Below are 107,517 nucleotides of genomic sequence, written 5' to 3'. Positions count from 1 at the left end.
CACACCATTTTTGCGAAATTTCTTATCACAACAGTATAAACACGTTATATTGAAAGTGTTGATCTTTTAATATGGACTAGATAGACTGAATGTAGCTAGTAACTGGATCCAGGACCCACTTTTAGTCCTATTCGGGACTCATCAACTGGATAAACTCAGTTGACGTTCATTCCGAGACTCTAACCCAGTACCTTTCACTTTAGACTCCATCGCTCTATCCACTTAGCTATTGAGTCTGGATATTCACTGACTTGTGCAAAAGGTATGCGACTTAATTTAGTATGAAACGACTTGGATTACGTTCCTTTTAAACTAAATAAATGCATCTAACAAAATCTCATCTGCATGAATAGGAGTCAGAATTTAGGGACTGAAATCACAGTTGCTATGTATGAAGAAATTCTCAAGGTAATTGTTGAACATTTTTGTCTACAAATGAATGACAAATTTGACAAAGAATATGCGATTCCAGGCAGGTATTTCGTAAATGAACTGTAGGAAAACGTTTATCAACGTAAATATTAAGAGATGTAAGGAAAAAACACAATTTCTAGTTCTAAAATGATTATCGAAAAAACAGCGACGTTTCAAATTAAACTGAGAATATTCCTGGTATTATATGAATGAGGAAAACTATGACAGTGAAATTTAATGCTAAAGGTAAGTTAGGCAACTACACTAAATATGTACCACCATCACTTTTGGTATCGTTAGTGCGCTCTTCTTTTTTGTTCTGCAAATGTCTACAAGCTTTTTTTATGAGTTATTATTTGAAGGTGAAAGTAATATATTACTCCCAAAGAAATTTTTGATTCATGATCACTCTTAGAATTAAGGCGGTAATTATTGTCATGAAAAATTCTTCTTTGCTCAGTTTTGTCATTTTCCCTACTTAAGATCTGTCACTATTGAGGAAATTATGAGCTTGTTTAAGTCCTGTAATGAAATCTTTAAAACTGTTCGGTCACTTAGTAAGCTATCTCTAAATACTAGATTGTACCAGTAATAAGTTTTTTTAGCTCACATGTGAGACCATAAAATATGATACTGACCAACCCTTATTAGGGAAGGTTGAATTCTGACGATACTAAATAATAATCACGAACGCTAAAATCTTAAATACAGACCACTTTTTAAAAAGTGACCAGACAGTCCTAGAAATCGGTACTTCGATCTCAATGAACTAAGGTGGGTACACAATAAATTCCAAAATTAGTTAAACCAAAACTCAACTCTTTATTTCTGTAAGCATCATTTACAAAACTTCAAATAAGAATCAGATGATCGACCTAACGAAATGTCTGATTTAAGTGCATTCATGAAGCAAATTGGATTATGAAGACCTCGACATCTGAGCGGAACACACTGGACATCTCAGAATCATTTAGACGGTTTGGACTTCGAAGATGATCTATCCCTCCTCCTATCCCATACCCACGAACAAATACAGACGAAGACAACTAATTTAGCGGCAGCCTCTGCATCAATAGGACTCAACATATTGTAGTATCGGTTGTTATGTTAAGCCCATATACTTTATTCTAGTTGCTGGCCAAGCCAATTCACCTGTACATTGAGTCATCTTTTGATCTTGTTAATCATTTGCTTATTAACCTTGAGTACTTTTTATATGAGCGTATATGTGTACACACTTCGTATCTTATTCATCATATGTCTGTCACTCATTTTTGCCTGACTATAAATGTTGACTAACGCTTGCTTAAATCGAGTTGGCTTCCCAGCCATCTCCAATACGCATTATCTTTCGCTTCGCTCTCGAGTTGGCTTCCCAGCCATCTCCAATACGCATCATCTTTTGCCTCGCTCTCGAGTTGGCTTCCCAGCCATCTCCAATACGCATCATCTTTCGCCTCGCTCTCTCGCTTGCCGCTCACTCGCTCGTTCATATTCGCTCAGGTGTTGTTAGCTTTCGAACCTGAGTTATTCGACAATAAACTGTAGTTGCTGCTATCCTTTGTCTTCTGATTTTACGCACCGTTAAGTTTAGAATTATAACGGTTATCGAAGTAAACGGTTAACGAATCGCGGCACTACAATATACAAAGGAAAAAGCAAGATTCTCAAATACAACATGGAGAACACCAACCCAGTCACATTTGATAGAGAAACTCTGGAAGATGTAGAAACATTCACGTACCTGGGAAGCATCATTGATGAACAAGGAGGATCAGATGCAGATGTAAAGGCGAGGATTGGCAAAGCAAGGGCAGCATTTCTACAGTTGAAGAACATCTGGAACTCAAAACAACTGTCAACTAATTTCAAGGTGAGAATCTTCGATACGAACGTCAAGACAGTCCTATTGTATGGAGCTGAAACGTGGGGAATTACTATATCCATCGTCAGAATGGTACAAGTATTTATAAACAGTTATCTACGCAAAATACTCAACATTCATCGGCCGGATACTATCAGCAACAGCGTTTTATGGGAGAGGACAAACCAGCTTCCAGCTGAAAAGGAAATTAGGAAAAGACGTTGGAAGTGGATAGGACATACATTAAGGAAATCACCAAACTGCATCACGAGGCAAACCCTGACTTGGAATCCGGAAGAGAAGTGGAAAAGAGGAAGGCCAAAGAACACATTACGCCGGGAAATAGAAGCAGATATGAACAACAACTGGAAAGGATTGCCCAGGACAGGATTGGATGGAGAACGCGGAGATGTGAGGCCTATGCTCCTCCACGAGGGGTAACAGGCGTAAGGAGATATAGCTTTACACAATTTTTCAAGTACGCACAGCTTGTAAACGCAATACAACCTTCAATGTCCATGTTAACCCAAAGTTATCGTGTACATTGTAAGTCTTAGTATTGTAATTCTTAGTAAAATATTACAGTGATTATTCATTTAATATTTAAATTCATAAGTCGATTAAAGCTAGATCACCATGGAAAACCTGGAAGCACTGGACAGTCGTTTCGCCCTGTTATGGGAATCCTCAGCAGCGCACTCCTAAGACTCCGCACTCGAGATCTGAACCCATGACCTTCAATCGTGCGTGCGAAAGCCTAACTTCTAGACCATCGAGCCGGCATCTAACGGTGTTAATGCCTGACTCCAACCAATCCACGAAATCGCGCCACCGTCCACCATTGTCTTCAGTAAGTCACGGTTGAACTCCATTGATCACCGCCTCTCATTAGAACTCCAGGAAATACCTCGTGAAGCCAGTCACTAGTGAGTACACGATGATTAGTATGAGAAAGAGGGCTTTGTGGGGACTGTGGTAACTTAACAGTTGAATTCATGAATCGACCCCGCTCGCGGGATCGTGGATGCACACTGCTGAGGAGTCCCATACTAGGACGAAATGACCGTCCAGTGCTCCCAGGTTTTCCTTGGTGATCCAGCTTTAATCAACTCATAAACTCAACTGTTAAATTACTACAATCCCTCTTTCTAATTATTCATTTATTTAAATTTCCTTATTAGCCTTTAAAATTTCAGACAGGTTAGAGAATATAGGAAGCCGAAAATGATTAAAGGTCAAGGACAACTAAATAGTGAAAAATCATGATACGATTTTTTAAGTAGGCGAATAAAGGTCATTGTGAAAGACGGTACGATAAAAAAATAGGGATTTCTGAATTAGAATATTATCATATAAAGAACTAAGGGAATAATAATTTATGAGCCATAAAGATTAAAAAACGTCACAAAATTTAAGGGAAGTAAGTGTAGATAAAACTAGGGCCATGGAATACAGATGTATCTGGTTCTACGCTCGAAATATATTTAGACAAATGTCTGTCAAGAAATTAAGTCCGATCTGATAAATAATTCCAAATGATAAAACGTATTCTGTGTAGTTGTAGGTGCCTCGAAGTTGAGATAAAATGTTTGTAAAGCAGACATTGAGAAAATAGTCTGTAATTCTAGATAAATGTGCTTAGACACATTATTTTCACATAGATTGTACATCCTGTCCAGTTTATGTCAACCTCAACACAAAACCAGAAGGTACTTTGAAGAATTTGCACAGAAGAATAACCCATGTGAAGAAACCAGTCTCATAAGACACATGAATTTTGCAAGAAGTACTGAAGAACTTGATTTCTTGAGAGTTGGAAGAGCTCAGTTATCCGTTTGGCGACCCATCATCATAATATTCTTTTCATATTTCGGTGTGATTAGTCCTCTTTCGCTCCAGAATCTGGGTGCATTCCGTCGATAATCCCAATTTTGTTCTTGCCCCCTTTAGTTACAAAACTTTACAGTCATCTGAAAGTACTTTCAACAGCTTCTTAACGCATCGTATAATCAGTCGAGGCACAAAGCTTCATGGTTTTCACCTATGCTTATATCGAGCGATCAAAGTCTGTTGTCATGTATAACAAGATTGTAAAACTACAGAACTGCACCTTTTTTCTCCTACACAAACGGTTACATTCAACATAGCGGGTTCTTTAAGAAAACTGGCCATTAAAACAAGATCCATCTTCCAAATTCAAACTACTATCTCCGTAAGTTTGATTGGTGGACTTATATTAACCATCTGTAAGGATCGATGAGATTAAAACACCAAGAATTGCTGTTCTCATTGGTTTCAAGTTAACGATAATGCTTTCAGCTACGCTATATTAGAAGGCGAATGTCAATTTATCTTTTATTTATTTGAAGACATAAACATTGGTAGAAAGGAAAAGCAAATATATGAGCTACACAATAAAAATGAGGTTGTGAAGAGATAAAGAAAAAAAATCGAATATAATAAAAGAGAACAATGAATTGAAATAAGTACGTGAGTGTGAAATAATAATAATAATGGGAGCAGTTCATATAGGAAAAATACAACCAGAATGAATTCTTTCAGTTAAGGAAGTTACTCTAACTTTTATGGAGAAAGTTACAGCAGGATCGCCACCAGCTTCCATTATGAGCTATTTCGGACAACGTCTCGAGCCAGTGTGTTGTAATATCTTCTAGGACCCAATTCAGGAAGTCGGGAAGGACCAACAGAAGCCAATCTTCTAAAGCTTTCTTCCAAACTACGACCTCATGTCAAGTACTGATCACCTCTCTTTTCCGAACCAGCCCCAGAGTCCACAAATAATGCACAATGTGGAATCCCCTGGAACGACATTCTCAGGACACATTCAAGTCACTGAAGTCGATGTTTCAAGATAGCAACACTAATTGAAACTCTGTATTACTAACATGATGTCGTCTCTGGAATCCAGGAGCCCGTCGGAGACAAAGATAATCAGAGTCATCTGATCTCCTCAGTTGGGAAAACAAGGTTCCACAAGCACAGAGCGAAATCGCTCTCATTGATGCAGTGTAGATCCAACTTTTACAGCCAGAATAACTTCGTGAAGGCGCCAAAGATGGTCCAGATTGGCGTAAGCTGCTCCGGCTTTCAATATACGTGAATTGATCTCATTATTTGTGCCACTTACACAGCTACCCAGAAACACGAACTTCCCATATGCTTCTATCTGTTCATTACCAAAGATTGAGTGGAGGTTCGGGGTATTTCAGTATTGTAAAAGTACTTTCTGCTAAGGTGCATAGCACACGCCATACCTACGGACACTGATTAAGTGCGGATAGCATGGTTTGGGTTAATCGTACAGTAAGACAATATCACATACTGAAGATTGAAAAGTCTTCTTCTAGACAAGGGATCCACACCAAAACTGTCTCCAGAACGTCATCGATGACAAATTTAGAAAGGAACGGTGAGACTGAGCAACCCTGACTCAACCAATTTGCTGAAATCGATCTGTTTAGGGAGATGAATTTGTTCGCCATTGAAACGTAAGATAAGATTAGCGTAAACAAACGTGTGGTCAGAGTCCAGATAAGTATTCCAAAATGAGCGGCGATACTGTACTCAACCACGCCAACAGTAGCTGACCACAATGTGATCAATCTGAGTCCAGGTTAGAGGTGTAGGAGAATACCAAGCGGCACATCTCCGATGACCACGCCGATAGTTAGTGCTAGCCAGGAACAGACTATAGTCTGAGAAAAGTTGCAGTAGATGGTCACCGTTATCTGAACGAAACCATTGACCACCAAAACGACTCTTCTGTGCCGAGACACCCGACCTGAGCAATGAAATCTTCGACTAGTAATACAATATCTATCGAACGCACTTTCCGCAGAAGAACACTTAACTGGTAGTAAAACTCATCCTTGATCGCATCCGGGTTGCAATCTGTCGATGCGTAGACGGAGATTAAGAAAAGACATCCTATCTCATACATAATTTTCCAAATTTTGATGGAGCTTCCTAATCTAACAGCACATAACAGACTGTTAACAGAGATCCGATCGATTAGTACTGTCTCAGCTGTAAAGCTTAGTGTGACATCAGAGCCAGAAAAACTAGACGAAGATATCACAGCGTCCCTGCCTAAACGCACGTGAAACTATTTCTCGAAGAGACAAATGAGGAGCGAATTTGTAGTACTTCATTAGAGTCTTGAACACAGGTCTCGGATAGACAGCAGACATCGATGTTGAGACTTTCTAAAGGCATACTCAACCCTGTTTGTTGTCCGACCTCCATTAGTGTGTGAACGTTGAAGGAGGCCAGTTTGAATGGCACATGCTGTTTCAGAAAGGCTGGTTCAGAATTCGCATTCATTAGTAGCGTTCAACTTCCGACCAGTCAATGACTTAAGATCGTTTAGACAGAACAAAGTTCCCACCATAGACGAGTTGCTATGGCAGTTGAAAAATATAGGAATATGCAAAATGGGGATAGAGGAATAGACAAGTGATTCAATGTAAAATAAAAACGAGTCTTAACAAGTAGTTTTGGTATGATCTGCGAGGACTGAAATTAAGGCGTGAATAGTTTCCCCCAATAGTAGTTACAATTTGGTTTGTGTATGGGCTGGGATAGAGCCTGGACGCCCGAACCAAAGCAGATGGTTCTTTTTAGAGGGTTAATCACTGAACCTTTGAACTAAAAGTTTCTGTGGTTTGTTGATAGGACTCCAATTCGACCATATGATGATGTTAACGAAATATACATCTTGGCTACCTTTGTACATAACTGTCGACCTAATTCGTGTTAAAGAATAATGAAATAAAATAAGCCAAATACGAAAATAAATTCTGGATACGTATATTACATATATTCGTTGAGCCAGGCAGACAATCAGAGAAACGAAGCGGAGAAGCAGACCAGACGAGGCAAGCGTCTCATCTCGGTTTGATCAAGCATGACTAAATATTTATAGTCAGACAAGAGTAAGCTAAATATATGTGATGAACAGGGTAAGCGATTGGCACACACTATCATATAAAAGCAGTCAAGGTTATAAGTGAATAAGTAACAAGGTCAAAATATGACACCACAAGGCAGTGGAGCAACGTTAGGAGATGCAGTCTCATGGTAGCCGGTGACCAACAATAGGTTCATACGCCATTCGTTCTCTCGGGATATTGGAGCGTACGTGCATCATCGGTTTGAAATCAGGATTTCCGAACTCCCCTAGGTAGATTCTCCGTATCCACCAATCCGGTTAAAGCGCCGGACATTCGCTTTTCTCACTTTCAATTTCGTAAAAAACACCCCCGCCTCAGTGATTAGGACTTCCTTGACAGTAGCTGTATACACGTGGTCATATGAGGGCATTTCGAGAGGGAGAGCGAACTATTCTCGCACTCAACCGCACCAGGGCATTCGGGATTGCTCGTGGATATCAATCAGGTGAATGGTAGCAATAAGGTACATGAACTGTTAATAATTTTTCTATCCGTCTTTTTCACTATTAATTATACTAACCCTGTGCTTTTTGACTTAAGTTTACTTGGTAAGACTAAACAGCTATCTACTGTTACCTGTCACTGTCATATCAGTCGACTATGCTCTTGTTGCCAAGCATTGAGTTTGGAGCTAACCGGGATGAGTCTTCAAGAATCCGGTAATAGAAAAGCTACCGTAATATATTCCTTTTCTTACCGTTTGCTAAACGCTGCTAAAACCTCTTACCGTCAACTTTATATCAGACGATTGATTACCATCATCTGTTTGCAAGAAAAGAATTTCTACTTTTTTTTAACTTTACCAATTATGCACCAAAGTTGCTAAAATAAAAGGTAGTGAAATTATACCCCCGTCATATCAGAGTAAAATTGTCAGTTTATTTAATAATTTAATGTATTTGATTATAAAATAGATATAGAATTATAAACAATAAAATGAATAAGCGTACAATAGTCCTCCTGAATGGTTTGTCAGTGAAATCAACGAATGATCTATGTGCAAAGAGGCAGGGTATTTAGCTTGGGTAGGGAGCACTACGAATCCAACATACCTCCTTTGTAGAAATACAAAACACTTTAGTACCCAAAATTAACCATGAACTTAATCACGATAGATTATATACTAATATAACCCTCATTCTGCCAACGATGAATCGACTGAGACCGACAAATCACAACGCACATGCTGTGCAAACCGATGAGCTAGTAAAAAAAAAACGAAGTCAGAATAATTAAGTAGCAATAAATACTCCAAAGCTGACATTTTAACCATTAAAAACCATTATATCAATACCCAAGACTTATTAGATCAGTAGCTATCGTGATATTGTAATACCCTAAACAAATTCTTTCCTGCAGCCACCCGCTTCCATAAATAGCATAGTGTTCACACTGAAACTGAGAATCATATATTTCTAGGGTTCAAGCGTTAGTTTTTTAAACGGTAGTACTTCGTAATGTTAGTAAGACCTTCAATTTTCCTCAAACTTTTAAAAACTAGCAGTGACCGGAATCTTAAAAACAACTCCACAGTTGAATTTTCAAGGGTGTTAGGCTTACAGAAATCTTGCCAAGTACCAAACAAAGGTTAGTCCAAATATAAGTTTAACCATTAGCTTGAAAATATAAATAAATTGAAGTTTGTTACTAAGGTAAAGTTATTCTTTTATTTAGCCAATATTAGAAAATGAAAAAAAGCTAACTTAAATAATTTATATCCTAGATATAACAAGCAATTCTGTACATAGAGAAATCTAACCAACTGGCTTCAAACATTCGCTCCGGAAGACCGAGACCATAAAATTAATTGATGAAGTCAATTACTTGAACGTTGGGCTTATTAAACTTCTTAGTTATTATCCAAAAGAAAATTATAGCTACTGACGGAGATTTCGAGTGATGCAGCTTAGAAACGAAAATAAATAACTTTATTCATAATCTCCCAACAAATTTAGAACATTCTACTATTCTATGCCTTTCATTTTTGCTCTCACTTCTAGCTCTTTTTTCAGTTTTCTTTTGCTTTTCGATCTTTACAAAACGAACGCTAATGGTGAAAACTATAACCTAGAAATATTCGTAAGATATCTGACTGTTTTGGTACCTATATTAAAAACGACCTAATAACCAGAATTTGACTTAACTAAATTATCAACGACTTTTAATTGTATATGATCTATTCATTTATAATCATCTTGATAGTACACATATCTTGCACATAATTTTTCTATGTATTAGTAGACTGATTCCAGGTTTCATTTTGGCTCTGTAAAGCTTTCATTCAACCCATTGTTATACAAACCAACACTGCATATTAAGGTCCATAGTAATCAGATATACATAACATGAACATCGCACCTATCTCAGTAGGATGTAGACTCACCAACTAATTGGTGTACACCAAGTACTCTGCGTCTAGCTTCAACACTCATAACTCTGTGGTTCCACCACGCGAGTAATGGTTCGGACACATCTATGATCAAATACCGGTAACCTACAAATCTCGTCTACTTTGAAAGGTCATGGTTCACAACCATGAAGACAGCCAATTGCTGCATAGCATACTTTCGCCCTGCTTAGTAACGGAGATATCGCTTAAGCCAAAGGCGATGGCAAGATGGGAAAATCAAAACTCTTGTTTAGATACCTGTTGACGTGTCGTCAAACACCAATTGAACACAGTTGATATAAATTCCAAGATGATGATTAGATCACAACATGTTTAGTTACCGTTCGGAGCTAGATTGCCTATTAAAACAAATAAAACTACTAAATAAACGTATTCACCAGACACTTGGATGTGAGGCGCACTTTAGGTGCATAGGCTGATACAAACCGGTTGGCCACACCAAAGTGAAAGGAGCAAGGCCCGAACCAAAGACTTATTGGCAGAAAACCAAACCCCTTAAATCATTAAGCCTTCGCTCTAAAACGATAAGCGATACCACGTAATTTCTCTGACATTGATTTGATAAAGGGGACAAACAGTTTACGCAAGGATGGAATTAAATGAAGTCCCAACAAAATAACTATTTCACACAAATCAAATAACAGACTAAAGGGTGTGAGCTTGGATTTATTTAATCGCCTGCGTAACAAGCGTAACAAGCTGAACCCATGAAAATTTTCCTATATTGTGTCCCTGCCCTTATTATCGCCTTTGAAAGTTTTTTAGTATCTCTTGATATGAGATAAATAAATCTAGAATAAATCAAAATATGAAGCATTATGGATCAAAACAGAATGTAAGATTCCGAGAAATAAGTATCTTACAACACTCAGTTTAGGGATTTTATTCATAATAATATGTGCTCCTTACAATATTAACCGACACATCCCCATTAATTTTGACTCAGTTATAAATAACGTAAGATCTGGCAGTGTGCATTTGATAGAACAAGATGACAGTGGTGCCAAATCACTGATATATTAAACAATACTGTTTTATGTTGTATTAAAAACTAATGATAGTTAAATCCCAATCAGTCAGTCACAACGTAGAACTTCGTACGTACGTACATCAGTTTGAGTTGCCATACCACATTAGCACAGAGATGCAGTTGTCGATTCAAATCCCATAGTGGTACAGGTAGTAAGAGTATGAGCATTAATCCAAAAGACTAGGGTTTGAAGATGTTATTCAAGGAGTACAGTCCAGTGAAATAAAGTTGAAAGGAGAAAAATGATAGGAACATGAAGAATTCAGAAGATTAGAATTTGGCAGAACACCTTCGCCATTGCAAACGATTTTGAGCCATGTCATTCAAGGTCTCTAACCATCGGTTGCTATCATCTCGCGGATCCAAACCAGGTAGTATAAACCTACCAACATCTCGTCTACGCCATAAATGACGCAAGTTGGTGAAGGCTAGTCGAGCCTTCTGTATCCGTGTTGAGATTCCGTCACACACTAGACTACCAGCCCCCAAATGCCCTAGTACAGCCGCTCCCTCTCCGAATGCTCTCACATGGCCAGCGAATATATAGCCTCTGCCAGGGAAGTCATACTCACTGCCTTCTCGTGGCGGGGGTGTTGTTTACGAAATTGAGAGGACGAAAAGCGAATGTCCGGCGCTTTAACCGGGTTGGTGGACAAGGCGAGTCCACCTAGGGGAGTTGGAAAACCCTGATTCCAAACCAATGGTGCACATGGGCTCCAGTATCCTGAGGGAACAAATGGCGTACGAATCAATCGTTGATCACCGGCTACCATGGGACTGCATCTCCTCACGATGCTCCACTGCCTTGTGGATCAGATCTTTCGGTCAAAGGCTTCGGGTGTGGGCCCCTAAGAAAACCACCTGCTTCAGTTCGGGCACCTGGGCAGTATCACAGCCCTCAAGCAAATCGAATGAGATTTGTATGGCGCATATGTATCTGGTGCTTCCTTGTACCAATATTTATGTGTTTAAATCAATAAATAAACAAGGGCTGATGAGACTTCCAAGATAAGTGAAGCGGTCAACACGACCAACTACTTCACTCCCTATCATTAGTTCGGTTGTCGATGCAACCCAATCCTGAAGCAACATTTTGCATTTCGTGGGAGAGAATCGCACCCCGAACATACCTGCATAATTGTTTATAATGGTCAGAAGGCTCTGCATTTTGTCAGCGTCTTCACCAATGTCATCGGCATATTCTAAGTCAACAAGTGAGTCTGCTGGTAGAATTTCAACGCCTATAAATGTAGATGACGAAAGTATTATTTCAAAATGAACGTCTATGATAAACTTAAACAAGAATAGGGAAAGTGGATAGCCCTGACGAACACTACTTGAGGTAATCAATTCTGATGACAGTTCGCCATAAGCTCTAACTCGACCAGTTGTGTTCGAGCAGAGAGCCTTTATGAGGTTAATGTACTTCTTCGGTACTCCTTTCAGTGACAAACATTACCACAGAACCTCACGATCAACGGAGTCAAATGGCGCCTTAAGGTTGAGGAATACTATGAATGCGGGACGTCTGAATATGTGTCCATGTTCTAGGACCTGACATAGAGTGAATATCTGGTCTATATAACTACGTCCAGATCGAAAACCAGCCTGACTTTCTCTAGTCTGCTCTTCACGAGCTTTGGTTAGGCATCCAAGTATTATTGAAGCTAATATTTTAGACACTATATTAGTCAAACTGATTCCTCTGTGATTGTCACAAGAGGACTTTTGTCTTTTCTTATAGACTGGCACAATCAGTGATTGGGATCAGTCGGATGGAATTACGTCTAGTTCCCAGATTCTACCTGGGACCTCAGCCAATCTCGCTGCTAATACTGGAACGCCATCCTTAAAAGTCTGAGGGGTAAACCTCTCAGGGCCTGCCGCTCTCCCTCGCTTCAGATTTCCTATAGCTTTTTCAACCTCGTGGAGAGTTGGAGGACTTACATCAATTTACCATTCAGGACGACTGGGGATCGTGGGTAACTGAAGTGTGGCTGAAGGCCAGTTGAACTGATCCCCAAAATGTTCTGCCCATCGATCCAATCTCCTGGATTGAGAATGAATGATATGTCCATCTTTATCTGAGATAGTTTCGCTAATAGTTGGGTTCCTAATGCCGGTTCCTTTAACAAGTCTGAATAGCTGTCTGCTGTTACCTATTGCTGCTGCTTTTTCCATCTCTCTTGCTTTCGCTGCCCACCACTGTTCACGATCATTGCGTAGGCTTCTTATTAGCCTGAGCTTAAGCTGACTCCGCTCTTCGTTATGTTCAGAGCCATATGGGATGAGTTTACGAGCATCTATCAGTGCGGTAGATGCTGCCGAGATCCATTGTTTCTCCCTAACCTTATGGTTTATCTTACTACCGGATATCACTGCTGTTTCCACAGCTTTACGGATGTCATTCCACGCTGCCTCGGGGTGGGCACAACTTACATGTCTTCCTAACTGTTTTCTAGTTGTTCCTGAAACATATTATTAGCTTGCCTATCATTAAGTAGAACCCTAAGAGGCTTCCTTGCCCAGTCTTTCCTACGTCCAGTAAGACAAAGACAGATACGTGCCCGCACTGGAGCATGATCTGAATCTAAGCATGTGCTCCAAAATGGGCGACAGTCTTCTATCGAGCCCCTCCATCGATGGTTGATAGTGATTTGATCTATTTGAGTCCAACGTTGGGTCAAATTCGGGGGTCGCCATGTCAAATCACAATAAACTTTAAAAGAAGTTTAGAAGATGAACTAACTTGCAACAAGAAAAAGGTACATGCGGATCCAATGACATAACCCAAATATCTCTTAACTTCACGTTCCAAGAAATTGAGACAGCCATACTGATAATAGATACACTCTTTATCGCTAAACGATCCTTCTAGCTGACGATTTTTACAACAACTTTGAGGATAACTGCCGTTATTGTAAAATTTCCAATCTGACTGATTTTCCACTCCACAACACTCAAACTAGAATACAGGATGAATTTGCAAAACTTCAGTTTACATTTGACTGGATAAAATCGACAATCTGTCGAACTTCAGCAACTTTATCATACATCCTCAGATCTTCATGAAGTACTCTACTTATTTGTTCTCTAATCTAAAAACGTTATATAAGCTCAAAAATATGCATTACTTTTGGCCAGTAAAATATAGAAACGATGATAACAGCCAGTTTACATAGTAAAATAGTGAGCAATAATACATACAACAACACAAGTAGACAGCGACTATGTTTTATGCAGGCTATGAAACCAATCACTCCAGCACACAGGAGCAATAATCCTGTGCCCAGCACAATATAACCAGGAAATTGTAAGTTTGTCACAGTCACAACGTGTTTGTAACGCGCAGCAATTACAAGTATGCTCCCCCCAATAGCTATAAGTATTACTGAAGCAACCTGAATCGAAAAAATGAAACTAATTCACAAAGACTTACCAAAAGCAGTGCATATGACACGGCCACAATGCATCTAGATAAGTCATTAAGAATCGCCATTGTGAATAGCTAGTTTTTTAATAAGAACGTTTGATATTTCCAAATTCCTAGATAATCAAAAGCGGTACAGATTAAACTACACAGAAGATTGGACCTGTCAAGAAGGTAAGGTCAAATAAAGAAAACCACAGGAACTAAGTGGTTTGAAGTCGGATGCTGTAATTACCAAGTCTGACTAATTAATGATGATCGTTTTGTGTAGTTCGAACCAGTCAACCATTTTGATAACTAGTTTTAACATTATGGTTGGTAGGTCAGTCAGCTACAACGTAGGACTAGGCATATATATGCATCGGTCTAAGTTGTCATACCTCATCAGCACAACAAGATAAACACCAAATTCAGAGAAGTGGTTAATTTAGTGGTGGTAATATACAAAAGAAAGATTGTATAAAAGGATATAGTACAGGAAGAAAGGAAGATTTGAAGCAATTTTATTCTTACGGTTTAAGGGAAGACAAAGAGTGTATACACCTGCGCCATTGTGATCAATTCTGAGCCATGTCTCAGTGTCCAACCATTGGTTACGATAGTCACACGGACCCCAACCAAGTAGTCTGCATCTAAAACATGGCTAAGACCAGAAGTTAGTGACTTCAAGGACTGATGCCACGTTTCGGTTTGGCCGCCTCTAACTTACTTCCGACTATCCCCAACACCAGTTAGCATTGCGCATCGTGGTGATCGGCCTTCAGGCATACGTGACACGTGGCCCAACCATCTCAGTTGGTGAAGATTTACAACCTCATCGACTGATTTACCATCATTCCCTAATACCCTGTGTCTAATCCCACCATTACTTAGCCGGTGATCCCAACAGATGCTGGCAGTATTTCTAAGACATCCGTGATCAAATACTAGAAGCTTACGAGTGTCTTCTATTCTTAATGGCCACGTTCCGCAGTCGTAAAGTAGAACGGAACGGACTGCTGCGCAGTATACTCGTCCCCTAATCGACAGAACGATATCTCTTCTTCGCCATGGGTGACGTAAGTTGGCAAAAGTCAAACGAGCTTTCTGAATCCGTGCAACGACATTGTCAGACGCTAACGCATTAGGGCTGACCAGACTTCTAAGACAAGTGAAGCTGTCGACGCGTTCGACTACTTCGCATATAAGACTGTTGTTTTTTTCCGAGATTGTCTCACACTTGACTTACTAATTCCGGGTTCTTTCATTAGTCTGAAGAGTTATCTGGTGTTGCCTACAGTCGCTGCCTTTTTCATCTCTTTTTCTTTCGTTGTCCACCACTGCTCACGGTAGTTCCTTAGACTCTTGGTGAACTTAGATCTGATTTGTTTTTGTTCCTCATCGTGTTCAGAGCCTGAAGGGATGAGCTTACGAGAATCTATCAGTGTAACAGACTTAATAGAAATCCATTGGTTTTTCCTAAGCCTTTGTTTTAAATCTTTAATAGACGCCTCTGTTGTTTCCACAGCTGTTTGAATATCGTTCCAAGCGACATCTGGGTCAACCTCGTTTACAGAACTGCCTAGATGTGAACTCAGTTAATCCTCGAACTTACTTTTGGCTTTTTCGTCACAGAGTTCAACTCTGATGGGTCTTCTTAGTGTAGTTTTTCTGCGTCCAGTGAGGCGCAAACCAATGCGTGCTCGTATTAAAGCATGATCATAGTCGAAACATGTACTCCATTACGAGCGACAGTCATCTATTGAGCCTGCCTAACGATGACTGATGGCAATATGGTCTATTTGAGTCCATCGTTGGTTCGGTGCAGGTGGTCGCCATGTTAGACGACGTCTCTCCTTATGCTTAAAATTAGTGTTTGCTAAAAAATAAACGATTGTCTGAGCATAGTTACAATAGACGATCACCATTATCTGTTCGTTGAGCCGGAATACCAAAATACCCACCTAAATATCTTTCTGTTTGGTTTAAGCTACCTAAATAAGCATTAAAGTCACCCGTTACGAGTACTATGTCTGAGCGCTTAGCTTTTTGAAGAAGTTCGGAGAGCTTTCTGTAAAAGTCTAATAATACAATATCTATCGAACGCACTTTCCGCAGAAGAACACTTAACTGGTAGTAAAACTCATCCTTGATCGCATCCGGGTTGCAATCTGTCGATGCGTAGACGGAGATTAAGAAAAGACATCCTATCTCATACATAATTTTCCAAATTTTGATGGAGCTTCCTAATCTAACAGCACATAACAGACTGTTAACAGAGATCCGATCGATTAGTACTGTCTCAGCTGTAGAGCTTAGTGTGACATCAGAGCCAGAAAAACTAGACGAAGATATCACAGCGTCCCTGCCTAAACGCACGTGAAACTATTTCTCGAAGAGACAAATGAGGAGCGAATTTGTAGTACTTCATTAGAGTCTTGAACACAGGTCTCGGATAGACAGCAGACATCGATGTTGAGACTTTCTAAAGGCATACTCAACCCTGTTTGTTGTCCGACCTCCATTAGTGTGTGAACGTTGAAGGAGGCCAGTTTGAATGGCACATGCTGTTTCAGAAAGGCTGGTTCAGAATTCGCATTCATTAGTAGCGTTCAACTTCCGACCAGTCAATGACTTAAGATCGTTTAGACAGAACAAAGTTCCCACCATAGACGAGTTGCTATGGCAGTTGAAAAATATAGGAATATGCAAAATGGGGATAGAGGAATAGACAAGTGATTCAATGTAAAATAAAAACGAGTCTTAACAAGTAGTTTTGGTATGATCTGCGAGGACTGAAATTAAGGCGTGAATAGTTTCCCCCAATAGTAGTTACAATTTGGTTTGTGTATGGGCTGGGATAGAGCCTGGACGCCCGAACCAAAGCAGATGGTTCTTTTTAGAGGGTTAATCACTGAACCTTTGAACTAAAAGTTTCTGTGGTTTGTTGATAGGACTCCAATTTGACTGGCTGATCACAAAGAATTATTCAAAACATTCGCCCTCCCCCCATAAGAGCTGAAGGGTTTTAATACAGAGCAGTTATAACGCTTCATGGTAAAAGACGATATTCTTCGGTAGTCACGAAGCCAATGGCCTTTTTGACGACTAGAATAACAATTAATATAGATAAATTGAATGTCTAGAAAACGTGACAAACTAGAAGGGCAGTGAGAATAAGAAGATACGACCTAGCAGTGCTAGAAATAAGTGAAACTCACTGAACATAACCTGGACAGAAAAACTAACTTCAGGAGAGTTGTTGTGTTAGACACGAAGACAAAAGTTTTTGACCTACACTAAAAATTGTACTGATGCTCTACCAAGCACGAAAAGCACTTATAGGATGGGAACCTCATGCCTCAAGGATCATCGAAGCATCCTACAAAACAAAAAAGAAAGGGATCACAAAAAATATCATACAGTGCTAGGCATCCACCAATGATAAGAAAGAAAATGGAAAAGACCAGTTTCATGGGAGGCTGAAGTCCATCCTAGAGAAATATCCAGAAAAATACCCAACTATTCTGATGAGGGACCTAGACACCAAGGTTCGGATGGACGACACTAAGTATGAGCACATCATGAGGCGACATAAACTGGGAGAAAAAATTCAAAAATAGTAAGAAACTGGAAGATCTGTATGCGTTCAGCATATTCATAGGTGGTATCATTTCCCTTCACAAACTTATACACAAAGCTACATGGGTTTCACCGAACCACACCAAAATAAACTAGATTAATCATATCTGAACCAAATGATTAAGAAGGCCCATAGGAGAAACAAAAGCAAAACAAGGAGCTGACACAGGTTTAGATTACCACCTAGTGGTTAAGCTAAAGAGGCACTAGACAATCAGTACTGTAAAAGTTTAGTACGGACTTAACTCGCGATTCTAACAAGACTAGAGAGTTTAAAAAACACGTCCCAAGCCTTATAAAACATAATAGAAGAAACCACTGTAGAGGACAACAGACTACCTCACTAGGGTCCGTGTGATTATGGTACCCAATAGTTAGAGACTTTAAATGACACTGCTCAGAATCAATCGTAATGTCACGGGTGCAAGCACTCGTTGTACTACCTTAAATCTTACGTTTCTAAACTACTCCTAAATTTTTCCTTCCTGTTTCAGTGATTTTATATCTCGGATAGTATCTTCGAGGTCTGGTCTTTCTATTGCCAATAATATTGTCACTACCTCTCCCACTCTAGGATTTGCCCTGGCAATTTCATCCTCCTCTGCTAGTAGGATGCGGTAACTAGAATCGTTGTAGACGTGCCAGGTTCTATGTTGGATTTGGCTGACTACGAAGAACTGGAAAGAGATTAGGCAAGCAACAATTTCGCAATGTGCCGGTTGCTAATGTTAAGTCCACATAGCTTATTCTAGCTCCCGGACAAGCCAATTTGCCCATTCTTAATGAGTCACATTTTGACATTGTTAATTATTCGCCTTGACTGTTTTTGCATATGAGCGTATATGTGTGCACTTCTTATCCTATTCATCACATGTCTGTACCTTATTTTCGTATGACTATAAATATCACCTCATGCTTGGTTGAATTGAGTTGTTTAATAAGCCTTCTTTAGCGAGCGTCATTTCGCTTCGTCCCTCTGATTGTCTATCCAGACCAATGAGTGTACAAAATACCCACATTCAAAAACCCATCCCCGTATTCGGATTATTTAGTTCCACTATTTACTAACGCGGACTAAATCGGCAATTATATACGAGGGTTGGCAAAATATATATTTCAATAACAATCAATCACACAATATTACTGGAGTCAAATGTAGGGCTACTAAAACTTTGGGTTCCAAGGAGCACTAGAACAAATAGTAGATCTCCAGACAATCTTGAGAAGATTCGAGAGAAAAACAAAAGGACGGCAGTCAAAAACAACCAACTTGGGTGGAGTTATATTCTCTGAGCCAAACATTAGCAAAGGAAGTCAATATATTGGCCCGATATACAAGAGCATTAGAGCTGGCAAGCAGAAATATATGGAAAACTTGACAACTTCAGCAGGATAAGGTACAACATCAGGTAATATGAAAAGACCATTTGACATAACCAAGAAGCTAGTAGGGGAATAGAGTAAACTAGAGCAATCAACCAACAATGGAAGACGGAAAAACCAATCACCGAGCGTCAAGAGAAGTGAAACAGGTGGGTATAACACCTCAAATAGCTCTTAAATAGACCAGATTCACTGAACTCACCAGATACAGAAGCCGCACACACCTTAACCTATCAACAACAAAAATTATAAAAATCGCTTGCGAGGGTGGTTAACATAGACTTATTCAGCAATTAATTTTTGTTATTATTGACACTTTTTCACCAATTCTCATTATTTGTACAATTACCATCATTGGCTGTAAAACTGTTGTTTAAAAGAAGCGCGACCTTGGATCTTCCTTTCCATTTTTGAGCAACCCCATACAACGTCACATTGAAAACCTCTCACAAATACACTACTGCACATAAAGTCATTCTAGCTCTTGACAGACCTGTCAATTCATCCTTCTCCAGCCACATTTTACCTTTCCACCTATTGGCTTACTAATCCCGACTGTTTCGATGTGATCAAATGGTTCAAATGGTTGTGGACGGAATAGAAGAAGCTTTCGATTAACGGGCTTCCGTGTCTAGTGCCAGTGGATCACCAATACCTCCAGGCAAGAACCTAGGTATATAAACGATAATAGAGGAAAAAAAGAATTTAGTAAATCACAAAAACATGTTATCCCTAGTCATTATGAATAGGTCAAGTTTCCTCTTAAAGGACCCCTGGGAAGTCGCTTGGACTAGCTCAGTCAGACCTAGCAGTTGGGAAACTTCAGTTTTGTCTTATCTAAGAGAAGCTGCGTAGCGGAACAAGCTTTTCGGATTGGAGACAAATTTATCTATAAGCTTGGTCTCGTAATGAAGCCTGTCTTCTCTTATTGCCTTTGTGTATATGTTCCTTATATGTTTGTATTGCCTGTTCATGCCGTTGTTATCAGTTCGTTTATATTCAGCCCAACAGCGCCTTTTGCGGCTTGGCAAACGAACAGTGTGGTTCTTGATGATTGCAGGTTGTTTGTGGTTTTTCGGGACCATTTGAGGAACTGAATACTTAGTAGCACATAAGAGCGTGTGGAAAAATAAATCCCAATGAGCATCCACTTCAAGTTGAGGGTGAACATCCCAATCCACCTGTTGTAGGTAGTCATGTAAAGCTAACACTTTCAACCGTTTGAAATTCCAGCGCATGTTGGTGGTGGGATATCTTATCTCAATTTCGCTGACAAAACTGAAGGATAGGACGGCGTGATCACTTTTCTCCAGGGGAGCCAGAATTGAGGGGTCGTCGACTAGGAATTCTTCATTTGTGAATACCCGGTCTAAGCGCGACGGCGTCTGACTGTTTCTCCAACGATTTACCGACTTCACATTTTTGAATAATCCCAGATCATCAATGAGGTTGAAGAACTGAGCTTCAGTAGAGTTGTCAACTCCAATGTACGTATGTTCCGCGAAGTTGATTCTAGGAAGATTGAAGTCCCCTAGAATCAGGATATGAGAAAATCCAAGACACGTAGAGCGGGTTAACCCTTCCAGCAAACGATTGTCGTAATCGATGTCAGCAGTGGGCTTTCTGTAGATGACCCCGACTAGACAGCTGGAAGTGGTAGACAATCTTACTGAGCGCCATACTGATTCATCAAGATTGAGAAACTCTTGCTTGTGGGGTTGGTGCACCTCCAGACATGATCTTTTCACCCTAAACATCCAAACTATATGACCAAAAACAAATTATCTTATGTTGCTATTAAATAGACAAACTTCACATATTCATTTTATCTTCACCACATATATATATAACACATAGAAATTTATAGTTGTTTATCCTCTTTCAACCAATTGTGACATTTATAGCGTCGTTCTAAATTATTATTGTACGACAGTTTACACTAATACCAAGTGGACTAAAACAATGTTTTTTCTCTTAAATTAAAGGTTTATTTCAAAGGTCGATACAATGCTTTCGAACATTTCAACCGACCCGCATCAACTACATTGATAAAAGCTTCACCTGCAACTGCACAGGACTTTCCGAAGTAAAACTGAGCGCTGGGCTGGGGCTCCGTAAACTGTAGCATATCAGAAAAGACAGTTCTCCCGGCCCGGATATAGTTCATTCCGCTATACTGAGGGAAGCAGCCTCAACCCGGTCAACACCACTTAGCGTGATGTTTTCACACTCGCTAAGCCGAGGCAAACTGCCGGAAATTTTGAAGCTGGCTCAAATCACACCAATCTTCAAAGGAGATCGATGCAGTGAACCCCCACGCTACCGACCACTGGCCCTTCTCTCCATACCTTCTCAAATTATGGAGTCTTTAATATACGACGGTATACACGAATACTTATTGTCCTTAAAGTTCTTCTCACCCCATGGTTTCAGAAAGGGTCATTCTTGTATGACCAACCTGCAGACTGCGGTGGATAGATGGACAGCCATCCTTGATCGCAAGGGGAAGGTCGACGTCATTTACCTTGATTTCTCAAAAGCTTTTGACAGGGTCAACCACTTATATCTTATCAATAAGCTTAGACGATTGGGTATCAAACCCTCTCTGATTGACTGGCTCGCTTCATATCTAGAAAACCGACATTTTAAGTTCAGGGTTAACTTCACTCTATCTCAGGCTATGAAATGTCCTAATGGTATCCTCTGGGCTCAATACTAGGACCTCTTCTCTTCTTGATTTACATCAACGACCTTCCACAACAAGTTTCATCTGACCTATTGCTTTTTGCTGATGATGTGAAGCTTTGGAGAGAGATACGTAACCAAAAGCAATTCAGGAGGATCTGACTTCACTCAAAAGCTGGGCAGACGACAACGGACTTACTTTCAACACTTCAAAGTGCAAAGTAGTCAATCTGCGACATGTTGCAGACTATAGATAAAACTTGGGAAACTCCTCTCTAGAAGTATCCCAAGTCGAAAAAGATTTAGGAGTGTTGGTACCCTATGACTTGAAGTCGTACGCTAACTGTGACAAAAATGCCTTTCAAGCAAACCTTGCACTGGTAACACTGCAGTGCGTTTTTAGCCAATTTGACGGTAGAACTTTCCACATAATCTTCAACAGTTTTATTCGTCCCCACTTAGGGTACGGAAACTTAGTATTTCCTCCCTCCATCCAAAAGAATAAGGACACTCTGGAACGTATCCAACGTCGAGCCACGAAATCAGTTCGGGGACTCAAATTCAAACCTTATGAAGAGCTCCTCTAATCATTTAACCTTTACCCGTTAGAGTACAGGCGTGTCAGAGGTGACCTTCTTATGACTTACAGTATCCTTAACACTTCTGGTCATTCCCTTAAACATCTACTTAGGCTTAGTCACAATACTAACCCAAGAGGTAACACCCAGAGACCGGAGACCCAACATAGCAGAACAAACTGTGGACACAACTTCTACTCCGTAAGAGTAGTCGAATGCTGGAATTTGCTGACGACTGAGCTAGTCCAAACGACTTCCCAGGAGTCCTTTAAGAGGAAACTTGACCTATTCTTAAGCACTAAGGATAACATGTTATTATGATTTACTAAATTCTTTTTTTCTTCTATTAGCGTTTATATACCTAGGTTCTTGCCTGGAGGTATTGGTGATCCACTGGTACTAGACACGGAAGCCCGTTAATCGAAAGCTTCTTCTATTCCGTCCACAACCGTTTGAACTATTTGAAGGGACAAAAAGAGTATCTAGTGTGTCGAGGGACCAGTCATACTAATAATGGTTATCATAAATATGAACATAAGCGAACTTCAGATATTAAGATGAATAAAAGCCTCATCAAATTGTTTTGATAATGCCTTCGTCATAGTCGATGTTTAAAACCATCAATCAGCTCCAGTAATGACGTGTGATTAATAGATTCCTAATTAGTATATTATAACACTAACGTTTGGACCTAATACGTTTATTGCTATTTTTAAGTTAAGATGCTTTTTGGTCCGCCAAAGGATGGATGATGTTTAAAGCATTTCGGATCATGGAATGCAAGTGACAACCCTTTGTTTGGAAAATGAACTAGATATTCTGGAACGAGTTCGATGGTGAAGAGCGAAAATGGTTCCAGTTCTTTTTAAACCACCTTGTGAAAATAGAAAGGGGCACTTCAACCGATTTCTACTATCCTTCTCCACGTTATGATGTGGTCTGTTTTCTTCTTATTTTGTTGTGGAAATAAAAACACGGTAGGAAAATAAGCTTAGTCGTTCTCCATCACCTGTAACATGCATTTGTGTGTATATTAGATCCCATGTTTCTCAGCTTCGTGTTCCAATCCTGCTAACTTGTAAGTTTCCGTACATTTTAAGCGGTTTTAGCCCGTGCTTTGAGGCAAATAATGATGGTTCGTTTTAGGATTAATGCTTCATCTGCACAATCGTTAAATCGGCCTTAAGAATGACTCTCAAGACAACTAAACTTGGTGTGATTTTAATGCCACTGTTAAAGAAGTTCAGGCGGGCTTAATTTAAGACTTAAAATGGAATTCTTTCACTGTAGCAATAAATAACCATCAAACATTATTTGTCAAGAGAGGTAATGTTGAGATCTTTTCATCACCTATGAAGCGATTTTATCACGTACTTATTCTGCCGTAGAACCACACGGGACTTCTGCTTACAAGTCCGAAACTTTGATCTGAAATGTCACTCCAAACTTACAGCTCCCACAGTTTACTAACTAGCCCTAAACCTTGCGGTGTATGATTTCGGCCGAATATGTACTTGAAAACAACGAACGCAATAAGGAAAATATTCTAGCGATTCCAAAAACCCACACAAATTTACGCCAGAATTTTTTGTTATTCGCTACTCAACCATGTGGAATAGACTGCCAATGAACCTCCGATGAAGTGAAACTATAACCCGGTTCCGAAGTCTTCTTGATGATTTTCTTTCCGAAAGTGGATTGTGTCATCTACTGAATATCAACGTGCTTAACAACGATTTATACAAAAAAGGTTCGTCATCTATCTAACTGACTGAAAAGCAAAGTGAAACCTTTGAAACTTTTCATGTCTATTCTATCTCACTTTTATTCATCTTAATATATTATTCTGCTTATGTTCGTATTTATAATTATTACTGTTATTATTATCATTATTGGCCTCTCGACACATTAGATATTCTCTTCATCTCTTCTTGTCCTTCTAAACATATTTTATTCCTAAACATCCAAAATCTACAATTAAAAACAAAAAGCCCCATGTTACACTTAAACAAATAAATTCTCAGATTTTTTAATAATCCCCACAACATATATATATATAACATACAGAAATTCATATTTAAATTATCCTTTGCAATTAATTGTGACTACTATAGCATCATTCTAAATTATTATTATTATTGCACTAATGTTTATACTAATACCCGGTTTCACTCTGTATACTGTTACATAAATCTACACGTATTTATCCGAGTGCAGTAAAGGTTTATTGTTGTTACTATTATTATTATTATTAAATTATTCGTTTATCTCAAAAGTCTATATCCATTACACTATTATGATCATGGTTGGACCCTTTCACTATGTGTTCATTTCTTTTCTCTCTTTTTTTCCTTCTAAATAAATATTATTCTTAAGATTACGAAGCTTTGGATTAAGACAATAACTTGTGTTACGCTGAATTCAATCAGACTCGTTTTATCTTCACCATGTATATACACCTCATACATATTGATTATCTTTTGCACTTAATTGAAACTTTCATAGTATTGTAGTGGATGTCGAGTCGTGGACGGACTATGATCACCACTACTATTCAATTACGCGTCCAAAAACGACTTGGTTCCCTTGATAGCCCGTAAATCAGAAGGCTTTACTAGTCCAGATCAAGTATATTTATTGGCGATCTCGTGGTATCGAAATAATACCGAGACGTGCCAAAGAGTACAAGCGAATAAGCAGTGCGTGAGCAAGCTCGAACCAAACAAGGCGGATAGCGGAACAAGAAGTGAAACTGATACAGTTAAACAAATACAGTAAAACAATCTCTGGTACAATTGGTTACAATAATAATAATTGTTTCTGTTATTCCAATCGTGTTCTTATCGAGACTGGCCGGTCACTACAGGAGCCCCCCGCTAGAAAGGGTTTACTCTTTCGATACGTAGCGGTTTCGTTCGTGGGACTGATCGCGAAACGTGCCATTGTAGGACGAAGGCGTTGGCAGAACAGGGAGTGATCGTTGATCCTCGAGTTGCCACCAAAAGTCTTTGACGTAGAACGGTACCAGAAGGAACGTACTGTATTGATTGCTTGGATTAGCATGCTACACCAGAGTGGTTTGTATCCAGAATCTGAAGGTTGCGTTCGCAGAGGTCCGGACCAGAAACGCTGCAGACGTAGGACGAAACCAGATTGAGCCAAGGAACCAGATGCGACCAGGATAACCATGTTCGGGACCAAATGTATATCATACGTATTTGGAGTCAGAGAGATCGACTGAGTGCGTTGACTATAGCGTGGGTGATCAGGCCAGCTTTCGCCAAGATTGACTAAAGTCGACGATACCAGAACAGCGATGGTCAGAGGCGTAGGCTCGGGGTAAACAAAAAAATGAAAGAAAAAGAGAAAAGTGTAGCTTTCGTGTAGTATAGGGGTAGATTCCTATACTGTATCCGTAGTTGGTTATGAGGTTAGTCGAGAAAGCGTACGGGCAAGCGTACTCGGCGACCGGAACGTGAGACGGTAGTCTCGTTCGAACCTCGTGAGCCTGCAATCTCATCCGCAGTCAAGGGCGGTGTGGTCTGCAGGTCTGGACGTGAGACGGAAATCTCGTCCGTAGACGGGGCAGATGACACGTGCTGTTGACTGGGACGTGAGAATGAGGTCTCAGGTGCATCTAGCGTGGGATCCGAAGTAGATGTAGAAATCCCGCTAGAAGCTCTGATGGGTCTAACATTGGGTCTCGGCTTATCAGGTATAGCACTGTCATCGACGTGTGCTGGCTTGAGACGATCAATGCTGACTGTTTCGATGCGGCCACGTCGAGCAACCTTGAAGGTCTTTTCGTGACGGGAAATCACGTGAAAAGGGCCCTCGTAAGGCTGTTGTAGAGGTTTGCGTACCGAATCTACTCGTATGAAAACATGTGAACAGGTAGATAACTCTCGAGGGAGAGCGACCTGTCGATGTTGTATACGAGTTGACACCGGAGTCAGTGTTCGCATGAATGCAGACAGTCGTTGGACGTAGTCTGATTCGCCGAACTTAGTGCTGCTCCACGTAAAATAAACGGCCAACCTGAGGTGAAGTGCCGGCGAGTACGGCCGCACTTACTCGCCGGCTGAGGAGTTTCCCGCCTTGTATGAGCAGGGAGCTCGACAATGACGGGCACCGGCTCCGAAAGCACGGTGAAACCAGCACCAACCTGGACTCGCTTCCGAAACCGCCTTCTGGCGTGGCTTGGAAGATGCCCGCTTGGGGCGAGTCGTTACGGCCTTACGAGATTGTGACCTGGGTCGGGGGGCGTAGGGGGCTGGCACATTTGCGCGGTCTCGGAAACTGAGACGAGTATGGATACATCTGTCCCTATCCCCATGAGCCGGAGGTCGTCTAGCATCGAGATCAACGTTAGAACGGGAAGTACTAGCAACCAAATAGTCGTCTTTGGTGTTAACTCGTGCTAGAATCTTATCTGCTATGAGGGCCACCTTGTTGAGCGGGGTGTCCTCGAGCAGAGCCGTAAGGGTTGGCTGGATACTGACTGGTAAGGCTTCGAGCCACAACTCTTTGACTATCTCAGAGTCAGCTGTCATGTTTCCTGCAAGGGATTGCAGGCGCGTGAGGTGGTGGCTCGGCTTAGCATCACCCATAGGGTGACGTGCTAATAGTGTCCTCAATCGTTCCTCTCTTGATGGGAGGAAATGTCGAAGGATGGCATCCTTAAGACGGTCATAAACGTTTGGAACGTTCGGATTGAGGACAACCTCACGGACAGCGGTTAGGTGATCCCCGGGCAATGATTCCAAAGCGTAGGCGTACTTCTGCCTTTGATTGGTTATGCGGCGGATCTCAAATTGAGATTCCAGTGCCGCGAACCAGACTTCTGGATCATGAGGGATGAAAGGAACCGGTCGAAAACTGATAACCTGTATCTCGGAGTCTATCATATTTATGTTATTCTTATCGTTATCTACCATATTAAGTTGCCAAAATATTATATATTGAAAAAAATCAATACGAATATATGCAACAGATGTGGATAGATAAATAGACTCACCGGATTGATCTGGTTTGGAGAATGGGCCAAGTTTGACTTGTGCTCGATGGATTGGGTTACCAGCTGTATTGCGTGTTCCAAATACGGCTCACCAGTTGTAGTGGATGTCGAGTCGTGGACGGACTATGATCACCACTACTATTCAATTACGCGTCCAAAAACGACTTGGTTCCCTTGATAGCCCGTAAATCAGAAGGCTTTACTAGTCCAGATCAAGTATATTTATTGGCGATCTCGTGGTATCGAAATAATACCGAGACGTGCCAAAGAGTACAAGCGAATAAGCAGTGCGTGAGCAAGCTCGAACCAAACAAGGCGGATAGCGGAACAAGAAGTGAAACTGATACAGTTAAACAAATACAGTAAAACAATCTCTGGTACAATTGGTTACAATAATAATAATTGTTTCTGTTATTCCAATCGTGTTCTTATCGAGACTGGCCGGTCACTACAGTATCACCCAAAACTATGACTGCACGCACAATCACTTATTCTAACGTCATATCTTACCGCAATAATAAGTTATTTACTTATTAATTTATTCTGTTTTATTTTATTTTTATTACTCGTTTTGCTATACATACATAGTTGTTTATTCTTGTTCTGCGTTAAGATATTTACGTATTCCGCGACTCCTTTATTTCTATTTCCATAGTTTCTTCCTTTTCTCCTTCAAAATCAATTCAAAATTCTTGCCAATTACGCAGAACCTGATTTATTATTACTATTATTATTACTATTCTATTATTAATATTTTATTTTCCTTTTCCTACCTTCCTCAAACATGGCATATGTAATGCTAACATTATTGAAAATTGTGTATTATTGCATTTTTGAAGAAACCCGAAATTGTTGCTTCACAGCACTTATGTACCCATAAGGCGTTTGTGAGTAATAATAATAATATATTTGAGTTTAGTGTCACTCAACGCACAACTCTCTGTAAGTATATAGTGTGTGTGAATGGTTCAAGATACATAGTAATGTGTTTCCCCTACGTTCTGAAATTTACTCAACACTACTTCGAATTCTTCTCAACTCATGAATCTTCCGCTCAGTATGATACAATTAAAAGCATTGGTCTGGTCAACGGGTGTATTCCTCGAACGGGAACCGCAGCCAATGGGACTACGTTAGCAAAAAACAAAACGAACGATTAATTCTTAGTGATCAAGTTCGTTAACTGCAACTCAGAAGAAGCTAATGACATCAGTTGAAGATGACGTCATTCCCAAACTTACTGGTTGTCAGGCATCCTCTCTTTAACCCTGAACAGAACAAGGAGTTATACAGATCATCGATCTCTCGAAACTGTAGTTTCTCAAGGTCAATTAAAAATACCTCAAATGTCGTTCATGAACTATAATTTCACTTAAGAATTTAGTATAAGAAGCTTTAACATTTATGATACTTACTCACGACTGTTAACCCACATGGAAGAGGATAGGCCATTGACAACGATTCTCCAAACAACTCTTTCATCGTCAATCTTTTCCATTTGTTTCTAGTTGCTATTCATCCTCTTGATGAGTGCTTACAATTCTCAACTCAATGTGTTCCTTGTTCTTCATTTTTTCTTCTTGCTTTCAGAATTCCAAGTCAGGGTTTTTCTCATGATGCAATACAATGAATTCTGCCACGTATGTCCTATCCACCTCCAGCATTTTTTCCAATTTCCTCTTCATCTTGAAGCTGATTTGTTTTCTCTTACAGTAGGCTGTGGCTTACGGTATCTGTACAGTAGAACTGTCTTGACGTCCATATCGAAGATTCTGACTTTGATGTTGGTTTTCAGACAGTTGTTTTGAGTTCCATATGTTATTCAACTGTAGGAATGGGGCCTTCGCTTTGCCTATCCTTGCCTTTACATACTCATCAGGTCCTTCTTGTCCATCGATGATGCTACCCAAATACGTGGAAGTTTTCATCTCTTCCAGAGCTTCTCCACCAAATGTGATTTGGTTGTTGTTTTTGTTGATATTATGGAATCTCTAATGTAACATAAATAGGATTTTTTCAGATTATAAACGGACCCTACTGAACTGAAATAATAATACATACTATGCAGGACTTAAAGATGCCACAGGTATTTGGAATTCGACAACAACTTTACACGTGACACCTTTATAATCAAAGTACACCAACCCAGTCAAATCAGAGGTCAGCAAGTTATGTATTCAAAGACATATTTGGAAAGCTATCGATATGTTGAGAAGCGTTTGATCTAAGCTGGCTAGTAGTTCGAGGGATGCGTGACAAGACGTACCCACTCGCGATCCTGTGTGGGTGCGTGATCGAGCGCCTTCAGTAAGGTGTGTCCAGTAAAACCACTGTCGTCAGCATCAATGTCAAAGATCTACAGAATAATTTATATTGTGGTTTTTTTACCGCTACAAACTTGCCCATTTGATTTCACGACAAGGCCTTTGGAGCTGCGATAAGTTCGCGGAAATTGTCTGAGTCTAAACAACATTTTGTCTGTATTGTTGGTGTTTATTCCCTCTGCCGAGTGTGTAAAAGTTACTTGTGGACGACGACACGATTAACGTAATTACGTCTTGACAGGCATTTATACACCCTCCAGTTTTCTGTGTATATTGTGGTACCCGGCTCGACATACTCCATCGAATCGGTAAAATTGTTGCAGCTTTTTAGTATCTGACATTCTGGAAACATCCCTCCTGTGATGATGTATCATATATACCATAAAGCTGTCTAGTTTATTTAAGGAACTACTACTTACCCAGTTTTCTCTCACACTTCAACCTCTATTGAATTCGCTTTTTCTGATGACCGTTTTATCGATTACTACAGTTCTTCTGAATTATCTAAACCATTGATTGAAGTTCATTATCCTTGTTGCACGTACATGTTCCCATTATTGTGATAATTAGAAGTATTTGGATGGTTATACGAACTAAGGATCCCCGAAATGATGTGATTTAAACCAAACAGAACTTAGTGAGCACAAACGAACGTTTTTTTTAATTCAAAATCAGGCAGACACTAAGTACAAAGAATTCATTAATTCACACAAACATCACAACCCTCTCAGCTTAAATTATAATCTAAGTTTCTGTAATCAATTTATCGTCTTCTTCCCAGACTTTGTATTGAATGCAGACTCTGTATTATGTAGAATTTACTCATTAGTAATAAGATTACCAACCAAAACTGAAACGAACTCACCTGGGCCCTGTAATGGTATAGAATCACAATGCCGGTTGTGTACTGAAGTCACCGATATCTAGAGTTTGAATCATAGACTTTCCAACGCTATTCACGAAATAATGTAGAGCTCTCATGTCGCGACGTTATGACCAATTTGCTGTTCCCAGCTTGCATTATCTTCTTATATCGTGTCACCTTGACTTTTATAAAAATGTGATACATATGCCTTTAGCTTTTCACGTTAGAAAACACAAGGCCATTGTTCCAGTTATCAGATAAATATTATGGCGATCGGTATCCGATATTATCCTTAAACTTCATATATTGCTGTTCCTGATGACCGTTTCCAGATAAAGCCCAACGGTGTATAAATCAGAAGACGAATACGAAGTGTTGATAACGCTTATTATCGCACTGCACACAGATCACGTAAACCACAGTCACACGAAGCAAGAATGATATGCGAGTGACGAAGAGCAAGCGAGTGAGTCGATGAACAGGATTAAAATATACATATATGTGCATGGGAAAATGAATGAGTCATCAAATAATTTAAGCGACTAACACTTAAGCTAGCAGAATGAATATGTGCGGTAAACAATGCTCAAGCATTCATTTTCACACAAGCGCAACAATGATAAAAGTACAAGTTGTTGTACGAATGTCTCTGTCTGTTAAATAAGTTAATAAAAGACCTTAACCAAATTAAATGTGAACAAACTCAAATGTATATGAGCTGCTATAATATGCATTGGTACGTGTAATTAACACATGTGATTCATCTAGGCTTGATCCACCTGCAATACAATCAAATGAAAAATATGGATCTGTCGCATACTCATTAGGATAATCTTGGGGTCGGATTGAATTTTCTGCCTGTGCAAACTTCATATCCGGCAAGCTGGTCCTCTGACCGCTATGGGAAAACTTGCTATCTCCTCTGATTCATCATTCTACTGACTAGGGATTTTACTCTACATACCTTAGTTGTGAGATATCCAACATCTGATACAATAACATCAGAAATGTGACTAAACTTCGACTCATTCGGAACATATTTGTCACATTCATCAGTAATATCACTGATGATAAATCCATTGTGAGGACAAATAACGTCTGATATGACACTATAAGGATTATAATCAGATTTTAACTCATTTAAAACCTGTTCCTCACATTTAAATAAAATTGAACTTGAAATAAATGAATCGTTGGGACAAACCACATCTGATAAAATAATATCAAAGTTCTCATCAGGATTGGGTGCACTCGACATATATTCGACATAATCGCAAATAATTTCATTAGAAATAAATGAATCACGAGGACAAGGCGTATCTGGTAAAATAATGTCATGAATCTGACCAGAGTATGATTCCTTTAAAAAATTCAACTTACCATCACTTGCAGCGAAATGAAAAGTAGTATTACAAACTGCTGCATGTGTCCAATTTTAACACATTTAAAGCATTTACCATTACGAAATGCACATGAATTACATGAGTGAAATTTGCCAAAGGACAAATATTTACCAAACTTGTGCTCTTCCCCGTGAACTGCCTCACAACTCCTCGGAATTTTTACACTTTACATGGTCTATTAGTGTAGTGAATGAGAACACATGTGAGGACAACGGATTATATAATTAACACAAATTACAAAGTTGCTTGATAAAATAGAAAAATCATACTCTGATACTTCATTTGCCAAATTTTCATTAGCTGTCTCAGGCTTCATTGTTCCCTGATTTCCACAACAATTGCTTTCTGTTTCTGTTCTTCCCTTCTCGATCTTTTGCTGCCAAATATTTTATTCCTGACTCACGTTATATACTACTTATGTCGATATAACTAGGACACACCAGAGTAGTAGTTCCTTCAGAGTTAAATAAGGAAATGAAATAGGTTTTTCAAGAAATTTCAAAGTTTTTACTACATTGTACGCTTCTTTTCCGATGAATGTAAGAAAATGAACCAAAATATTAACATCTTTTTCGGTTATAGTCTAGATCTCAAACCTTCCTATATAATCCACCAAAAGTTGAATGTACATCCAACTGCTCCATCACAGGCTCCACTGCGACGCCAATGCGATGATCAGAAGAATTTGAGTTATTTTACTAACGAGGAATCTCCGAAATGGTGCAATTTAAACTAAACAGAACTAGGTGGGCACAAACAAACGTAATTTATTCTTAATTCAAAATCAGACAGATATCAGGTACAAAGGAATTATTAGTTCATACAAACACTACACATTTTTGGTAATAATCTGTATTAAGCAAAAAGTTACTCAGCTCTTGAAGACTTCTACCTCCAATATATATTACATAGAAACACAACATCGTTGCGATAGTCTGGACACTATCAAGCAGTCATTTGAAAGCCGAAATCACAAATATTTATGACATATGGCTCTGTCAATTATCACGTGACAAAATCCTCAATCAGAATACCGACTTCTATAACCTCGTGCCTGTGCTAAACCAATTACACGTCAACTAACTCTAGTAGCCATGAGTGATTTCTGAATCCTTATTCGTCCACCATACACTCACGCTTGTTAGAAACAGACGGTTATTTAAGCAAAGCTGCAACTGATGGTCGTCATCGTCTGTTGTTTGAGTCACGACACCACAAGATCCACCCAGGTGTCTTTCTCTTTCGCTTAGTTTACCTACTTGAGCATTAAAGTTACCAGCCACGATTACTACATCAGGGCGCCTAGCATTTCGGGAAAGGTCGGAAAGCTTTCTGCAAATCTTTTACATCTTTTAAATCATCTGAGCTGCAGTCAATGGGAGAGTACGCAGAGGCGAGGAAGAGGCAACGACGAGTGTCCCTATCTTTCTGAGTCCTTACTGTTCCGTTTAGTCGGACAGCACACAGACGACTGTCTACTGGAATCCAGTCCAAAGGAGCTATTTCTGCCCTAGGACTCAATGCTATACCTACTCCAGCGAGGCCACGGGAAGCAGCATCAGGGCTTCCAGATACATACAGCGTGAATCGAGATGGTTCTTGATTTTGACATGGTGAGGTCAAATGAATGACTCTACTCGGATCCTGTATGCGCGTTTCGGAGACGCGGCACACATTGATGGTGCGAGATTCTAAAGTCCTAACTAAGGAAGCCTGTTGTCCAATTTGGCACAATGTTCGGACATTGGAAGCTCCAACACGTAGTTTAGAGCGTGGTTTCAGGAGACCAGGAATAACGTCCCCCGTATTCGTATCGTTTGCCCTAGCGGTGCGAATAGATAAAGGGATGTGAGAAGGGTTAGTCGTGGAGATAAGAGAGTTATTAGGAGGTGGAGGAAGGATTTGAATGTGACCACCTTGGTCTCGTGTGCTGTTACGGGTATGAGGACTGATATCACTTCCCGGCAACCCACACCGTGGAAGGGTGTTTCTTGAGGGACTTGAAAAGGAAGTTGTATTAATGTTGGTCTTCAAGACCTGGGAGCGTGGCCACAGAGCCCAGGAGGCGACTGCTTGAGACCGGTCGCACACAGCCTTTTTGTGGGAGGTTTATGACATGTTAGGTCCGTTCTTCAAAGGGCTTTACCGCCGGAGACGGAAGTCCGTGAGGTAAGGTGAAGTGTGACACTTTTAGAGTCGACCTTTTCTAACCCCCTCCTTCCTTGTGAGAAGGAAGCATCGCTGCAGATGCTGGTTGTCCGAAGGAAACAACTTACTGCCGTCACACCCCTTTACAGTCAGCAGTACGATTTCTCCCTCAGACCTTCAGTTGCTGCTTTTAGTCTTCCTCCAATCGACCTGCACGGCATGATAGAACCTACAGGAACATATGTTCTAGCCAATATAGCTCGGTTGAGTCATCACGATAGGCAAGCTCGACCACTACATCAAGGTAGCAGCTACGGAAAGGTAGACCGTTAGAAAGATGGTGTCCACTTTTATTAAGATGTATTATAAAATTCGTTTATGCACTCATAATATCTTCGACATATTCATTTCTGAAGGCTGTAAAATCAGTGCGATGAACAATTACAAGACCAATTATGACATAATAAAGGACTAATTATGTAACAAATAAAGTTCAATAGAATTTGTGTGATTTATAATTTAGGAACGTAAGTTTTCGTGACCACTAATAAGTTTAAACAATAGCCACTTATACCAACGCTACTCGATACTACTGACCAGTTTGGTTAAGTTACTTTTTTTACCTAATCCTATTGACTACTTGACATTCAATCGACGATCATTGTTATCATTGATACTCATTGATTGATAATTTATTAACTAATTTATTGGGAGTTAAATCAGCTTAGATGCAAGAATTATAATAAAATGAACAAGCTAATTACTCAGTGTACGTATATTATCAAAATTAGATTTATCGTCGACCAGAGACAGTTTAATAATATAATCAATATATGTTAAACTATCATTACTAAATCATAACAAAAAATAGCCTTCTAATAATAAATATTTTATTATTGAAGAATAAATGATGGTGTGAACGAAGCATAATTAAGTCATAATAAATAAAGTATAAATTCTATCATCATTTAGAACCAATATATACCAATAATCAAACTTTTCGTGCCAAGAGAAATGGGCGAGAAATATCAGTTTATTTTTTATTAAAAGTAACGTGATAACAATGGTAGTATGGAAAACAATGAAGATAGGATTAAAGTCATGGATATTTGTGTTTGTGTACCAGAATTGCATAAATCGTCTTGACAACACGATGTAACAATTCCTGACCCGGATCTCCTAGCATCAGCTTCAACGCAAACCGGAACACAACTACGACTAGTCACTTGTAGTTTATCTTGAACATATGTTCTTATTGTCTATTAGTAAAAACAGAAAAGTGATAACCAAAGAAAACATATTAGTTAGGCATAAACTAAGTTAACGAATGAGACAAAATAATATAAGGTTTTCAGAAAATTGACTTTTATTCTATTTTTCTTGAGTATTGACAAAATATCAAAGTAATCATATATAGAGTCTAAGATTACTTCTTTGGTAAAATATGAATGCTTTAACATTATAACTTTTCATAATGTTGTCAAATCCACGTTCATGCAAGGCAGTGAAGATATGACAACAATACATAAACAGAATAAAAATATAGGAATGTATATAGAAAACCTCTTCCGCACTATTGAAGCCTTGAAGTCACTGTCATTAAGCAACTAACGGATAAAAACTATGCTATTTCAAATTTATTATAGTCTAAATGGCATCATTTTAAAGCTATGTTGAGTCACTTGTTTAGAAAAAAAGTGTGAGAGATATATGTTTGATACTTTAATCGTTTGTGACGAAAATGTTGAACTCAGTGATATCTGGGATGAGCTTTGTAGCTACTACCAGCCAATTAAATTCAGAATATTGAAACATAGTTGAACTTAAAGTCCCACCAAATGGATTTTTTTTTAAAAAAGGAAACTAGGTTGTTCAGAAACTATTAACATTTTTAATTGATTATTTGTAATTAGTTTTTCCCATTATTCCCATTGAATAAATAATGTCTTAATATTTTTACCCCTCTGTTCTTTGCAACTGCTCAGTAGATAATTTTCAACACACTAGTGTCATTGTTTATTACTTTTCTCAAGTGACCAATTAAATAATTATTTCCTTTGACAGTTGAAGTATAATACTTTTTTACGTAATCTTAACTTATGATCATCTAGTTAGATTTACTTTTTATACAATGATGCATGATATTAAATCGTTCACTAGCTTTATTATATAAAAGTTCTTTCCGTTTTTATTGTTTAAAAACGTTTGGAAAGCATCAACTGCAATCATAGAGCTGTTTCTTAACTTATTGTCCTCTAAATAATTACATGATTTCATGCTTATCGCCGGGTTATCGTTAATTCAATTCTGTAGATTGGGTTCTGTTGTGGTCACTGTTCTATGTGATTCAACATATTATGCACTATTTTAATGAAGGCAGTCATCAAGAGATCCAGTTTGACCTAGGTTTTGTTCTAGTTAACACTCGTCAGCAAACCAGAAATCTAAAGGGAAATGAGTATTCCAACGAAATTCAAATGAAGTTCATTAACATAACATTCAAAGATATCGTCTTTAAGTTTTTCAAGCAGCTAATGACCTCTTTTAGAACTGACTAATCAGTGAGTAGTTATCAGTTCACGTTCAGATCATTCGAAATCCATATGGTTAAGTGGTAACACTGGACAAGCTGGTTCGAGCGTTGAGTGAATTAGTTGTTTCTTGAATATCTCAGGTACACCTTGACGACAAATCCCAACTAACACGAAATCTAATTTTAAGGCTTCCAACAAATTATCTGTAATAACCCAATATAACTTTTAGCCTTCTCTGGGTTAAGAATTGTTGATTTGCAGTAATCTAACTGTTAGACACTTATATTCTGAGTTAAACACTTACCGTTAGCTATCGGAATTTAATATTTACTTTCATTTTACTTAAATTTTCCTCCTATACCTATACTTTTAGTTAACTGGACAGGATTTTTAGCGAGCTTTGGTAATTGTCGTTAAATAAAAATACTGTACCAATTATTTACAGATTTACCAGAAGCATAAAGAATGCATTTGTGCGTACAACGTGAGATTTAAATATGATACGACCTCTGTTGATTCCGCTCTCATAGATGATCAAATATAAAATAGGTGATGTGTGATGAATTAAGTGTTTCTACAAATTATTACTTAGTTTACATAGTTTATTTAATCATTAAATTGCAAAAATTAAGATATTTATTGAAATAGACTAGTTTTTTGAAAGGAATAACCAACCACGAAAATTTCTTTCTTATTAATTTATGTAGACTTGATTTTTGTAAAATCTACTCAACAGAACAAACGAAAACGTTTTGCAAACATTTACATTTTAAGTAATCCAGTGGGATAAAGGAACAGTATTGTCGGTCAAAAAAGACTAGGACTATGTTCACTTTTTTTTCTGTTATCAAGGTAAAAAATCCATTTTGTGATCACATGGTAGCATTTTTCACATGATTTAGTTTTTCATTGTAAATACTACTGATCATCGGTGGAATTATATGACAATAACAGCAACAGGTAAATTGTTAAATTTAGATAATGTGAGACGTAGGGTTCAATATTAAGTCACGTATGGAAAGTGTGCTAAGTAGTTAGAAACTAGAGCAATGTTGGTTTTTATCACGTCACAATTTTCAATATTTTGATAACTTCTTTCAATTAGTACATGGAAAAATTTGAATGCAAAAATTGAATGGTCGTTATCAGTTACGTAAATGCCTATGGAAATTCTCAGAAAAAGTATTATAAATGTTGACATAAAAGGTATATTTCCCATTACTTACTGAACAGAAGGTACAACCATTTTGTATTTCAGTATCCTTAACTCTGAATGGGTCTTGACACTTACTACACACATAACAACGATGGCCTAAACCTATTTTTGAAAAAAGAAACATAAATTTATTGATAGTAGTAAAATGCATAACAATTAGCAGTCAAGATCTCAGTGTTAATCTATTCCAAAGGTAAATAACTGCTGAACCAGGATAGATTCTAGTGAATTGTACAAATACTGAGATGGATTTCAGGAATAAATGAATAAAATTATTCAAAGGGTTATGGTTTATGTACACAAATGGCTTTGACCAGTATATAATTTTTACGTTACAGTTAAACTAACAGAAATTCTCATAATTAAGAGAAAAATCTGTTGTCGTTACTTGCTAACAAACATATGCCAATTAGAGACTGACCAGTTGCAGTCCTAAACATCAATCGGAAGATTCAAACAAACAATACTAAGTGAATTAGAATATTGTTTATGTTTTCGCGATTGTACTATACTCATCTTAAGTAAATGGGCTTTTTGGATTTTTGAGAAAACTAGATCTTCAACTACCATACTTATTATCTCTTATCATAAATTCTTTTATAAATACTACTAAAACTATAGGTGAAAACGAATAAAAAAGTTATCAAAATACACATTCTGTGGTTTTTGTTACACAGAGAATGATAGAGGATCAACAACTAGTTATTAAATGAGAATAATAATTACTTTCATGGTCAACATAGTTGGATGCCAACTGAGTGATTTGGAAGTTAAGGGCTCGTGTGCGAAACCAAAGGTCTTGTGTTCGATGCCTATGTGCTAGATCGTGGATGTGGACTGCTGAGGAGTCCTATACAAGGATGAAATGGCTGTTCAGTACTCACAGATTTTCAATATTGATCTAACCTAGGCTGGTTAATGATTTCAATGAAATTCGACAATTTCCACAATCCCATACTGATAATAATTACTGTACACTTTTAAACTCCAAGCTTTAGTGTACTATTCGGTTTCAACTGAGTGGATGGATGTTTCTGTGTTTTTCACAAAACCTTAGTATCTTAGGTGTACATTGTTGATTGGTCCAACACAATGATGAAATGACTGTTCAATAATCCATATTTTTGGCAAAGTCTTATCATACCAATGTCACTTATCAATAAAAAAGCATCATTTTCACTTTATACAAAAGAATCTGTATAATATTACCTCAATAAAAGCTGAAGTATCCTAATTTTAAGTGCCTTAAAGAAATATATATTATCGACTATCCTTAACTGAGCAGTATAAATATTCATATATATTAGAGTAAAAGCATGATGACAATCTAGTTCAAAACGATCGTTCGCTTACTTGTTTTGTTCTAATTTTTACAATGGGAATCTTTGATATATTTTTTCAAGTTGATAAAAGGATTTAATGTGTCTGAAAAGTTTCTTTTCACAAAATGACATTTGACTTAAAACATCTAATATTAAGAAAATCTATTATTTATACGAATGAAGCACTAATGACATTATTATATAAGATTAATGGATAAATATGTGAAGCTAGAATTTCAGGGTTTTATTTAGTCATATATATACTCATAAAATATACAGAGAATGCTGTATTATTTTGCTCTCAAATACTAAGTTAGGAAAGATCTGAAAACTTTCAGATATGTTGTTTAGAAAGTACACTAATTAACTATAAGTGGAGACTTTTAAAAATATATCATATATTTAAGCGTTCTTACTTAGCATCTACCCAAATACTTGTTTCAACATATAATGCAGAACAGTACATAATCATAAGATTATGAAAATGTCATCAACCATAAATGTAACAACTAAGCTTTTCTGGTCATGACTGACCTCCTGTATTTACGCTAACTTGTTACTGGTTGGTTGTAGTATCATATTTAGTAAGTCTTTAGTATCGGCGAACTTCTAGTTCAAGTAAGCAAGATAAAGTCCCTCGAGTTTGCAGATAAAACAACGAAGAGATGAACAAAAAGTAATCTGTAGAATTTGATAATCATTAAGAGCTAGAAGAACAAGGCGTTGTTCGATACTAAATCATTAATCAGTGTACATTTATATGAAGCCATCTACCTACTGGTTGATAGTTTTGAAAACTCACTTAAGACATAAAAAGTAATTCATCTGACGGGTCTTGTTCACAATTTCTCTAAACAACTTATGTTTTGCGACCGAAAAAGATTCTCATTCACTTTCAATTAATGCAACTACCTTCAGAATGTACGATATGAGACACATTAATTAGAGTCATGTAATAGATCTCCCAATTAAGTTCACAATACATGGAATTTTAAGTGCATTTATGTAACATTATCGGTCCCTTCAAAATCGTTTCTGGATACATATAGACTTGTATAAATCGGATGAAAAAAAGTTTTATTATGATAATTTAAATTTTAAACTAAAATGAATTCGCATGATATCCTTTACAGACCTAAGTGATATTGACATTAAATAGGAATAATATATTTGTAAAATCTCAGCGAGTGAATTTGAAGTAAATCCAAAGTTTTGCCTGGCAATCTGGTCCAAGCTGTTTCAAGGAAATATCTGTGTAATCACTATTGTGTAATCAAGTTGTCAATTAAATATTCACACACTTTAAAAGCAGAAGCACGTTATTTTTTACTAGTCCACTGATTTTCACAATTAATCTCTAAATTGGTTCACTCAGTGATCGTTCTAAAAATATGACTTTTTATGGAATTTTTGGATTTTGTGTTAAAATTAGTTATTCTTTATTATTTTATCGACAAAGAAGATGTAAAAATAATAATTTTTTTCTCTTTTTTATTTGTGATTGTTCGGATCTTCTCGTTGTTTATGTTAAGTACCGGACTTCGAATCAAGTCAGACCTTAGCATTAAAAATACTTAAAGGATTCAAACACAAACAAATAATAAAATTCATTGTCATTACAAAGTTTAGTGGATATCTGAATTCACTAGCTCGACAGATAATGCACCAGGCGTTTGAAGTAAAAGGCACTGGGATTGAGTCCCAGAATGAATACTAACATGGATGCACGCACATCCAGCTGACGAGTTATAAGTAGGACGAAACGATTGTCTTCAATTCCACTGTTACAGAGTGAATTTAGTATGCCTAACAATAATGGTCTCAAATTTTATTTAATTTCAAATTTTTATCAGTATAAACGACTGCCGGATTTGTTGTTAATTTAGGAATATATACTGACGAAAAAATCTTAAGTTAACTTACCTGTTGACGTAAAAATCACTAAAAGTAGAATGGGGAAGAGACGTAACATCATTACATTGAAATTGTAGATCATCAAGATGATAGAAAATACGAGAAAAATAAACAGACTAATTCCATATACTAGTCAAAATATCGCTATCAATTACAACTAATAAAAAAGATTCGAATTATCACATTTATTTAAGTCTGTCTGTATATCTAATCTCTTAATCCTTTAGGTTATTTTTTATATTATTCGCGAAGTTCAATTGTATTGGTTTGCTAGAGTTGGTTATTTTCAGGATTTATGATTGGTTACAACTGGGACAAAATTGTCTGAAGTCGAAAAGTTTTTTTATTTGTTTTTGACGTTAGAGTAAATCCAGACCATGTTATTTTGGGGTATTCACCAGATATTGATCTCCAATAATTTAACACTTATGGGATAATTATTAGTATATGTTACTTTGAGAAATAAGTAGTATGTAACACCAATCGGAAGTGGAAAACCTGGCAGCAGATGGCTATGAAGGTTGACTTGAAGAAAACAGAAACGGAATTAGAGAGGAATTATGAGTCGGAAGAATCATACTGAATGTGATGAAAATTTGCAAATGAAGTATTTAATGTATGGTTCTTATATTTTACCAAGATACTCTGTGATTTTGCTTTAAAATGTATTTAGTTATCCCATCTGTATTCTTGTTAACAAAACACTACTACAATAGAAACTGACTAGCTAATGAGCACTTGTTTGATAGTTTAACCAGGATGTGATGAGAAGAAAAATAAGCCATGAATAAATAATTCACAATATGAAGTACCCCAGAAGATAAATAGAAGTTACGTTATGAAAGGAGGTATCCTGATGCCATTGTTAAGCCCTTAAACATTAATCAAGTTGATATGCAAAGTTTCGAAATATCTTCAGCTCTGTTCACAAAGCGAAACGGTGAACCTTAATTAGTTTCTAACCTTCTTATCGATCAAGTTCCGTAAAATTAAAAAACTTGAAATTTGATTCGGCACAATGGTTCAAAACAGGTTTGTTCATATAGACACCTATTACAGATTGGAATTAGGCATTTCATTTTCGTGGATTTCTTTTGTATTTATATAATTATGAACGAAATCGGAATTCGTTTCAACACTTCTACGAAAGATTTTTTTTAAGTCTGACATAAAACCAACTCTCTACTTTGCATCAATAAAGATTACTTGATTTCAAACGATTTTGTTTTTACTCCGAATACATTTAATGATAATAAAACAAAGTCAATTTTATATGTTCACAGTGTTCAGGAAATATTATGCATTGAATGGTTTTATAGGAAAGCAGAATTCAAATATTCGAATAAAAATAAGGAAGTTGTTTAAAAATTAAAATAAAAACAATCGTTTTAAAACAAAAAGTGGTAGATTTATATTTATCAAAACTGTTTATAAATTGAAGGTTTTTAATAAAAAAAAATTAGAACACTACATAAGCGAACGACATTGTTTTCAATGAGATCGTCATTAGGCTGTACTCTAATATACATGAACATTGATATGGATCTATGAAAATATAGGACCAGTCAACGCAATCTACGAGTCAATGAACGATTTCAAAGAGGATATATCTAGTGATACCTTGCCTGATAAACTAACGAGGGGATTAAACTGGGCATCCTACGCAGTTATTCTTTCATTGACATTTCCTAGTAGACCAGTGATATCTACTCAAACAGAGGTTAAGTTACCTGAGCTTGTCTCTTTGATGTGCATCTACAAATTGAGCTGGGGAGATAGCTACATTCGATGTTCCAGCATGCAGCGAAACCAATGAATGACTGAATATCACTCTGCTTTGTTTGGATAGGACCAGACAAAAACAATTGACATCTCTATCTTGGCACATCTAGTTGACAGTGATCGTATAGCGAATAAAACCAAAAGATTTGGAGTGATCTATTGCATACCTTCGTCACTCTCCAATGGAGTTCAGTCCCGTCTCCTACATATAACGGAAGCTATTAGGATCCAAACCAATAACCATAGTTCGTGTGTTCAGGTGAAATTCATAACAAACCTGCCTGTTCCTTGGCCAGATATGATTCAACAAACGACCTTATTAATTTTTACATCCCGTTTCTCTCCGCTTCTTATCTCCTTCCGTCTCTGTTCTTCATAAGTTAAAAATTATTGTGCCGGAAATCAACAGATTTTGAAACGTACTCAGATAACAGGCCAGCTCATGCTTATACTATGAAGTTCATAGTGATAAAAATACTAATTAACGGAGTTTGTAATCTTATTACAGAGAAAGAATACCAATCGAATGAACTGAACATAATATTGTCTAAAAGTAGAGGAAACAATTATGGTAAAGAATTCCTAAAGAAGATGTGTAAAAATGAAAGAAAAACTAAATCAGAGAGTAAATCGAGCGAATGAAAAGAGACCGTTGTTAAATAAGAAATTGAAAGGAAATAAGAAAATTCTACACAAACGTGATGCAAAAGTTTATTTTTGTACTAATCATAACATACGATCAGCGTTAGTAAAAGTTAAGGATAGACTTCCAAAGGAAGAACAATCGCCATTATTGCGATGCAAATTACGAGGAAGAAAAATCTAGACCTTTGAATGTAATGTTGAAGGAATACAAAGGGTGTTTGAAACGTGTCTCTAAATTCTCGGATGATCTCAAGAGACTTCAGGATAGATTAGCAACAGCGTTTCATGCATTAAAAATAGGACACAAGATCAGCTTTGAAGAGACCAAAATACTTTTGAAAGAGTTTGGAGCCCACGAAGTTTGGTATTCAACTAGCCAGCCCTTTGCAAACGATCATTAACAAGTAAATGAACCTTATCTAAATCCACTCTGTTTATTTGACATATAGCGTTATTTCAACAGAAACTAATGTGAAAATTTTAACACCACAACTATGTATTTGATGTTTCTTATTTTACATACATATCGTCATCGTAAAAACATTTACTATTTGCGCTTTTATTTTTATTTTTACTTTTAACAAACAGATAATTAACATTCACTAACCAGGTATAAACTATTAATAGCTTTAAGTCACATATACAAGCACACTTATTTATTTTCACATTGTAGATGTTTCATATAATCAACATCTTACTGATTCATAACATCCCACTTACTTAAGTCAACATCTAAATATGATGTATTAAGCACTTGGCATAGATTTAATTTGATTATTAAACGTTATAAATTTTTTGATAATATTGATTTTGACTAATACTTTAAAGTCTATATGAGTTACTTGGATAAAACGTTGGAATTATCTAATTTCAATTACGGAGATTATTTCAAATGTAAATACCATAAATAATATCTTCTATAAATTCATTCCCCAAATTTTATCAAATTATTCTGTTACGTCCCATCCCCGTCGCCGCTTTTGTCACGTCCTTGATCTGTCTACCCACTTTCGTGCCGAGGATAACTTGTCTAATGTAGATTAAGACCTTGACGCGATAGGCTTAACCTTGAGACTAGTATGTGTGAGTTCGAAGCGGGGGCAGAGAGACGAAAACCATTCTATCCCTGATTGACTGACAAGCACGCGAGAGAGAGAGAGGGAGAAAACAAGACAACTGGAACACTAATCGCTTTATTCCAATCTCGATCTGATAACCGAATTCCGAATTCAGATTAGTGTAAAAAGAAACATGAATAAATAGACGACTAACCTGACCACAACGTACAATAATTAGGAAAATACAATTATGTCCAAAACTGGGGGATTAGAGTAGAAAATAGAGTAAAAAAGGGTACGTCTAAATTACAATAGCTTTGGAACAAAAAAGGCTATGGCAGTGACTCATACATCAAACGAAAGCTTATGATATGTAGAATAGACTAGGGGCAAAAGTAAATGTTACTGTTACACAAGCTTTGAACTAGATGAAATAACGTCCCCCAAAATAGCTTCCGTAGTTTGTTAAGGCTTCTTGTTTCGCAGTTCACATCATATTCTTTCAAATATTGATGAATATTCATATAAAATATTTTCAAGTCAATTTATTCAAATTTGGCCTACTTCCTCTATTGAACTAGTGACTAAGACATTTTTATTTCTTTATTCTTATATATAAGGCCTGATGAGGATGTAAATGAAAATAGTATTGTTCACTTATTTGTATCGTCCTAATTTTCATCATGGGATTCTTTAAATTCTCATTGAGAAAAAGTAAGAAAAAATATTCTTGGTGGATGGTGATTTTCTTTTTACTGAAAATAATTTAAGTACGTAATATGACGAAGTTCCGAAAATGTAAAAATATAAGATATTGATTGAATACGAAAACAAGCCATCGGATCTAGATATGGACTGTCTAAATAATATTGGGTTAGAATTATTCATTCGTTGATAATTTTACTGTGTGCATCGTTTGCCCCTTTGTCAAAGAGGCGCTACACAGCTGAACTTCGAATTCTAGTTTGACATTTGAAATTTAAATGCTCAGAAATGTGATAGATAAATAAAGTAGACCTTTGTGCTCTGTTTCTCTAATGTACTACTCCTATATCTAATTGTAAACTATTGTATAAGATCTAAGGTAGTATGTGAATAGTTTTACCTGCCCTTATTTATGTAAGTGGATCTTGTATGATATTTATTATAGCTAGTTTTTAAAGGCACTAATTGTACTGCCATATACTACCACTCTTTAGTTAGTCTTCCCAAAATGCAATCATCCTTCAACACCAGATAAAGGCTTTTTATTACCTTTATTAGCTTCCCTCTTGAGTAATATTCACTAATAAACTTCTTGATATGCTTATGAAGATAGTCATTTTCTCAGAAATATTTCCTCAGTGTTTCACATTTCTCTTTGGGTTTTTCTGAGAATTTGGAAGGACCATGTTCATAGACTCTTGAACACAAGCTGTAAAGACAAAAGAAATGTCTCTCCCAACTTCTTGAGATATATACTGAAAACATTTTGCAGTCATGCAAACTGATGAAAATATGTGTAGCCTAAAGTTAATGGACAAAATAACTCTAGTCATACATCACGTATTTCGCAAACCAGTTATGAATGTTTACCTGTTTGTATACTTCATACTTTTATCAGACTAACAAAGCGTTAACCATTATCACAGATTGAACACAGACATCACCATGCTTCAAATAATTTCAAATGATCCAAACAAAATACTGTGATATTTTGTTTGAAGAACCTACAGCAATAATGAAAATGTTAAGCTAGACAGATTTAGTCATTAAAAGTTAGTAATATCAATTAATAATTGACTTTTCCACCCAGTGATTTGATCGTTTCATTAATTCGAAATTGAACAGACTTTAAGTGTATTGTGCTCAAATTAAATCAGGAAGCTGGATTTTAGTTGCTGATTCGGATAACTTTAAATTATTCAGCTCAGAGAATGTAACTCCATCAAAATAATCCACCAGAGCTACAAATCTCCAACATCTCACACTGGTTTGGTTTAAAGCTTGTGTGTAAGAAAACAGGTAAACGTTCTATTTTATGATCAAGATATTATCCACTAAACATTTAAATATTAGGAAAATTTTCTCATTTCAAAAATCCCAAAAGTATGTTTATCTATAGCAATTCTGCTTCAACTTTTTCATCCATTCAGTATAATGTATTACAATCTTAAAACTTTCTTCAAGTAAACTAATAATTTCTAGCTGTCAGCTACTTACAGTTTGAATTGCTTGATAGCAGTTAAGATAATATTTTATCATATTGGAAACTGATTTGTCTAAATCTGTGAGTTATTCAAATTGAAACATAAATTCACAATCCAAAAATCAAACTTTAAAGTTCAGTTAGTTAGATAATTTCATACACATAGTTCCCTTTATTATTTTGATGAGAGCAAGAACAACGATTCTAGCGGTTAGTTATAATTAATTGTTGTTGAAGACCGAAATATTACGTCGTTAATTGACATGACATAAAGCTTAATAACCGTTATTGATTTATGCCTTTGGGATTTTTCTAAAACTTAGTGATTATTCCTACTGGTTTGATAATTAGTTATCATTTGATAACGAGTGGTTATACAAACAAACAAGCTCTTGCAAATTTATTAAAATGTCCTTCTTTTCATATGGTCCTTGTTTATGTAAATACCTATATCCTTTTCCTTTATTTCATGAGTATATAGTTCACAGTCAGTACCGAAAAAAACAATCAAAGAATGTTAAATGACAGTTATTTAGCTATAATAAGCAAACTTAGTTCAGTGTAAACATTCTAATGAGATGCGTTCATAAAACTGACCATATGTTTATCTGCATTAAGATATATTCACGGTAATACAATTTGGCTACTAGCTCAATTTATTTAATCTAAGGTAAACCTCAAGGGAAATCACGGACGATATTCCTGGTAAAGGGACAGTTGAATGATAAATTCAAAAATAAATTGTAGTGTTCCCCACAGAGTGTGTCTGATGTCAAAATGATTATACTGTATATCGAAGTTTGATAAACCCAGAACTTCATTTAGAACGCTTTCACTATCTTAGATCAATTCATGATTTCAACGTAGTTCATTATTCACCACAACCTCATTATAATAAACGTTATTTGGTTTGCTTATAATCATGACAGATAAGTCAAAAGATATCATCTTTAAAATCTAAACAGATTAGGTAAATAAACAATGGTTAGTGATCTACGACCAAGTCAAGACTGCTTTCAGTGAACAAAGTATTAAGTGTAAAAATAGTCTTTTCCCTTGATATGTTGTCGAAACAATAATTATAAAAAATTATTACTATTCGTTTAGCAATGTAACTATATTCCATTTTATCGAACCATAATACACTGATTGTATTGTAAAATGACAGCGATTTTATCATTCTTTGTATAGAAAATATTTTATATAGCTAAATAAATTCGGACCTAATTTTAACTATTTACTATCAAACAAGTTTAATTTACTTTCAACTAGTGTTGATATATTCATTTATTACTCAGAATCAATTGCTTAGTGAGTGTTTGAATCAAAATATACTGAGTTCGAATTTCCATGTACAAAACACTGGGAGGTAGGTACATCCATGGGATATCTATGAGATAGTGTTAAGATTCTAGTATCCAATCAAAACCTAATGCTTTTGAAGTGACCACTAATTTATTTCCCCTAAATGTAGAATGTCTAACATTATATTAATGCATTCCAATTAGCAAGTCCTCCTGTAGCTCTTCTGGGGTTGTTGACGTTCCCAAGCCTGGATAAACAAGGAGAGTTGGGTATAGGATCAACAAACCGATCCCGTAGAAAAAAACCTTGCTAAAAAAATCGCTAACTAGGATAAACGAATTAAACCATTTAAACTTAATGGACCCAAACATCAGTAAAATAAGTCAAAGTTGTAAACAAATTCACACTCTCCAACACTTTCGTTTAAGGCATTTTCCAACAATTTTATACGGGGAGTGTCATGTGTCCGTGACTTGAGTAGAATCAGTAAGTTTGTTGTGACTGGTAGGTTATTCTAGCCTCTGGACAGACCAGTGCTCCTTGAATCATATTTTGACCTTGATATAATTACTCGCTTATTAGCGTTGACTGTTTTATATGATAGTGTGTGCGTGCATTGCTTACCCTATTCATTATGTGTCCGTAACCTATTTTTGTCTGACTATATATATTGAGTCATGCTTGGTTAAATGGAGTCGGTTCACTCTCCTTCTCCACGGTGCATCATTTCGTTTCGCTCTCTCCTCTTTGCTTTGCCGCTTCTTATTCTGAATCTCTATCCGCGTAAACAAATGCCTAAAATAAATTCCCTCAACGCAACCCGTACATGGCTTCTTATTACCGCCGTCATACAAACGGGGTTAGCCTAGGTAATAGACGGATTTAAGTAGAAGATTTATATTCATAGCATATTCACACATTCATCAAATTCGGATTTATATCCAGCCAGCATCAAGTTATTCATTTTTCCAGTTTAATCTTTCCAATGTTCTAAAATGTATAAATTTCTGCGTCATATATAACTTATAAGTTTTAGTAAAACCCATTTTTATGAGTGATTCTCTTTCTTTTGGAAAATAGCTTCACTCTTCAAACTATTTAGGTAAGTTAATGCAGTTGATGGTAGATATTTATCATAATTATCCTCTGGTATATTCGAACAGTGGGATATTATTTGGGTGTAATAAGTATAAAATGCGAAAGATGTATAAAAATAAATCTGTCAAAAACAAAATCATTTTACATAAATTTCTGTTTTGATAAATGATGAAATTGTAATCCATTTTCATTGTAACAGATCGCTTATTATTACACACTGTCTATAAACCCTGTTTCTTAACTAAACGATGTGTATGGATTTTTTTTATGTGCATTTATTAATACAGGCTTACGTATCACTGTTACACTTATCACAAATAAAACCTGGGTTATGATATTTCACTGAATTTAGGCAGGTATAAATAAAATTTATAATCTGTAGTTTATTTGTAAAGAAAATTCATTGCATAACTCACCAAACAAGTAAATGTTCATCGAGCAGAGAATATAAGAGACAATATTGTGTTACACTTAAATGTATGACCTGTTGAATAGTTTGAGGTAAAATATCTCAGTCGTACTACAAATTCAAACCAGTACCCATAAACTTTGATATGAGAAGTTTGAGGTCTATAACATGTACCGAAGTCAATACGTGAAGGTAGAAAATGAATTGAATTATGCCATATCACCCGATGTATCTCTGTATTGATTATGGGTACTAAATAGTCCCTAATCAGGAAATCTGAACCTTCCTGCAAGGCTCAGACCAGTTAGTCACTCCATGAACCGATACTATGCCTCAGTATGAACAAACTCGGCTTTCTTCAGAACAACTCTTACTACAACCTACATTCCCTGTTGGGGCGTTGGTATGATATAGGTACGAGACATTCTGCTGCGTAGTATACTATCATCTTAGTTGATAGACGGACATCCAGCATAAGTCATCGGTAGTGTAGGTTATTGAGAGAGATTTCTGTATGTTTTCAGATTTCATCAAATACTAACATCCCGGAGCTAATGAATTCAAGCATTAATGAACTGGTTAATGATGTTATACTAGATATTAAATCATAATTTCAGCTTTGTATGGTAGAGTTTATTCTGATTATCATTGTTTCATATGAATATTCAGATAGTCCAGAGTTTAAATAAATCAAAAGCACTTTAGTCTACTAACTCCGCCTGTAGCTCCTCTGGGGGTTACTGCCGGTCCCAAGCCCGGGTAAAGGAGGAGGGTTGGGCATAGGGTTAGCGACCCCATCCCGTAGAAAATCAACTCGCTAAAAAAACGCTAACCAGAAAAAATCATTCAAACCATTCAAACTCTGCCCTGGGAGTAGAAGGAAAAATGACGTCTCATGATGAAAGCCGAGTTCCTTCGGAAGTCATGAGGCCGATGCACCTTCTTACAACCAGAGCGAAAATTTTTATAGGTACATGGAATGTCCGGACAATGTGGGAGACCGGAAGAGTCTTGCAAATTGCTACAGAAATTAGAAAATAAAACCTGGAGATGCTTGGAATCAGTGAAACACATTGGACGCAGGTTGGACAACAACGACTGTCTTCGGGAGAACTTCTGTTATACTCCGGTCATGAAGAAGAAAATGCCCCACATACACAAGGAGTTGCATTGATGCTGTCCAGAAAAGCACAAAATGCACTTATTGGATGGGAATCTCATGAACCAAGGATCATCAAAGCCTCCTTCAAAACAAAGAGAGAGGGCATTACAATGAACATCATCCAATGCTATGCGCCGACCAACGACTACGATGAAGACGCTAAAGACCAATTCTACGATAGGCTGCAGTCAATCTTCGAGAAGTACCCAACCAAGGACCTGACCATTCTGATGGGAGATTTCAATGCCAAGGTTGGAAAGGACAACACTGGATACGAAGACGTCATGGGACAACATGGACTGGGAGGAAGGAACGAAAATGGTGAGAGATTTGCAAACCTATGTGCCTTCAATAAAATGGTCATAGGTGGCACCATATTCCCACACAAAAACATACACAAAGCTACTTGGATTTCACCGGATCACACTACACAGAATCAAATCGACCATATCTGCATCAACAAAAAGTTCAGGAGGACGATGGAGGATGTGAGAACCAGAAGAGGAGCTGATATAGCATCCGATCATCATTTGCTGGTCGCCAAGATGAAACTGGAACTCAAGAAGCACTGGACAACGGGGCGGACAACATCACAAAAGTTTAATACGGCCTTTCTTCGAGATGCTGACAAACTCAACAAATTCAACATAGCCCTCGGCAACAGGTTCGAGGCCTTTCATGATCTACTCAATGGGGAGGGAACTACCTTGGAGAGCTACTGGAAAGGTATCAAGGAGGCAATCGTTTCAACATGTCAGGAGGTTCTGGGCCACAAGAAGCACCATCACAAGGAATGGATCATTGTTGATACACTGCATAAAATCCAAGAAAGGAGGAAGAAGAAGATGGCAGCAATCAATATCAGCCGAACAAGAGAAGAAAAAGCCAAGGCACAAGCCGAATACACAGAGGCAAACAAGCAAGTGAAGAGGAGCATCAGAACCGACAAACGTAAATATGTGGAAGATTTAGCGATGACGGCGGAAAAGGCTGCAAGAGAGGGAAACATGAGACAACTGTATGACACAACAAAGAAACTTGCTGGAAATTACCGTAAGCCAGAAAGACCAGTGAAAAGCAAGGAAGGCAAAGTAATCAACGATATTGAAGAACAACGAAACAGGTGGGTAGAACACTTCAAGGAACTCTTGAATCGACCAGCTCCACTGAACCCACCCAACATCGAAGCAGCACCCACAGACCTCCCAATCGATGTTGGCCCACCAACAATTGAAGAGATCAGCATGGCCATTAGACAAATCAAGAGTGGCAAAGCAGCGGGACCAGACAACATCCCGGCAGAGGCACTGAAAGCAAATGTAACAGCAACTGCCAAGATACTCCACATCCTCTTCAGTCAGATTTGGGACGAAGAACAAGTACCAACAGACTGGAAAAAAGGACTTCTGATCAAGATACCAAAGAAAGGCGATCTGAGCAAGTGCGACAACCACAGGGGCATCACTCTTCTCTCAATACCAGGAAAAGTCTTCAACAGGGTATTGTTAAACAGGATGAAGGATTCCGTGGACGTTCAACTTCGAGATCAACAAGCTGGATTTCGTAAGGATAGATCGTGTACAGACCAAATCGCAACTCTACGTATCATTGTGGAACAATCAATCGAATGGAATTCATCACTCTACATCAACTTCATCGACTACGAGAAGGCATTTGATAGCGTGGACAGGACGACACTATGGAAGCTTCTTCGACACTACGGCGTGTCTGAGAAGATAGTCAACATCATACGGAACTCCTATGATGGACTAAACTGCCAAATCGTCCACGGAGGACAACTCACCGACTCGTTCGAGGTAAAGACCGGTGTTAGGCAAGGTTGCTTACTCTCACCCTTTCTCTTTCTCCTGGTCATCGACTGGATTATGAAGACGTCAACGACTGGAGGAATGCACGGGATACAGTGGACAGGCAGGATGCAGCTTGACGATTTAGACTTCGCGGATGATCTGTCTCTTCTATCACAAACGCAACAACAAATGCAGGAGAAAACGACCAGTGTAGCAGCAGCCTCAGCAGCAGTAGGTCTCAATATAAACAAAGGGAAAAGCAAGACTCTCCGATACAATACAATATGCACCAATCCAATTACACTTGACGGAGAAGCTTTGGAAGATGTGGAAACCTTTACATATCTGGGCAGCATCATTGATGAACACAGTGGATCTGATGCAGATGTGAGGGCGCGGATCGGCAAAGCAATAGCAGCATACTTACAACTGAAAAACATCTGGAGCTCAAAACAATTGTCAACCAACACCAAGGTTAGAATTTTCAATACAAATGTCAAGACAGTTCTTCTGTATGGGGCGGAGACGTGGAGAACTACGAAAGCCATTATCCAGAAGATACAAGTGTTTATTAACAGTTGTCTACGCAAGATACTTCGGGTCCGATGGCCAGACACTATCAGCAACAAGTTACTGTGGGAGACAACAAATCAGATTCCAGCGGAGGAAGAAATCAGGAGGAAGCGCTGGAAGTGGATTGGGCACACTTTGAGGAAATCACCCAACTGCCTCACAAGGCAAGCCCTCACTCGGAATCCTGAAGGTCAAAGGAGAAGAAGAAGACCAAAGAACACATTACGCCGAGAAATAGAGACAGACATGAGAAGAATGAACAAAGGTTGGATAGAACTAGAAAAGAAGGCCGAGGACAGAGTGGGTTGGAGAAAGCTGGTCGGCGGCCTATGCTCCATTGGTAGTAACAGGCGAAAGTAAGTAAGTAAGTAAGTTAGTCTATTGTATATTTTATCTAGCCGAAGTATTACATGAGATTATGCAACTTGTCAATAAAACATTTTCACAAGTCTGATTTAGTAGGTAGACTGTTATTTTGTTAAATTTGGTCTTTTTAGTAGATTCATTGGTCATGTAAACCAACGTAACATTGAGATATTAAAAAAATAAAATAAAACTAATAAAATTATATATTTTTTAAAAATAGTTTGATGAAAAATACATTTTTGAAATGGCTAAACAAATGATCAAAAATTCCATAGTACACATTAAATTCTAATTATATGACAATATCCACTATTATTCTAGCGCCTAAAAAACTTTAAACAAGATTGAATTCTTTTAAATTTGATTGTAATATGGTATCCTTTACAGCTACGAAAACAACACGAATATTTTCTGTATCTGAAATTATGAAAAAAAATTTATATATCAGTAATGAAATGATGAATGATTATTTATTTGATTTTACATTGCATATTTCAATGATGTGTAATGAAGAATCTAATGATTTACACCGTAGAATTACAGACTATATGACCTATAAAAAGTGCTGAAAGCAAATATGATATAGAAATCTAAGATTTTGCTTTCGTTTATATAGGCAGCTTAACTAATAGTGTAGTGAACAACAACACGAGTGGGGACAATTGAATGTATTAAGGCACACAATTACTGAATATCTCAGAAATATCAGAACAATATAGTAAATAGTTAATTTGCAAACTATCAATCAATGGTCTCGATCTTGACCGGTCCTTCTGCAAATATCAGTCCATAGTCTCAAATTATTATTGTTTTTGCATTTTCATACCAATAGCGTTTCGCTCCCGTTCTTTCGTTATCGATCTTCTACTGAAACACATTCAACGCCCGACCATCGTTACGTACTACTTATGTGGAAATAAGTAACTCACACCACAATATTAGTTTATTCATTAAAAGTGATTTGATTTATGTACAAATGAAAATGAAGGTTAAATTAGTGAGTGTATATGTAATCTGAATAATATTATGAATATTAATAATTAGATGATGGAGTACGCTTTGAACGATAGAGGAAAGAACATTCATTTAATTGCTAGTCTAACAATCTAGATATATTTTAATGACATTTTTTGTTACATTTCAAGGAATATTTTAAAAATTACTTCGCAATGTAAACGCATTTATGTAAGGAATATAATCTACTTCAAGAGTAGATGATCACATCATTGTGTTTTCAGCTAATTGATTCGATTCAATTGATATACTATCTCACATATCCGAATCAGAAAACTTTTCATTCTGGTGATTTTATGATATAGTATTTCATAACTTCGAAATCTCATAATGGAGTCAAATTCTAACTAATCAAAGTCACATTAACAAAAGTTAAGAAACCACTTAGTGTTTGGATAAGTTGTATACAACACTAAAGTTCATTATGCCGAATAGGATAGCTAAGCGGGTTTTTTTCTATCGTAAAATTTTAATTTTACTAAGTACTACATTCTCACTTTGAACTAAAAGTGATTATCAAATAATAAATAGTATGTAGATTAGAAAACCTTTCTTACCTGTAGCACACGTGAAATGTGAATAAATTGGTCGTTCTGAATTTGGGTTTGATTCTAGATACATTCCCAGTATGAAATTACGTGCAGCTATTGCATCGTTTTTTGGACCTAAAAATAACTAAAATACTCTATTTTCATCTTTAATTAGTATTAAAATTTACTTTTTTGTCAATGTATATTACTGAGTGAAATAGATTTCATCGCAAAAGTACCACTATTGTGAATACGTGAATGACAAGACTGACAATTAATGTTGCTTTCACAGTGTTAAAAATCTAATTTGTATGTGTCATCCACAGAATTTACCACTGCCTTGTGTTTTCCTATTCAAAACAGTTTAAATCTGTAGTTTCAAATCATTGGTCAACTTTAGCATTTCAAAGCGGAAGGCAATAGAGAACTGTTTTGTTCTAGTAGGAATCTATTTAGTACTGCATATCTTTGATTTCACGTGAGATTGAACCCAGAACAACCGCTTTACATTCGGACCACTGAGCTGTGATCCAAAATTCTACGTTTTTTACCCCCAATAAATTGCTATTTTGTGAAATCATCATCCGATGTAATCTTCGCCTCCTCAAAGTGGTTGAACCTCAATAGTCAAGGCTTCTCAATAAAACTACGGGAATCACCCATCCAAGTTAATCACTAGTAACCTCTTAATGGTCTTCAGTATAGATATTTTCAATCATCGCTTAAATGAACTCAGTTACTAATGAGAAATTAAAAATTCATAGTTTCAATCCCTAATAGAGTCATGGAGGAGCACTACTAAGGAGTCCCATTCTAATGCTAAAATGTCTGTCCATTGCTTCCTAGTTTCCAGTGGCCATTATATTAAAATCAGCCTGCTATTTTAAACCACAAATTTAACAGTCTTCGCAAACCTGTATAGTAGAAGTTCCATTTTAATTTTTTTAAATATTGTCTATTAACAACGTAATTAACTCTGTAATACTGAAAGACATTTTCAGTAGTATATACACTATCAAGAAATATTGATAAGATCATTAAAAAGGAACTAAACCGACTTTTTATCATAGAAGACATTAAGTTTGTAAATATACCATATAAGAAAAACAGGAATTGTCAGACCATTTATTAATACCTGTAAATTTCGGGAAGTAATCAACCAAATGTGAATATTGTATCTTCTCTTCCAAAATATCCTTTTTGTTTAAGAACAATATAATTGACAATGATTGGAAGCATTCGTAATTTATAATAGTTTTGAAAAGTAGAAGACTTTCTTCCATTCGATTCTTGAAATATCCCGAGATAAAAATAAAATTCCCGATTGTTTATTATAAGTATTCAACAAATTTTATAGCTAATCTGTAGTAAATGATTGATAGTTTTATCAAATGTATGTTTAATATAGCTGCTTCAAATTTGTTTGCTTATATATTTTTCGGTGACAAGACAAATAACATGTTAGTTTATTTTATTTATTTATTCAATGTAATCCTGTAGTGGGTTAGCTTCGTTAATTAATCACCTTGATAACCGTTATCACATAAATCCCAACGGTATTTGAATTCAGAAGGCAATAAGAAGCAGCGACTACAGTTTATTAGCTGATGACATGGATAACAAAGCTGCAGTCACATCGAGTGAATTTGAATCAGAGAGAAGAATGTGTGTATGCTAGCAATTACAGAAGCAAATTTATAGTCGAATCGAATAAGGCTCAGCTAGGCACGGCAAAGGCTAATAATAGGATCCATGCACATGTATACGTGGGGAAGAGAATGATTCATCAGACGATATTTAAGATATCGACATTTCAGCCTGTGATATGTGAGTAGGCTGTCACATATGATCAAGCGTACTCGTTTATACAGACATGTCAGTGATTATAATAATATAAAGAAAGATGCCGATTGTTACTGTTCGAATGACATTGTCTGTTAAGTTAGTAGAAGGGCGTAACAAAATTTACCCAGAATTGAAATTAATTGTAGGAGAGTTGCTATAATCCGATAACTACTCCAGATATACTACCATACAAACACATAATTGCGTTCATAAAACGGTCTCGAACTAGAAAATAAAATTCACTCATCTATATCGATAAAAACACCATTGGAACCCTCGTTTTCTATCCCCAGTTTTTGGTATTTTCTGGATTAAATAAATAACTCACGGGAGGAACACTGATAATCATTTGGACAAAGACATACTTAACTGATAAATACGAAAGACGACGAAGTGAGCCTTTTAGACCATATGGATATTTGACATTGAATAACATTTACATAACCTTCAAAAGTGACGTTCTATAGAAAAATAACTCACGACAACTTAAGATTATCCAAAGAAAGAAAAACTGGGTCTATCTCATAACTAACCAGAAAAGTACTGGAAAATTATATTTTCTGAAAAACCATCTGTACAACTATATGATTATCATTAATTATTTGTAAAGAAACTCTGAGTTGAATATTTAACACATTTAATTTAAACCAGTATAGTTGTATAAGGAGATTATCAAATATAAAATGTAAGTTCATTTTCGAAAGTAGTACCTTTAAATGACAATAGATATACTAACTACAATACAAGGATAAGTGTTAAGATGTTTCAATATTTTTATAATAGCTTTTTATCCATTATCTATGCAATCTTTTTCTATTAGGTGGTGTTTCCGTAGTCACGTTTACTTACTCCTTTAACCCTTCGTGGAGCATAGGCCGCCGACCAGGATTCTTAACTCTGCCTTTAGCCCTTTTAGCGTTACTGCTGGTCTCAAGCCCGGATGAAGGAGAAGGGTTGAGCATGGGGTCAGTAACCGTTGAAAACAGCCTGACCAAAAAGACACTAACCAGAAGAAACAGTTCCATAGTCACCATCCACATTATTCCTGATAAATATTTTACTTATATAAACCGTAAGCGATCATTTAAGAAAAAACAAAACAGTTAAACGAGATATTTCTCAACTGTGTTTTGGATATTTATAAACGATAACATTGACTGAAATTTTTGTGTGTAAACTTTAACTCAACTCTCTCAAGTGTGTTAGTTTTATCATGAACCGATTTATATATTTATTCATTTATTTAATCACCAACTGAGAGAAAGAAGACCTTATTAAAATATCACTTTTATTCACTGAATACCTTTCATTTGTAAATTGATTGTGTTCACCTATTAATTAACTAAATATATTGAACAAACATTTTAATGATTCAGTGTATAAGTAGGTTATTTTTTGTAAAGAAATTGCATAAATTTCGTTTTTATCCGTTAAGTCATTTGACTGAAAGATCTGTAAGCAAACAGAGAGCTTGAGTAGTTTGATCAAAACTCCATTAAATACAATGTAAGCACTATATCAAGAATTTCGATAAGATATTATTTCAGTCGGCTTTTTATTGTTATTAGGCTCTTCACTTGAAGACCAAACAAAGTGAATTATAAAACACGAGTTGCTTAGCATTTTAGCGTACTTCGAATTACTTGTATTTAAATGAAATAATCAATAAGGATTTTAAAAGTTTTTTTCAAGTATATTAGATGGTAACTAAATAAAACTCCAACTATTCGTATGCTAGTAATCACGAAGACATTTTTTAATGTAAGCGTTTTACCTGTTCGATATTATACGTAAATTGAATTGTTACTGGAATTAGAAAAAATTTTGTAATAAGATATAAATAGTGAGAACTCAACATTGTGTGAAATTTTCGATTAATTAACTACTTATGACATTGTTGAGGAGAAATGAAAGGTCAATTGATTTCAATTATTTTGTTCAGTTTACAATAGTTTTTGTACTTCTACAACAAATACAATGTATACTTCTCAAAAATCAGTTAGATTAACAGAACAAAAATAATATGGGATATTTTTAAGATTACTCATATGCTGCATAGAAGTTAAAAGACTAGCGACTGTCAAATGTGGAGTTATGTTTTTAATCCTGTTTATTGTCACTTTAAATTGTATGCAGTAGGTAAAAAGCAATCAGATAGAATGAATTTTGTTTAACATCTGTAAATTATGTTACTTTTGCCTTTTTCAGAATTATTTAAAGATAAAAATAAGTAAGAAAACAAACTTTGATTTTAACAAAAAATTGGATGTTATGTTTAAAGTAATTGTTCATGTCAATTTTAATATCTTTTGGCTAACTTAGAAAAAAAAAAGACATACAATATTTGGAAACATGGAAGTAGGAAAAAGGCTGATATTTTCTTAATTTTAATGGTTGACAAATACAAACTATCTAGAAATAGACATTAAAATCCTTTATAAAACCATAGAACTCAAATATTTGAAATATTTTAAAAGCAAAGGTATAACAATAACTTCTCCTGGAGCCCCTCTGAGGTCAATGCCCGTCCCAATCCCCGATAAAGGAGGAGGGTTGGGCATGGGGTTAGCGACTCAACCCCGTAGGAAACTAGCTCGCTAAAAAAACGCTAACCAGAAAAAATAATTCGAACCGTTTAAACTCTGCACTAGGAGTTGAAGGAAGAATTATGACGCATCATGATGATAGCTGAGATTTTTCGGAAGTCACGAGGCTGATGCGCCTTCTAACAACCAGAGCAACAATTTTTATAGGTATATGTAACTTCTGGACAATGTGGGAGACCGGAAGAGTCTTACAAATTGCTACAGAAATTAGAAAATACAACCTGGAGGTTCTTGAGATCAGAGAAACACATTGAACGCAGGTTGGACAACAACGACTAGTTTCAGGGGAGCTTCTGTTATACTCCGGCCATGAAGAAGAAAATGCCCCAAATACATAAGGAGTTGCATTAATGTTGTCCAAACAAGCACAAAAAGCATTTATAGGATGGGAATCTCATGGACCAAGGATCATCAAAGCCTCCTTCAAAACAAAGAGAGAGGGCATTACAATGAACGTCATCCAATGCTATGCTCCTACTGACAACTACAACGAAGACGTTAAAGATCTATTCTACGATAGGCTGCAGGAACAAAAATGGTGAGAGATGTGCAAATCTATGTGCCTTCAATAAACTGGTCATAGGCTGCACCATATTCCCACATAAATGTATACACGAAGCCACATGGATTTCACTGGATCACACTACACAGAATCAAATCGACCATATCTGCATCGATACAAAGTTCAGAAGGATGTTAGAGGACGTGAGAACCAAGAGGGGAGCTGATATAACCTCGGATCATCACTTGCTGGTCACCAAGATGAAACTGAAACTCAAGAAGCACTGGACAACGGGGCGGACAACATCAAAAAATTTCAATACGGCCTTTCTTCGAGATACTGACAGACTCAATGAATTCAAGATAGACCTCAGCAACAGGTTAGAAGCCTTTCATAATCTAGTCAGTGGAGAGGGAACCACTATGGAGAGCAACTGGAAAGAGATAAAAGAGGCAATTACTTCAACATGCCGTGAGGTTCTGGGTCACAAAAATCATCGCCACAAGGAATGAATCACTGTTGATACACTGGATAAGATTGGAGAAAGGAGGAAGAAGAAGTCAGCAATCAATATCAGCCGAACAAGAGAAGAAAAACTCAAGGCACAAGCCGAATACACAGAAGTAAACAAGCAAGTGAAGAGGAGCATCAGAACCGACAAACGTAAATATGTGGGAGATTCAGCAATGACGGCGTAAAAGGCTGCAAGAGAGGGAAACATGAGACAACTGTATGACACAACAAATAAACTCGCTGGAGATTACCGTAAACCAAAACGACCAGTGAATAGCAAGGAAGGCAAGGTAATCGCCAACAGTGAAGAACAACGGAACAGGTGGGTATAACACTTCAAAGAACTCTTGAATCGACCAGCTCCACATCATACGGAATTCTTATGACGAATTAAACTGCAAAATCGTGCATGGAGGGCAGTTGACAAACCCGTTCGAGGTAAAGACCGGTGTCAGGTAAGATTGCTTACTCTCACCCTTTCTCTTTCTCCTGGTGATCGACTGGATTATGAAGATATCAACATCTGGAAGAAAGCACGGGATACAATAAACAGCTAGGATGCAGCTGGACGATTTAGACTTCTCAGATGATCTATCTCTTCTATCACACACTCAACAACAAATGCAGGAGAAGACGACCAATGTAGCAGCAGCCCCAGCAGCAGTAAGTCTCAATATACACAAAGAGAAAAGCAGGATTCTCCGATACAATACAACATGCACCAATCGAATCGGAGAAGCTTTGAAGGATGTGAAAACCTATACATATCTGGGCAGCATCATCGATGAACACGGTGGATCTGATGCAGATGTGAAGGAGCAAATCGGCAAAGTAAGAGCAGCGTATTTACAACTGAAGAACATCTGGAACTAAAAAAAATTGTCAACCAACACCAAGATCAGAATTTTTAATACGAATGTCAAAGCAGTTCTACTGTATGGGGCGGGAACCTGGAGAACTACGAAATCCATAATCCAGAAGATACAAGTGTTTATTAACAGTTGTCTGTGCAATATTCTTCGGACCCGTTGGCCAGACACTATCAGCAACAAGTTACTGTGGGAGACAACAAACCAGATTCCAGTGGAGGAAGAAATCAGGAAAAAGCGCTGGAAGTGGATAGGACACACATTGAGGAAAGCAGCCAACTGCGTCACAAGGCGAGCACTCACTTGGAAGGCTAAAGGGGAAGAGGAAGACCAAAGAACATATTACACCGACAAATGAAAGCAGACATGAGAAGAATGAACAGCAAATGGATAGTAGTAGGAAGGAAGGCCCAGGACAGAGTGGGTTGGGGAATGCTGGTCGACGGCCTATGTTCCATTGGGAGTAACAGGCGTAAGTAAGTAAAGGTATATCAATGAACACAGTGATTAAAGTAATTTTCAGTTTGTCGACAAGATATGCTAAACCTAGGTTTTATGTTAGTTTACATTTGTTAACAAGGTGCACACGTAATTTTAAGGGAACTAATGCTCTGTAAGAGATTTTGAAGCTTCTTCTCACAATACAGTAAAGGAATTACATCATAAACTGTTAAATCACAAGCTAAAAAGTAGTCCTACGTTAATTGTGATTCATTTGTGAATCACAATAGCTGATATTTTTGACAAAAGTACCGTTTTAATTTCAAAATAATCAGTGGCTATCAGGAAGTAAATACTGAAGTGGTTAAGGGCTGTTTTCTTGTTCTCTACAATAATCAGTTTACCCTTTAACAAATACATAATAAAATGGGTGAATTTATCATTGTATACTAAAACATGATATTTATCCGTATTATACAGAATATGTTAAAACGGCTTTAATTAGGAATTTTAAACTAGGAGGAAAGAGCTCTCCAATGTGTTTTATATGCATTAGTTCTCAATTTGACATCAGTTTGTGAGAAAAATTTATCTCCAAATTATAAATAAGATCCCCACAAAACCTTTTTACCAAGTCACCAAACTGTTAATTCCTTACATTCAATGTGTACCAAACATTTGTTACTAAATTACATCCGGCATAGTAATAATGATGCGTAAGATAATTATAATATTGTATAGCAATCCAATAAGCAAGTCACTCTTATGCACATAATAAGGTTTGCTATGTGTAAAAATTTTCCACAATGATAGTAACAAATTTTCATGTAATTCGTATATATATATATGTAATTTTTTGTTAAAGGCTTGGGAATAAGGGGAGGGCTTTAAATGTCAATGAAAGTAACCTATTTCTTTCTTACTCTGCGCACTTATCACGAATAGAATGGTGAGTGAAAGCTAGAACAGTCAGTTATCTGTTGATATACACCATTTAACTGAAAACAACACGTAAATATAAACAATTCAGTACCATAAATTATTTATAATTTCTCTCAATTGATTCACTGAAATCGCAGAGATGCATACACATTAATGCGTCACCCAAAATCATTATAGTTCATAATGAGGAAAACAGTTTCGAAGAACAAGAGAAGTGTAATGATGAAAAGCAAAGTAGACAGTATGAAGATTATGTATAATTATCTAAATGATCTTCTTTCATAACTAAGAAGGATAAACAGTGAATGTAGCTGGGAAACTATTAAAGGACGTATATCATGTTATAAATGCAAAGATTGATCTCTTTTTAATCTCATTCTTCGGACAATCAGAATTTCGGATGAACGATTGGTTTAAGGCAATTAGTTCCTTTGATAAATTTTGATAGAGTAGTAGGAAGACGAAGAGTATCAGAACTATGTGACATATTAGCGCAATACATTTCGAACAATCTGATCATACATATACTTGTTAAGAACATTTATATGTAAAAATAAAAGGTCAACTAGACTGGAAATGAGGGGTGATGTGAAAACAATTTGAAACCTAGCCAGTGGTCATGCTCGAACTCTACCATTACAAAATTCGTCCTATCTTAGTTACACATCTAATGCCATTCGAATCTAAAGTTTTTAATGGTTTAGAATGTGTTAAACATGCTCCGCTAACTCAGATAAACTTTCTCATAGACTGATATACCATTTCAGCAAAAGACAATCAGTCAAACGTAAACGTCTCTACCCATGTGATTACACCAGTTACATACAAGACCTTGAGGATGTGTAGATGAATGGACAAGTCTTCCTATGGTGCTTACATACTGAAAAGATGTTTAAACATTATTTGATAAAACATAAAATAGGCTTACCTTGGATACTAGACTATGGTTAGTAAAGTATCAGCTATCACTAACAGGCAATAAATAAAATTTTAAACATAGTGAAATAAAGATCTTTGTCTGAAATCTATGACTATTTCTCTTTAGCTTAAAATATTTCTTGAGATAGTAGTATTTATTGACTATTTTGTTATCTTGCACCATCTGTGAGAATGAAAATATGAGTTTTTAGTTAGTATTTTAAAACACAATTTCTAAATGTTTTTAAAATGATAGATTCGAATTTCCCACCCTTTTAGCTCGTCATGATCAATAAACGAAGAGAAGCAATCACATTGTCTTTTCATTGCCATTTGAAAAAGACAAATGTTTTAGTGGGTAACGGTATGTTATTAAAAAGGTAATACAAATATTAAAATGATCATTAAAATGAGCTGATATAGAATTTGTGAAACAAACACGGAAATCTCACTTCTGCATAAATTAAGCAATTATAGCTTCAGAATCATATCATTCAGGTTAGAGAACACAGAATGAGCATCAACCTGCGGTTATAAATGTTCCCCAACAGTTTTAAGGATACATAATACACTACAAAGTTATTGGAATAGTTCGGCATTCGTTTAAATTAAAGCTTAATGGACTCATCCCAACTTATAAAATGAAAATTTTCATGATAACGTTTCCTTCTAACTTCTATTACGTTTATATTTTTAACTTCTTTTATCTCCTTTCCAATTAACATGGTCAGGTCGATCATTGTCATTTGTATTAACCAGTAAATTTGCCTGCAGATATCTTGGAATGTTAATCAAGAATAGTTTTTCCTATTAATTATTGTTTACCTAAATGTTTGTAAAGATTTGGCTTAACTAATAAAATGATAAAGATATTTTATTCAAATATGTAACTTCTTTTTTGAATTTACTAGAATAGTGTAATTTTTTTCAAAGCTTATGATATATGACATGATTTAAATATGAGCTGGGAACTATCTTTTTTAGTCTTAAGTTGAAAAACTATACACGCTTTTTTGTAGTTGCATTCTTTCGCCTGTTTATAGGCAACACAATCAAACTGTTTGTCCATATAACTGATCGATGGAGTCGTAAAATTTTAACCTGATTGGCTGATATAAAGCTTTTATTGATTCTGTAGAACTTGTCATATGCATCTACTGTTTATTTCCCATACCGGAACAATAATGTTAATTCACCTATCAATTACTTGCATTTTTTTATCTATTGTACTTTTCATATGCTACAATAATATGTATTCATATGATTAGACAAGAGCGGCGAGAAAGTTACAAATATCTGTTTAAATGTTTTCCTAAAGTTTATGCAAACATGAAAATTGCCTTATTAGCATTTAGAAGAAAAGAGATTCCTCAGCTAAATTTATACTTTATAGTTTATATATATTTTTATGGTGTTGTAGTCAGATGTGAGAATATAAACCGGTACCATTGATTAATTTATTAATGTTTAAACTAAACTAATAAAATAACACTTGAAAATTGGTTGATGAGCAGACATAGTAAAGAATTGATTTTGAGTACTTTATTTGGAAGAACAATATGGAAACTTAACTAAAGCTGAAATGAATATAAGTTATCAAAAACTGTGTCACAAAAATGTAATACGATCTAGTGACTGAGAGATTAAAATCTTATCAAGGCTGTATGATACTTATAAACTTCCTTTCACAATCATGTAAAGAGTTGTAAATATTATTATCACATGTATTTCGAATTTAACAAAGGGATGGTAAATGATACTAGTATATTATATTAGTGAACCACATAAAGACAAAGCTAAATCAACTCTAAGTCAAGAGAAATGTGAATCGTCCTATACGAGTAACAGTCACTGAATTTTGAATCGTGAATTGAGTTTACGATTACCAGGTTGTAAGATTAAGACACTTACCGGGTTTCATTTTCAATTGAGTTGCAGAATTACGTTACTTGACCATAATATCATATATTATTATCGTCTTATACGGAACTATTACGAAAACATGATTCGTAATTATTCTGAAATTCAAGTAAACTGGATAATATGAAATAATCTAAACTACCACAACCAAAGTGTCTGTAAATGGTTTCGATTAAGTCTTATCTCTTGTATAAAGATTTCAATTAAATATATTTTCATAAACGGTAAAGTGCAATTTTGTTTTAACATTTCAATCATAAATTAATTTTGCAAAATGAAACTAAATATGAAACTTATATTCACTTGTTGTTGTTTACTTGTATCTTCCCACTGTTATTTTGGACTGCACTTGGTCAGTCTCTTGTTGGCATATGTGCATACTGTGCGTATTACCTCGATGTTGCCTTAATTCACAAGCTTTATAGGCAAAGATGGATAGTGGAATGCAGGGCGCGCGTTTCGTCCCGTGTGGAACTCGTCAGCTGGATATACCTGCATCTCAGAGTTGATGTTCACTCTGGGAATCGAACCCAGTACCGTTCGCTTCAAACGCCATCGCGTTATCCACTTAGTTACTGAGTCCTGATAGCCACCTGCTTGTGCAATGGGGTGCAGTTGTATTCAGTTGTAGTTTACTTGTATCTTCCCACTGTTATTTCGGACTGCACTTTGTCAGTCTCTTGTTAGCATATGTGAACATCAACCCTGAGATGCAAGTATATTCAGCTGACGAGTCCCAAATAGGAAGAAACTTGCGTCCTGGATTCCACTGCTAGCCACTATCCATCTTTGCTGATAAGTATGAAACTATTAATTCACTAATTAATGAACATGAATGGCCTTAAAATTCTCACAATATAGTAGTGTTGAATATATGTAGTTGAAATTCGTTCACCAGAAAATCATATTTCCTACAAGATCGATAGTACTTACAGTTTATTAGTAAACAAAAAAACGAGTACAATAATTGAAACAGTATAACAGTAACAACATTTAAATTATTCACTATATAATAAACAATTCCATATAATTTACTGAATGATTTCTAAATAATCACATCATGTGAATTTATGCGAAAATTCATTCAAATATATAATCTGTGTCATTGACTGACGTTAGTTTACTTAAAACTATAAACAAAGAACGATTAAACATTTGTCCTAGTTGAATTTAGATTATTTCTACCTCTTTTAAATATTAAGAGAATTAAAAATAGAATTTAAGAAGTTTATTACAATCTATTATTCACTAATTTTACTCTTTACATATAAAAAACAGAAACCCATTTCTCAATGTTTGAAAAAAGCAACTTATTTAAATTACGAATCTATATACGTTACTAAACCACTGAAAACCTGAACAGCTGTTTCGCCCTAATAGGAAACTCCTCATCAGTATCAAACCGCGACCATCATACTGAAGATTAGACCACGAACCTTCAGTCTTTCATGCGAACAATGTGCATTGCTGAGGAGCCCCATACTAGGACGAAACGAACGTCCAGTACTTTTAGGTTTTCAATAGTGATCTAGCTTAAATAGACTCATGAATTCAACTGCTAAGAATTACTAAAATTTCCAAAAACCCTCATTTTGAAAGTAATGAAAAGTAATTAACTTTTAGAAAAGACTTATCACAGTCATATACTATCGAAAAATTTTATGGATGAAAATGCACACTCTTTCCGTTCCAGTTCAAGCAATTCACCCTCAGTAATATAATATTTTATAACATTTTATTTTCAACTATTATTAAGAGAAAACTCTTACCATTTATGATGATTACCATCGTTATCTCAAAGAATCAAATCATTTGTTTGAAGGAACATAAAATCTCAGCAATACCTAAACCATATTGCTAACATCTAGTCATTCAAAATAGTTCGAAATAAACTTTTTCTTATACAGTAAAGAATTTTCAAAGCTAAGATTCATTTTTAATACAGTTCACTCATTTTATCTTCTGATTCAAGGTTTACACTAAAAATCATCTACTTGTATAGAGCAGTTAAATAAATTATTCAATTATCACAGATTTTAATAGTTGAGATCATGAGTCAATTGAAGCTAGACCACTATGGAAAACCTGGAAGCAATGGACGGCTTTTTCATCCTATTATGGGTTTGTTGTGAGATAATAACTCACTGAAGACAATGGTGGATGTGTCGCTCGATTTAGTGGATCGGTTGAAATTAGACATTAACACCATTGGATGCCGGCTTGGTGGTCTAGAGTTTATGCACTCGCGCGCGAGACTGGTAGGTCTCGGGTTCGAATATCGTGAGGCGGCATCAAGGTTGCGCACTGCTGTGGAATCTCACAATAGGACGAAACGGTCGTCCATTGCTTTCAGGTTTTCATGGTTGACTCATGAATCCAACTATAAAATTACTAAAATTTCCAGTAAACCCCCTCTGATAATTATTTAGAATCATTCGTTAAAAAATATAGGTGAGAACTTCCATTTCAGGCTACAATTTCAAGCATGTATATACAAACACATTTAGATTTTATGGTACGAGAAATCACTATTTGGTATTATATAATTTTGGAAGGCTAAATTATTCACATTTCTTGGAATTGCATAAATTAAATTCAGTGCCTAGAATTTTAACAAAAAACTAATTATTAGTCGATATTTAACAAAAAAGAACTTTACACTTCTTTCTGAATTATTTCAGGTTAATATTTTTTCAATCTAAAATTTATGCCATTCTGGACAAGTTTTATTAGTTAGTTTCGTATAATTATTTTTAAATGCTTAGCTTCAGACAATCATTGCTCATTTGATCAAAAGAAATTACAACTTCTGAAGACTATACATGTTAGGAGTGAGTCAGTCATTCACTAATAAAGAAGGGTACACTACCAATTGACTGGAGTTGTAAATGTGAGCTACTGGATTTTGACTCAGAAATATGAAAATATTATACTCGTCGTATGATCTGTAGTTTATGTCTGAGTTGGATTATGGTTACGCACTGTTGAAAATCAAACTATCTTTAATCTGACCAAACCTTCACGAACATTCTGTCTATAAAAATATGACAGTTTATTCGTCCACTGAATAAAAAGTACCTAAATCAGTCACAAATAAAGTGAACCGTACTTCTATACATAAAGTTTTCACCTCCACATCAATTTCTATTCTATGTTTGTCAGTCGACAAGTTTTACGATTTATATTGTTAACTGACCATTTAATCATTTTTAATAACCGTTCATTAATAATCAGATGATGATACACACTTAAAATACCGACGTAAAGTGCATAAACTTCAATATCAAAGTTATAAATAAATAAATCTGTGTTCTAACTAACATTTAATTTTTATTTGAGATTAAAATAATGTGGCGTTTGTATGAACTAATGATTCCTTTGTACTTGATGAGTGCTTGATTTCGAATTCCAAATACAATACGTTGGTTCGTGCTCATATAGTTCTTCTTGGTTATATTGCATTGTTTCTGGAATTTCTAATTCGTACAATAATTCAAATACTCCTAATCATCTTGAATAGTTAAATATTTATTGAAAGAAGTTCTCAACAAGTTTTACATGCAATTGTTTCAAGATATTCTTAACAAGGAACGATTTCAACAGTGGTACAAAATATTTTGGTGGACAAACTAATAGATATTATAGGTATTTATGTACTATATGTATCAAAAACTTGCTTTTTATTCAACAAATGGAACGATTGAAAGAGTTACTAAAACTAATGTTGGCTGATAAGTTTCATGAACATTGCATATTCAACAAGAAAATGTCATTTACCTTACAGACTCTTTCGTTTATAAGAAATTTAAACATGATTAATTCTGTCTAATCTTTTTCATTTAGAATACAATCCTTTTGTTTATCTTTAGATAGAATTTAGTTGAATGTTATTTACTTTATGTGTACTTTATGTTCTAGGACTTTATTTAGTATCATGGATTAAACATCACGTAATGCGGTAATCATTTTTAAGATTGACTTTTAAAATTTCTGGGAAAGAATATATATCATACCGATATGTCAAAGATAAAATGTTATGGTGGGTTCAGTTGTTTTGTACCAACCAGTTTACTTTCCTTTGTGAAACAGATTTCATTGAGTGTACGTAGTATCCTAATTTTAATGTAATCTTTATATCCAAAGCAGAATGCAACTTACTTAACAGGTTAATTCTTGAACATCTAATCGATTTTGGTTACATAGCACAACCAGAAATATATTTGAAGATTTTAAAATAAAAGTTCAAACACTTCGGCATATAATGGATTGTGGATCAGAAATGAATGCACAAAATAGCTTTTGACAATTTACCAAGTCATGACTCTGTATCTAAGACCAACAAGCCCGGTTCTTTGTTTCACCATGATCTTAATCTATTCCAAGCTTAGAATATTTTCTACTTGTTCAACTGGTGCTATCACCTATTTGTTTCTTTTCCATCCTCTTTTTGGTTTAGTGAGCAATTAGCATTCAAACTTTTCATGTATACATTATTTTCACTGTTTTCTGTTTTCATTACTCTTTATATCAATAGGTAACCTTTCCGATGGTTGGAATTTTCGAACTTCTTCTTACTGACGTAATATCAATCTATTTTTCAATACCTTACTGTGTATATTGAATAAATACAACACTAATTGTACAAATTTAACATGTGATATTAAAAAGATATAGCCTTAAAGATATTCCTTAATATATAAATCATAACTGTCTATCTATGATGAAGATATGAAAAAATTTAAAAGAAATGGATTCACTTCTTCCTCTAAATAATGTTCTTTATGATAGTTGATTAAAAAAAGTAAATGTATGAAGTTGCATGTTTTACATCAGATGATATTATAACCAAATTTATAAGTCTTTTTTTACTTGAAACACAATTTGCACGAAAATTTCTATGTTAAATGTCAAAGGCTCTGTAAGATATGAAACAATTTCACGAGGAAATTTTAATCATATTGCTTGTAACGAAAAATCTTATTATAAAACGTTAATAATACTAGGATTCAAGGTCCTTAATATAGAATATAGACAAGATGATAAATAAATAATATATTTGTAATATCCCGATGAGTAGAAAAATTAGATTTTCTGACGTTTCGTGACTCAGTGTAAGCCATTTCTTCAGAGAATAAATAACCAAATTAACATTAATCCAAGTTTAAATAGTACAACGGAACAACATGAATATTAGGTGATCAATCAAAATACAGGTCTGAATAACTCAATGTCATGTCATTTCATTTCGGTCAAGGTGATTCATAAGCGACATGTATGTAATTTTGTGTGTATGTGTGCACTGTTAATAATGAAAAATGTGTGACCTTTATAATGACAAAAGGATAGAGTTTAATTTGTAATGTAATGGTGTGAAATTGTAAATAATATCAGACTAGGTGACTAGGATAGATAGTCCAGTCAGGATGTATGGTAAGGCCATCCTTTCTATTGAGAGCAGTGGGATTAAGCATTATATGGAACGCTTCAGCTAATCTCCTTTGTAATTGAAAAAACCTTTTTGTGGTATTTTGATATTTTTGAAATCAATTTGATGATTGTTGCAAATGGCGTGAACAAGATAAGTACTCCTTGATTCTCATAAAGTACACTTTCTTACAGTGTAAATTGGGGGGGGGGGGTTAAAAACATGAGTCGAATAACTTAACAGTAATCTAAGTGATAGACATACTCTTCACAGAGATTTTTATACAAATTTTAAAATTTATTTTATACATCGATTTGAAATATTTTAAGGTTAAGACAAAAGATGATCATTTAAGAACTCCAAAACTTTATTGTTATCAAACTTTAACTAGCAACAGAACAATTGAAGTACACTAAATATACTATCACCGTTTTTAAGTGAAAATGGGTTCTTATCTTGGTCAGTGAAAACTCCTTGACACTTAAAAATATATAATAAACAAGTATTATTAACGAATCTTTATTCTTAGACTTACAATAACATATCGAATATTCTTATATTAATCCTAAGTATAGGATATTAAGACAAGAAACGTCTTATGAGCTCATATCAATAGTCCTTTACTGCTTTTATCACCGAATATAAATGACGATAGATGAAGTTTTCGATTCAATAGAAAAGAAAAATTTAATGGATACCTTAAAAGTTTGATTTTTATCATTAATCATTTTTCATTAGCTAAGGTAATGTAGTACTTTACGGCCGAAACGAAGATTGATTAATGAAATAGTTAGTTTAACTGTAGTTACTGAGTGGGTATTTTGAAAAAACAATCAAAATTCAAACAGTAAATGAAATATAAAATAATCTAATATTATTAGTCAAAAACAAAGTTTTTTTAAAAAAAAATGAGATTCTTACTTGACAACTCTAGGTGATAAACCAAAATAGATTTAGCTGTTCCTTAAATAATAACACAGTACAGAAGCTATTTTTCATAATGATACTACCTAGCCTAATAAGATGACATGTTTCATGCAATAAATTTGGAAAAACTTTTCATTATTAAAATCATATCAATGCCTAAACTCATTGATTTTAATGTTATAGAGTACTCTAGGTTGCAACATGATAGTTTGAGTACAGTTGTGTACTTTCATATCGTTTGTATAGTAGACTTTACTAAAAGTTCAGTATTCAGTTTTATCAGTAAACTCAATGCTTAGGCTTTAAAATTGAATTCATAATTCAACAAAAAAGTACACAGTAGTTAAAATTAAAGTGAGCACCATAGCATAATAAATCCAGTACAGATTAGGAAAAATATAGACACATTATTCATTTTAATTTATTTCACATAGACATTCTGTCAAATGATTTCTAAATTGACAATTATCCCATTGGTTGGTCATTACATTTGTAAAATTACTAGTTATTAAGATAATAGTGATGACTGTCAAATACATATTACATGAAAATTATTACAGGGAAATTAACAACTAGAAAATATTTTTGAGGGATAATAAGTTCGGAGTCTTTTCATGTTCTCTTTTGTTTAAGTTAGTGTTACTTACTTACGCCTGTAACTCCCAATGGAGCATAGACCACCGACCAGCATTCTCCAGCCCACTCTGTCCTGGGCCTTCCTTTCTAGTTCTATCCAATTTTTTTCATTCTTCTCATGTCTGTCTCCATTTCTTGGCGTGATGTGTTCTTTGGTCTTCCTCTTCTCCTTTGACCTTCAGGATTCCGAGTGAGGGCTTGCCTTGTGAGGCAGTTGGGTGATTTCCTCAAAGTGAGCCCAATCCACTTCCAGCGCTTTTTTCTGATTTCTTTCTTTAAGTTGGTGTACAGTTTCGTAAATAACTTTAATGGTGATAAGCATTTGATGTCATTTAATAAGTGTTTATCATTTACTACTCCGAAAAGTGCTATATATACAAATTATGTCATGAATACAATAGAATACGTGTTTTAATTTAAAAACTTTCGGAATTTAATTTCAAATTCTATTGAGTCAAAAATTACTTGTGATAACCAGACTACGTTATTTAGTATTAAACACATTTTAACAATTCAGAACTTCTCAATGTGAAACAGATCTAAAGTGTAGACATTTTGATTACTTAATGGTCAGTATAACCACTGCTTATCGTTTCGTTTTCAGATTATTTCAATGGCGCTTGATTTTTTGCAGTGAATTACCATTACATTACTGAATACAGTTATGTATATTATATGAATAGTTATTGGAATTTGAAAGAATAGTTTGTTAGAAACTGGATACCGAGTATAAAGAGGAAATTAAATGTAAAAATTATATTTGAATGATCGATTACATTTCCCTTGAAAAAGTTCAGATCAGATTACTGGAGGAAACATAAGAATTATTTGGATGTCAATAACGAAAATTATTCAAACACAATTTTCATAGTTATGTATTGTTTATAATATGAATTTCAAATGAAAATAAGCACATATGCAGTACTTAAATCCACCTTTTTCAACTTGTATGTGTATTTACTTCTCAGATAGACGTTTACTGAATGAATTACATTAACAATGCCTAAAACATTTCTTGAAATGAATGAAGTTTGGATTCTATAATAAAACATACAGGTCTATTCCTATAATGATTAAGTAGCAACTAGCTTTGAGATGACTTTCTCACTTTCATAAATAAAAAAATATTTTAAAAATTTTGCAAAATATTTTAAACTTTTTACAAAATAAATTACCTCATTTTCATTTTCTACAAGAACTTGATCATATTCATTTAATGCACTTAAAAATATAATAGAAGTTACACTTTCAAACGAATGAATCCATTTTCTTCGTTCTGATCTTTGACCGCCCACATCTACAATCCTTTATTATGATTTTAAAGATAAGATAATCCGATCAGCACTAAAGACTAAATAAATATGATATAGGTCACTACTCAGCGGTTAATCGATTTTATAATGTTCTATACAGTTAAAAATTCAGAATGTATTAACAGTATGGTAAGCAATTATTATTCTTTCATTCGATATAAAAATTTCTTTTGATATATAAGAGTAAATTCATTTACTTTCAGAAAAATTAGCCTTCAAATTATTTGGCTGAGATACCACACACTTTTTTTTCAAAAGGTTAAATCATCATAAAAAGTAGTGAGAATAACAGCACTTGATATAGTACTAGAATCAGCAATAGCATTTGTAATATCATAAGATACAAATATTGTCAAAACCTGTGATGGTGTTTGTAATCCCATCTCCTTTTAAATACAAAAGTAGTGATAATTTGTGAAACAGTATTCATATTATTCGTTGGAACGTTAGAGGATTTGCTTATCTAACGAAATTATGTGCGTAATTGTAATCCAAATTTTATCATTGTAGTTTCTTTGTATTCTGTTTGGCAAATAACTAACATAGTTGCAAGCGTGAGTCAATTGAAGCTAGACCATCAAGAAAAACCTGGAAGCACTTGACGGTCGTTTCGTCCTATTGTGGGACTCCTCAGCAGTGCGCATCCACGACCTCGCCTCATGGGATTCGAACCCAGGGCCTACCACTCTCGCGCCACTTACGCTTGCAACTATGGAAATACTAAATCTCCACAAAACCCCTTCTGAAAATAACTAACAGTTAGCAGAAGAATTTGAGAATTTATTAGGAATAACTTAATCTATACATCATCACTGTAAATTGAAGAAACATAGTCGGTACGAGGATTTATTTATTTTAAGGATAGAAATCAAGCTTTTTTGATTGGTAACAAAGGACTATTAGATCATTCTAGCTACTACACATGTTATTAGAAAAGTGTAACTTCAGATTACTTGTTTTAATTTGTTACATTGTTCGGATCCTGTTGTTATACCATAGAAGTGCTTTTTTCACTATGTGATGTCTCAAAGCCTTCAGTCCACTCATTATTATTATTTTCTGTCAATACTTTCTTTTCAACATTTCAACAACTTAGAGACTAACCTGAAAACAGTTGAATCCAAGTTGAATGGATATTCAACAATACCAGTTGTTGGTACACGTACACGTAAAATATCTTGTAGACTTGGCAAGTAATCTGGATCAGCTATTCTGTCAAAATTATTCAAATAGCTAAAAGGAAGTATAAAAAGCTACTTGAATATTTTCAATGACTGATCATTGGAATTTTTATGATGGCTATTTTTTCTGATGGGTCATGTGTTATTGTAATTTTACTGTTCCTTTCTAATATGTTATATTAATTTGATTTTTTTCGCTTTGTTTAAAAATGTTTTCTGATAAGAACATTGAATATTTAGAACTAAAACTAAATATTTCTGCTATATTGAATAAGACTGATCATTTAAGAAAATTTCTCCATGTATCCTAGTATCCGAATCACAATTCATCAACATCGTAAGAAACTTTTAAAATACCAAGAGGATCAAACAAATATTTTATTTTACGCTCATTCCTAACAAACAAACAGATCTTCGAAACTTCTAATTCTCCCTGGAATATATGTATTTGTCGAGAAGCTTCCATCACAATGCTGGGTGAAATCATCATCATAAGCTTTAAAAGCAATTCATTTTTCATTCCCAGCAGAAGGTATGTCAGTATTTATCCATGATGGATAATGTATCATGTTATGTATACCTGAATCAAAGCCAATTAATGGAAAGATGAAGTTAGAAAGCACATTCTGTCTAGTTAACTCATTTAATTAACTTTTAAGATGAAAATGTGAATAAGTTTCCGAAGTTATGATGTGACTTTTGAAATATTTTCTATCTACATAGTTATCAATGGTCTATTTTTATTGATATCTAGTTAATGTAATTTCATTTTTCATTAAAGTAAGAAGATATATTTTTGTTGGATTTGATACACCAATGATTTTTTTGTTTTGCCTTGAAAAACTTATCTCAGCTCTGAACAATCTACCCAACTAATATTATTACAAGCTTTGCAGAGGGTTGTAACATCAAGATATTTTCAAGATTTGTTTCATTCTAATGACGATTTAAGAAATTAGTCATTTTTCGTAAAGAATTTGGATATTATAAAGTCTAATATTTGAACTTTTTGTAAATTATCTTGAATAGGTCTTTTTCTGTAAATGGCCACTTAATCGAAGCCTGTTTTGCTTACTCTCGTTTTTGCAAACAAGGTGTTATGATTTAAATCAACATAACCAAGTCTATTTTTTATCTGTAAATAGAAAACGGGAAATTACGTAGAAAACGTTTTCGCCAAATATTTTGTTCTTGTATTTTTAATCTTGACTGGGCATATCAATATTCTGATCTGATCAATTAACCCTCTGTAATGTTGTTTTTCAAAATAGACACAAGTAACTATCAATAAATAAACCTCAATAACTGGGCACCTTGGAATTGATGAGTTATTTGGGTTATTGTCTAATGCGTATCATTTGTCGTTAAACTGTTAACTTTTAGTTGCAGATAATCTACATATAACTAAATGCTTTAACAGTATAATGGTATATTTTTGCCCAAAGTAAAATATAATACTATACAAATATACATCTATATAATCAACTTATATACCGTTTAGACAGTTGTATTGGATATTACTTATTGATTAACTTATAAATTTCTGGAGATTATGTCGTCTATTATCTCATGATTTAACAAAGCAAACTAAATGCATCTACAAGATAGCTAAAAGCAGTTGTGAGGAAGCTTCGAATTTACGTTCTGTTGTGGTTGGTATCCATAAAAAAGGCATAACAGTAATGAGGTGTATCAATCTGTCGATCAACACAACCTGGTGGCTAGATTGCCAACTTTATTGATGACATTCAACGAGCAATAGGGATAAGACAACTAGAAATTAATGATCACCAAGTGATTGATGAATATAATTAAATACTTCCTCAGTGGTTAAATGAAAGATTAGTCTAGGTAACCAGCAATGCTCGATAAATTTAGGCAATATTAAATATTCAGGAAGTTGAACTATATGCTACTTCATGTAAGTTAATAACATTTAAATATAATGTAATTAGGATGTTTGATTATTATTTGAACTCTGTAAAAAGAAATTTACATCTGATTGAGAAGAAAAGGTTTGTTTTCCTAAATAAAAAGTTTAATTTGGGTAACGTTGAAATGATGACTGATTTGTATAAGTACTGGGATTATAATACACATTGCAAATACTTCAATCCATTTTATTGTTTGATTGCGTTCAAACAGTTGCTTACTGATGAAAAAGTAATAATCATATTAAGGAACTCAGATATTTCTGATTAATAATCTTCAGTTAACATCGGTTCAACAGAAAAATTTAAATAATCATTGCAAAAAATATTACATAAGTTCGATTTCCCATAATCTTTTTAACTTACTATTTCGATGAGTCGGACAATTGAAATTCTCTTCTACGTTCATAGCACATTTTCATTCCTTGATCAGCCCATAACTGACGTATGGCATTGATACGTTCAGGTGTCAGTGCGATAGAATCTTCAAGATCAATTTTTAAGATAAGTTCCATGTTTTCCTAGTCCCATTTCAAGTGAAAACAAATGAATTTTTGAGTTGTATACATTAGACTTGAGAAATTAAAACAACTCCACAAGCCATCATCATATTTAAGTATGAAGTCCTTATGTCGAAAACTGTTTACATCCAACTTGTACATGTGATTTCCATTAATATAACATAGATTTCTAATAAAAATGTCTAAAGCTTTTCAGCCAGTCCCGTTAGCATTATCGTTCTCATTAGAACTTAATTTAGTATGGACTAGAGTATATATTAGGTAGCGAAACCTCTGAAGAATCGTACTCAAAATGAGTGAGTGATTAATTTCTGACAAATTACCGGGTTTACCTATTAAAAGGTCTGGTAAGGAGATTCATATTCACAACAGTGAACACACACAAATGTACACGAGATTAAACTAATGACATTCAGATCTGGCGTAGAGCACCATACTTTTGGATTACTTGTCAAAGTTTAGTGATTTATATTTTCGATTGTAGTGAATTCTCAATATACTCCAAACATCGCTATTATATTATTACTTAGCGTCTGCCATACCTTTTGTTAGAAGTCATTAATAAAATTTCAGAAAATCTACTTCTTTGCCAGTCGTTAGTTAGTTATGACAAGAGCAAATAATAAAAATTCAGTATCCAGAAATACAAAATTACAAGTGTCTATAACATGTAAAATTCCGATATCTCTAAAACTTTTCACCCAGTCCCATTAGCATTATCGTTCTTATTAGAATTTTATTTAGTATATATGGACTATATATATATGGACTAGAGTATATATTAGTTAGCGAAAACTCTGAAGAGTTGTACTCAAAATGAGTGACTGATTAATTACTGACAAATTACTGAGTTTACCTATTAAAGTGCCTGGTAATCAGTCGCTAATTATATTAAATCTTTCTATCATAGAATTCTTTTGAATCACTATAATGAAAATAAATTTCTTCCACTTATTATAGTTGTTTATCAGAGGGAAAAATTAAAGTATAAATTTCATAGTTTATTATTTATCTTGTAAACGAGAAAATAAAACTCATCATCATCATTCAGTAATAAAAATCATCAAAACTACGTTTTTCTATTATTTATAAGATAAATCATAAGTAAATTTTCATTTTCTAAGTTGATAACCAAATCGTCTTTTTATTTATAAAGTCAGATTTAACCAGTCATTCCATTATTTATTTAATCAATATGCAACGAATTAAGACTATTGCTCTAAGCATAAATGTGACAAGTAAATAGTAAATAGTACCAGTAATGTTATATATTGAATGATTTCCAAAAATATTTAGCTCCTTTCAATAGTCTATTTGCACAAAACACATTAGTTAATTATTTAAAGATTTTCAGAAGGGGTTTTTTGTAGATGTTGAAATCATAGTTGAAATCATGAGTTAATTGAGGCTAGGCCACTATGGAAAACCTGGAAGCAATGGACGGTCGTTTCGTCCTATTGTGGGATTCATCAGCAGTAGGTATCCATGATCCCACCTCATGAGATTCGAACCCAGGACCTATCAGTCTCGCGCGCGAGCGTTTAACCTCTAGAACACTGAGCCGGTATCCAATGGTGTTAATGTCTAACTTCAACCAATCCACGAAATTGAGCAACCACTAGACCGATGGGTCCAGGGTTCGAATCTCATGAGGCGTGATCGTGGATGCGCACTGCTGAGGAACTCCACAGTAGGACGAAACGACCGTTCATTGCTTCCAGGTTTTCCATAGTGGTCTAGCTTCAATAGACTCATTACTTTACTTACTTTACTTACGCCTGTTACTCCCAATGGAGCATAGGCCGCCGACCAGCTTTCTCCAACCCACTCTGTCCTCGGCCTTCTTTTCTAGTTCTATCCAACCTTTGTTCATTCTTCTCATGTCTGTCTCTATTTCTCGGCGTAATGTGTTCTTTGGTCTTCCTCTTCTCCTTTGACCTTCAGGATTCTGAGTGAGGGCTTGCCTTGTGAGGCAGTTGGGTGATTTCCTCAAAGTGAGCTCAATCCACTTCCAGCGCTTCCTCCTGATTTCTTCCTCCTCTGGAATCTGATTTGTTGTCTCCCACAGTAACTTGTTGCTGATAGCATCTGGCCATCGGACCCGAAGTATCTTGCGTAGACAACTGTTAATAAACACTTGTATCTTCTGGATAATGGCTTTCGTAGTTCTCCACGTCTCCGCCCCATACAGTAGAACTGTCTTGACATTTGTATTGAAAATTCTAACCTTGGTGTTGGTTGACAATTGTTTTGAGCTCCAGATGTTTTTCAGCTGTAGGTATGCTGCTCTTGCTTTGCCGATCCGCGCCCTCACATCTGCATCAGATCCACCGTGTTCATCAATGATGCTGCCCAGATATGTAAAGGTTTCCACATCTTCCAAAGCTTCTCCGTCAAGTGTAATTGGATTGGTGCATATTGTATTGTATCGGAGAGTCTTGCTTTTCCCTTTGTTTATATTGAGACCTACTGCTGCTGAGGCTGCTGCTACACTGGTCGTTTTCTCCTGCATTTGTTGTTGCGTTTGTGATAGAAGAGCCAGATCATCCGCGAAGTCTAAATCGTCAAGCTGCATCCTGCCTGTCCACTGTATCCCGTGCATTCCTCCAGTCGTTGACGTCTTCATAATCCAGTCGATGACCAGGAGAAAGAGAAAGGGTGAGAGTAAGCAACCTTGCCTAACACCGGTCTTTACCTCGAACGAGTCGGTGAGTTGTCCTCCGTGGACGATTTGGCAGTTTAGTCCATCATAGGAGTTCCGTATGATGTTGACTATCTTCTCAGGCACGCCGTAGTGTCGAAGAAGCTTCCATAGTGTCGTCCTGTCCACGCTATCAAATGCCTTCTCGTAGTCGATGAAGTTGATGTAGAGTGATGAATTCCATTCGATTGATTGTTCCACAATGATAGGTAGAGTTGCGATTTGGTCTGTACACGATCTATCCTTACGAAATCCAGCTTGTTGATCTCGAAGTTGAGTGTCCACGGAATCCTTCATCCTGTTTAACAATACCCTGTTGAAGACTTTTCCTGGTATTGAGAGAAGAGTGATGCCCCTGTGGTTGTCGCACTTGCTCAGATCGCCTTTCTTTGGTATCTTGATCAGAAGTCCTTCTTTCCAGTCTGTTGGTACTTGTTCTTCGTCCCAAATCTTACTGAAGAGGATGTGGAGTATCTTGGCAGTTGCTGCTACATTTGCTTTCAGTGCCTCTGCCGGGATGTTGTCTGGTCCCGCTGCTTTGCCACTCTTGATTTGTCTAATGGCCATGTTGATCTCTTCAATTGTTGGTGGGCCAACATCGATTGGGAGGTCTGTGGGTGCTGCTTCGATGTTGGGTGGATTCAGTGGAGCTGGTCGATTCAAGAGTTCCTTGAAGTGTTCTACCCACCTGTTTCGTTGTTCTTCAGTGTCGGTGATTACTTTGCCTTCCTTGTTTTTCACTGGTCTTTCTGGCTTACGGTAATTCCCAGCAAGTTTCTTTGTTGTGTCATACAGTTGTCTCATGTTTCCCTCTCTTGCAGCCTTTTCCGCCGTCATCGCTAAATCTTCCACATATTTACGTTTGTCGGTCCTGATGCTCCTCTTCACTTGCTTGTTTGCCTCTGTGTATTCGGCTTGTGCCTTGGCTTTTTCCGCTCTTGTTCGGCTGATATTGATTGCTGCCATCTTCTTCTTCCTCCTTGCTTCAATTTTATCCAGTGTACCAACAGTGATCCATTCCTTGTGATGGTGCTTCTTTTGGCCCAGAACCTCCTGACATGTTGAAACGATTGCCTCCTTGATACCTTTCCAGCTGCTCTCTATGGTGGTTCCCTCTCCATTGAGTAGGTCATGAAAGGCCTCGAACCTGTTGCCGAGGGCTATGTTAAATTCGTTGAGTTTGTCAGCATCTCGAAGAAAGGCCGTATTAAACTTTTGTGATGTTGTCCGCGCCATTGTCCAGTGCTTCTTGAGTTTTAGTTTCATCTTGGCGACCAGCAAATAGTGATCGGATGCTATATCAGCTCCTCTTCTGGTTCTCACATCCTCCATCGTCCTCCTGAATTTTTTTGATGCAGACATGGTCGATTTGATTCTGTGTAGTGTGATCCGGTGAAATCCAAGTAGCTTTGTGTATGTTTTTGTGTGGGAATATGGTGCCACGTATGACCAGTTTATTGAAGGCACATAGATTTGCAAATCTCTCACCATTTTCGTTCCTTCCTCCCAGTCCATGTTGTCCCATGACGTCTTCGTATCCAGTGTTGTCCTTTCCAACCTTGGCATTGAAATCTCCCATCAGAATGGTCAGGTCCTTGGTTGGGCACTTCTCGAAGATTGACTGCAGCCTATCGTAGAATTGGTTTTTAGCGTCTTCATCGTAGTCGTTGGTCGGCGCATAGCATTGGATGATGTTCATTGTAATGCCCTCTCTCTTTGTTTTGAAGGAGGCTTTGATGATCCTCGGTCCATGAGATTCCCATCCTATAAGTGCATTTTGTGCTTTTCTAGACAGCATCAGTGCCACTCCTTGTGTATGTGGGGCATTTTCTTCTTCATGACCGGAGTATAACAGAAGTTCTCCCGAAGACAGTCGTTGTTGTCCAACCTGCGTCCAATGTGTTTCACTGATTCCAAGCACTTCCAGGTTGTATTTCCTCATTTCCGCAGAAATTTGTAAGACTCTTCCGGTCTCCCACATTGTCCGGACATTCCATGTACCTATAAAAATTTTCGCTCTGGTTGTAAGAAGGTGCATCGGCCTCATGACTTCCGAAGGAACTCGGCTTTCATCATGAGACGTCATTTTTCCTTCTACTCCCAGGGCAGAGTTTGAATGATTTTTTCTGGTTAGCGTTTTTTTAGCGAGTTGATTTTCTACGGGATGGGGTCGCTAACCCTATGCCCAACCCTCCTCCTTTACCCGGGCTTGGGACCGGCAGTAGCCCCTGGAGGAGCTACAGGCGGAGTTAATAGACTCATGATTTCAACTATAAAATTTAAAGATTAGTTAAATTCGCTTAGAAATGATCTTAAGGTATTTTTTTACCAGACATCATAATATGCAAATTAAATGTACAATATATATACTCATTACTTTAAATGATTCTAATCAAAACTTTTTTGTTTATTTCTGAATATTATGAAAATCACACAAAATAATAAACGAAACTATCTTCTTAATTATTTGTCATTATTATTTATTGAAACATTTAATGAATTTACTTTTTCTTATGATTCAATTAAACATTAATTATACTAGTAATGATATTCTGTAGCTGAGTGGATAGATTATATTATTACGATGAATGATATGTTATTATTCCTGGTAAACATTACCTTAAAATATTTTCAAACTATTCGGATTGATTTCCCTTGGTTTTGTTTGGTTGAATCTTCCCATTGATGGTTGGGACTCAGTAGCTAAGCGGATAACGCGATGCCGTTTGAAGCCAACGATACTGAGTTCGAGTCCTAGGGTGAACATCAACTCTGAGATGCAGTTACATCCAACTGACGAGTCCCAAATTGGACGAAACGTGCATCCCCAATTCCACTGCTAGGCGCTATCCATCTTTGCTTATAATTAAGATTGATGATTTTATGCTTACTGGTATAAAACTTAATTTTTTTATGTATAAAAAATTAAATTACAAACTATAATATTCACAAGTAAATTACTTCAGTATTTTAATTTTTAACTTACTTGATTCATAGGATATTCTAATTTTATCGAAAGTGTACGCATTGCACCACACATTGTTTGCATGGCTAGAAAGATATTCTGATAAACTAAAGTTTTAAAAGCTTCTTTTTCCTTGTCTGTATAACCAGCTCCATGTATAATTCTCATTTGCTTTACAAAAGTACTTTTACCGGATTCTCCAGTCCCTGAAGAAAAAAAATTAAAAGAGGAACGTTTTTCTACGCATTCGCAATCCAAATCAGTATTCTAAACAGTAAGTATAATGGATTTTCAGCTATTTATTTTATGTTTTATTAGAATTTCCCTCATAACTTCTCCAATGAAGACCTTTAGATATAGTTCATCTGCAGGGTGTAACTTAACTAACAAACATCTGTTATTCCAGATAGATAACTGTTAGTACTAATTAATAGGTGTCGGTACTTACTATGGCTACGTAAAAGGTATGGATCTATTCAAACTAAATAAAGCATTATTTCCCATTTTCCCATGCAAGTAAATTCAATATTTCATGATGATTTTACTTCCAAATTATCACTGATCATTAAAAAATGTGTCAAAACTTTGTATGAAAATGCAAATTTATCATTTGCACTTTGGATACAGACTAGTCCCTTTATCCCATACATAGCGAAAATTGCACGTGAAGAAAGCCGATGACGCGGCAGCCTATCCAAAAGTAGGTCTCAATATTCACAAGGGAAAAAACACGATCCTAAGTAATAACACGGAGTGCCAACCAAGCAACACCTGACAGAGCTCTGGAAAAGGTGGGAACTTTTAAGTGCCAGGGCAGCATCATTGATAATCAAGATGTATCTGATGCGGATTTACAGGCACGGAATAACAAAACGAGGGTATCAGTCCTATAATTGAACAGAATCTGGAACACGAAAAAACTGAGACTTGGAGAGCCACTATAACCATCATAAAAGAGCTGCAGATATCTATAAACAGTTATCTCCGCAAGATGCTCCAGATCCGTTGGCCAGGCATTGTTAGAATAAACATACTCTAGTAGAGAATCAACCAGTTTGTAGCTAAGGATAAAATTAGGGAAGACACTGAAGGTGGAAAGGTCACATTACAGATATAATCAAACTATATCGCAAGCCAAGACCTATCTTGGAATCCTGAAGGCAAATAGAAAGGGGGAAGACCAAAGAATAGATTGCTCCAGGAATTGGAAGAAGACAACAAAAGAACGGATAGCACTTGGGAACAACTGTGTAAGAGAGTACAAAACAAAATTGGTTGGAGAATCCTGGTTGGCAGCCTATGCTCCACGAAGGATAAAAGGCGTAATTCAGTAAGTAAGTAAACAATGAATAGCCAGAGATCTCACTAACTTATATTTAAAGTAATGTATATCTACTGAATCATTAATTCAAAGAAATTCGTACATATAATATTACAATTCAACTAATTAACTTCATCTAGGTTATTAACTGGGACTCCTTATTCCGTAATAAAAACTTACCAAGTAATAGTAATTTCACTTCTTTTCTTCCTGCATTTTTGTCTTTATGTAATTGACGTTCAATTTCTCGACTAATTCGTTGTTGTTCTCTAGATTCTTCTGATCGAAAACAAGACATTTTAAGTAATAGAAATAGATTATTATTATTATTTTAAAGATCAGAGCATTAACTAGTTGTCAAGGTATTTATATAAACCTTAACTGGAGCAGATACTAAACATTATTTTCATTCATTGGAGGAGAGAAAGTAGTAGACAATTAATTTCCTAATAATTTTTTTATTTAATTCATTTGGACACACCCTTGAGATTAGATTAAATTTATGTAAATTAGAAATGTGAGCAAATCGGCAGATTAATAGTAGGGTTAGTAGTCAATAGTAGTATTAGTAGTAGTATTTTATTATTACTACCGAAAAGTAATCTGATAATATGATTTTTACATATACATGGTATTTGTCTTTATCATTTCTTTGTGTTATTTATTTATTGATATAAAATATTGGACTGTTTTTTAAAAGAAAGAGTATTGAAAATGAATTCAAATGAGCAACTTATATTTTTTATGTAACACTTAAATCTAGGAGTTTCCAAGTACATGAAATTGATTTTAACAGATCCAGACTAAATAGAGACGAGATATGTATCTATGAAAATAAATGAATCATGTTGAATACTATTTGTTATATCCTTATGAAGAAGTAAGTACGGATAACTTCCGGGACCTATTAATGGACAGTTATTCTATATATATTCTTATTGTTTAACTACTAAGTAATTAGATTGTGTATATCTATATTTGTCTTATTATAAGCTTCATTTTGACCTATGAATTATTACTGTACGATTTACTGTTCCCAAATTATGTTCAGTTTATTGATTACTGTATCCCACGTTCACAGTCACATTTGGCTTGATCTTGTACAAATATTATTTTCTATTTTATGGTGTGATGTGGTCTGTCTGGTATATAAACCGAGTATGCTTGAAATAAATGATCCGCATAGATTCGCATAGCTGAAGTTGTAAAAAAAATGTAACTTGAAATTCTCCAGCACTATTAATCAAGTCAGTTTGATATATCATAATTATGAAGATGAGAAAGTTAAGATAATATTTATTTTTGTTTAGGCTTTATAAACTCCAACCTTTACAAATATAAAATTAATTTCTGATTTCGATAATTGTACTTAGAACTATCACTTTCCACATTTTGTTTGTGTTAGTCAAATTAACAGTAGCTATTGTCAAGGGATGAAATCATTTTAAGAACCATAGAAATTCGGAGAGGATTGAACACTAACTTTCATGAGAACTCTCAAAGTTCTAGTTGGAAGCAGTAATCAGTGAACATTGATTGTATTGGAAGTGGGAGAGTTTTTTGTAATGACAATCAGTAATCGTAACATTATATCAAAAAATTACTGAATTTGGAAATGTGACCCATCGAATTCGTGGTTTGAAGTTATAGTATTCATTTAGAAACCTGTAGGTTCTGAGTTTGATCTCGTATAAAGTTGTCTACGTGCACAGATGTGGTTCCAAAGAGTTAAACAATGCTTCTCGGGTTTTAATTTTCTAACTGATGTTTGTTCGTTACGAAAAATATCTTGATGTTCAAACCAAATTAACTTTAAATGACTGAGTGAAAATATTTACCTCGATTTAAGCAAACACTGTTCAGTAACTCAAAACAACTGTGTAGATGGATATTTTAATCGCGTTTACTCGCATCGTTATTTTATGCATCAAAATACAGTACTTAACTCATCGCACAGTTTCAAATAAGTTTCGCTCTAAAAATATGTAAATGAACCTCGGACATCAAACTAGATGTAATTAAACTAATATATGTGGTGTAAAACAGAGATTGTCTATAGTGAATTCAGAGTTTGTAACTGTAACTGAAAGGATTATTAAGACTTTATCATAATTTTTTTCAGGTTTATAACTTCTAAACGATTATTTTATTTTAATTATAAGTTAACTTAAAAGCATTTAATCTCTTTGAATGGCTTTCTAATGAATAATTTTCTATAAAAAAACAGAAATTTAACAAAGTTTCGTTTTACGCTTCCATCTCTAGATAGACATTACTTGATTGTAGGAAGCAGCCCTGATCCTTGAACCCATTCGAAAGTGAGTTTATCAGTACTTCTTAAATGTAATGGTATGAAGTCTTGTAATTTTTTCCCTTTAATCCCTTTTTTAAAAACAAATAATTTACTAGCAGTGAATAGTTGTTAACAGGGGAATATAGGAAATATGTTTCGTCCTTCGTGGAACTCACTAGCCGGATGCACCTTCATCCCAGTATGGATGTTAACAGTGGGACTCAACCCTAGTAACTCGTTTACAAAGCCTATGGCTTAACCATTGAGCTATTGAACCGGAACTGCCATTAGCTAGAGAGACAGGTATGAGTTTTACCTTTGAAAGTTTGTATTTTCACGTTATTGCTGTTAGAGACTGCAACTGGACAGTTTCTGTTGGTACATTTACTAGCCGCTACTCAACTTTACCAGAAACTTGTGGTTAAACGGCAGTATCGAAACAAACAGTTCAAGATGCCAATAAGCCAATAGAGACCGTTCAGTTCCAGCCTCTAACATCAAAGACGGAAAAATAAAAGTCTTGATATACAAATATTTTACTGTTTATAAAACAAAGCAACAAATTTTATTATTTTAAACGTTTATTGACTGGTGCATAATGGTTGGGTAACAATCACTGAAGTTGAAACATATAGTGAGAATTACATTGTAAAACATTTTTGTCTGGATATATTTTCAGTACCAGATAACATTTCATAATTTCAAACGGAAGTTAGTGTATGTTTCATGAATTTGATTAAAGTGAACCAATTAACAAGATTAAAATATTGGTTTCGAATTTCATCAATTTCTAATATAATTAATTTTAGTTTCGCTTTGCTTCTTCAAATAAACTCATTGGTATAATGATAGTGTGGTGTGAGCTATTGATCTCGATAGATATAAGTAGTATACACCACCAATCGAATGTGTAATGCCTGGCCGTAGAAGGCTAGGAAGATCGAAGAGAACGAGAATAGAGAATGATCGCTATGGAAACGAAGAAACAGTCGAGTCTGAGACAGTTGATTGACATTTTGAAAATGAATTATTTAGTGCATGGTTCTCAGATTTCACCAAGATATTCTGTAATGTTGTATTCGAATGCATTTGGTTATCCCTACTGGATTTTTCGTTCACTGCAAGAGAATTATCATGGGATTGTTATCAAATAAAGTGTTTTATCACTTTATAAGATAACTTAGTTTTATCTTTATTAGGAAAAGTATTCAAACATTATGAGTAATTTTAGTTACATTTATTATTGATGATATCCACATATTTCTCAGGCTTACTCTTACATATCCCTTGTTCATAGCAGTATTTTATTTACACAAAAAAACCAGTGAATTTTCATAATTCACACACATAGTTATACTACAAACATTTTAACTAATGACAACGAGAATCTCTTAGATATAGTGTATTTTTTATTTGTAACTAAACTGACATTAGGGATTTCCATATACTGTACCCATTTATTCCTGAAAAGAAATGACCATAATTCAGCCGTTTGCGTTTTCTTTGTTGAATATTTTGAAAGAAGCCATTTGTCAACAGATAAATATCCTAGTACTAAGTATTTGATTAAATGTGACCGCAACCAACAATACAAATTGTGGGTACATTTTACAAAAGTAGATAGCAAACAATTCCTCATTTGACTTAATGAACCAACCTTTAAAATAGATTAAATGAATAAAATTTGATCGTCCTCTGTTGAAATAACGCTTGAATGAGAAATGATTAGGAACAAACTTTCAAAATAAAAAGAGTTACTGACGTGGAAATTCCTATCATTAAAACTTAAACCCCCTTTCATATATATGACATCAGTAGAATGATTTAGTATGAGCAGTTACTGGATCACAAACACCATAATGTAAGAGGTCAACATAATATTAACAAAGGTTAGAAATACTCTTTCACTGACACTGTTGTATACAAATTTCACTGTCAAATTTATTGGAACAATCACTTGTTATTTCTTATTTTCAAATCACTTACAAAGTGCATAAATTAATATATATTACAACCAATGAACAGATAAAATAACGTCCAAATACATAGAAAGTTTTCAGATAAAATAGAAATGAACCCATGAGACCTTTAGTGAGCATAATAATATTACCAAGATGCTCGAAAAAGCGGATTCAATCCAAGAAAAGTTTTTTTAAAAGTCTGACTTTCATTGGAAATAATAATAGTAATAATAATAATAATAATAATAATAATAATAATAATAACAATAATAATAAAACGTAGTAGTATACTCAAGTTAGGACTAAAGAATAATCCTGACAATTGAGAAATGTTAACGATCACCAGTCTGACAATCATTTAGATTTGTGGTTGAACATTTTCTGACTACATTAAATCATATCCCGAAAGTTACTGTAGTTATTTGGTCACTACCTACTTGCTTTAAGACAACTGAATATATGACCAACAAAAAGTCATCTGAATAGATTTTTTCATACTCTTTATTCTACTTGCTTTAATTAAGTAGTATGTGCAACGCAACTGATTTTGTTGTGCTGATTGTTTCCATTTCTCCCTTTGTATAGAATAATGTTGTCTTGATATAAGTTACTTTGAATCTCTTGATGGCTGAGTGTTTTAGGAAGATTTATAAAATTTTAGTTCATAGTTCAAAGTAGCCACTTATCAAATTTTTTGCAGACAAATTCCAATTTTCAGTATCCTATATATTAACTTTGTTTCATGGTACCTACTGATAAAATGTTTACAAATTCCAGATCTTGCTGTTCCTTTCCTACGTGTATCAGTAGTTTGTATTTGTATGGGTTAAACTGAATGATAAAGCATCTTGGACGCGTATTCATGTTCCCACCATGAAACCCTACAGACCATTGTGTAAAGCGAAACATAGTTTCAACTGTATGGCGACAATAAATTAATCGTTAACTTGAAGAGGGTTTATAAAAATTTGGTAAGCTCTTAAAAGTCGTGAATAGCTATGTTTTAATTTCTAGGTTTGACACTATTCCCCCCCCGTTTTATAACATAAGATTTCCAGTTGAAAATAACCTGAGGCATATGTAGAAAGAAAACAATAATTTCAATAAACGAATCCTTCTTCTCGACTGTTTCACTTGTAAAAGTCATAAAACTTTTACGAAACAATTAATACGATTAGCAAATTTTTCAGGTAGACCATGATTTGAAACCTGAAAATACAGGAGATGTGTTTTGTCCTAGTAAGGAACAAAAAACCACTGTTTCGAGAAACCGGAAGTCTTTTAACCTTGTTCGATTCCAGATATGTTTATTTAGCTAAAATTAATATCTACGGTTTCTAATGATAGACACAAAAGAGCATTTTTATTGAGCTTTATAAATTCATAAAAGGTAAATCTCTTTAATAGTAAAAATCAACATTTTGAGATCCTACTTACATGGTTTGTGTAAAAATGATGGACATGAAAGCAATTGTCGTTATGAATCCCCAAGCTTGGGAATTTGGAGATTACACCTAACTTGTAATCGTCGCCCACTTTCATTTAGCTTTTGAAATTCCCACTAATAAGCCCACTACGACAATAACATGGATAATTACAGAAATTCATTTATATTTGATATTACATTTGGTTAAGTTTCCTGATTGGTGCATCACCAGCAAAATTTAAAAATTAACCTACAGCGTTGATAAGATTGTCACATCCGATATACAAGGAATTTCAGATGGTTAAGTCCATGTATATTTTAACTGTGGCTCACAGAATTGCAACCACAATCTCAATGACCAAAAAGTCTTAATAGAAAACATAATTAAAGTATATTACAAAACAACGGACACCCATCTCAGTAATTTAGTTCGTATGAAAGAAATCCTCATTATGTTAACACAGGATTAAGTCTACAAATTAGGATGTTTCGATTGTGATGCTACTATATTGGGGAGTCACCTCGTGAAATATTGACTCAAACCGAAGAATATCAGTTACAAAAATAAACCGCCTAATAATCCCGTGGAACTAGAAAGACTCCAAATTAAATCTGCAATAGTAGCCTATGCCATTTTCAATAACTATCAAGTCAATATTAAAAACATTAAAATACATATAAAAAGGCCTTTTCAACCATAAAAAAGACGAGTAGCTGAAGCTTCCCATATTATGCCTAACCTTACTGCTCTCAATAGAAAAGAAGGCCTCACTATCCATCCAAACTGGACCATCTATCCGAGCTACCATACCTGATTCTATTCACATCTAACATCACAATCGAGCATACAAATCCAACTCCATCCTTTCGCACCACAAATTTCATACACACGTGAAAATACAAACATGCCTCATATAAATAACCTTGTCCTGAATGACACGTCATTGAATTGGTCAGACCTGTTTTTGATTGCTCGCACCAAATATTCTTCTTTGTTCCTCTGTACTAGTTAAACTTGGGTTTATTTAATTTGTCTATTTATTCTCTGAAGAAGCGGCTTACATTGATTCACGAAACGCCGGGAAATTTAAAAATTCAATTTTCCTACTTATTGGGACATTACAAATATATTATTTTTAATAGAAATCATTGAAATCGTTAAATTATTCGCACCCTTTGGAAGCATCCATCAATATTTATGGTTTTTGAACAAAATTTGTACAGCACACATTCATTCTACTACGTCTATAAACGTATTAGCGTATAAGCAGCTTTCCTATTTGGTCTTTGTGATCGAATGTAAACAGTAAGGATTGCAATTGTTACAAAAGACTACAGTTGCTATTGTACTGTCTAACTATGCACCTTACTGACTTACTCCTGTTACCCCTCGAGGTACATTTATGACTAGAAATCTTCTGTGAAACCTCAGAAGTAAATGATAATACTTTGGTTTCCACTAATGAAAGTGGTATGGTAGATGCCACATTAAACACTCAGCGCGAAATAGAGAGCACAAGTCTCTAGGTCAAAGTAGGATATTAGAAAAGTGGTGAAGGCTGGAAGCTGTTTGTTCAGATTGTTGACTTCCTACAGGCAATTCTATATACGGTTTAATAAAGCTGGTTTTCTATACGTTATGTCACGCTCAAATCACTATAAATATGATGGAAGCTAGAAAATGAGTTCCACATATTCGAAAACAGTTCTGATCACAAGATGATACAGTCAGTCAGTCAACTACAACGTAGGACCAGGCATACGTATGTATCGGTCCGAGTAGCCACGCCTCATCAGCACAAGATGAATATCGAATTCATAGTAGTTATTTCAAAGGTAGTAATATATAAAAGAAAGACTTCATATAAGGATATAATGCAAGAAGGAAGAATTAGTTCGCAGAAACAAAGATATAAAGCAATTTTATCCTCACGGTTTAAAGGAAGATAAAGAGTGTATACACCTACGCCATTGTGATCAATTCTGAGCCATCCCACCCATTCTCCGAACATTGGTGAAGACTTACAACCTCATTGATTGATCGACCATCATTCCCCAATACCCTGTGTCTAATCCCACTATTACTTAGCCGGTGATCCCAACAGATGCTGGCAGTATTTCTAAGACATCCGTGATCAAATACTAGCAGCTTACGAGTATATTCTACTCTTAATGGCCACGTTTCGCAGCCGTAAAGTAGAACGGAACGAACTGCCGCATAGTGGACAGTCTTGATGAACATCACTTGAAATTGCAAAATCAGATGACGGTTCGCTACAAGCTCTCACTCGACTGGTAGTGTCCGAATAAAGAGCCTTCACAAGTTTGATGTACTCCTGAGATACACCTTTCAATGACAGACACTACCACAGAACCTCTTGGTCTACAGAGTCGAATGCTGCTTTCAAGTCAAGAAAAACCATCATTGTCGGACGCCGATAAGCATGTCTGTGTTCTAAAACCTGACGAATGGTAAATATGTGGTCGATACAGCTACGACCAGGTCTGAAGCGAGTCCGATTTTCACGTGTTTGCAGTTCACGAGTCTTTGTTAAGCGTTCGATGATTATTGAGGTTGATATTTTAGATGATATATTAGTCAAACTAATCCCTCTGTGATTTTGACCCCTTCTTATATATTGGGACAATCAGTGATTGTGACCAGTCAGATGGTATTCCATTCAACTCCCACATTTTAGCTAAAATATTAGTCAATCCAATCGCTAAAATTGGACCACCATCCTTAAAGACCTCTTGAGCCAGCCCATCTGCTTTTCCTCGTTACAGATTAGCCATAGCCTTTTGAACTTCAGCTAGGGTCGGGGGATCTACTTCAATGTTCCATTCAGACTGTCTGGGAATGGTGGGTAACTGTAGAGTATCTGAAGGCCAGCTTAGCTGTTCTCTAAAGCGTTCCGCCCATCGTTCTAAACGTCTGGGCTGAGAGCAGATAAGAGTGTTGTCTTTTTCCGAGATTGTCTCACTTACACTTGACTTATTAATTCCGGTTTCTTTCATTAGTCTGAAGAGATGTCTGGTGTTGCCTACAGCCGCTGCCTTTTCCATCTCTTTTTCTTTCGTTGCCCACCACTGCTCACAGTCGTTCCTTAGACTTTTGGTTAACCTAGATCTGATTTTTTTTCGTTCCTCATCGTGTTCAGAGCCTGATGGGATGAGCTTACGAGAATCTATCAGTGCAACAGACTTAGTAGAAATCCATTGGCTTTTCGTAACCCTTTTGTTTTAAATCTCTAATAGACGTCTCTGTTGTTTCCACAGCTGTTCGTATATCGTTTCAAGCAACATCTGAGTCAGCCTCGTTCTCGGAACTACCTCAGTTGTTCTTGGAATCTACTTTTGGCTTTCTCGTCACTGAGTTCAACCGTAATGGGTCTTATTAATGTGGCTTTTCTGAGTTCAGCGAGTCGCAAGCAAACGCGTGCTCGTATTAGAGCATGATCAGTTTAAACATGTACTCCAGAACGATCGGCAGTCTTCTATTGAACTTCTCAAACGATGACTGATGGCAATATGGTCTATTTGAGTCCATCGTTGGTTTGGTGCAGGGGGTCGCCAAGTTAGATGATGTCACTCCCTATGCTTAAAATTAGTGTTTGCTAAAAATAAACGATACGCAGGAAAGATTCTGGTATTTACTGGTCTATAACTAATTAAAAATACATTCAAAACAGTTAGAACTGGTTCAAAATTATCGATTAACCTAAACAAACCAAATAGTACGAACTTTATCATGATATATACGTCAATCGTATAACTGATATAATTGTGTGATTAGTCACCCACTAGTCGTGAATATAGTGTGATAATAATAAAATCACTACTACTCGTATTAAACACCAACACAGAAAACTTGAAACTCGTAAATACAACACTTAAAAACTAGCAATGCTCTAAGCTCTACAGTAACACTAATCATTATTCTGGATGGAAATGAATTTGTGAGTGGAACCATTTGTAAAACTTTTTCAAGTTATTAATTACCAACCTACTGAATACTAAAAGATTCGTTCATCTCACCTACCAAAGAAAATGTTTATAAAGCAAACTCCTGTCACAGCAGATGTTTCGCTAGAGGGTATTGAAATTAAAGCCAATAAAAAGGACAATATGTACACGGAATAGCAACAGATTGAACTACATTTTTTAACACTTGCTTTTATCATATGTACACCTCGAATAACACATTAAGTAAAGATAAAGTATTGTACAAAGTTATAAACATGTCATCACTCATCATCGTCATCTTCTTCTTCCGCCTGTTCAAGCCAATCAAAGAAAGGTTTGATTTTTTCTCTTAATGATCGAGTTTTCTCGGAAATATCATCATCAAGTAAAAGTGGAGAATTATCTTTCCACCACCATATATCATCTTCTAAAACTAAATCATTGTCATACATAGTGTGAATAATAGACATAGAAGAAGCAAATATTAATGAATCATAGCATGCTGCATCTTCAACAGCTTGAAGATAAACTCGACCAGTATTTTGAAATCCTGACATACATGATGACAGAACAGTATTGAAGTTTAATAGGAGTTTACGAAGATTGGCGATGAATTCTGTTACATCAGCTTTACTGCATTCATTTTGTGATTTCGAAGATAAATGATCACGAGTTAGCTCCAGTAAGGCTTTTGTCAATAAGAATCCAAAATCTTCAATAGGTACATTATAAGCATGTTTTAAGGAATTAACTTCAAGTATAAGTGTTTCAGCTGGATACTTATGTCGTTCACCTCGTTCCAAAGTTCGTTTTAACTCAGTAATTATGAAGCTTTCTGACTGTTCATCATCGCCATCACTTTCAGTTTTTGATGTATCTTTTAGTTGATGTTCCAAATCACCATCACTGTCATCAATCTCGCTTGCCATACGGCGAGGTTTGCTGGATTTGCTACAACGAATATCACTAGTTCGGCTATGACTAGACTTTTGATTCATTCTCTGCCGAAGTGTTTTAGCTGCATATTTAATTCTGTCCCAAGCTGTTTCCCATAAATGACAATCTGTAAATTCATTATCTTTTAAATACACTTGGTTGGATTGTGTATCCTCCTCGGAAAGATTATCCACAGAATCGCTCTGAGATAAAAAATATATATTATACATGATACATAAATTAAAGCATATAAAGCAACTAAGTACAAGCAAAGATGGTCCTTGGCTTTGAGCAACATTGAATGTATAAAGGTTAGTAAACATGACAAACTATTCTGATGGAAATACGTTTAGAAAGGGACTAGAAGCTCTAAACTACTGGTTGAGAGTTGGATTTTAGCGACTAAGTTATCATTACCATAAACAAACAAATAGTGAGTAATTACTAAATACATTTTATGAATTCATTTATTTTCTTGTAATTCTGACAATTTCAAAATCCAGAAGCCTTCTGTAAAGGTATAAAGACTTCATTTGTAATTGGAATTAATAGATCTACTAGTGTAGTGTGGTCTACTTATATCCATATAAGTAGTATATGGCGATGGTCAGACATAGAATTTATTTTGGCAGAAGACCGATAAGAAAAGAACTGAAATGAAGCGCAATTGGTAGGAAAATGCATGAACAATGGAATTAGAGAAGATGAAATGATATTTGCAGAAGGAACAGTGAACATTGGGAAAATTGGTTGTTAATTTGCAAATTAACTGTTTGTTGTATGATTATCAGAATTTAGTGAGATAGTCTGTAATTTTTGTTTAAACATTCGATTTTCCCCAACCAGTGTTCTGTTCACAACACTAGTACGAACAAATACATTAACTCGCATTGTTACTGTAACTTATGGTTTAAGCCACAATTTTATAATAATTTTATTATGTAAAGGATCTGTGTTTGTAAACGTGCAGTAGTATTCCCAAAGTCCATTTTTAAAATACTACAGTAAGTGAGATTTTTGATATCTCGTAAACGAGTCCTATTAAGACGAGCGAAATATAGATCTACATAAAAGTGATTCTCGTTTAGGGTCTATGTGTGAGCCTAAGGATAACATGAGGAGCCAATATTACCAGCAATATTAGGTTAGATTTTAACGGTTTAGCTGAGCTAGAAAATTTTATCACAGTCTGTTTGTAATGGTATTGAGTAAGAGGTTTAATGGAATAAGAAGAACATCAATTTAGCAAATTAAAACCAATAATTTACAGCTACTATTTATTGACACAAAATAACTTTCAGTTTGGGGTTAGATAGATTGTTGAAGTTCAATGAAATCGTGAACCAATCAGTGTTAGATCACCGTTAAAAACCTGGAAGCACTGGACGGCCGTTTCGTCCTAGTATGAGACTCCTCTGTAGTACTCATTCACAATCCCAGGCGCTAGATTTGAACCCAGGACCTTCGGTCTCGCGCGCGAATGCTTAACTCCTAGACCATTGGGTCGGCATTGCTGAAGAGTCCCATATTGGGACAAAACGGCCATCCAGTGCTTCCAGGTTTTTAATAGTGGTCTAACATTGATCGATTCATGATTTCAACAAAATAAACTATTTATTCATTTGATGCCTATCAACTTGATGCGAAGCGTAACTCCAAAGGATACTAAAATCATATTGTTTAGAGAATTTTATACGCCCAGTTTACAGTTATATGTAAACCTGAGAGGAACTATTGTTTAAAATTACCACACGATCCATCTTCATCAACAGGTTGATGCTATTTAAATTACATCATCGTTCTGTATAAAAGTGCTGGTAAACTAGTCTGCTGAAATCCATAAACCGGAAATATTAAACCAGTCGAATAACTCTGATAATGAAGAATGAATTAACGTACAGCATTAATTTACATGATGAGCTTGGAACTGAATTTAATGGATAAGACAGGATCGATACCTCTATGACTTTAAGTATTGATAGATATTATTTCTTAATTGTTCTTGTTTCCGTTCCTCCTTATTTTGTTGTCGATTTACTCTTAATGTTGGTTCAAATTGTAAAAAATCCAGTTACTCAGAATTACGTGATAATAAAAGTTTTAGGCTAATAACTTATAGCTGGGGACCCATGGAAGTTGCCATTTAGGAAATGAAACAAAAACTGTGATAGTATCGAAGTGTAACATTACATCGTCAACAATTTCATTAACCGGTAAACAGGAAATTCGAGCTTACTGTCCCTGAAGGTTGTCTTTTTTTATAATAGGCAGCCCAGGCTTGTTTACCACCAACTGAAGGGTCTATAACTAAATCACCTGTACGAGGGGCAACCAAAACGCTGTTACTTGGTAAGTTACCACATCCTGGGCCCAATGTTACAGCTGCTGTTGATGACGGGCCTATGAAACAGCGGTTAGGAAGTTTAAATCCAGAAAGTATACGAACACCAGAACACAACCAAGCTACATCTGCTTTTACATGACTAGAAATATGAACGTTCTCCAAAGCGATAACACGCCGTAAACATGCATTTTCACCTACAAAACAATTCTCCCCAAGAGAACAGTCAATTAAGCAAGCAAACGCCGACACTTCACATCCAGATCCAATAAAGCACGCTCCAATTATTCTGGCTTTATGGTGAATTTTCGCCGACTTAGCCACAAAAACTTGTGGACCAACTGCTACTATTTCGGAACCTGATAGATTAGCATACAAAGGTGGCAGAGACAAATGAAATCCACCTTGTCGAGACAGAAGTTTAAAGTTTAAATCTATCAAACTACTAAGATCAGGAGCAGCCTGAAGCACAATAGGTCCTTTTGGTAACGGTTCAACATGTATGGTATATTCCATAATTTCTTCATTCGTTAACACTCCATTTACAAGATCATCCATAGTTTCATAGTCAAAATTATCCTGAGGAAACAAGGGAGAGAGGGAAAATAACTTGAATAAGCAGACAGTAAACATACTAAACATACTGCTTACAAACAATTTGTATGTTATAATGGCAATCCACTTTATTTAACAATTCATGATGTCATGCATCAGAATATGAATCATAACATTTATAAGAAAACCTGAACGCTAAAGAAACGTGAGTGGCTTACGAAACAGAACCAACAAGATGGATCATGTACCTTCAAATCTTATAACAAGCGTCTTGTATCATGGAGAAATAAGAACTTTATGTAGTTTCGTAACAGCATAAGCAAATGGCGTATGAACCAATCGTTGGTCACAGGCTACCATGGGACTGCATCTCCTAACGTTGCTCCACTGCCTTGTGGATTAGATCTCTGGGTTAAGAGCTCGGAGAGTAGTTCCCTAAGAAGACCACCCACCTCAGTTTGAGCATCCCGGATGGTATCCCAGCCCCTACACAAACTTAATGATGACTGCAATTCGATTTACACAAATAAACAAATGAAAAAACACTACAAAAAGTATGTGCATATTATGGCGTAAGATTTCAGGTCTGTCATGGACATGTTTGGTTTGTAATATTGACAAATTTAATGGTTACTGATAGATAATATATAATTTGATCGACCAATGAATGAAAAGAAGACCGAATTATTGACGCAAGCCTTAAAATGAACAGATACCGACAAACATCATGACTGATGAGTAAATAATTTTATTTGTCCTAGTAAAATGATACACATATAAAGTGTTGACACAAAACAAATATAATTTATGACGTAGAACATATACAGCTGTAGGGAACCAGTTTTGCAGATCACTCATTCGATAATTATGTTCTTCCTACCATATGGTGTCCCTCCTTAGTAGCACATTAATCGCTAGTTAGAAATTAATAAGACTTTGGATTTTGCTGTATTAAACTAAGAATACTTCTCTGATAGAAATGAGTGAATACACTGCAGTGAAATTAGACAATCTTCGCAATCAAACAATTACATTTGTAAACTCACATTTTTGAAAATTAAATCACATACAATGAGTTGAGAATGAGGAGCGGATACGCACAAAATTCGTAAACAAAACAAGTAGTTTCAAGTTTTACTATTAACTTAGTTTGGTTTTAAGATATATAAATCTACAATGTGTATAGATCTTAGCTTCGATAACAAATATCGTAGATCAATTGAAAATGCATATTGCCACTTCGCTGAATAAGTATAAACGATGAAGATAGCAGGCAAGTGGCCACTTCAGTAGATATTTATTTGGTAGACAATTGCAGTAAACAAAATACTTAAGTGACCCCAACTATTGGTCTTGCTTGTTTCTAAATGCTTTTGAAACTAACCAAATAGTTCTTTTACATTTTAATTGATGATTTTATCAGCTTTATGCTGTAATGAAATCTCAAAAAATAAATGAACGTTTTATAACACCAACGACCCTTATAATAAAATGTAACGTGAAGTTTCTATACATAATTTGTAACACCCCTTTTAATACTAAACACCAAACAGCTAAGTGTAAACAGAATAAAGTACAAAAACTCGTAAGTATTTCATTTGAAGCCATACCCATAAACAGACAGTCCTTTGTAGTTGAACATAGTTTTAAAAAACATTGTGAACCCATATTTGAAAGAACTCAATGAGATTTAAAACGCTTTAGCTCACTTGAAACAGTGGTGGTATATGGTTACCACAAATACTCAGTTGAATATCCATCAGCTGAGAAGACTCGATAACCTCACCAGGTTTCATCAAGTCGCTAAGCAAAACTGGAGAAAGGTCACGATTAGATTCGTGAAAAAGATTGATCAAACGATTATTGTTTGTTCGCGAAAATATGACGTTAACTTTGAGCTCAGAAGCTTGAACTGGACTTATCGCTTCGGTTATAGAGGGTAGTAGAAGAGTGAGTATAGCATTAGGTGTTTTTTCACGTTGTTCCTTATGTTTATAGACGAATTTCGCCAAAGAGATGCCGCAAATCAGATCAGCGGGAGCAAGAAGAAAATCTGAGACTCCACAAAGAAATTCACTTGACTCAAGATCACGCATAATATCACCCAGATTATGACAATTTTCCACATTTCGTACAAAAAGTTTCAATCCAGGAAAACAATTACCTAAAATAGTTTGATTTATATATGCTTGAACGCTTTTGTAGCTTTTAATGGTATAGATTAGGATGTTCCTGAAACCATCAGAAGCAAGAGTAGATAACGTCATATGCAGCAGAGGAACATTACTTAATGGAAGTAAACAAGGGGGAATGTAGTCACTTAGAGGGTTGAAACGATCGTATAGAAGGTCTGCAATAAGTACTGCATATAGCTCTTTATCTGTCTGTCCAAAGTTAGATGGATTTTTTATTACATTATCTGTGGGACCTCTACTTTTGGTTCTGTTTGCTTTCGACTTGTTCATTATATTGGCTAAAAGTGAACGAAAATTAATAAAGCTTTAACATGAATCAGTAAGAGGAAAATATTTACGTAAATTTATGATAGAATAGCGAAAATATCTTAATGTACAAAGTTAACAAGACCTATCCTAGACCGGAAAGCAATGCTTGCTGCATTACTCTTGCACAAACACAGAAAAACAACACAATCAAATATATTAGTTTCAACTTTTTGTTTGGTCTTAACCCCTTTCGCTTAAACTGAATGCTTCATAGTGAGAGTTTTTACATTGTTACATACACATTTGTCGAAGTATACTTTAATTATTATTAGAAATAAATACTACTGTTATGTCCTTGACTAGTAAACACTTCACACCCGTGATCTTGATAATTACCAGTTAATTTTGGTTTATCACGATTTTTTGTACATGTATATTGGCAACGAAACAGGTTCAGCTGTTTGGATTGTTATTTACCAGTTACATCTACGATTGACTGGTTCTATAAAATAAAAACCGCTTTAGACCCCAGGGAGCATAACTTTGATGTTGGTTATGACCTGTTCCTGATTTATACATTACCAACAACTTGAGCACTTTGATCTACCATTAAAATATTAACTATTAATCGCAATTTTATTTAAGCGATATAACACACAGTAATCTTTGGTTCGTGTATCTGGTATCAGAGTTACACTCTCAATCGACTCATATAAGAAATTCTTAAAGTACACTAAGATATTTTAAACTCGTAAGCCAGTTGTCAAACTGTTGTGCAAGTAAGGTTCGATGCCCCAGGTACGATATAGGTAGCTCATAGGGCAAGGTAACTAACAAACGCGCTCAATCAACACCTTATTTAGACCACAGATTAGTTCTAAATTATTAGGGTTAAGATAACTTTTGTCAGTACCTACGAGTTGGTAAGTATCCGAAGTTTTAGAAAAAGTATGAAGATCGATTTTTGAGAAGCTATGCGAAAATTTTAACTTTATGGCTGCACCTATAACAACTGAAAAATGAGGAAATTAGGTAACTGACAAAATCTGTTGTTAACTGTGATTTGATTTACATTATTCGAATGGAGCCTTTATTGAGGTAACGTGTTTTCTGAGTAGATTTTTCAGATGCAAATTACCAATCATGATGGTCATTTTGATTTGTATGTGACTATTACACGAGGATATTTATTTCCTTCAATAACCCAATAGAGGCGATGGTTGATATTCTAAAATCACGTATAACCATACTCGAAAGCAGGGGTAGATGAACTAGAATTGAAATGCCTGAAACAATTGTTCTTTAATGTGCACTTGCCAGCTGAAGATGTTTGTTAAGTTAAATTTTTTTAATGAGTATGTACTACTTATTCTACGACTCACCTGAGAAAGATTATTTATCTTTTATATATTGAAAAACATTGGAGAAAATCGTAAATAAGCAGGGGATACTTATAAGATGTAACTTTAAACGACTGGTAAATTAAAAGTAATGCACAACCAGAGATTTATGAGAACTGACTTATTGCAAGATAAGCAACCAGTAGACAAAAATTCAAGTTTTTTGATAATGTAATAAGACGAAGATTATCAGAACTATGTGATATATTAGCGCAATACATTTCAAACAATCTGATCTGTATGTATTGCGCTAATATATCACATAGTTCTGATAACCTTCGTCTTCTTATTACATTATCAAAATTTATCAAAGGGACTAATTGCTTTAAAAATTCAAGTACTCAGGAAGGGTGCCTTCCAGTATCATAAGTATAGGAAACAGTACGATGGCTGACCTATTAAGCTACATAAATGCGCCTCCATTAGGTGAATCCGATCCAGGAAATTCTCCTTGAAGATCGACATGGGTCCAGAATACAGTTATTGCAGAGGAGTCCTGCATACGGGATATTCCATACCGGCAGAAACGGATGTTTGATTACATAAGTGTCAAAAACTAGTAAAATCTATTCCGAATGAACCGCATACCTAGCTGATGCCTTGACAAACACATTATTACTTTTTTTTAGAGAAATAGACCATACTTAGCCCTGTTCTCCTGACAGAACACAAATCAGACCTATTTTTGAAGCTGATAGAACAAAACATAATCATTAGTATCTTGAGAAACACAAACAGTAATTACGGCCTAATCAACGTCCTTAGGTGGCATCAAATCCACGACAAATCAAGATCTCGTGGCTTTTAGAGCTACACTGGCCATTATTAGAACATATTCAAATGGAAAGGTGAAGCAAATAGGAATATCATAGTGGAGTTTTTATGGAAATACTGAGCCAAAACAGAACTATTAGTGCTGGTATTTTGACTGTTTAACATGATAATTGTTTCTTTAATCTAAAAACTAGGTGTCGGTGGGCTTGGGGCCAAACTAAAAATATGTTTTAATGGAAGAGCCGTGATAGTGTTGGTGAGTACAGAATAAAAACCTATTCGTTAATAGAAACAATCAACAGAGGTCAATAACGAACAAGTATGATATTTATACAATCATTTGACTAAAACTGGAGCTAAGGCCTTTCGAAGGTTACATCAACTAGATTTGAACGACACTGTTTCCGAAGGCTAGTCATTAGAATATCCAAATAATACTATATTTTTCTTAAGGGCTGTTGTCTATTTGTGTCTATTTTATTTAGTATGAAAAACAGTTACTGATGTATGAAGGCGCTTAGTATGATTATTATAGCTGGTTGGTTCCTATCATCGTAGCAGATCTATTTGGTATTTAAATGAGTCAGCTGGTTGTAGATAAAACAGAAGTTCCTTTACACAAAAAAATGTCCATTGTCTCGTTTCCAACGGAATTGGATTCGTATAGGTGTTAAGATGGAGTTTTATCCTAATGAAATCCAAATTACCAATTACATACAGGCATCAATACCCTGTCTTTTAGGTAAATTGGACCTCTGGAGCGAACTACCGAGGGGATTTCCACGCGCATTCCTGGAGTTAAGATGCTTGTCGTACACGGTGTGGCTTGAAAAATTAAAGCTGTGTACAATACCTTAGGCTAAGTGGTAATTTGCGTATAATGAACGTGATAGTAAGAAATTGTAGCGGTAAATAAATCTCCAAAGTCATTAGCTCTGTAAGCCTTCGACATGAGATGCTGACCGCATTAGTTTTAATGAGTTCACCAAGCTGGAGGGGCTCGGTCATGCATCTGCACCAGATCACGGATAAGTATGGTGTACTCAACTTCTACAACCACCAGCCAGCTTAGATCGGTCACTTCTCGATATATTGATAGCCTATCAAATATATCTCCGAACATCTCTTCTGACTTCTGATTTCACTGAGTTGACATATTACAAGTATAAAATGTGTTACTGGTTAAGTCTTTGTCAAACTTCGAATACTTGTGGCATCATTAGTAGTGAGCTCAATGTGATCTGGTACACCTGTTTGTGTGTTTTTGGAACTTCATATATCATTGCCTTACCTAAATTTTTACATATTTTGATATTTTTTACTTAGTATTTAGGGATTATTTTCTCATTCATTGCTATACTTTATATTCATCATGACGGAACAGATTTCTAAATTACTTAAGATCAAGACTTATGCACCACCCTCACTCCAGCTAATGCCATTCTTGCCCGACAACATCGAATCCTGGTTGTGCTAATCAGAACCTGACTTCCACGAGCACGGCGTGATCGATCTGAGGGTACAGGTCCTCGCAGTAGTGAAAGAACCACCATATGAATTCAATAGGTACGTCACATCTAGTATGCTTACTAGTGATGTCTCGGAACCTTAGGAAACTCTTAAATGGTTTATCCTGAAACGCGGATATCCAACCAACCTTCATAGGTTAGGCCGACTCCTCAATAAAATCGATCTACATCATGGTTCAGCAACAGACATATGGTTATGGTTGAGAGAGGTCATTGGTCAAAAGACTTGTTTAGAAAACACGTCTTTTCTAGGCTTCCCAATAAGGTGCAGGGACTGCTGGTCTCATTTAAGAACAACGCTGTAGACGAGCTAGCCGCACCCTTCGATTTTCCGATCTGCAAGCCAACTGACACGTAAAATGTTTCAGGAAACTTCTCAGGCGGCACTCGTTAACGGCAAACGTAGCCGTCTGTTGTACATCACTATTGTGGTTAAGAAAGTTCGCTAACGCGTCGACACTGGCTCAAAAATTAGCGTTCTTCCGGTTAATTCTAACGATCGACTGATAGAAACAGTTTTCAAATTACAGAAGGCAAATGGGAAACAGAACGCCACGTATGATGAAAGGTGTTTTTATCTTAACATGAGTTTACGTAGACCCATTGTTAAGCCTATCGAAGAGTCCAAATCACCCGACTGAGATAAGTGAAAAATCAAATAACGGTACTTTACTGAGTAATGTATAAAAATTAGTTTTAAACCTCAACTTATGAGGGGTCTTTGAAGTTAACCGCGTCCTTTTGTCTCAAATAAAAGGGCTTCGGTAGTGCAAAAATGTCCGTTTTTGGCTGTGTCTAAAAGTGATAACGGTTTATCAACAAGTAGAAATCGAAATAAGAGCAAGCAATAAGGAAACTGCTGAGTTTAGGCAAGGGTTAAACGATTACAAAAGATTGCGAGTAACTACTACAATGATTGAGATGAAGAGTTATAATCATAAATACGATAAATATTATAACAACATGTAAATATTTCAGAATACTATACGACAAACTTGCGTTACAACATAAGCGTAGAAATCGCTAGGAATATAACTTTTTACTGAATAGTAATAAGTATTATAAAGTAATACACAGAAGAGTCGAAGGCAGGTGAATAAGGACAGGGAATATAAAACAGACTTAATACCTATTCACTGAGTTTTTGTCGTTACAGGTGTTTCTACGCCAATCATTGGTATAAAACTGCCTCAGCATCATAATCTACTCATCGACACGCGCAAACAGAGGTTACTAGACGGAGATACTAACTGGTCTGTTTGTGTAACTTCTTTTTGCGGTTGTAGATTATCTCCATTACAGTAAGGAAAACGATCGTTCCATACTACCAACAAATACTCGACAATTAGCCTGAGATATACCAAACACAACCGAAATTAGCGTGTGTAACCAGAAATTTCACGCATCACATCACGACTACAGGAAAACCTATATTATCGAAAGCACACCGACTAGCTCCCGAAAAGCTGAGGTTGATCAAAAGCGCATTCAAGCGTATGTTAGGTTTGGGAAGTATTCGGCCGTCAAACAGCCTATAGGCATCTCCTTCACACATGGTAACTAAAAAGAACAGCAACGATTGGCGTCTAACTGGCGACTCTCGGCGTTTGAGTGTGAATACCATTCCTGATCGTTACACTTTGCCTCACATTCACGATTTGACAGCCACCTTGAAAAGTATAACTGCTTTTAGAATATCGATTTAGTGAAAGCACATAATCAAATTCCTACGGCCTCTGACGACATTCCTAAAACCTCTATCATCACACCTATGAGTTTTCACTCACGCCGTTCGGCCTAAAAAATGTTGCACAAACCTTCCACAGGCTCATCGATGACGTCTTTCGAGGTCTCAACTTCGTACATATGTATGTTATGGCTTTTAGATCATCATCAAAATCCGCATGGTTTTGTTTTACTTCCTTCTTAGCGATCGTTATATCACGACCAAGAGCATATCTCAAGCCTTCACTCGCCACCGATGTTCCAAAGACTAAAGACCGACTGCAACTTGACCGAGATTTGAATCGTAACATTAGCTTTTCCAACTCTATTCAAGGTGGTTGAGTCGTCTGAGTAGTCATCGATTCCATAATCCTTGGTAAACTGACCGGAGCTAGAAGTTGTGATGTCTTCTGAATTTTCGTTGGCACCGTAAAGAAAACGTTCCATGAGTGCGACTTTATTTTTAGAAACCCTTGAGATATCTGTTTCTATTGTCTTTGCTTTCAATTATTTGTTGTCCCCAGCCACTTTGGCATTATCACTACCGATTTCTGAGGATTTCACACTGTGGCCACCTGCAAGTTCTACAAAATTATCCTCTAATTCACTTCCCATGTCGAAAGACTCGGCTTCTGAATCCATATTAAGGTTACTAATAATGTGCTCATCGTAATCAACTTCAGGTTCGCGTATTCTAGATGAGTCAGAATGACTGGAAGCATTACTGGCGCAATATTCAGGTATTACAGATATAATGTAGGCTTCTTTGGTATCATCAGATTTGAGATGTTGCATATAGTCGTAACCGTCATCCAAAAACACTTCATAGTTGAAATGAATAGGGACTCCTGGCAAAGGTTTCGACAATTCTTTTTCGACTGGCTTTAGTTCACACTGTTTGAAATCCTTTCTGTTGAATTTTTTCATCATAAAAGACCAGCTGATTTGTTAGCGGGGGCGAGATGGGACGAACGTAGCAGCTGATGTCTTATTAAAATGACCGCCAATACAACCCCTAGATTGGTCCACACTATTAACGTCACAGTTCGATTTGCCGCCATTCAAAGTAAAACGGTTCTGGACAGAATATAGGAACCTTTCGCTTTACGGGCTTCTATATCTAGTGACAGCGGATCACCGGTGCCGCCGGATAAGAAATACCAGGTTGGTGGTAATGATTTTAGACCAGATATGAAACGACTAGCTCCACTGACAAATACGCCGACTCCCAAAAATCTCACCGAATTACGTTCACTAGTGGGTGCTCTTCAGTACTATTTTCGTCTTACTCCTAATTTTTCATGTCGTGTCAACGGTCTATTTAATATTTTGACATCCGATTCATTCAAATGGGGTGAGAAACAAGAGTCATGCTTACGAAGTCTGCTGGAGTTTCTTCGAAGTGATGCTATTCTTCGAACTTACTCACCCAGTGTACATTCTGTATCTATTACTGTGGGTATTGATGCAGTTTTGGCGCTAGTTATTTATGTTTTACACAAACTTACTGTTACTAAACAAGGTTATTCGCAAACTCAACGAGAACTAGCTGTATTTTGGGTTGTTAAAAGGCTTCATAAATATTTATTTGGAAAGGAGTTTACCATTGTTACTGATC

General features: G+C 35.8%; 5 protein-coding genes across 5 annotated transcripts; all 5 read right to left on the bottom strand.

The window, feature by feature from the left end:
* Nucleotides 1–8,135: 8,135 nt before the first annotated feature.
* Smp_019340 (transmembrane 4 superfamily member, putative) lies at nt 8,136–14,238 on the bottom strand. The gene is made up of 5 exons (XM_018791970.1): nt 14,131–14,238; nt 13,826–14,092; nt 13,694–13,789; nt 13,441–13,656; nt 8,136–8,454 (listed from the first exon to the last, which is right to left on the bottom strand). The coding sequence occupies exons 1-5, from the start codon at nt 14,188–14,190 to the stop codon at nt 8,368–8,370; spliced, it is 726 nt and encodes a 241-aa protein (XP_018644877.1). The 5' UTR covers nt 14,191–14,238; the 3' UTR covers nt 8,136–8,367.
* Nucleotides 14,239–34,907: 20,669 nt separating this feature from the next.
* Smp_019350 (hypothetical protein) lies at nt 34,908–41,276 on the bottom strand. Its single transcript, XM_018791969.1, has 3 exons — nt 41,141–41,276; nt 37,906–37,997; nt 34,908–35,404 (listed from the first exon to the last, which is right to left on the bottom strand). Exons 1-3 carry the CDS (start codon nt 41,211–41,213, stop codon nt 35,189–35,191), a joined length of 381 nt encoding a protein of 126 aa, XP_018644876.1. The 5' UTR covers nt 41,214–41,276; the 3' UTR covers nt 34,908–35,188.
* A 4,220-nt stretch (nt 41,277–45,496) lies between these two features.
* Nucleotides 45,497–84,847, bottom strand: Smp_132750 (GTP-binding protein (q) alpha-11 subunit, gna11,putative; the record flags this gene model as incomplete). The annotated part of the gene is made up of 7 exons (XM_018791968.1): nt 45,497–45,576; nt 55,100–55,217; nt 73,816–73,921; nt 75,034–75,162; nt 77,408–77,562; nt 83,250–83,434; nt 84,730–84,847. 7 exons carry the CDS (start codon nt 84,845–84,847, stop codon nt 45,497–45,499), a joined length of 891 nt encoding a protein of 296 aa, XP_018644875.1.
* Nucleotides 84,848–94,361: 9,514 nt separating this feature from the next.
* Nucleotides 94,362–100,492, bottom strand: Smp_019380 (eukariotic translation initiation factor 2b,epsilon subunit, putative; the record flags this gene model as incomplete). The annotated part of the gene is made up of 3 exons (XM_018791967.1): nt 94,362–95,334; nt 97,368–98,051; nt 99,737–100,492. 3 exons carry the CDS (start codon nt 100,490–100,492, stop codon nt 94,477–94,479), a joined length of 2,298 nt encoding a protein of 765 aa, XP_018644874.1. The 3' UTR covers nt 94,362–94,476.
* Nucleotides 100,493–106,406: 5,914 nt separating this feature from the next.
* Nucleotides 106,407–106,826, bottom strand: Smp_132760 (hypothetical protein; the record flags this gene model as incomplete). The annotated part of the gene is made up of 1 exon (XM_018791966.1): nt 106,407–106,826. The coding sequence occupies one exon, from the start codon at nt 106,824–106,826 to the stop codon at nt 106,407–106,409; it is 420 nt and encodes a 139-aa protein (XP_018644873.1).
* Nucleotides 106,827–107,517: the final 691 nt, after the last annotated feature.

This window comes from Schistosoma mansoni (genome assembly GCF_000237925.1).
Source record: "Schistosoma mansoni, WGS project CABG00000000 data, chromosome 1 unplaced supercontig 0010, strain Puerto Rico, whole genome shotgun sequence".
Taxonomy (NCBI): domain Eukaryota; kingdom Metazoa; phylum Platyhelminthes; class Trematoda; order Strigeidida; family Schistosomatidae; genus Schistosoma; species Schistosoma mansoni.
This window is presented reverse-complemented; position numbering and strand designations above follow the sequence as displayed.

Excerpts from the sequence above, each read along its gene's own strand:
- Smp_019340 (XM_018791970.1), bottom strand. The coding sequence starts at position 14,190 with ATGGCGATTCTTAATGACTTATCTAGATGCATTGTGGCCGTGTCATAT. Across the intron at positions 14,093-14,130 it reads TGTCATATGCACTGCTTTTG|GTTGCTTCAGTAATACTTAT; the intron begins GTAAGTCTTTGT and ends TTTTCGATTCAG. Across the intron at positions 13,657-13,693 it reads TCGATTTTATCCAGTCAAAT|TTTGAGTGTTGTGGAGTGGA; the intron begins GTAAACTGAAGT and ends CCTGTATTCTAG.
- Smp_019350 (XM_018791969.1), bottom strand. The coding sequence starts at position 41,213 with ATGATCTACAATTTCAATGTAATGATGTTACGTCTCTTCCCCATTCTA. Across the intron at positions 37,998-41,140 it reads AGTGATTTTTACGTCAACAG|GTTTAGGCCATCGTTGTTAT; the intron begins GTAAGTTAACTT and ends TTTCAAAAATAG. Across the intron at positions 35,405-37,905 it reads ATGGTTGTACCTTCTGTTCA|ACAATAAGAACATATGTTCA; the intron begins GTAAGTAATGGG and ends TTTTACTAATAG.